Source organism: Lissotriton helveticus, chromosome 12 (assembly GCF_964261635.1).
Source record: "Lissotriton helveticus chromosome 12, aLisHel1.1, whole genome shotgun sequence".
Classification (NCBI taxonomy): Eukaryota; Metazoa; Chordata; class Amphibia; order Caudata; family Salamandridae; genus Lissotriton; species Lissotriton helveticus.
This window is the reverse complement of record NC_136073.1, coordinates 91431081-91575259: the sequence shown is the minus strand read 5'-3', so window position 1 is coordinate 91575259 and position 144179 is coordinate 91431081. Positions and strand designations below refer to the sequence as shown.

At 44.1% G+C, this 144179-nt stretch overlaps 1 protein-coding gene across 1 annotated transcript; it reads left to right on the top strand.

The window, feature by feature from the left end:
* Nucleotides 1-63845: 63845 nt before the first annotated feature.
* Nucleotides 63846-131149, top strand: LOC144797912 (extracellular calcium-sensing receptor-like). Its single transcript, XM_078668714.1, has 6 exons — nucleotides 63846-63989; nucleotides 64114-64272; nucleotides 65867-66697; nucleotides 101356-101583; nucleotides 102326-102449; nucleotides 130233-131149. The coding sequence occupies exons 1-6, from the start codon at nucleotides 63846-63848 to the stop codon at nucleotides 131147-131149; spliced, it is 2403 nt and encodes an 800-aa protein (XP_078524840.1).
* Nucleotides 131150-144179: the final 13030 nt, after the last annotated feature.

Sequence of the window (144179 nt, the reverse complement as noted above, 5' to 3'; positions counted from 1 at the left end):
TTCAATCAGGGGAATTGTAAGTGCTCTACTCACCCATGAGGTTCTCAAGGCGCCGAGGGGGCGGGAGTCCGCTGAGCTGTTTATCTGAAGAGCCAGGTCTTGAGGGTCCTCCTAAAGGTGTTCAGGGAGGGGGCGTGTCTAATGTCTGCCGGTAGCTCATTCCTGGTGTAGGCTGCAATGTGTGAGCAGGATCTCCTGCCCACTCTGTGGATGCACGGAGTTTCAGCCAGTGCGAAGTTGGAAGATCGGAGGTTTCTTTTGGGGTACGTGGAAGTTGAATCTGTCGTTGAGATATTTGGGTCCGTTGTTGTGTAAGCATTTGTAGGCATGAGTGAGGATTTTGAAGGTGACTCTTTCCTCACGAGGAGCCAGTGGAGTCTACGTAGGTGTTGGCCGATGTGTTTGTGCCGGGGGATCCCGAGCACGATGTTCTGAATTTTCTGGAGTTTGTGGAGTAGGGACTTGTTGATGCCGGTTAAGAGTGCGTTTCCATAGTCCAGTCTGCCGGTGATGAGTGCATGCTTTTAGGTCTTATTAAATTATTTTATTAATTGTAGAGAATCATGAAATATCAAAATCATATTTGATATTTTGGCTACTTTTGATTATTTCACTGATAGGTAAAATGGCTTTCTTAAGAGCCTTTCTCAATATGTACCATCATATTGACCCACAGACAGAGAATGGGTGTAACCCTTTGATACATCAGTCACGTTTTCTAGCGAGTCAGTATTGCTAGTAGGCAAATTGACAAACAACCCAGGCTTTACACATTCAGTGCAAGGTGTAGTGACAGGTATATGTGAAAAGAGTGCTGTTACCAAGCATCTGGGATAGTGGTAATACCATGACACCAGACTTTTGGAAAACATGGAACACAGTGTCACTTGGAATGCTGCTGCAAAACGTTCTTACCAAGTTCAACAAATATTGGAGTGAGATTGTTTGTATTTGCAGTGACTTGGCTACATATATGAAAAGGTTGTGTGATGACCTGTCAAAAATGATGCTTGAGCTGAAGTGCTTCCCTGTAAGAGATCCTTGCCACTTGCTAGGTGGTATTCTGAAAGCATCTTTTCGATCTTCAGAGTTAATTAAGAATTCTATTGACTTTGTTGTCCATTCTGGTGCACTGTTTTGTAATGCGCTGGAATTAAACCCCAAATATATCTCATGTTGTGCTTTGTGTGCCATCAAAGAAAGAGTCATTCCAACTGTGTCATTTAACCGGTGGTTCTCTGTCCTAGAGGCTGTGAATGATACATTATCCTGAGGTGACCGTTTACAGAATTTTGGATTAGTGATGATGCTTAAGGCAAGAAATGTGAAGATCTTCAATCACATATTGATAGTGATGTAAAAAAAAAGTAACAAACTACTGCATTCTTAAATTTCTACAGGAAAGCAAGAATGCTGTAATGGACATAATTCAAAAACTAGAGTCTGGAAGCACCCTTGTCTACCAAGTGTTCAGCGTAATTGGTATTGATGTGAAAAATCTCCTGGAGAGTAGGCTGGGGGACACTTTTACTGACTTTGACACTTCAAACTGTTCCATGTTAGAATGCTTTCCCCTTGGTAAGCAAAGAAATGTTGAGGAAATTTTATTTCACAATACATGAAAAATGGCTTGCAATGATGCATAGAAATGTCCCTTCACCAACCATGGCATTTGACGTCAGTGAAACCTCACTGTGGTACTCTGCATTAATTCTAGATCCTTCTGTAAAAGGGAATTTTCTCCAGAGTTTGAAAATACTGCTTTATTTTTGACTGCTTCAAAAACACTGAGGGCATATGCTTTCAGTTCAATGCATATGTTACAGAGCCTGTCCCAGAGAATTGAAATCTTCAGGTGCACCAGTATTGGCATGGAAAGCTATATCAGTGGCCACAACTAGCAAATTGTGTAGTGGCTGTTTTGGCATTGCCTGTCTCAAGTGAGTATCTATGCGTGTTATAAATAAAAAAAAATAACATAACATAACATAACATAACAGAGGGCCTTTTCACAGATAAAAGTTGAGAAGGCAGGAGCGAGTAAACTTGACCAAAGACTCACTGAAGAAGTATTGTATGGTGTACTACAATAAGTTCGATTTGTTAAAATATATTCGGAACTCATATACACTGTACATCCACTGTCTATATACCATGCACTATCAATACAGAAGCAAGCAATAATTAAAGCAAAACATTCCATAAACATTGGAAAAACACTGTTTCTGAAGGTTTTAATGGTGCCAAAATGTGTAACCACTGATAACCACTGTTTTTTAAGGTAATGAAAACACTGAAAGGACCCCACCAGAATTTACCAAAAATATAAACTAAAAGCAGGAAAGCCTAAACATATACTATAAAAAGCCCTGCCATGGCATAAGAAAGATTAGCCTAAACATCCCCTCTTTCTACTGAAGCTAAATGACTATATGTCAAAGATCTCAGGGATTAGTAGCAGACCCCGTACGTTAGCATACACAGATGGACGTTCTACATCTCAATTGCAGCAGTGATTTTGTCTCAGAACTCTCTTACCATGTGTTTGTTTTAATCTCTTGTACTCAGCTACACGACAAGACATGTGTGCTTATAAACAGCAGTGACATTCTTGTGTTCTGTCTAGATACTGGTGCCTGACCAGAGAGAATTACCAGGGGCACTGTTGTTTGACCTTGGTAGGGTGTTCAGACTTAATCCCAGGAAAACAGCCGAACATGAATACATATGCAGGTCCGGTGTGAAAGTACAGTTTGACACAAAGCAAGTATGTTTATCTGGTGTGCAAATGAAAATGTGGCCTACAACATTAACACTTGAACTAACATGGCGAAAACTACAATGGGCCATGCTGGAAACACACAACAGTTCATGCTCTTAATCAGGTTAGCTGTATTGGAGTTGCTGGGGTCGCCCATGTGGAAGTTGAGGTCCGCAGTGAATATTAAGTTCTTGGAGCTAATGGCTGGGGGGCAATGAAGTCAGACATGGCATCGCAGAAGGTGGCGTGTGGCCTTGGTGGACTGTAAGCCAGGGTGCCTCTGATGGTGGTCTTGCTCTCTGTGTTGAGTTGGAAGTTGAGGTTTTCCATGTTGGGGTTTGTGTCATTGGCGGTGGCTTCTTTGTGGATGAGGGCTATTCCACCTCCATGTTTGTTGATGCGGTTCCGGTTTATGATCTTGTATCTGTTAGATGTGGCAGTGGCAATGTCCAGTGCTGGTGCAGGGTTGAGCCAGGTCTCGGTGAGAAAGATGACGTTGTGGGTGAGGGAGGTAATACTGTCCCAGATCTTGACAGTGTGTTTGTGGAGTGATCAGGAGTTGATCAGAAGGCATTGGTTTTCTCCTGAGTCAGCTGTGGTGGTCAGAGGCCCATGTGAGAGTGAACTGACATTGGAAGAGAAGCGTCATTGTCAAAAGGAGAAGAATCCTGCCAGTGAGCGTGGGGATGTGTGGCTGCAGAAGTTGCTGTGTGGTCTGGAGTTCTGGCTGTTATCTTGGCACTGGTGTTTGTGTGGGTGGGTGAAAATACAGCAGTCCTGGCACTGGGCAAAGTCCAGGCATGGACAGGCGCAGACAGGCTTGCCTTTGGCAGCCTTCTATAAGTACTTTCCTGGGAAGGGTAGGGGCACAAGGTGGGGTCCAGAGAAGGTGGAAAGTGGGAGGGGGAGCAAGCGGGAATTATGTAGGAGAGAAGAGTGGTTTGCAGTTATCAGGGAAGAAAAGGAAGCAAAAAGTTAAAGTTATGGGGAAGAAAAGGAGACAAAAGGTTGATGTTATGGGGAAGAACAAGAGGCAAAATGTCAATAGTTAAGGCGTGAAGAATAAGACAAAGTCAATTAGGGGAAGAAGGAGGCAAAAGACAAGAGTTAAAGCAGAAAAAATATGGCAAAGTCGATTAGTGGGGAAAAAGGAGGCAACTGTTAAGCATTAAAGCAGGAAAAATATGCAAAATGAGAGGGGAAACAGGAGGCAAAAGTAATTCCTAAGTAAGTGGATAAACTGGAGGTCACAGTGAGTGCAGAGTCTGCAAATGAACTCAAAATAAGCTTTATTCGATTTTGGTCACAAAAGCATACATATTCATAAAAACGAATAAAAACATTTGATATATACATTAGTTCAAAATACATTATCTATCACAAAGTGCATAATGTGCTTTCAGGTAAGAGTAGATTAACCTGCAGAGTCATGCAGGCCAGACTTTGATCCGAGTAAGTTTGTTCATTTACACTTTTCCTGACTCTCAGTATATTTTTCAGAAAATCAGACATGGCACATACAGATAAAATACTGTCTAAAAATTGTAAGTATAAAAAAGCTGGTCTACATTGTCTCCAACCTGCCCGTTTTAGCAAAAGGAGGATCCATCTAGCTCTTTCCCTTACATAGAATTTACAAAAAAATGTCATATGGATGGTAGATTATGGTGACACGTTATCACAGGGGCAAGGAGAAAGTTCTCTGGACCAATCATTTATCCCTGGATAACTGACCAGATGATGGAAACTGCTGAACCTAAAACGAGTTAAAAGGTATCTATTGTGTCCCTCAGTGCAGCATAAGAGATACGGTTGGATATCATACATGAATAAGGTCATTTGATGTTGAACTACCGTCCCTTTATTCATCTCCAGGGCGGTTCTAAGTGACTCTAAATGGCTGAAACAGGTTAGTTTGAGCTCTTTCCTGGAGATAGTATTCATTTTCTCTGGGGTAAAGTAGTAATCTGGATGCCCTACATCACTTAGGAATTTTTTAACATAACTCAACCACGTGATCCTATTGGCGTAGTCCAGATTCATCGGGCCCTTGATAATCTCTCTGTTCAAATCTGTGCTGCTAGTAGTCTGCAAATAAGAAAACAGTCATGTTTGCATTGTCAGATTGGTGCAGGTTTGAGCGGGGAACTCGGCCTGAAGCAGTGGTGGCGAGCTGGCTCAGGGACCAGCTCAATGGGGTTGCGTTGCAATCTTCTTTTTTTATTTTTTTATTTGCTCGATCACTTCTTCCTCTACCAAGATGGCTCGATCTAAGGTCCATCTTCTGTTGGTTAAATTAATTGGAAGTTTCAACACTAGCATTTCTGCTGAGTGGTCATACAGATGTCCCCCCAAACGTTTTACATATTTCAGCAATCTCCTCAACTCCATACTAACTAAAAAGAAATCCAATTTAGAACTATGGCCATACTTTTTGTTGTGGAAAGTGTATCCTCTCCCACTTCCCATTATATCTCTCTGCAGTGCTCTACTCTTTAATGATCTATCCATCACTGGGTTTAAAACCAAGTTTAAATCACCTGCCAGTATTAAGGGATCTTGAAAATTCAATAACTCAGTGAGTAACCGCCTTAACAGGGCTGGATCATCCAGGTTGGGGCCATAGTAACCTCCTCCTGTAAATTTGTGCATATGAACTCTGATGTTAACTATGGTTCATCTTCCCATCTCATCGACTTTGGAACCCTCCACTGATATGGCAGTTTTTATTTTACGACTATAGCTACTATCTTCATTGTTATATGTTCTCTAGTGCAAATTACCTCCTGAATCCAGCTTTTGGTTTTGCACAAACTCTTCATCTCCTTCTCTGTTAGGTGTGTTTCCTGGAGAATGAAAATTTGCTTGGGGTGTCCCTTAGGTATTGAAAAATCCTCTCCAGCCTATGTTTTACCCTCAACCCGTTTAGGTTCCATGACAGAAACCTCAAATATGATGCCTGGCCAACTGCAGATTGTACCATTTCTCATTATCAATCAATCAATCAGGTCATTTATAGAGCGCACTACTCACCCGTAGGGTCTCAAGGCGCTAGGAGGGGGGGTGCCGTTACTGCTCGAACAGCCAGGTCTTGAGCTTCTTCCTGAAGGAGAGGTGGTCTTGGGTCAGGCGCAGGTCGGTCGGGAGTGAGTTCCAGGTCTTGGCGGCCAGGTAAGAGAAGGACCTTCCTCCTGTTGTCGCTCTTCGGATGCGGGGGACGGCGGCGAGGGCGTGGCTGGTTGATCTGAGGTGGCGCTTGGGAGCGTAGAAGTTGATTCGGTTGTTGAGGTAGCTCGGGCCTTGGTCGTGTAGGGCTTTGTGTGCGTGGGTGAGGAGACGGAAGGTGATTCTTTTGTTGACGGGGAGCCAGTGCAGGTCTCTCAGATGTCCGGAGATGTGGCTGTTTCGTGGGATGTCGAGGATGAATCTGGCTGAGGCGTTCTGGATCCGCTGGAGTCTCTTCTGGAGCTTGGCGGTAGTTCCGGCGTAGAGGGCGTTGCCGTAGTCCAGTCGGCTAGTGACGAGGGCCTGGGTGACAGTCTTCCTGGTCTCGGTGGGGATCCACCAGAAGATCTTCCGTAGCATGCGTAGGATGTTGAAGCATGACGAGGAGACGGCGTTGACTTGTCTGGTCATGGAGAGGGAGGAGTCCAGGATGAAGCCCAGGTTGCGTGCGTGGTCCGTCGGTTTGGGTGCGGTGCCCAGGGCGGGGGGCCACCAGGAGTCGTCCCAGGCGGAGGGCGAGGAGCCCAGGATGAGGACCTCCGTCTTGTCTGAGTTCAGTTTCAGGCGGCTGGTCGTCATCCATTCGGCTACATCTCTCATCCCTTCGTGCAGGTTGGCTCTGGCGGCGGCGGGGTCGTTGGTCAGGGAGAGGATCAGCTGGGTGTCGTCGGCGTAGGAGATTATGTTGAGGTTGTGTTGGCGTGCGATGGCCGCGAGGGGGCTCATGTAGACGTTGAAGAGGGTGGGGCTCAACGAGGATCCTTGAGGGACGCCGCAGATGACTTCGGTGGCCTCTGACTTGTACGGTGGTAGGCGGACTCTCTGTGTTCTTCCGTCGAGGAAGGAGGTGATCCATTCCAGTGCCTTCTCCTGGACTCCGATGTTGCAGAGGCGCTGTACTAGGGTGCGGTGGCAGACAGTGTCGAAAGCCGCGGAGAGGTCCAGGAGGATGAGGGCCGCTGTTTCTCCGTTGTCCATCAGGGTTCGGATGTCTTCGGTGGCAGCGATGAGGGCGGTCTCGGTGCTGTGGTTGGCTCGGAAGCCAGACTGTGAGGGGTCGAGGGATCCATTAGTCTCGAGGAAGGCGGCTAGCTGTTTGTTGACGGTCTTTTCGATGACTTTGGCTGGGAACGGGAGGAGCGAGATGGGACGGTAATTCTTGAGTTCGGTGGGGTCCGCTGTAGGTTTCTTGAGAAGGGCGCTGAGTTCTGCGTGCTTCCAGCTCTCCGGGAAGGTGGCGGTGTCGAAGGAGGTGTTGATAATGTCCCGCAGGTGGGGTGCGATGACAGCGTCGGCCTTGTTGAAGATGTGGTGAGGGCAGGGGTCAGTCGGAGATCCGGAGTGGACGGAGTTCATTGTGCGGATGGTGTCTTCGGTGCTGATCGGAGTCCAGGTGCGGAGGGTGGTGGAGGGTGGCGTTGCTGCGGTTGTGGCGTGCATTGGTTGGATGCTGAAGCTGTTGTGTATGTCCGCGATCTTGTTGTGGAAGTAGGACGCGAGGGAGTTGCAGAGGTCTTGCGACGGGGTGATGTCGTTGTTTCCGGCGTTGGGGTTGGAGAGCTCTTTCACGATGTTGAAGAGTTCCTTGCAGTTGTGTGCGTTGTTGTCCAGTCGGTCCTTGTATGTATTTTTCTTGGTGGCGCGGATCAGTTGGTGGTGTTTCCGGGTGGCGAGCTTGAGGGTGGTCATGTTGTCCGTTGTTGGTTCCCTTCTCCATACTTTCTCGAGGGCTCGGCAGTTCTTCTTGGAGCTCTTGAGTTCGTCGGTGAACCATGGGGTTTTTCTGCTGCTGGGTCTGCTGGGCGCGGTTCTCAGAGGGGCGAGTTCGTCCGCGCAGCTGCTGATCCACTTCGTGAGGTTGTCGGCGGCCTGGCTGGGGTTCGCTGAGCCGGCAGGAGGGTGCTGGCTCAGGAAGGCGGTGAGCTGGTCGGCTGTGATCTTGTTCCAGCTTCTTCGGGCAACCTGTTGCTGGTGGTGGTGGATCGTCGTTCTTTTGAAGGTGAAGTGGACGCAGCTGTGGTCCGTCCAGTGGAGTCCTGTTGCGTGGCTGAAGGCGACGTCTTTGCTGGATGAGAAGACGGCGTCGAGTGTGTGTCCGGCGAGGTGGGTGGGGGTGGACACCAGCTGCTTGAGTCCGAGGTTGGCGAGGTTGTCGAGCAGGGTGATGGTGTTGCGGTCGCTGTTGTTCTCCAGGTGGAAGTTTCTTTTGGGGTCTATTTTGGCGACTTGGACATTTTTTTGTTGCATTTTCCCTCTGCTCCCCACCCAGTGACCACCCCTCTTCCACTCCCCCACCCTCCCTCATGTCCCCCTGGAGAATCCTCTTTCTTTCTCTAATGGCCCTACTCTGGTCTTCGAGGCTTCCCTCTCGGCGTCCCGTACGGTTAATACTCCTTTTACTATTTGATTTAACAACTAACTGGTGCTACCTTGTGCTAATTAGAAGATCATATTCTAGTACTTAAAATGAAACTAAGCTAGAAGTTTGAAGGAAGGATAATCCTAACGAGCTGTTCCTCCATTACCCTCCCCCGAAATAGACTGGAGGAAACTTTTAGCCTCTTCCACCCACCTGAATACTTGCAACTTATTATTATACATCACTTTTACCATATCACATATCTGGGAATTTAAGCTGTGCTGTTGCACCTAGTGGTCTGAAGGGATCTAATAACTTCCCCAACTCCCATTGTTTAGAGGCTGTAATGAATGAGACATCAGACCAAATTTGGAAAGTTACTCCTTCCACTTTCAGTACATTCATCTTAAGGGCTTTTTTCGATATTTAATCTTCTAAGTTGTAAGTTAGAAAATGAACCAAGATTTTTCTGGGTCTGGTTTTGTTTAGGCTTAATCTGAATGGATCTCTGTGCACCCACTGAATATCAGCCAGGAGGGATTGCTCTGAACAGTCAATTTGAGTGGATTGCTAGATCAATTTTACCACACACTCTTTAATTTTATTTCCCTTGTCTTCCTCGGGCACTTTAAGCAGATGGAGATTGTTCCTTCTCTGAGAGTTCTTAAGAGATTCTAGTTTTTCCTGAAAACCAATTTCTCTTTCTTTTATTCTGGTGAGCTCTTTTACATTTTCCTCAGATTGTGTTGTCAGCTCCACCACCATAGATTCCAACGCTGTAGCTCCAGCTGCCAGCGAGTCCAGCTTGTCTTCCATTTTCTCGCAAAAAATCTTGATTTCAGCTTGATTTTTTTCCGAAACCATAAACCTGTTTCTAACCTACTCTTTTAATGTCTGTAGGAGATCTGTGACCAACAGAGGGATAGGCATATCCCTTAAGCTCTCTCTTGTTACTGCAGTATGCTCGTCCTTCTTTAGCTTGGCTTACTTTTGGTGAGCTTCTGTCTATGGTCTGAGTGACCAGATTTAGTGTACTGCCCCTTCCATCTGCCATCATAAAATCTTCTACGTCCCATTCCTCTGAATTTCCTACGAGTGGTTCGAAGCTGTTAGGGCTTAGTATGCCTTCAGGGTATTGAATTGACTCCCCAGGGTTGCTCTCTTTGTTGTTAGACACACATTCTAATGGTTTCAATATTAGTGTGCTGGGTGTAACTTTGAAATAGTTTCTGAATGAGGGTGTAAATTTTGTCTGTTGTTGGTTTTGTAAGAGTGTTTTTGTTTTCTTATTTTTCTTACACTTAGATGTTATCCACCCTCCTGCAGTACACTTTTAGCCGTTGATGACTTTACTAACTTTGTGTGACTCCTGCCAGCCAGGGTCTTGCACCGGGTAACATCTTTGTAATCTGAAGCATCCAGATTAGTTAACTTAGGTTGAATAGGTGTATCTGGAAATAATGTAATACCTGTACTCCATAGAGCATATCTCGTTTGTGCCCTGGTGCCTGTTCTTTTTCCTTTACCTTGAGTTCTAATTTCTAAGACCCTTTCTAACAAGCTTCTCCCACTCAAATATGCTCAGGCTGTACTTACTGTGTGTTCCAGCTCTGGTTCTGCTCCTTCTGATGGCTCAGGTGGACCCTTTTCTGCTCCTTCTGTTTTCTGTATGACTATGCTCGATTGCCAGAGCGTGAGTTTATCGCTTAGGCTGTCCCTGCCACTTTGGAGGGGGAACCTTGCTGCTGCTCTCCTGCTGCAGCACATCTGGTGTCCTGAGCAAATCCTGAGCCTCCTGACTCCCCCGGGGCTGCCAGTCCCCGGCCGCTGCCACCACAGGAGTAATTGACCCCGCCACCTCCACCGCAACACCCGAGAGACATGCCGCGAAATCGCCGCAGAAGCCGAAACAAGAAATATTTCTCCGTAAGTCTTCCTCCTTTCCGGGGTTTCAGCGCCTCAGCGTTCATAGCGCCGCAGTGTCCGCTGGTAAGAATCTCTATTTTTCCTTCAATACTACCGAAGCCTATATAAATTTGAAAAATATAAACATTATAGCGGAGAGGTGTGGCTCACTGGTTAGAAGCGGCAGACCTGTAAGCAGAGAACGGCCCGGGACCAGGGTTCAATTCCCGACGCGGCAGGGTCTTGGACCAGGGTCAACGGACTTGATAATTCTCGCCTCAGTGCCTACTCTAACCAGGGAACACACTCGGTAACTCTGGGCATTAAGCTTGCCTCATCTCTACAACGGCCCCCCTCAGACACCGGGGATGCCTGGTTTCACCCTGGAGATACCCAGAAAGGGACCATCTCACAGGGAAAACCAGGACGGGTTCCCCAGCGGTCTACAGCGCCAGGACACTCGGGTAGAGTAACAGTGCGCTTTACAAGTATCCCACATTTATAGCTGCATCTTGAAGCACCGTTAGTTTCTAATAATGCTTTCCATTGTGCATTGCGTGTTATCCACGGCCATCCGTTCCGATCCTCAGGAGCCTCCGCGACCGGCTATTCACTGGCCGCCATGTTCTTCTGGGGTTGCGTTGCAGTCTTGATAAATCGCTGTGAAATATTACAGACACCAGCTAAATGGGGTTGTGCTGTGGCCTTGAGAAGTTGCTGTGGAATATTGCAACCTGCCTGTATCCCTTACTGTGGTGCACATATCCCGCCCTACCCAAACTGAGCTAGAAAGCAATCATGAGGTAGAGGAGCACAGTGACGGAATGCTCTCCTCAGTTCCATTTGTACAAAATGTTAGGGTAACTGAATGAGAGTTAAACTAACTGTATCACATGACGTTACTGCCAAACCATCACCTTGATGGCAATACTGCCTGACAGATTCTAAGGCAACAACAACGCTTGAGCCATGACCCCTTTTTCCCAATATCACTTAGCATGTTCTGACTTTTTAGACAGTACATGGACTTTTTTGAAGCAGAAAACACAAGTGCCCCAGAATGCAAGATTTGTTGGTGAAAAGATTCTGGTTTGTCTCACAGACACTGCATCACTAAAAACCATTACAAAAAAGCAAAACAAATGTTCTCCCTTTTATTGCATTTGTATAGCACTTACTACTCCGTGTCAAATGACACTAAGCACTATATAAAATCAATTACATACAGTTGGGGCTCCTGGAATTATACGACAGGGGTGGGCCAAATTACGCAACAAGATTTAGCAAATTATTCTGAAAGAAAAACTAATTATGTAGCATAATATGGCACATTTTGTGACACAATCAATTACTTCATTATTTTGTTATTTTTAAACGTATTAATACTGTCTGGACATTATTTGCATATCATTAGTATCAGTATAACACCCGCATAACGCAAAAAGCAACAGATTGGTGACCCAGAAAGCTTTGCAAAGGGTTCTTCCACTGCCCAGTAACACGTGTTGCTGAGTATTTAGTAACCTTTGAAGTGTTTGAGCTACAAATTATTTAGTTTTTAATCGGCATATAATACAGGAAACAATGGATTATGTGGCAAATGCAGTAAATCTATAGTTATGTGAAAAATGCTGCAGCCTCACAATTGCATATTTCCAAAAGCCGTGCATACAATATCATTTGTCATTTGTATCTTCTTTGCTTTGAAAGGACTAAGGTTAACAGTAAGGATGGGAACAGGGCAGGGATCCTTTTTCAAATGCAATTGCTGCCTTCATCATCACAGTGTTAATGGGCAATATTTGTCTCTTCTTTTAAACAATGAAGAATGCTGAAGCACATGGTTGCACAGTGAAAGCCCCCTTGATGGGTCACCTGAAACCTCCCCGTCCTTACTAATGCTCACCCAAGCCTTCAAGTCCCTGTGCAGATAAGCTAAAAAATGGAAAAAAAAACAAACCATGGGCGTAAAATCCGTTTCGCAGGCGAATTTGCGGATTTTTGACGATTTCGCGATCCGCGAATTGTGCGAATTTACCCAATAATCCGCAAATTCGCAAGCTACGAATTATTTTGCTTGGTCGCGCTTTAAAAATACAATATCGCGCGCGCGGCGTTGACTCTGAGCCTGCCAAGTTGTTTTTCTCCCGGTTTTGCGTGTGCTGCGTCATTCTCGATCCTGCTGCGTGATCGCGCGAGAGTTTTTAGAACGCAATTACGTCATCGCGGCTTGCCATCTTGCACAGCGAGAGTTTCACAACGCGAGTACGTCATAAATGCCCGCGACGGCGCGCAGGTGACTTCCGGCGGAAGGTTTGAACAGCTCGAGTTCCCGAAATTGCAAAAATTGCAATTCTGCACAAGAAATCCACCGCAGGAAGCATAAACCTTGTGAAAATGATGATTTTGATCAGAATAACTCCTCAGATTGACATTTGGCTGCACTTTTTGGTGCAGGATTTCATTTTTTGGGGTGGGAGGAAGGAAGTGCCTCAGAGTCTCCAACTTCCTGTTCCTGTCCAGCAGGCTCCTCCCAGTGCTTTGTCCATGAACTGGCCACTTTCCATTTGGCTGTTGAGCTGGAAGGATTACTTTTTCTTGCTGGTGGTGGATTTTTGTATTTGAGGACTTTTTGGACTTTGGAGTTTGGATCACTTTTGGACTTGAGATTTTACAAGTAAGTTGGTGTTGTTTGTTTGGGGCATTGCACTTGAGGCAGCTCCAGTTCTAAAACTTTTTTCACAACTTTAACAAAATATATATTGTGGTGGTAGCTAGCCACAGTATCCAGTAGGCCCAGGGTTAGTCATGGGTGCATGATACCACTGTTTCTCTGATTTTTTTTTTACTTAATTCTCATATATGTCATGGAATTTTAGCTCACTGTTATATGTTTTTATTTTTTTATTTTGGGGTGCCTGTAAAGCCTCACTAGCCAGTAGGCCCAGGGATAGTGAGTGGTGCATGGGCCTAGTCTTTCTGTGGGGTGTCTTGAATTTAAACATCATTGAGGGCATGGATGGCATGGGATTGTGGTTTTTTTTATGTGATTTTTATTGTGGTGATTTTTATGTGATTTTTTCGATTTTTGGGGGTGTTGTTGTGGACTGTGCATATGGGTGGGGGGCATTTTGAGTGCTGGTACAGGCAGGGACGGGCCATGTGCTGGGGTGCAAGGGGCCATTTTGAAGGCAGGCAGTGTTCTCAGGCCTGCACCCATTTTGCCTAGCTTTCATCCATTATGCACAGAGGTAGTGAGTGGTGCATGGGCCTAGTCTTTCTGTGGGGTGTGTTGAATTTAAACATCATTGAGGGCATGGATGGCATGGGATTTTGGTGATTTTTATGTGTTTTTTCGATTTTTGGGGGTGTTGTTGTGGACTGTGCATGTGGGTGGGGACATTTTGAGTGCTGGTACAGGCAGGGACGTGCCATGTGCTGGGGTGCAAGGGGCCATTTTGAAGGCAGGCAGTGTTCTCAGGCCTGCACCCATTTTGCCTAGCTTTCATCCATTATGCCCAGGGGTAGTGAGTGGTGCATGTGCCTAGTCTTTCTGTGGGGTGTCTTGAATTTAAACATCATTGAGGGCATGGATGGCATGGGATTGTGGTGATTTGTATGTGTGTTTTTTTATTTTTGGGGGTGTTGTTGTGGACTGTGCATGTGGGTGGGGGCCATTTTGAGTGCTGGTTCAGGCAGGGACGGGCCATGTGCTCCGGTGCAAGGGGCCATTTTGAAGGCAGGCTGTGTTCTCAGGCCTGCACCCATTTTGCCTAGCTTTCATCCATTATGCCCAGGGGTAGTGAGTGGTGCATGGGCCTAGTCTTTCTGTGGGGTGCCTTGAATTTAAACATCATTGAGGGCATGGATGGCATGGGATTGTGGTGATTTTTATGTGTTTGTTTGATTTTTGGGGGTGTTGTTGTGGACTGTGCATGTGGGTGGGGCCATTTTGAGTGCTGGTACAGGCAGGGACGGGCCATGTGCTTGGGTGCAAGGGGCCATTTTGAAGGCAGGCAGTGTTCTCAGGCCTGCACCCAAATTTTGCCTAGCTTTCATCCATTATGCCCAGGGGTAGTGAGTGGTGCTTGGGCCTAGTCTTTCTGTGGGGTGTCTTGAATTTAAACATCATTGAGGGCTTGGATGGCATGGGATTGTGGTGATTTTTATGTGTTTTTTCGATTTTTGGGGGTGTATAACTGATGTTCCTCTGTCTTCCATTGCTTTTAGGTGCACAAGACAAGCACCAGTTCCAGGAAGAAGTCATGCAGCGGTGTGTGCAGCACAACGTCACGCGACGTAACGTGTGGCCACAGACAAGACAACTCTGCAACTCGTGCAACTGCAGCCTGCTGTTCTGACATCTGAAGAAGATGGGCCCAAAGAATCGTGGCCGTAGCGCCTCAGCAAAGAAAGTTGCCAGTGCCACTGCCAGTAAGAAGGAGCAGAAGAAGCAAGTGGCACCACCTACCAAGGAGACGGGTGTGCCCACCGAGACCTTTTTTTGGAGAAAAAAAAACGACGCCTGCAGCAGCAGCGTTGTCCGCCGGGGACCAAGCTGGAAGCAGCACCTGCGCCTCATTGGAGTCAGTGCCACCACGCCAAGTTAGGTCCAAGACCATGAGGGCTGCTGCGGCAGCCACTTTGGTTGTTCAATCACCATTGACCGGTGATGTTGGCTCATCACAAGAAAGTACCATCCAATCAACGCCGGGTGTAACTCAGCTGGCGAGTGTTCAACAACCACAGCCGCAACGACAACCACAGGTGCAACTAGTACAATCGCAAGTACATGGGCAAGGAGAGGCGCAAGGAGAGGCGCAAGGAGAGGCGCATGGACAGGTGCATGGAGAGGTGCCACTAGAGGTTCATGGAGCGGCACAACTGCCTACATCGCTTGTTCCTCCAGAAGTAGGGGCACATCAGGAAATTGATATTCAAGAGGAGGTATCATCCGAGGAAGCCACTCCTCCTGATGATGATCCATTGTCTTCCAGATCCCCAGCAAGAAAAAGGTCAAGGTGGGCTACTACTACTACTACAAGTTCTTCTTCAAGCCCTCTTCATTCTGATGACCTTGATGTTGATTGGAACCCACAAATGCAGTCTGAGAGTGAGGCACGCCATGAGCCGACAAAGGTAGCTATGCCTAAAAGGAAGGTTCCCGCAAGTCTTCGACTTATGGGTGATGACGACGAACAAGAAGTGGTGCCTTCTGCTGCTGATGAATGGTCTGACAATGACCCAGTCATCACAGATGTCACTCCAGCCATAGCGGGCATGCAGCAGACAAACATTTTAACCCTAGCCCAAATGGCTGCCTAGCAGGATGAGGGCGGCGCGGCCCTGGTGGTACCACCACCAACGCAGTTAACTACAACACCAACACGACCTACAGCTTCCATATTTTCTCGTCAGAAGGGCCGGCAGGGACCTCCATCCAGCTCGACCCCCATTACCTCAAGTAGTGGTGCTGTAAGTCAACTACAGGGAAAAATTCAGCCACGCACAACCTACACTTCATCTGGCATTGGAAGTCAAAGTAGCACCTGCACCACCACCAGCAGACATCTCCTGTCTCCAGTTTGGGACTTCTTTACTGTTAGTAAAAAGGCGGAAAACATGGTTGTTTGTTCAATTTGTAAAGTATCAGTTAGTCGGGGTAAGCTTGGTACCAACTATGGTACCGGAGGGCAGAGAGGTCATCTCAAAAAACACCACCCTATCCAGTGGTATAAGCACCTAAGTGACATCTATGAAGCCAAAACAAATCCAAATGTATCCCTTGATATTGCATCTGATGATGATGAGAGGCTGATCGTGCAGGGGGGAAGTGAAGAAGCGACAGGCATTTTATCTGGTGCATGCAGTACCCCTGGCAGCAGCACTGCAGTGGTAGCGCCCACACCCTCTACCCCTGCAACATGTATGAGGCACACTAAGAGTCTGGGGGACACACCAATGCAAAAAAGTAAATCAATGAGCCTAACTGGTTTAAAGTCTGCATCATCATCATCATCACGTAAATCGGTCCAGCGCACCATTAGCAGCATGTTTTGGTCGGATCCGCCATTTGAACGCAACCACCCAACGGTGCGTCTCTATAACGCAAAGCTGGTTAAAATACTAGCGCTGGACCTTTTCCCTTTCTGTTTCGTGGAAGGGGTGGGTTTTCGTTAATTTGTGGCAACAGTCTGCCCTAAATGGAAGGTTCCTAGCCGGTACTATTTTGCAAGGGTTGCTGTTCCAGCACTACATCAAGATGTGCTGGAGGTGATTGGTGCAGCTATTCTGAAGAGTGCTGTTCACACTATCCACATGACAACAGACATGTTGACCAGTTGCGCCGCCATTGATTACATGTGCATCACTGCACACTTGGTCTCTTTTGCAGGGGTCGAAAGACAGTTAAAACACAAAGATGTTGACACGGAGGAAGTTTTTCAAGCTACTCGCAAACATGCAACAGTAGGCATGTTTGCCATGGAGAAAACTCACACTGCACCTAACCTTTTTGAGGAGTTTAACAGGAAGGTCAATGAATGGCTGCATCCAAGAAACCGCACAGTTGGTTATGTTTCCACGGATAATGGCAGTAATATAGTTAGGGCCATGTCTGATGGTGGCTATTTCAGAGTGTCGTGTTTGGCGCACAGTATTAACATTGTGGTGCAAGCCTTCTTGAAAGCAGAAGAGCCAGTCGTCAATGTACTGACCACCTGCCGAAAAATCTGTAGCCATTTCAACCATTCTTTTAAGGCCCGGAAGCAGCTTAGGAGCCTTCAATATGAACGTCAACTGCCAGTCAAAGGACTAATCCAGGAGGTGGCAACACGTTGGAACTCAACCTTTTACATGCTTGAGCGTCTGTCTGAGCAGTGGGAGGTAATACATGAGTTTGTCTTTAAACTGGATTCTGCTCACAAAGACTTGATGCTAGAGTTGGAGGAATGGAAGCTAATTGCAAGCCTGACAGACATGCTTCGACCTTTTGAGCTCTTCACGCATGAGGTCAGCAGGGAGGACTGTTCTTTGACCAAAGCTATCCCATTGTTCCGCATGCTAGAGCACCAACAAAAGGAGGTGTGTTCAACATTCCGAGATGATGGTGAAAAGCGAGAAGCATATGGTTTGGCGCAGAAGTTATTATGGCGCCTACTTGACAATGAAAGGCTTAAAAAGATACATGCAGAACAACATTACATTTGTGCCACTATTCTTGATCCACGGTACAAAAAGGCACTGCCCACCAATACTTTCTTTCCTTTTTCGGAAGCAGAAGTTTCAAAGTACAAACATTGGCTAGCTGTGTCAGCCACTCGGTTCGAAAGAGAGCGGCAGAAGATTCAAGGAGGCAGCAAAAGTACAACTGAATCAGCAGGCCATCCGGCGTCAAGTTCCACTTCTCAATCCGTGGCCAGGGGGAGTCACTTTCCCTCACAGCCGTTAACGACACCAGCAACCATATCATCACCCTCACCTGCACCAGGCCGCAAACAAATATTGTTGTTAGGGGATTGGCTAACTCAGCAAGGGTTAGCTCGGTCCACTGATGAAAAGGTCACAGATGGTACGCAAAGTGGATTAACCCTGGAGAAACTTGAGTCGGTGGTGCAGGCCTATCTGGATGACCCAACAGAGGTCTGTCATGATGAGAACCCACTGGGATATTGGTATACGAAAAGCTCAAAATGGCCACTGATCACCAACCTGGCTCTAAATTATTTGTCTTGCCCACTCGCAAGCGTGTCTTCTGAACGTGTTTTCAGTGCTGCTGGTGCCATTGTTACTTCAGAAAGGACCCGCCTTTTGCCCAAAAATGTGGAGAGGTTAACAATAATCAAGATGAATCAGCACTTCATACCACCCGATTATAAAATACGTGAATGCACGCAGGAAGAAGAGGACACCGCCTTAGGTGATGACGATGACGGAAGTTCTTCTCAGTCACCAGACCTACTCCCATCTCAATTCATAGACTGGGAGGACGAGCTCTGCTTCCCTGACAACGAGGACTGAAAATTGCATCCTTATTTTCCGTACTTGTTCACTTTTATTCCTGTGTGTCTTTCTTTGTTTTGATACTTTTACCACAACAAAACTCTAATCAACTAATCACAATAAGTCCATCATCAGCACTGTCTTTATCTTATTTTCTGTATTGATTTGAAGGTGTCGCAGTCTGCATTCAGATGTTCACAAGTTCACAACTCAATCATGCTCCTCTATCCTCCTCCTCCATACTCCCCCTATCCATTTTCCTCAAGGCAGATGGAAGGATTATGGAGAAAAAACAAACTTTGTCTTCGTAGACGAGTCCCCTCAAGTGGGACTGAAATAACTGACTGACTGACTACATGCTTGCTGATTGTTGACAGACCTACTTCTGTAATGTACAGGAGAGGCTGCCCTGTGGGCCCTCACTTTCTGAAGAAGATGCGGACATAAAGTAGAACAGGTAATGAATAATGAGAAGATGGCATGCAGTGGACAGCAATGGCTGTCTGTCTCTGTTGAAACCAATTGCTGTTTGTTTTTTGTGAACAGCGCAATTTGCCATGTTTTCAATATACCAGTATTGCAGGTTTTTGGGGGTTTATTTGGGGGTGTTCTAGATTTGCGGTGCTGGGTCGGGGGTCTGGGAGCACTGCTGGCACAGTCTAATTTTGATTGCATTTGTTTTTCAGGAAATCCATGGTGGAAAACGGGAGTTATGGCCTAGCTGCACAGCGCGCTTGGAGTGATTTTGGAATGAGGCCGAAAATATTTCTAAGTGTGAGCTTTTCCGGTTTTGCTTTTTGCCTGTTTGAGGGTCTTCTACTTGTTTCTGCCTGGGTTGATGGGTCGGAGGCCATTGCTGGGAAGGTCTAATACCGGATAAAAGTGTTTTGGATAAAATACATGGTTAAAACGTTTTTCACTTTTTAGCGTTTTCTGTCACTTTCGTGTTTTCGGGGGCCTGCTAGGGGGGGTTCCTGGTGTTTGTGGGTGGGTTTTTGGGTCTTGGAGCAACGCTGGGTATGGATACTTTTGATTGCAAGAGGTTTGAATCAAATCCATGGTGGCAAAGCGGAGTTAGAGCCTAGCTGCAGAGCGCGCGCTGAGTGATTTTGGACATTTTCCTGAAAATTTCTAAGTCCACACTTTTGTATATTTGCTTTTTGCCTGTTTGGGGGGCTTCTACTTGTTTCCACCTGGGTTTACGGGTCTGGGGCCATTGCTGGGAAGGTCTAATACCGGACAAAAGTGTTTTGGAGAAAATCGGAGTTGAATTTTTTTTTGCGTTTTTGCTCACTTGCTTGTCTTTGGGGTGCTGTTTGGGGGGGTTCCGGGTGTTTTGGGGTGGGTTTTGGGGTCTGGGAGCACTGATGGCACAGTCTAATTTTGATTGCATTTGTTTTTCAGGAAATCCATGGTGGAAAACGGGAGTTATGGCCAAGCTGCACAGCGCGCTTGGAGTGATTTTGGAATGAGGCTGAAAATATTTCTAAGTGTGAGCTTTTCCGGTTTTGCTTTTTGCCTGTTTGGGGGTCTTCTACTTGTTTCTGCCTGGGTTGACGGGTCTGAGGCCATTGCTGGGAAGGTCTAATACCGGATAAAAGAGGTTTGGAGAAAAGACATGCTGAAAAGCGTTTTGGCACTTTTTTTAACTTAGGGCTCGTTAGGGTTAGCACTGGCAGCAGTATTGCATGTGTTTGAGAGTGTTCTAGATTATTGCAACTGGGTTCTGGGGTTTTAGAGCACTTGTGGGAAGGTGTAATTTTGGTTGCAAGTGGTTTGAATAAAATCCATGGTGGGAAAGGGGGGATTTGGCCTAGTTAAAGAAAGCGTTTTCCACTATTCTTAACTTAGGGCTCGTTAGGGTTAGCAGTATTGTATTGCATGTGTTTGGGCGGGGGTTCTAGATTTTTACGACTGGGTGGGGTCTTGGAACACTTGTTGGAATGTCTAATTGTGATTGCACGTGGTTTGAAGATAATCCATGGTGGGAAAGGGGGGTTTTGGTCATACTGTCTGAGTGCGTTTTGGCACAATTTGAATTAGGCCTCTGCGAGGTAGCAGCAGTATTCTGCAAGTTTTTGGGAGGGTAATTTGGGGTGTTCTAGATTTTGGGGATTGTCATCTCTGAAAGTGACAGTATAATTTTTGCACTACACAGCGTGCCTTATATATTTTTTTTCTCCGAGGTGTCTTTAACACTTACTGTTGTGTTTTTCCATCATCAATTACAGGCAGGCTTTTACCCTGTGCCATCGATGTACTACTCAGGCTTACAATTAGCGATCCGCAAATCCGCATCAGACAGGCAGTGGACAGTCAGTGTGTCTGGTCACCAAGATTGATCAACGGAGCATCCGATGGAATGAAGGAGTACCGCGAATAAGAGGAATGGCTGTATGCATCAACTTCACAAATTCAACGGGACAACTACAAAAAACAGTAACAGTATCCAAAATTCTCCTTATCTTTTCAATGATATTCTTGTGAACTTGAACTTACTTCTACGAGTGTGACTCTGTGCGTTTCTTTGATCTCTGCTTCAAATTCATCCCTCCAGCTATTTGATACGTCTTTGCTATGTTTAACACTAATTTAATGTTCTAAGTGTTTATTGTCTGATTGCAGAGAGGCAAGTGAAATTGCGTAATGACTGCAGCCCTGTTCTGCCAAGTTTGCCAACTTGTTCCTTCGTAGTTACTAGTAAGTTGCAGTAAGTAGTAGTACTACTTTTCAGTAAGCTAACCATCCATTTACTAAACAACTTCTCGCATGCAGTAGTGCACTTTCTTTATGTCCCTTTAAAGGTTTATCGATATCTTCAAATCCAAAGATTTGTTTGTCTTCATTTGTTGTTTGACTTACCATGTTGTGTTTTTTTTCCTCTCTACCAAACTTTCCCCCCCAAAAAACCCCATTCCCATCCAATTTTCAAACCCTAACCTTCTTCCCCCGGGCTGTGTGGTATTTCATTGATGTGTGACTGACAACAACAATAAATTCCACACACTTGCTGGGGAGGATAAGGTCAAAGCAACCAGAAGTTCATGTGCGCCATCGTGGATTGATAATAAGAACATCCTCCTCCTACACGACATGAACAATCTAATGCTTAATGCTTACCTTACGTTGGCACTGCTTAGGCTACAATTTAGGGCACTGTTCTGTACCGTACTATCTATTGTACTGTTTCTAATGCTACGCTCAGGCCACTCAATGTTTAATTTCCTCTTTTTTTCATATGGTGATATTGCAAGTGTGTACCACTACTGCTAGCAGCACAACAATGATATTGCATCCGTCGAGGATTCAAGTCAACAACCAACCTTAATCACCATTTGCAATGCAGCCAGCCCTGGGGCTACCCCGATTCTCAAACACGAATCACAGGTAAGATAAGCATTTTGGAGAGGTAGAATAATGGGCTAGGACTGGGAGGAGAGCAGAGATTGCCAGTACTACTAGTAAAGTACTAGTAGGGCTACCTACTGAATTCACTAACTCGGTTACTGGCACTTTGGTACATTTCAGGACTAGATGTTTCATTCATGCTGGTAAGTTGGAAGAAACCAAACGTCCAGTAACCACCGCCCACCCCCACACAAAATAATATGAATGCGTATACTATGTTTTGGTATGAAAAATAATTATTAAGAAATATATTGAGGTAGTCAAAAAATGAAATACATTAACCCAACTCACCCCCCTACCTAACCCCAACCAATGTCAAAAAGTCCAAAAGTCCCCTTTCCCAAACACCCAATTCCCACCCCCCCAACAGTCTTTAAAAAAGGGGCAAGGGACAGTCACTTCCTCCGGTGGCCTCATTTTGCAAGCTGTTGCTTCATGTCCCGCTGCTCTTTGCGGAGGTCCCGGAGCTGGCGCTGATGTTTCTCGGCCAACCGCTCCAGGTAGTCCACTCTTTTGCGTAGTCGGCGCACACGAACGATCCAGGATCTGAGGAGGGCCGCTGATGTTGTTGCTGCTGTGCGGCGGCAGCGGGAGGCTGTCGGGCCACGGCTCCGTTTGGCTGGAGGCTTCTGGCTGGTGGACCCGGGGGCAGTGGAGGAGGATGTAGATGTTGATGTTGTCTCCTCATGCTCCCGAGCCCACAACCGCCGATACTCAACACAAATAGCCTCCAGCTTACGGGCCCTGGCCCGGACAGCCATCTCCTTACGGGTGAGCTTTTTGGGAGTAGCATCTATGAAGAAAGAAAGAAAAATACTGTAGCCAATAGTCCTTAACATAAAGTCAAAATAATTCAACAGAAGGTTGACACTCAGTAACACCAGCAAGTAGCAAACACAGTATAACATTTTGGCCTATATCTTTCCGCCGTCTTTGTAAGCCTGTGACACTGTGAGTTTCAGGAATTCCACTAGCAGCACTATAGGTGGACTCACTACTAGTACATACATAGTCAGATAGTACTAAAAAATGCCTTTTTTTCTCTTGTTTTGCAAAAAAAATTACTGGTACGTGAACTTGTGGTAGCCGCCATAATGGCAGCTCACTCAGCTTTAACCCAAGAAATACAGACACAGGCCATGATGATGCAGACTCACAGTACTTTAAGCAGTACATGCAGGTGGGAATAGGAATGTCTTACTTTTCTATAGGGGTGGCACTGCCACTGGCCATACTTCATCCACTCAGCGTCTGCTCTACTACATCATACACCTCTGCTATTGACGAGGAGGATAAAGAAGATAACATCCAGGCTTCTAAAGTATGTCTACGATTCTTCTTAATGTCTCAAATGTACCAAAATTTCTTTTTGTCAACAACCAACTGACACCCTTTTCATTATATTTTGGAAACCGCGGTCTTCTTTCTTATGTTGAATTACATTCAACAAAACCATTTTTTACAGTCATAAATAAATATTAAGACTCGCTCGTCCTTCGTTTCACCCTTCTTTAACTTTTCGTTCTTCACATCCCTAAACTACATCTGATCTGATATGACTTGGCTTCACAATAAAAATTTGCCAGCTGAGTTCAAGTGAAATAGAGGGGGCCATTGGTTACCAGAGAAGTACCGCCGCTAATGCTATTACAAGTCAAGGTTGACTGTCTTCTCCGTGATAGCCCAAAAAGTAGTTATACATTAGTAAATGTTCTTGACAGTACAGTGTACTTATACTAGTGTACTGTGTACTACTGTACAGTACATCATACACTCCTTTACGAGCCTACTCAAAAATTTTTCAATAAATAAGGAGTATAATAACTTACCACCATCCGCCGCCGCTGAGGCTTCCCCCCCAGCTCCTCCTGTTGGCGCCGCCGCATCCAGAGTGGACCCCTCCGCACTGCTGGCCCCGGCACTGGTGGTCATCTGTGCCGCATCAGATGTTGTGACGTCTAGGAAAAACGGATGTATGACGTTACATCGCGAACTTTTACAACGCACACTGTTACAACGCAATTTTTACAACGCAGATACATTTACAACAAATGCTTTTACAACGCATGCCATTACATAGCAGATGCTATTACAACGCATGCCATTACAACGTAAGTATAGGTAAGTATATTATTTAAAAAAAAATGTAATTTATTAAAATTTAATTAATTTAATAAATTAAATTATTTTTTAATAATTAATTTGTAAATATATATACTTTAAAAAATAGTTTATTTAAAAAAGAACAATTATTATTAAAGAATATTAAAAAATAATACAATTATTAAAATTAATTATTTAAATTATTTAAAATTATTTATTTAAAAACTGAACCCTAAAAATACCCGTTACCCTGAACCCTTAAAATACCCATGTACCCCATAACCCATACCTAGCCCTGAAACCTAAAAATACCCCTGTACCCCAAAACCCAAACCTAGCCCTGAAACCTAAAAATACCCCTGTACCCCAAAACCCAAACCTAGCCCTGAAACCTAAAAATACCCCTGTACCCCAAAACCCAAACCTAGCCCTGAAACCTAAAAATACCCCTGTACCCCAAAACCCAAACCTAGCCCTGAAACCTAAAAATACCCCTGTACCCCAAAACCCAAACCTAGCCCTGAAACCTAAAAATACCCCATGTACCCCAAAACCCAAACCTAACCCTGAAACCTAAAAAATACCCCTGTACCCCAAAACCCAAACCTAGCCCTGAAACCTAAAAATACCCCTGTACCTCAAAACCCAAACCTAGCCCTGAAACCTAAAAATACCCCTGTACCCCAAAACCCAAACCTAGCCCTGAAACCTAAAAATACCCCTGTACCCCAAAACCCAAACCTAACCCTGAAACCTAAAAATACCCCTGTACCCCAAAACCCATACCTAGCCCTGAAACCTAAAAATACCCCTGTACCCCAAAACCCAAACCTAACCCTGAAACCTAAAAATACCCCTGTACCCCAAAACCCATACCTAGCCCTGAAACCTAAAAATACCCCTGTACCCCAAAACTCATACCTAGCCCTGAAACCTAAAAATACCCCTGTACCCCAAAACCCAAACCTAGCCCTGAAACCTAAAAATACCCCTGTACCCCATAACCCAAAACTAAATATATACTATTACGCAAATGAATTTATTTAATTTACATTTTTAAAAAATGATTTAAAAAAATAACATACTTACCAATACTTACGTTGTAATGGCATGCGTTGTAATAGCATCTGCTATGTAATGTCATGCGTTGTAAAGGCATGCGTTGTAACAGATCCTGCGTTGTAATGGTGTGCGTTGTAACAGTGTGCGTTGTAATAGTTGCGTTGTAAGGGTTGTTTCCCGGAAAAACATGTCATATTTTCAGATGCCATACACAACCCCCTATTTTGTCTCGTAATGGAAGGAAATGTACCATAACACATTTTTTATTACTGGGATTGAAAAAAAGTAATGGTTTTGGGGAGCGTGTTAACCTTTTAGATGCTTATTCCATTAAATGCTACACTTCTTCTTATGACAACTGATGAATGCTTGCTTAACGTGCACCATTTTTCTCATTACAGAAAGAAGATTCCATTGCCCTTCTGCCAGATGATTCACCAACTACTACTGAATCACCACCAGCAGTACTTAAGTACTTTAAAGAAGGTGGGGGCTCACGCACAGTTATTCTACTAATTTCCTGTGTCTGTTAGTGTTAACTAATATTAAGTTTGAGTCATACTAATTTCATTCATGGGAATGTTGTTTAAACTTTAACGTCATCTTCATCCATAAGAATACTACGCTATTAAAAATAAAGAAATAATGTTTTCATTTCTCAATTGAAAATAAAACTTTAAAACTAACAAACACTGTGTGGTTTTTGTTCACGAGTGAGTGAGCGGAAAGGTTTGAACTACTGCACTTGGCAGTCATGTTTCAGTGACTCAGATAGGCCGGGACTCGGAGGTAGTCTTCTTCTGTTCTTCTGGGTCGTAAAATCATTGGTCAGACATTCTAGATAGTTGGTCCGGGGAATGGGGGTTCAACTTCTGTTCGGACTGAGGTATGTCGAAAGTCGAACTGCACCTATCATCAACAATGTCCTATTGCGGTATGGGATGTGCTCCTCTCAAATCAAAAAGGCAACTGCTACCTTTTACTTGGTGTAAACAATGACCTTTTGTTGTTGGAAATTGTCAAAGCACTTACATTAAGAAGACTGGAATAGACAGCAAGGGCAACCCAGAGGACTGCACTCAGTGCCTAGAGCTATTGCTGTATCAGAGTTTTGTTTCACACCGTTTGCCGAATGGGCAAGCTTAGCTACCTACACAGTCCGACTCATAATTGTAAATAGTAGTAGCACAGACAGTGATGGTAGAGGCAGGATAAGAATGTAGAAAGTAGTCTACATTAGAAGAAGATCAAAGACTATTTTGTAAAACATAGAATTATTAGGAACCAGTTTGTAATGAATAGGAGCTGTAAAAGTTAGGGAAGTATAAGTATTAATATAACAATAGAACAACTTACTGGGGCCAGCAGAAGAGCCTGCAAGGGACTGAGCCTCTCCACCTTCTGCCACCGGAGTCTCTGTCACCGCCACCGCCTTGCCCCTGGGAGGTCCTGGTGAGCATGAAGTAATGAAACACAACATGGATGATTGTTTTTGGGGAAATATTTGATTTCTTTGTACTCAATCTAAAATTATGTCGGGGAAACAAATTAACATCTATTGCATCTGATCTGGTCAACTAGGAGGATAGTAGTACAGTATTGCAGGATTCACAGACCATCTAATAGGAAAGTTATGTAATTCACTAACTACATAAACAACAAAAAGGTTCTACTACGACTGCCATCACTCAGCAGCACGAGACGTCGCGTGACAGACACAGTCCGTCATCATGATTGCAGACCACTAACAAATGTCCTATAACAAGTAAAAAATAATAAACTCAACGTATCAATGCACCACTATCTCATCAAAGGGGCAGCAGCAGGAGTACAAAGAAGGACTAGACTTGAGTCTACTGTCTCTAGCATTACGCAGTAATGCTCTCAAATGACTAAAAAGTTGCAAACAAGTAAGCATAATAGCAGCGCCAATAACCAGGCGAGCACCTGCAATGACAGAAGCTATTTAAACATTAATTTACCTGCAATGTAATCGAATCAGCAGGATTCGTACTCTTCAGGAGAAAAATTTATTAGCAATATAACAGAGAAGAAGGAAAAAAAGTAGTTATTAAATAGCTACTTACCAAGGCCAGGGATCTCCACACCGAGCAGGTCGACCATGTCATGCTCCCGGTCCAAGATGTCACTCCACCGGTGCGTCACTTGCTGGTAGGTGCGCCGGACCCCAGACTCCTTATACATGCGCCGGCACACCTTCTCCCACAGCTGGCGACGCTCCCGGAGGCCGTAACCGGAAGCAATCCGCCCACCTGCTGCCACGGTTTTAGGGAGGTGGACTTGCACAAACACCATCAAGGCGGCCACCTCCACAGCGGAGAAGATCTCCCTGGCCTGGACCTCCTCGCCCCTCAAACACCCGCCGGGTACGGGGTGCTGGGCCCTTCCCCTTGCCCTTGTCGCCTCCCTTAGACATGGTCCTGGGCACAAGAAGAAGGAAAGAAGAATAGGTGTGAAACAAAATAAGAGAGAGAGCGAAAGAAGTAAAGTAGGTAATAAAGTAACAAAAAGTTTAAAAGAACACAAAATATAGATGTAGGAAATTGAAGAGAGAGATAATAAGCAAAAAAAGACAAAAAAAGTTCAGAAAAACATAGGATTACGAAGATGTGAGATGGATAGAAAGGTAGCATGCCCAAAACCATAGCAGTGAATGAAAAACAAGATGGCCGCGCCCGTAGAGGACCGCGTGGGTAAGTTTGTGCGATATTTTCCCCGCGAGCACGCACAAACGCCCATGAACACGTAATCGCGCGCCGCATACATCGCGAGCATGCAACAAGCGCCCGGAAACGGAAACACGTCACGCAAACAAGATGGCCGCGCCCATACACGACCGCATGGGCAACCTCGGGGTCGGTGCGCTGCAAGCGGTCCGCGAATAAGCAGAAAACTGCCCCAACATGCCAAAAAAAAGAAATCAGCAAATTCGCACGAATTTGCGGATTGCAAGTTCGATTTCGCACGAATACGCGCCCCGCGAATCTCGCGAAATGGCAGAAAAAACTATTTTGGAAAACTGAAAGCACTTAGCAGGTGCAAAAGTACAAGCTCATTTGAAACCATTCCCTGTAGTGCTTCCTGAGGGGCCCCTCCAGAGTTCAGTTGCCTACTTGCAACTATTCTCTGACCCTGCTCTGACCCTCAAAGCAGGGTCAGAGAATAGTTACAAGAATGGCACAATGCTCCTGTGAAAGAAATAACTGCAACAGTAAGCACTTACAGCTAAGGAAGCAGGTGGCAGGGATGAACCAGAGGGTGGCAGGGATGAAGCAGAGGGTGACCGTGCTGTACCAGAAGGTGGCAGGGGTGAACCAGAGGTGCTGTGATGAACCACAGGGTGCTGTGATGAACCAGAGGGTGACAGTGCTGAACCAGAGGGTGGTAGTGATGAACCAGAGGGTGGCAGGGATGAACCAGAGGGTGGCAGGGATGAACCAGAGGGTGGCAGGGATGAACCAGAGGGTGGCACTGGTGAACCAGAGGGTGGCAGTGCTGAACCAGAGGGTGGCAGTGATGAACCAGAGGGTGGCAGGGATGAACCAGAGGGTGGCAGGGATGAAGCAGAGGGTGACAGTGCTGTAGCAGAGGGTGGCAGGGGTGAACCAGAGGTGCTGTGATGAACCAGAGGGTGCTGTACCGGAGGGTGGCAGTGCTGAACCAGAGGGTGGTAGTGATGAACCAGAGGGTGGCAGGGATGAACCAGAGGGTGGCACTGGTGAACCAGAGGGTGCTGTGATGAACCAGAGGGTGGCAGTGCTGAACCAGAGGGTGGCAGTGATGAACCAGAGGGTGGCAGGGATGAACCAGAGGGTGGCAGGGATGAAGCAGAGGGTGACAGTGCTGTAGCAGAGGGTGGCAGGGGTGAACTAGAGGTGCTGTGATGAACCAGAGGGTGCTGTAATGAAACAGAGGGTGGCAGTGCTGAACCAGAGGGTGGTAGTGATGAACCAGAGGGTGGCAGGGATGAACCAGAGGGTGGCACTGGTGAACCAGAGGGTGCTGTGATGAACCAGAGGGTGGCAGTGCTGAACCAGAGGGTGGCAGTGATGAACCAGAGGGTGGCAGGGAGGAACCAGAGGGTGGCAAGGATCAAGCAGAGGGTGACAGTGCTGGAGCAGAGGGTGGCAGGGGTGAACCAGAGGTGCTGTTGTGAACCAGAGGGTGCAGTGATGAACCAGAGGGTGGCAGGGATGAACCAGAGGGTGGCAGGGATGAACCAGAGGGTGGCACTGGTGAACCAGAGGGTGCTGTGATGAACCAGAGGGTGGCAGTGGTGAACCAGAGGGTGGCAGTGATGAACCAGAGGGTGACAGTGTAATCCAGAGGGTGCTGTGCCCACATACACAACCCCATGGGTAACTTCGCCATGCAAGCTGCCCGCGAACACACAAAAAGCCCCGCGAACACGCAAAAATGCCTGCGAACACGCAAAAATGCCCGCGAACACGCAAATAACCAAAAATTCACAATTTCGCACGCATTCGCGAATTATGCGGATCGCGAATTTCGCTGATTTCGCCCATGGTTAAAAAAAAATCATCCAACCCGTATTTTAAAAGACGTGACCATAAACCTGACCTATTAACAAAGTCAAAGGCTGAGGTAAGGTCCATAAAAGCCAAGTAAATGGGAGATTGCCAGGCTATGGTATATTTACCGATCATCAAATTGAGATTTAGGCATTGTTCCACAGTTCCCAATTTACTTCTAAAACCTAGCTGACATTTGTTTAAAATATGTCCCTCCTCATCCCAAGACCTAATTTTATTGAATAGCACCCTCCCAAGTATCTTAAGTGTGTTATCAATCAGGGAGATTGGTCTATAGCAACTAGAGTTGGATCGGTCCCCCCTTTTAAAAATCGGCACAATAATGCTGGTCAACCATGTGCTAGGAATAAAAGTATTTGTTAAAATATTAAAAACATTAAGTGAAAGGGGGCCCAGAACTCCAGTTTCTACATAATGAGATCAATGGAAAGCCCGTCGGGGCCAGGAGCCTTGTTGCCTAAGCTTTGATGGATGGCCTCCTCAACTTCTAATACTGATCTGAATTTCTGAAGCAACATTAATGTCAAAGAAGTCCTCGCTCTGAGATGAAGCAGTGTATATTTTAGAAAAGTGAGCTTCCCAGGCTTCACTGGTTATGTTGCAGCTTAAAGGGGTAAGTGTAAGGCCCATAGATCTCATGTCCTTAGCTGCTGCCCAAAAACCATTTGTATTATTGAGTCTAAGGGCACAGGCAAGATTGTCCCATCATTCTTTCAAGATCTCGTCTTTCTGCTGCTTAGCCACTTGTTTATAATGGCGCCTCAGCGATCTAACAAGGCTTACATCCCTTGGTACCACTGTAAGGGCTACACAGAGCTCTCTATTTTCTGTGAAAATGCATCATTAAAGCACTTTGGGTTTTGGTTATTATGAAGTGCAGACCTTGAGATCAGTTGCTTAATACCAGCACATAGGTGGCTGAAAGCATTAACTGCCTCAGGATTAGGATCATTAGACGACAGACAGATCTCAACAGGTGATGGGTATATTAACATTTTAAAGAACAATTTACTGTTATCAATGCTTTTCCAAATCACTCTTAAGTTATCTGTCGAGGGCACCAAATTACTGGCCCCAGGTTCTTTAACAAAATCCGGTCTGGGGGCAAGCCTGATTATAGTCAAGATTGGATTATGGTCCCCATGCACGATGGATACGACCTCAGCTTTTAATAAAAATCTTCTAATTAGGCGGATATAAAAATATAATCAATAATTGAAGCACAACCGCGACCTCTATATGTAGGGATTAGAGAGCTCTCATTAAAATTTATGGCCGCGATATCCATCACATTTAATAAATTGTGGTTACACAGGTGGTCCAGCAGTTCTATCCCCCTTTTACACTGGTGCACATGAATTGGATTAGTCTAGTCACTGGACTAGTTCATTTGCCTTAGCAATCTTAGCATTAAAATCGCCGCCAGACAGATTAGATTCCAGCTAAATTGTGAGACTACCTTTGGCTTTGTAAATCCGAAATTGGGGACCCGTGTTTAAATCAAGGCTTGAAAGTTGTCACTATTTGTGGTAAGAGTTTTAGCACTGCTACCTGAGGAGATATTGACCCAGATAGACAGTAAGCTGGAAGGGCGACCTTGTTTTTGGGCGAGTACAGTAACATTAAAACATTCAAATCCTTCTAGATATAGATCCCTTGTTGCCCAAGTTTCTTGAAACATCAGGATATCATATTTTTGGACTACATTAACCCAATCCTCAGAGCTTATTTTAGAAGCCAAGCCGGCAATATTCCATCTTAGCACATGCAAGTTTGGATTATACAGTTCCGAACCATCATGTCGCAAGGAGTTGGGCATAGGTCTGGAGGGGGCAGGTTCGGTTAATGTTGAGTTAGGCAGCAGTCAATCTGGGCTATCTAGGCCAGACAGGGCAGAGTATTTGTTGTGCATTGTATGCGGAGGGATAACCGGTGTATTTTGCCCAGAGTTCGGTGCATAGAAGAAGCCAAGAGGCAACGACCAAATAAGAGTAGGTATGAAACTCTTAAGTTCCTTTGTCATCAATATCGATTTTACCAGGAAATTGATGACAACTCAGTCTGTCGCTATGGTCTTAGAAGAGGATCCAAAACACCCTACCATGCGCACCATTATAATGTCGCTGATATTTATGGGCCTGGGCGGTAAATTCTGTTCCGTTCGTGGAATTTGGGTAATTTCGCGTTCCGCGGAGAATGCGAATTGCCAAAAAATCTGAGATCCACGGCTTCCGAGAATCTTTTGCTTGTTCGCGCTTTCAAAATGCGTGCTCATGAGATACTTCTCCCCGAGCATGCAAACATCGTTCGCAAACAGGAAAAAATCACTGCGAACGGGCGGAACAAGCAATTCTGCGTGTTCGCAGAACTTTGGCGTTATTGTGGAGATTTGTTACCGTTTCGTGGAGCTTTGCGTAGCATGACTAAGCATATTCCGCCCACCCCTAGATATTTGCCACCCTAAACCCTTTGTGTTTGGCAAGCCAGTCAGCACTTTTATTTCGCAGTTGATCCCATGACTCAGTCTGATTTGTTCCTAGGAGAGGAACCCCTGCAAGGACTAAGACATAAGGGCAGGCAGCCGGTGGTAGGCTAAGAACTTCTCTACTAGCCTCAGCAAACCCGCTAGCATAATTCTCAATAGCAGGGGTTGTACTCTGAGAATTGTGCACTAGAGAGAAGGTATTTCCGGGGACTGCGAGGGTGGCATGGACGGCTTGTTGAGTTGGTGGATGTAAACTATTAAGGTCACCTGGCTTCAGTAATTTTTTCCGGGCAGTTGGGGGTTTAGATAGAAAGCATTCTTTAACTTTACAACAAGTATCACAGGCATCAATTGGGGGAAGCTGAGTCGGAGTCAAAGTTTTCTGTTACTGTTGCTTACTAGACTCGTTAGACTGGTGGACTGCTATTTGGGAGTCCCCCCTTGTTGAAGAGTCAATTTGGGTGTATTGTAGTGCGAGCTTAATTTGTTAGCTAATGACTCTAAACGATCCAAGCATTTCCAAAGTGCAGTGAAATTCTTGTCTACAAGATCTCAAATGTGCTCATATGAAGAGGCTTATTTATGAGCCCTTGTGTCAATTTTGCGCCGCCGGTGCGTCACTTTTTGTGACACATCAGCGGCGTAAAAAAGAAGCCTTGTTGCACCATATTTAGAAAATGCCGCATCTAGATAGATGCGTCACTTTGTAACCCCCTATGCCACATTATACCTGATCCAGGTATAATGTATGCAGGGGGCGTACCGACGCAAGAAAGGGTGGTAGAAGTGACACAGTGAAATCTATAAGATTTCACTGCGCCACTTTTAGGATGCAAATGCGTCAATATCTTAGGCCTGCCTCATGACAGGCATAAGACTAATGCAGGCACATTTCACAAGAGACTTGCCCATGTGTAATGACCCACTGCTGGAGTTGCATCACTTTTGCGACACACTCCAGCAATGCGCCATTTTTGCGCCTACAGATACGTCAGAAATACTGACGTATCTGTAACTCCTTGCGACATGATGCGTCATACTGTAAATATGACGCATCATTGGTGTAGCAAGGAGGGCGCAATGAAAAGTGACGCATTGCTGTTTTCTCGCAGCGATGCATCACCTTTCATAACTGAGGCCCATAGAGTCTACAATAATGTCAATTGCGGTGTCCCCGAGTTTAAGATGAGTAGGAGGAGCTGAAATGGACTCAGTTTGAGTATGGATAGAGTGGTTTAGTATTTTAGATGGTGTTAAATTGACTGTGACATTAGCAGTTTCTATGTCCACTGGAACCACTGTTCCTTGGATCTGTAATCTCAAAGCGGTATGTTGTTGTTTTAAGCGTGGGGGTTGTTTCCTCTTTGAGCAAGAGGGTTTGGTCAATTTTATTTTCCTTTCAGTCCCGCTAAATTCGTATTTGTGAAGTGCGAACTACTCACCCTTAGGGGTCTCAAGGCGGTGGGGACTGTTGTGGAAATTAAGTGAGCTATTGCCCAGAGTCACATGGTGCTGAACTAAGCTGCCACCGGAGCCGGGGATCGAGCGTAAACTCTGTGCTACGAAGGCAGCTGCCCTCGCCGCTGCACCACACCTCTCCGGTAATTGCTGGATTCAGGGAAACATTCATATTTGGAACTATATCCTTATTACAGGTCACTGCTGGAAGATCCTCAGCCACACCATTAACCTTGTCGCCCTGATTACTTTCTTCATTGCAGCCGCTTTCCAAAACTGGTGATTGCCTAATGGGTTTGAGTGATAAATTTGGTGTGGGGGGGGGGGGGGGGGGGGGGGGGGACTAACACAATCACCTTCCTCAGTCGGAAAAGCAATCAGAGGGGTTGTTAGTCCCAAGGACAGTCGCCTCTCAGTTAACTCAATCTCAGTGCTAACAATAGGAATTGGCCTTTCCAACATGCTGTCTTTGGAAGTAGAGGTAATTGCACTTATGCAACTCACCACAGGGAAGCTTGGAGAGTAGAGCCAGTCAGAGAGGTGGCCCATGCCAGCCTCCTCTGGTCTCTGACGGGCGCAGACAGACCCGCCCTGGCCGCCTCTTATGCGCCTGCTGGCATTCTGTTCAAACGTCAGCGCCTACCCGGGAGCAATGAACTCTGGGCGCTGAAGCCCCCCTCTGCGGGCGCTGTGGCAAGGCTCTGGCAACAAGCGCTCAACACAGGCTCCCAACAGCTGTTTTTCCGATGTCTTTAGGAGGTGCACAGGGATGCATCAGGTTGGAGGGAGTGAAGCGTCCTTTTCACTTCACAGGCCAGGTCCGATCTGGGCTCTCCGCGTTTTCTCCAGAGCTCCCGGAGCTTTCCCAGCCTGTCCGCCACAGAAAACGCTAAAATGCGGCTAAATACGGCCCAGGTTGGTGTTGTTGTTTGCGCCCCCCACCCACCCGGAGACAAACAGAAATTGGCAACAAGCTGGGGGTCCGGGAGTAGCGGGAGCCACAAAATGAGTCCAACCGCTCCACACTCGAACAGCAGTCAGTCGCATCAAAAACGTGGAGTGGAGTCCGACAAAGTATCACAATGCGGACTGTGCATATTGGAATTGAATCCTTACATTTACTGTTTTGCCTATAGCTGAGGAAACTTTTGCATAGAGCATATTTAGCCTTCCTTTACAGATTTAAAACTTTCTGTACTGGACAAGCCAAACTGTTTATATAAAACCGGAGCTTTGGCTGGTATAGTATTTGAAATAGGATTAATCAATTTAGTTGGTTTATTCCTAAATCAAGAGACAATGGGCAGCAGTGTGAAACAAAAGTGTTCTATGAGCTATTGTATTTAGTAAAATGTTGTTTAGGAATGGTATATCTAGCAGACTAACAAAATGAAAGGTATAAGAACTTCACCCTTTAATAATTGTGAAACTGAATAAACTTGTTTCCAGCTTATTGGTTATTCTAGTATATTGTTTGTTTTCTAAACCAGACCAAGTAATCCAGACAAACCGAAGTAATGAGCTAGGAAGATGGAAATGTAAAGTGGGTCCCCTGGGAAGTCTCTCCAAAACAGACATTGTAATATTCAATCTTAAATCCCCATCCTGTAACACACATGGGGTTAAACCTATTCCCTTAATTGCTGCTCTCAAGCGGCCGATACACTAAGAGTAATTCCAGCCCTGTTGTGCAGTATAAAGACAGAGCAGTCAGGCCTCTACTGCTATTCTCTGAGCAATGAGATGAACTTTACAATGATGTCCCCAACTAGCTTTTAAAAAAGATTAGCTTTTTCATTCCTTCACTTTTGGACCTATCCTTAAGAGCCTGCATTGCAGTAGCAAAGGCTGGAGATCCCATGAGCTGCATCTCTGTTTGAGCATTTGTCTCAGTATCCGGCACTATGAATCGTTATCCACTGCTGAACCTTCTCAGCACAGGATCTAATTACATCCTGGGCTATCATAAGGGAGTCCTCCTTTGCCTCCTGCCATCCTGTTTGATGTTAAATTCATACCCTGAGAGGGCAGCAGTACCTGAGTGCAAGCTCAGCACGCGGGAGGTAAGGGGATTCTTCCGGGCCGGAGACATTCTGATTGGTGGGGTGTTTCCAGTGCATGATGACAGAATCTACCCAGAAACAAAATTCACAGCTGAGCCTGCAGATCTTGTCTGCCAGATGTAAGGAACTGATGCATGTGGCCTTTGGTTGCATATGGCAAATGATTAGTTATGCAAGTGTGTTTATTCAAAGATGCATTGTGCATGAAATAGAAACATAGTATGCAATGCACACATTTTTTGTGAATAAGACTCTCTCCTGAAGCAGCATAATTCTGGCTTCACCCTTTTGTGTTTTTACCATACTATATATGTTGACATGGTCTCATATATTTGTTTGACTTAGCATCAGTAAGGTAATGTAGTGCACCTGAACAGATACAGACAGTGCATTTACTGTGTAATTTCGACATATATAAGAGTGTGCATACTAATGTTTTCCTTACAGTGTCATCAGATTGCAGCTCTCATATATATCTGGTCTTGTGTGGTTTGAATAATATTTTTAATTCTTGTATATCCGTGTACTCATTTGAACAGTAATCTGCTTCTTTTTATAACTGAATATGTATCTATAATCATGCATTTATTTGTGTATTGAGATGCTTGCCATGTTAACCTATCTAAATGTGTTAATGTTTAAAATTCATTATATACTGCTGAACAATAGTACAATAAGATCAACGCATATAATCAGAAGAACGCATGCAGTATTGAACATTATCAAGAAAACCATTAAAGTCGTTATAATTTTAAGTGGGAGGGGAAGAAAGGAAAACAAGAAGAAGGAAGGGAGGGTGAAGTGGAGATCTTAGAACAAATCATAAGTATTTAACACAAATAACAACAGATTGCCTCTAGGTTAACCTTTTAAGATAAACATGATAGCACTAAGCATATAATAAAATGACTCTAATGAAAGGAGGACAGAAAGTGGAGGGTAGACATTTTCAGAAAGCACAGAAACAGTATTTGATACATCACTATCAACTTGGTTAAGATATGAACTAAGAGGCAACAACAACAATTGTGCATTATGTGAAGATGTACATTGTATAGCATACATAGTATCTAGCTTAGAATGGGAACTCACCGCATCTCACAATACATTATAGGATAACTTATCTGGTGATTTCCAATTTAAAGTAATCTGGTGAAAAGCTATTGCTAATAGTATATCTAATAGTTTATTATTAGGGAAAGATGGAGTGAACAAATTGGGCAGTGTGCCCAAAAAAGATAAACAATATTGAAAGGGCTATCAAAATAAAAAATCCTCTTAATCTGAGCCCACATTTTGTAGCAAAAATTAAGGATGCTGGTAACATTGAATAAAATATGCATTAAATATGCATTAGGAAAATCACAAGATCAACATTTAGCAGAGGTTATCGGGGGAGAATTGGGAGCACTGCAAGGGAGTAAAATATAGGCGATGATAAACATACCTTATACCTTATTCAAAAAAGGGATTATCATAGAAACCCCCAGATCTTTCCCATATAAGTTCAGATTTGGATTTGGTTCTGGAGTGGTCAGGAAATATGAAATATTTATAAATAACAGAAGCCCTAGGGCTTGTTTCTGAAATTCAGTATTATCAGAGGAGAGAGGAAATGTTTTCAAAGAGCTCTGTAGAGAGACATAAACATCAAGAACCATGTTCATCAATGATAGAAAGTGAGTATAAATGGACTTATGGCACTGATAAAGAAGACAAAATTGAGGAAAATAAATCGGGGACTCATTATTTAAAAGTTGAGAAATCCTCATTAAGCCTTTTTCCTTCCAAGTACGCCGAACAAAGGGTCTATTATTTATCTTGAGTAAGGAGTTGTACCATATCAGCATTTTCATAAACAAGGCCGTATCTAGAGTAAATGGAAGAAAAGTGGACTTGGGCAGCAATACTGTGCTGCATATGATACATGAATGAAGAAGCAATGTTGAGACAGGACTTCTTTAAAGCTAAAAGGAATAAGAGAAATGCACTCAATATCTAGCCATAAAGGAGAAAAGGACAAAGACAAATCATGAGTTCAAAAAGGCAAAAGGCTGTATGATAACCATAAAAGTGAGGAAAATTAAACCCCCTGCAGATTACAGTTTTTGTAAAGTGACTAATGCTTTCCAAAAAAGTTGATAAAAAACTGTTTGGGAATGTGACCTGATCACATAGAAAGAAGACATAACAGTAAGGGAAAATTCAGAATTTAATAGAGTATAACCTGCCCCACCATGATAAATAAAGGATAGAATCTTATAAATATTGATACTAAGTTCTGTAAAATTAATTTTAACCATGTCAGGAATGGAATTTGTAAACCATAGCCCCAAATATTAAATGTATGCAGAAGTGGACCACTGATAACCAGTAAGAGAATATGAATTACTGAATGTGTATTTAGTAAGCAGGATCATTTCTATTTTATCTTTATTCATTTTATATTCAGAGGCAGTAGAAAATAGAGAAATGCCTTACAGTAGAGAAGGTAGCGAATCCATAGGAGAAAAAATAAAGAAAAGAAAAATGTCAGTGTAAGCAGAACATTTTAAATGTTAGTCTCCATAAGGAAAGCCAAAGATAGAAGGGTTAAACGTATCCAAGAAAGAAAGGGCTCAAGAGCTAAAACAAATAATGAAAGAGAAAGTGGGCAGCCTTGTCTAACCCCTCATCAAGTGGAAAATATGACAAAATCATGCCATTAACCATTTCTGATGCCCGAGGCGCATGATATAAGATAGAGGTAAGAGCTATAATTTTATACCCAATCCCATGCTATTTTAAAGAATGAAATAAAAAATCCCAGTTTACTCAATCAAATGCCTTCTCAGCATCGATTGATATGGCTGCAAGAGAAGATTTAAAAGAAGGAGCTTTACTGAAAACATTCAGAAGCGATCTCGCATTATCCAATATAAGCCTTCCCTTAATAAACTCTGATTCTTCTTTACCATTAGGATTTGGAAGAAAGGAATGTAACCGAAAAAGCTAAGCCCTTGGCAAAGGTTTTATAATCAACGTTGAGTAAAGAGATAGGCTTATAATATTTACATTCACATGGGTCTTTATCATTCCTATGAATAGGAGATATTATAGCTTCTTTGAAAGTACCAGAAGTAGAAGAAGATATAGTAAAATGATTAAATAAACAATACAGATAAGGAAGAAGAATGTTGGAGAAGTGAAGATAGAATTCTACTGTGAAACCATCTGGACCAGGCGGTTTCCATAATTTAAGTTCTTGTAAGGCTGCAGCAATTTCCTCAGTAGAGAGGTAATTCTATAAAGAATCAAAGTTGAAATCAGGAGCAACAGAATGAGAGGTATGCTTAAATAATCAAGAATCGCAGTGGAAGGAGGAGTTGAATAAGGCCTACAAAGAGATTTGTTAAAGATAACAAATTATTCTAAAATAGCCTGATGACTAGATGAAGATTTACCGGTTGATATGTAAATAGAATCGATAATGTGCCACTCTTTTCTTCCCTTGAGGTAATTTGCTCATAACTTGCCAGCTTTATTTCTCCCTCCATAAAAACCCATGTTTTTTCAAAGAAGCAGAGAAGAGGCTTCTTAAGTAGACAAATTAAATTGTAGTTTGGCTTTAAGCAGGGCAATAAGGTCAAAGGGCAGTTTAGAAATAAATATTTTCTTTCTAAAGATTTAATGAATGAAAGAAGAATAGTATGTTCTTTCAACCGCTTCTTCTTTTGCCTAGAGACATAGTTTAAAATGAAAGCTCTTGCCAAGGCTTTGAATGAATCCCAGAGCAAGAAAGGTGAAATTTGCATATTGTCATTAAATAAAAAAAAATCTGAAGCAAAACTGATCAATGAACTAGAGATTTGAGTATCTTGTAGTAAATCATTATTGAATTTTCATTGATGCAAAAGGGGACGGGGAGAAAACAAATCCAAGTCTGTAATAACCATAGCATAGTCAGAAAGCACAACTGGAGAAATATGTGACTGTATAATAAACTGTGCAAGGGACTTAAAAATAAATATGTGATCCAGTCATGAAAGTGAGCCATGAGAAGCAGAGTAAAAAGTAAACCTTCAGGCAGTTTGGTTAGAAAATCTACAAGAGTCCACCAAGGCCCCCTTGTGAATAACAAAGTGAAATTGGTAATGATGTTTTGGGACCAAAAATTAACTGGGGATTGTCTATCTAAAAAAGGGTCCATTATTTGATTACAGTCACCCCCTAGAATAAATAAGAGTCATGAAATTGTGTGCATTGTTGCGCAATGGAGGGCCAACAAGCAGTATCAGGTTGTGTTGGGGCATAAACATTCATAATAGTAATTATCTATAATAAGACTTACTATAATCCACCTATCTATATCATCTATTTGTTGGTTAACCAAATTAACATTAAGGGATGTTTTATCCAGTATCCCAACCCCATTCTTGTTCACTGATGGGGAAACAAACACATACCCAACCCATAATCGCTTAGGTTTCACAGCTTCAGATTGTATAAGGTGAGTTTCCTGGAGAACAACCAGATCCGGATTAGATTTACCTAGATGGGACAACACTCCCTGTCTTTTGATTGGATTAAGTGATCTTTTAATATTCCATTAAGTTACTATAAATTATACACAACAAACCACAAGTAGTATTGGAGAACAATGAGGCATATATAGAAATTCCATCATATAATACAAAGACGAGTAAGAGCAATGCAGAAATGAGACAATAAGAGGGGGAAAGGAAAGGGTGAAAGGAAACAAAGAACAATAAAAGAAAAGGTAAAAAGGAAAAGAAAAAATGCCAAAAGAAGAGACAGTACACATCCCTAAAGGAAGACTAAGAACATACCTTTGAAAAACAAGGGAGAAATAGAACAGGGGTGGTGACGACACATAAGACGATGACACACCCACGGGTAGAGAAGGTCAAGCCGCACCAAGACCAAATCATTTGGCAAAGCAGACGGAATGTATTGAATTACATCAATTGAATCTGCAAGGAGATAGAAAGTACAACATAAGACATATCATATACATAAAAAATACAGAGAATTACAGCCTGAGATACATTAAAACACTTGAAGAATTACAGACTTAGATATATTACAGAGTCACAAAAAGAGAAAATAATAATTCCATATCTTTAATTTGATTTGATTTATTATTTGTAGAGCGTATGTCTACCCGAGGGCTTCTCTGCGCTGATGAGTGCTGTAGTGAGAGCGGAACCCAATAGTGACTTAGGGGAAACAGCCAGGTCTTTTTCCTAAAGGCGAGTTCATTTTGCAATGCTCTGAGGTCAAGTGGGAGCTCAGTCCACAGTTTTGATACCAGATGTGCAAAGGATCTTCCTCTCCATCTTGATCTTTTGATTCTGGTTGTTCGAAGAAGGTGTAGATGGAAGGATCTTAATAGTTTGGTCAGGGCGTGTGCGGATACCAGATTTCTAAGTTTTTCTAGGCATTTAATATTTATGACCCTGTGTGTAATGCATAAGGATCTGAACTTGGCTCTAGCTGCAATTGGCAGCCAATGGAGCTAATTGAGGGATTCTCTTATGGAGACGTAGCTAGGTATTTGTAGAAGGAGCCTTGCTACTGCATTCTGCACTACCTGAAGTCTCTTTATAACATATTTTGGTGAGCCTACGTAAAGAGAGTTGCCATAGTCCAGGTGCAAGACTATAAGGGACTGCATAACAGTTTTTCCTAACTGCTCTGGGATGATTGCCAGCATCATTCTGAGCATTCCAAAGTAGATTCCAGACAGTTTGTTTGCTTGGTAGTTCATTTCAAGAGTACTATCCATCCAGAAACCTAGATTTTTTATAACAGTTTTGGGGTCAGGCAGATTACCCATGCAGGTTTGCCAATATTCAGTGGTCTGGGTATGGCCATGTTACCTAATATCATTAGTTCTGTCTTCTCTCCATTTAGCTTTAGGTAACAGTTTGACATCCAGTGGGAAACTTTGTTCAGGCAGGGGACCAGTTGTTGGTTTCCTTGGCTGAGGCCATTAGACAGAGAGACAATAGCTTGGTGTCATCTGCATAAGATACGGCCGAAATGCAAACTCCAGCACGAAATTGGCAAGCTGTTGCACGTATATGTTAAATAGCGCAGGGCTGAAGACGAACCCTGTGGCATACCACATTTAATTTGCAGGCGGTCAGAGAAAATAGTTTTTTTCCATCACTTGGTAGGATCGGTCTTCCAAAAAAGAGATCAGCCAGTCCATCACTCTATCCCAGATTCCTATATCCCTTAGTCTATCTTCTGAGATAGCATAATTAACGGTATCAAATGCAGCACTGAGATAGAGAAAAATGATGGCCGTGGACCCTCAATTGTCTAATAGGGCTTTGAGTTCCTCTGTCACTACCATGAGAGCTGCTTCTGTACTGTGCTGAGCACAAAAGCCCATCTGTCTTGGGTGGAGAATTTTATTCTCCTCCAGATAGTTGACTAATGTCCGATTGACATGTGTTTCCAGGAGTTTGCCAAGAAGAGAAAGTAGTGAGATGGGTCGCAGATTACCAAGTATAGCTGGATAAAGATGTTTTTTTTTCAAAATAGGTCTGATTACAGCATGCTTCCCATATTTTGGTACCAGGCAGGAATCTAGTGGTTTATCACTATTAGTGGAGGAAAAATAACTTCTGTCACCTTGAGTCAAGATTTGGTGGGTCTTTTTTATTCAGGTTGAGGATAGTTTCTTACTTGAGCTTGGGGAATTGGGATAAAGTTGGTGCTAGAGCTGGTTCACTGACCCTATTTAACCCCTCGTGGGTTGATTTAGTTATGTAATGAAAAAGGGTATAGATATCTGTCACTTGCTTGTGAAAAAAGATGCTATTTCATTCCATCTTTCTTTAGTGGCATGAAGAAACACATTACTTTTGTGAGGGGTGGTCAAGGTTTGACCTCTCCGAAGCGTTCTTTTGGGGAGTTTAATGCCTGAGTGATTTTATCCTCATAAAATTTAGCCTGTGCCTTCTTTAATTCATTGTTGTAGGATCGTATTAAGTCTTTGTATTTTACTTTGAGGTCTGGGTCATACTCCTGTCTCCAGCCCCTTTCCAGTCTCTTACATTGTTTTTTTTCAATATGGTAAGATGGTTGTTGTACCCTAGGGTTTCTTAGAATGTGTTTTTGAATTAGGTATTTTCTTCAGGGGAGCACATGCATCCACAGACTGACCAATCCAGTTTTTTCATTGCTGGTTGTTCTCCTCTTTGGAATGTGGAAAAGTAAATTTTGCCATGTTCTGTGTCCCTACGTATAATCCATCATATGTTATGTGTGCATGATTAAATATGCATATGCATTCCCCATGTCTGATTAATGACGCAATTACAGTTGTGTCCACCTCTAGTATGCTAGTTTCCAGTCCTCGTGAATACTACGAATATCAGGCCTATGTAAAGCTACGTTGCCACGTTTCTCAGTGTGCACGTTATTCTATTGTAAAGTCCCCGTTTCTAGGCCTCAAAAGGGCCCGGACATCAGATTCAGCTCCTGCCTCCTGAAGCCTCGCTGAGGAGCGATCCAGCCCCCACCTGTATCCTCGACCCTTCACTTACTTCCTGCCTCGCAGTGCCCGGTGCAGCTTGGCTCTGCCTCTGAGTCTGCCAAGAATATGTTATAGTTCCAGTTATCAGTTCAGCCCTCCTTCTCTGCATTCCTAAGCTACTGAACTGCATCAATAGTTTCTGTCATGGTCTAGCCTTCTCGGCTCCACGTTAGAGAAATACTATATTTACTGGTCATTTAATATTCCTCATCACGCACTACATGTAGAATAATGCATGGTCCAGTCTTAGAATCAAGTTAGCCTTTCCCCTCATGACTTCCAGTTTATATCAACATGTTCCCTGAACATCAGATACTAGATAGGGTTTAGGTACATGTCGCTCTGACTCTCCAGACTTTAGTCTCTGCTCCTCGCACAGAGTTCATAGCCCCCAGCTTCTCCTAGTGATACGTCATTGCCAGTTTGCGCGCACCACCAGATTAGAGGTCCCGGCTCCTTAGGTAGCCCCCTCCAATGTTTCCGCCCCATTCATGACATATTCTGTTACGTCTGCACCACATGTCTATGTATACGCCCAGTTACACCTACTCATACTCTTATCTTTCGCGACTGCTACGCGTCATGCGTCATGCCTTCTGCTCCACCCACTGCTACGCCTACTGCAATGTAATGCTATGTGTTTGCGTTATGTATATAAGTTCATGTATTGTTATTAAAGGTTAGCGCGCTCATCCCAGACCCAGCCCCAGCAGCTGCTGGGCCCCTGTTCCTATGCAGGTTGTCCTGTTCCTGTCCTTATGCTGTAATAAACCTGCAAAAACTCCTACTACCTCGAATCTTGACTCTTATTTATTGAGCTATCTGTTATGATATATGCCTAGTCAAAAATAGGGTATTATTTATTTATTTACCACATAATGGCGCCCGAATAGGGACTTGCCCTTTCCCCACGCGTCGGTGAAGCCACGCCGACCCCCTGACCCTCTGCAGTCGTGACGGAACTCTTCTGCGCAGTGGCAGATATTTCTGCTCAAGTATCCCTCAGGCCCACGGAGGAGACGGAGGAGGCGGTCCAGCATCCAGACGAGACGGTGGAGGAACGCGGCGAGTCCCGACCAGAGCCCAAGCCAAGAGTCCAAGGTCCGAGGTATCCGGAGGTCCACCCGTAACTGAAGTCCGAAGTCCGAAGTTCGTCGTCGTAGCAGTCCAGTCCAGTCCGAGGCTTTCCGTTCTTGCTGCCCGGTGAGTACCGTTACTGGGGTGGTATCTAGACAGGGTCAATTTAATTGACTCTGGTCTGTGGGTTGGTGGTACACAGTCCCACAAACGAAGTGTCCACTTTGGTGGATGCGGGTCCTGACGTGTCTCTTTAAGAGACCGGTAAGTTTCGTACTGTTTTAGCAGTGCATCTAGTTTCTGTTCTAGTCAGTTCTGTTCTCGAGAAATTTCAAGTATTTTCAGGTGGTATTCTGTTCGAACTGTTATTCATAATGTTCTTCATGTATTTTAATGTTGTGGTATGAGTGCGACGTGATTTCGTGTTTTCATTTTGTATTGTATTGTGTCTAGATTATAGTTCAGTCATGCCCATATTTTCCAAGTTACGTCGGTTAAAAACTAGAAAGGGTCTGCTGGAAGCAGCAGTTCCTGTTCCGCCTAGGGACAGTCCAGGTCATTTTATGTATCAGAAACATGGCATAAGCGCCATATTGTATCTAGATTTATGGGTAGATTATACCAAACAGTTAGAAGAAAAGTATAGATGGCCCGTATCGGGTACATGGGACGCCGAATGCATCATGCGAGTAGAAGAAGCATTATGGAAAAAGAAAGCCAGCCAGTCACAGAAAGATGCCATCGAGTTATGGCGTAAAGAAGCTCATAAAAGAACCGAAAAAGAAATCAGAAAGTCAGAACTAAGTAGAGAATCCCAAGAACGAGCCCAAGAAAGAGAATTAATCGAGATAGGTGAACAAGTCAAAGCCGAACAGTCAGACAGACAGAGGCATGCCCTCATTAAGGGTATGTATCCTCTTCTTGCCGCGGGCTTGCCAAAAGCGACCCCAGAGGCATCCAGTAATTTCCCGCCACCATTAGTTCCGACCAAGCTACGTCACAAACAGACCGCAGCTGATATTTTCATTTCGTCCTATTTGGACGACACAGTCCCCGAGTATTCAAATCCTGTTCGCGCTCCGCCAGTCCCTGTAAATCAGGTAATTCCTGCTCCCCCAGATACCGGGGTGCCCTTAACAGCTCCCCCGGGTCAGCCCGCCATACAAGTCCAGCCCACGTTACAATTACCGACCCTGCCAGGACGAAAAGCATCAGTTGATGATTCCAGTCTAGGGGCCGCAGGAGGAGGTCTTCCTCAAACCCCGCCGCCACACAAGCGTTTATCAGCACTCGAATTACATGCTCAAGCATCACAGCGTACTCCCAAGAGTAATAAGTCTGTTACAGAGATCAGGCAAACCCTTGGCGAATGTGTCTATGACCCAGTTCCAGGCGAGTTTAATATGGTTTTATATTCCGTACGCGTAAGGAGGGTGACCGAGTATCTAGTCACCTTGCCGAATATGAAAGAAGATCTAGACAGAATATATCGTTTCATCCGTACAGGGGATGATCCAGAAAGTATTAGTGATGCCATGTCTCAAAGGAAAGCCGAGATTCAGCGTATGATATTAAAGTTTTTAATTAACTGTCTAATAAGAGAACAAGACAATCCGTCTAAAGATCCAGCCGAAATGAAAACTCTAACAAAATGGAGTGATAATATAGCCGAAGGAAAGCACAATACCATTAGTGCCATGGAAAGTATGTACAAGAAAATCCGTAGGGAGATAATAAAGATACACGAACAACGTAAAGCAGCACAAGTAAGCGAGAAAGAAAGTACCTCTGATCCTGAAGAGGAAGACGACGAGAATACCGCCAGAATAGCGTATGTAGGAAAATCTAGATTTCCAGATCGCCATTTACGTCTAGAACACAAGTCTATTTTCCATCATCCAGCACCAGAACAAGGTTCCCTAGAACAAGTATTTCAAGCTACCGATCACATTCTGAAATCACGAATCGGTTACAGTGAGTTAAGTACTATGCATGAACAAGAACTAGTCCGATCAGCAGTCCGATGGATTACTGATTCTACCACTTTTCCAGACGAAATAGTGGCACAAATGTTTCTGAAATTGCCCCCAGCCGAGCAGCGACTGGTGGGTATGTATATGATTCAGCACCTCATTACTTTGTATGAGGGTCAACACTCTGATCCAGGTCCGTTACACGATATTCTGAACGAGTTACTCCAGTATAGATGGAGAGGTCTAGGTACCGATTTAATTAGTGTCATTCTAGAACAGCGCCACAAATATAGAACGTTCTTGAACCCGCATTTTGTTCCTGCCTCACCCCCAGAAAGTAAATCATTCTACATAGACAGACAGAATCCGTTACGAGAAGTCCACCCAGTCAAAGGAACGGGTGGCGAAATGCAGCGAGTGTTTGTATACACTCCGATCACAAAGATGGAACTCCTTGAAATGAAGAAATTAATTCCCTGTCATGACAAAGATCCAGCAGGGTTCCATAGAGAATTAAAAGACATGCTCCGTATGGGAGAATACACTTACCCAGATATCATTAAAATGTTAAAGGTTCTGTTGCCCGCAGGGGTGTATGAAAAGTTAAAGGAAAAAGAATGGGAGGTGGGAGAGAAAAAGATCGATTGGGCAGTTCTAGAAGCTGAAGACAAGGCACGAGTACCAGGTACCGGTCTTGGAGATAAATGTAAAGAATTACCAGAATTATTGATACAAGTTTTACCCAGATTATTGACAACTAGAAAAGAAGACTGGGATGCAATCTCAGCCTGTAAACAAAAGCAAGATGAGGATATTAGTGATTTTTATTCTAGATTTGAAAAGTGTTTTAGTATTAACAGTGGTCTCAAGACAAGTAGTGAGTCATACCCCCACCTTTTTGTTACTAAATTAGTCGAGAATTCAAGCCCACAAATTAAAAATCGAGTTTTGAAAGTCGAAAGTACCTGGCAAGCTAATACTCCGTCACAAATGTTACAAATGCTCCAGTATCACCAGAATAGAATCAGGGAAGAGCAAGAACACGAAAGAAAGCGCATGAAAGACACGAAAATGAAAGTGCTAGTTGCACAATCTGTTCCTCAAGACAGTCAGAAGAGGGGTCCGAATCAAGCCAGTCATCCTGCAGCTCCCGTTAAAGGGAACTGCAATTATTGTAAACAGTCAGGTCATTTTATAAATGAGTGTGCAGTTCTGAAACACAACATAGCTACTGGTAAGACTAAAGAAAGACCACGTCCGCCTAGACAAGAACAAGTTTCACAGACTCCTCAGTCACAGAATGCACCACATACAGTTACAGCACCGCAGCCTATTGCTGCAACACAGCACGTTACACAGCAGATGTACCAGTACGCACAGTCTGAGTATCCAGAGTACCAGCCATATTCATGAAACAGCCTAGAGAGGGAGGTAAGCTTGCCTCTCATCGAGATACCTGTAGATCAAGAAGGTCCCTATGTTCACAGTCAAGTATTAGGGAAAGACAGAAAGTTTTTGATTGATACAGGGGCAAGTAGGACCACAATTAGTCATGCCGAAGTTCCAGGGGCTCCGCTCTCAGGCTCAAGAAATGTTTCCCTTGGATTTTCAGGAAAGCCCATTATAAATGAAATATCAAAGCCAGTTACTCTAGAAGTAGGTCCATTGTCCCGTACTACTGATCTGTTACTTACTAAGTCATGTCCAGAAAACCTATTAGGCATTAAGACACTGAAAGAATTAGGTGCAGTCATATGCTGTTCCCCAGAGGGAATACGTCTGTTCCTACGTGACTTTAAGGGTCACTATGTATTACGAGATTTTGATCCAAGACTGTCCAAAGTTCCGCAGCATTTATGGGCGCAAGGTCCAACTGATGTAGGTTATATGCAAATCACACCCTATCGTGTGACTCTCAAACCAGGTGTAGTGTTACCACGAATTAGACAGTACAGATTGCCACCTGAGGCTGTAGCAGCCTTATCCAAAATTATAGACGAGCTCATCGCTCAAAGAGTAGTTGTAGAAACTGACTCCAATGTATGTAATTCTCCGATCATTCCAGTCATGAAACGTACCGATCCAAATGCACCCCCAGTATATCGATTAGTGATTGATTTACGAGAGCTTAACAAATGTATTATTCCTCAGTACCCAGTTGTCCCAGACATCTCTTCTCTATTGACAGCCATTGATTCCGAAGCCATGTTCTTTACTGTCATAGACCTCAAGAACGCATTTTTTAGTGTTCCAATTCATCCAGACAGCCAGTTTCTTTTCGGATTTTGTTTAAATGGAAGGAGCTATATGTTCACACGCGCTCCTCAAGGTTTCACAGAAAGCCCTAGTATTTACAGTCAAGCACTTAAGAGACAACTAGACAATATTCACATGCCAACTGACACTGCCCTGCTCCAGTATGTCGATGATCTACTGATCACAGCCCGTTCTGAACGTGCTTGCGAGCGGGCATCCCTTACAGTTCTGTATTTTCTAGCCGAGATGGGGCACAAGGTGTCCCCTTCGAAGCTTCAATTCTGTGTCCAGCAAGTGGTATACTTAGGACACTTACTGTCCAAGAGGGGTAGGCAGTTGACACCAGACCGTATCCAGTTAATAGCGAGTCTTCCCCAGCCCAGAACCCAGAAGGAGGTACGTGCCTTTATCGGCCTTACTTCTTATTGTAGACAATGGATTCCTCAGTATGCATTTCTAGCCAAGCCACTGATACAGTTAACGACACAGGAGGCAGCCGTATCAACTGTCCTCCCTTGGACATCTGAACATACACTTAGTTTCAACGAGTTAAAGAAAGCTCTATGTCAAGCTCCAGTTCTAGCTACACCGAACTACAGTAAGTCTTTTACACTTTTCGTCACTGAACGTGAAGGTACAGCATTATCTGTTCTTACACAAGATCAAGCAGGACAATACAAGCCCTGTGCTTATTTTTCGAGCACACTAGATCCAGTCGCCCAGGCGTTGCCTGCGTGCCTCAAGTCAGTTGCAGCCACAGCATTAGCTATTAGACAAAGTGATTCCATAGTTTTAGGACACTCCCTGACAGTACAAGTCCCACATTCAGTAGAAGTTCTTTTAAACCGAACACAAACTCAGCACTTGACAATTGCACGTTTAACAGGTTATGAATTGACACTGTTCCAGCCACACATAGAAATTAGACGCTGCAACATTTTAAATCCTGCTACACTGTTACCATCAGTTAATTCAAATTCTGCCACACATGATTGTGTGGAAGTAGTCAACATTACGACAAAGCCAAGACAAGACCTGACAGACATTCCGTTACCAAATCCTGACCTGACACTTTATGTGGATGGTTCATGTATGAGAACAAGTACAGGAGAACTAGTCGCCGCGTATGCAGTGACTACTGACACCGAAGTTATTGAAACACACCGTATTGATACCCTGTCCGCTCAAGCAGCAGAGCTAGTTGCTCTGACACAAGCCTGCATACACGCCAAGAACCTGAAAGTTAATGTTTACACAGATTCACGTTACGCATTTGGAGTTGTACACGACTTCGGAGTGCTCTGGCAGGAGAGAGGTTTCATGACTTCTCATGGAACCAAGATTCAGCATGGTTTCCTTATTCAAGCTCTGTTAGATGCCATACATTTACCGACATCTATTGCTATCATGAAGTGCAAAGCACATACGAAAGTTACTGACATTATTTCTCAAGGTAATGATCTAGCAGACCGCACAGCCAAGCTTACAGCACAGACTCCAGACATTCCAGTTAACATGACACACACTCCAGATCCGACTACATGTATGACAGTTAAGGACCCTACACAAGATGTCATAGATATCCAGTTACATGCTACTCCCGAAGAAATCAAGAAATGGTCCGAACAAAGAGGGGTCCAGACAGATCAAGGATGGTTAACGAAGGGTAGAGCCACATGGTTTCTCCCCGACTCTATGGTTCAAGTCATTATTACTACCGCACATAGTCCAGCACATTTAGGAGAAAAAGCTATGTTAGACAGTATCCAGAACATTTGGTTCAACAAGCATTTACGAGCTGCAGCCAAGCAGAAAGTCCGTACCTGTATGATATGTTGTCAGTTTAATCCAGGTAAAAGTGTCCCGGTGGAACAAGGTGGTTTCCAGCCCCCTGACCACCCTTTTGAAGTCCTCCAGATGGATTATATTCAGATGGAGCGATGTGGAGGTTTCAAGTATGTCCTTGTAGTTGTATGCGCTTTGTCCAGATGGACAGAAGCATATCCAGTCCCAGATTACACAGCCGCGACCACTGCCAAGCAGTTGGTTCGTGAATTCTTCCCTCGATATGGACTCCCTAGAGTCGTATATTCTGATAACGGTCAGCCATTCTCATCTGAGTTAATGAAGCACGTTTCCCTGTTGTTAGGGTACCAGTGGAAGTTCCATTGTGTACGCCATCCTGAAGCAGCCGGTCTAGTCGAGAGACATAATCAGACTCTGAAAATCCGTATTGCAAAAGTGTGTAAAGATAAGGGTGTGGACTGGCTAGCAGCTCTGCCAGTCGCTTTGTTTTATATGCGCATGGTCGCACATTCCAGATCAGGTCTGTCCCCGTATGAGGTCGTATTCGGCCGCCCCCCTAACCTGTGGGGTACTCCAAGACCCCGAAGTATTACCGATGTTTCATGTAATATGCTGACAGATTACCTAGCTTCCTTGATGTCTGCCCTCAACTCATGTCGTTCACAGGTTGCCGCCGCATTTCCAGACAATACCGAGGTGGCACCGCATGAAATCGTTCCAGGTTCTATGGTGATGGTCCGGAACTTTGACAGATCAAGTCCGCTGGAGCCTCGATGGAAGGAGCCCCGACAGGTCCTCCTCACCACCCGTACAGCCGTGAAGTTAGAAGGCCGAAAAGGATGGATACACCTTTCTCACGTTAAACTTTTTAAAGGACTGAAACCCGTTTTTAAGAACATTTCTCAGGATTCGAAGGATTGCCAGAATATTGTTCTCAAGGACTGTCCCGCAAAAGACATTGCTACAACCCCTCCCCTGTTAGAGAAAACTCCGCAGCAGGAGTATAAGCAAAAGTTAAGGTCTAGTAAAATAAGTCAGTCAGTTTGATTGTCTAAGTCCTCCCCTAGGTGAAACGGTTAGACTGTTTCTGACATGTATAAAATAGACCCCCATAGTGAGAGAGTTAGGAAAAACTCAATTCAATGTATCGTTTTTCTAAGTTTCATATTATTTATCAGCATTTTGATTTCCTGCACTAGTTACGCATTCTTCCTGTGTTTCCCAGTTTCACATGTAAATAAGTCTGCTAATGCTACAGTAGAGCACACGTTTAGTGATTTGCCTCCTCACGAATATTCATACCGCCTCGCTATGCGTAATAATTCATTTATCCGCATGTTACATTACTCACACCAGACCAGCAATGCCACTAATTGTTGGGTGTGTGGTCGACTCCCCCCTTTCCAGACCCCGAAGGGAGTTCTGCCGCTTTTTCCTTATCCATTCTCACATAATGGTTCGTGTGGAGCATGGTCCACGTTAACGTCATCCTCAACAGATATGTCTTTTCTTAACAGTACATGTTTCCCAGACAAGCAAGGTCTTCCCCACAGAACAGGTTTAGAACTAGAAAATGAAGTGTATAACTTAGGTAATTATTCTTCGAATTTCATGGTCTTGAATGTCCAGTCTGATACTACTCCAGACTTACCTGCTATTTCAGTACTGCCAGTTAAAGGCGAATTATGTGTCCGAAATTATGGTTCCGTACATGTAGGACATAGTGATTGTACTACTATTGTCAAGTATAGTGACAGTGGGAAATCTATTTTCAAAGCTTCACGTCATTCTTATTTTATTTGTGGTCAAACCGCATATGTTCGTTTGCCCCTCGATTGGGAGGGAACCTGTTACATTGCTTTCCTACTGCCACCTGTTTTCCTAGCCCCACCTGATTATCATAGAAATACACATCTAGTACACATTAGACATAGAAGGGAGTCCCCAATTGTCGATTATACTGAAACTGCTCTAGAACAGTATACAGATTTCAACAGAGGTTTCTTCTTCTTTATAGGACCTATCCAGAATAGTAAGCTAATCCGTAGGTTAACCAGAACCCTCGAAGCTGTAGTAAATGAGACTGCCTCTGCTCTAGGTAACTTAACCGAAGAGCAATCTGCTATGAGATTTGTCGTTTTACAGAATCGTCTCGTCCTTGACGTCATACTGGCCGATAGGGGCGGGGCCTGTAGAGTCATCGGATCTAGTTGCTGCATTTTCATTCCAAATAACGCGCCGTCTGTTTATTCAGCTATAACCAGACTCCATAAAATTGCCCATCTGATACACCAAGATCCAGGCACCTGGACATGGTCCGGTTGGTTCTGGAATATAATTTCCGCATGGGGATGGAAAGTCTTGTCCTTTCTAGGTATTGCAACAGCGATCATATTCAGCTGCTGCCTCTGTATACAATGTGGCCCTGCGATTTGCGGCATTTGTGCTACCTCTTGTATTCCTAGTCCCAAGGCCCGTTCTAAATCCCGTTCCAGGATAATTCGAGATGAACAAATGATACTGTATGAAGTGATAGACGGTATCATGAAAATTGATGTTTCCTGATGGAAACGTAGTGACAAGGAGGGAATGTGGAAAAGTAAATTTTGCCATGTTCTGTGTCCCTACGTATAATCCATCATATGTTATGTGTGCATGATTAAATATGCATATGCATTCCCCATGTCTGATTAATGACGCAATTACAGTTGTGTCCACCTCTAGTATGCTAGTTTCCAGTCCTCGTGAATACTACGAATATCAGGCCTATGTAAAGCTACGTTGCCACGTTTCTCAGTGTGCACGTTATTCTATTGTAAAGTCCCCGTTTCTAGGCATCAAAAGGGCCCGGACATCAGATTCAGCTCCTGCCTCCTGAAGCCTCGCTGAGGAGCGATCCAGCCCCCACCTGTATCCTCGACCCTTCACTTACTTCCTGCCTCGCAGTGCCCGGTGCAGCTTGGCTCTGCCTCTGAGTCTGCCAAGAATATGTTATAGTTCCAGTTATCAGTTCAGCCCTCCTTCTCTGCATTCCTAAGCTACTGAACTGCATCAATAGTTTCTGTCATGGTCTAGCCTTCTCGGCTCCACGTTAGAGAAATACTATATTTACTGGTCATTTAATATTCCTCATCACGCACTACATGTAGAATAATGCATGGTCCAGTCTTAGAATCAAGTTAGCCTTTCCCCTCATGACTTCCAGTTTATATCAACATGTTCCCTAAACATCAGATACTAGATAGGGTTTAGGTACATGTCGCTCTGACTCTCCAGACTTTAGTCTCTGCTCCTCGCACAGAGTTCATAGCCCCCAGCTTCTCCTAGTGATACGTCATTGCCAGTTTGCGCGCACCACCAGATTAGAGGTCCCGGCTCCTTAGGTAGCCCCCTCCAATGTTTCCGCCCCATTCATGACATATTCTGTTACGTCTGCACCACATGTCTATGTATACGCCCAGTTACACCTACTCATACTCTTATCTTTCGCGACTGCTACGCGTCATGCGTCATGCCTTCTGCTCCACCCACTGCTACGCCTACTGCAATGTAATGCTATGTGTTTGCGTTATGTATATAAGTTCATGTATTGTTATTAAAGGTTAGCGCGCTCATCCCAGACCCAGCCCCAGCAGCTGCTGGGCCCCTGTTCCTATGCAGGTTGTCCTGTTCCTGTCCTTATGCTGTAATAAACCTGCAAAAACTCCTACTACCTCGAATCTTGACTCTTATTTATTGAGCTATCTGTTATGATATATGCCTAGTCAAAAATAGGGTATTATTTATTTATTTACCACAGGAGAACCCGACAACGTAAGCAAAAAACAAGCAAATATAAATAGATCAATCATTAGATGGGCCAGCAGTGTCCATAATATTCAATGTATGGGAATGTTTAAACTTTTTAAGTTCCGCTGGGTCTTCAAATGTCGAAGTGTTATTTTGAAAAGTTACTTTAAAAATTCAGGATGAAAAATACTATTTCTAGGTCCAAGTGAACAAAGAGGAGCTCAGAGATTAAGTAATTCCTTACTTCTAGCTGCAGTGGCAATAGTGACATCTTGATAGAAGAACACTCTGTGGCCCAACAAAGCAACTTGACGCTTAGCCCTAGCTTCAGAATGAACCGACGGCAAGTCAGTAAACATCAAAAAGAGGATGAGAACTCCTCTAGGTTTAGCAGGAGAGCTAGACAGCGAAGGACGAGGTCCAAGTCAATGGGCTCTCTGAATATTGAGTGAGTCTGAGGAGGGCATGTCAAGCAATTTTGGTAAAAAGGAGGAAAAACAGGAGACAGGGTCATCTCTTTTCAAAGCTTCAGGCAGGCCATACATTTGCAAGTTGTTCCTCCTAATCTGGTTTCCCAAATCCTCTGTATGTTGCTGGAGCTTGCGCACCTCTTTTTCCAAAGAATTAATTCTACAAGCTTCGCCCTGGACATCTAAAATTTGCTGCTCCATCATGGATACTCGATTTTCCATTGATGACTATTTATCGTCCAGATGCTGCATTCTGCTATTAGTTTCTTTCACAAAAGCTGCAAGGTGATAGGGGACGTTGACTTGTCAGGGGAGGGAGGATCCTGTTTTAACCGCTTGGATGCAGAAGAGGGCAGTGAGGCCTTATTGATGACAGATTGTAGTGAGGAATTATGGGTAGGGGCCACGTTAACCATTTCTCCAGCAACAGATGACTGATTTTCTGTTGATGAGTGAGACACAGGCCATGCTGAAGAATGCCTTCTAGGAGGAAAGACAGATTGTGGTTTCCTTAATTTACCCATAAAAAGGAACCACACAAATTGATGATGATGTCACAATTATATTCCTAACTTTGCCTGTGTCCAGAAAGTGCCATCTCAGAATACCATAGGGCTACCAATGCGAACACTCCTCAAAGGTGAAGCTCTGAAAGATAGCCCTAAGGTAATCCCCGATAAAAACTGCTGCAGGGACTGACATTATTTTGAAAAAAACATGTATATTTCCCAACACTTTGTTTTGTCATACCCATACTTTGTTTTGAACAAGTTTTTCCTTGTGAAACTTTCAGCAAAATTACAAGTGACGGCCTCTCAAAGATAGAATAAGTGTTCCTCTGACATCACATGCACCGATGTAGTACCACTTCAGGGTGCCATAAAGCTCCATATACACACATTCTCCAGCCAAGAAGCATTAAAAAACAGCCTTTAGTTGAGACCTGATAAAAATGTTGCAGCATCTTTCATTATCCTTGAAAAGTCATGGGTAAATCACCAACATTAATTTTTGAATGCGCTCCATACACTTCTTACTTGTGAAGGAGCGCTGATACAAAATTACGGCCGCTCAGTGAAGCAGCCACAACTTCGCAGAAATGAAGAGAAGCACACTGCACTTCACTCTAAAAAGCAGCTCCTCTTCATGACCATGGTCTCCACCATAAATGCTGCTGTTGTGGTCTGTCAGGGTGATGCCAATCAACGCTGAAGTGCGTTGGACCTCTCCCTTCAGGCAGCAATCTTGAGTGGCGTCAAAACTATGCCTGACTAAAGGCCTTAACATTTGAATTTCAGGTTTAACATTCAACTTGAACATTTGCTTGGGTTGCATTGATTGCTATCCTTTGCAGGTGCAGTCATATGATTTCATGGATGGAGAAAGGTACATTGTGTATGAGAGATTGTGAGGCTCGAGGAGTACTTTTAGCAAGGATGAGAAGCACTAATGAATAAAGGTAGGACTTCATGCTGTGCTGAATTGGGAGTCAGGAGGAATACAAAGAAATTCTGATGTGTGGAGCAAAGGAAGGGTTTTTCAAGTGTCGTTGCCAATTTTTACAGCATGAAGGTGGAAAGTAATGAGACTTGTGATAATGGATTCTTGTATGTTCTTTTGTGAGTTTTATTGGTGATCACACTTCAGCTTTAGTCAGATTCCCTTTAGACTTAGAGGGGTTCGGACCTCTCTTTTGGGTGGCTTTACACCATACAACACTACTGATTTAGGAGAACATCTACACATGTCTCTGTAACGCTGACACCTTCCTGCTTTACTGGATCTAATTAGGGTTTCCCCAATCAGTGATACATAGAGTATGCTCAGTTTATGTAAGTTAGATGTTCTGATGCCTAGGAAAGAGAAACGCAAATCATATTTTGAACATATTTTGAACATCGGATCCTGTTTCTCATTTTCTGCATTTGCTCTACTGAGTTTCTTGTTTGTTTCCTGTTGATGAGACTTAACTTTGTTCGATGATTTAGGCTGACAGGATTGATTCTGTATTTCTGCAATGTATTTTCAATTTGCCTTTGAATTTGTAATTAATTCATACTTTAATTTATCTACAGCCTTTGGGTCCGCACTGTGTGGACAAATTGGTTATACTCTAAATTTAACTTGTGGATGATGTTAGCTCTCTTTTATTCCTTAGGCTCCTAAAAAAGGTCCATTGCATGGAAATTGGAACAAAGGTACTACTGAGATTTGGGAGAAGTGCTAAAAAGCACACTTCTTCCTAGTCCATCACTGTTTGGAAAGGAACGCCCAGATATTGTATGTTAAAAGGCTGTCCATATTTCCCACAGGTACTGGCAGAATATCTGTGTTCATTGATTAAATGCTTAGAGGTTTCATGTTCTGCACAGCAGGTCAGGACGGAATTGCATTGACTAATCTGTGTGTGGTTTCAGTAATGGGACTGCAGGGATGCCAGAAGTCAGATAATGTGAATTAGCAGAGCAGTAATGGATGCACGTAGGTACATATTTGACATGCTTTTGAGAGGAAAATTAGAGTTTTGTAAGTTAATACTGAGGCGTATTGGCTGTACTCTGTATGTGTGGCAGGAACATGTGTGTGTGTGTGTGCCACTGTTTTCATACAGATTTTTCTGTGGCACCAATCATAATCAGGGTAGCTTGTAGTCATGATTGTTTGTGGCCAGATATATACCAATACTACATATTGAGGTGTTTAAATTGTCTGGTAAACACCGCCCATTCTGAGTTCAAACTCAAAAATAGTGACTACCCATTGCACCTAGCACACCTTCTCCCTTTAAATGTCAGTAGGTTTGACCTGTCAAAATTACTGGATAATTATGTGGTAATTGCCACATTACTTAGAATTTCGATCCCTGCACCAGCAGGGGTCTTTTTCTTTGTAGACACCATATTTCCTTCACTGTTTTGTTTCTACAAATCATTGCAAACAAAACATTTTAGTTTAGTTTATTTGTATTTGTAGCGTGCTGCATTCATCCCGAGGGACATCACAGCTCTAGGATAGTTTCAGAGTGGGGTGTTCTTAAATGATGGCTGACCTGCTTAGTATCTGGGAAACAGGAGGGTTTAGAGTTTCTTTCTGAAAAGCATATATTTGTCTGTTAGTCGTAGGTCAAGTGGAAGGTTATTCCACTGGACAGCAGCCAATTTAGAAAAGGAGCGGTGTCCCATTCTAACTCTGGTAGTACGTTTGATCTCCGCTTGGGCCTGGTGGCAGGACCTCAGCTTTCTTGGCGGAGCATAAAATTCGATCTTGCCCTGCAAGATGTGTGGGCCTTTCTTATGTAGCCCTCTATGTGCATGGGAGAGGAATTTGAACTTGGCCCTCTGGTAGCCAGTGTAACTCCATCATGCTGTCTGATGCTGTGCTGTACCTGCTTTATTGCAAACCAACCTAGCTGCAGCTTTTGGAGCACCTGCAGGTAAGAGAAGAGATACTCGGGCATGCCCAGATAAAGCGCATTGCTGTAGTCCAGTCTACTAAAAAAAAGGCCTTGAGTGACAGTCTTTCTGCAGTTCAGCAGAATCCATTGGAAGAGTCTATGGAATAGTTCCAGTGTGGCAAACCTTTTTCTGCATAACATTTGTACTTGGTCCTGCATAAATAGTGCATTATCAAGTAGGATACCCATATTTTTAGCAACTTGCTTGGGCTTGGGAGCAGTTCCCAGTGCTTGGGGCCACCAAGCACGGTTCCAGATGAGGTGTATACCCCCGAAAAGTAAGATCTCCCATTTTTCGCCATTTAGTTTTAGACAATGATCCCTCATCCAAGTTACGATTACGGTGAGACATTTCTTTAGGATGCTTTTGGTGTCAGCATGTTTGTCATCAAGGGAGATCAGTAATTACGTGTCATTGACTTTGACTTTGACATATCATCAGCGTATGAGCAGATGTCAAAGCCCCATTTTCTACTAATTATTAGTAGGGCAGAGACATACGCATTAAAAAGAGTGGGGCTCAGGGAGGTTCCCTGTGGGACTCCCCTTTTGATAGGTTTTTGTTTTGAGGAGCATGAGCCCACAACTCTACTCCATTGTAACCCACTCCACTTTATGCCACTTCACTTCACACTGCTCCACTCTACATCACTCCACTGTACTCTATTCCAGTCTATACCACTCTACACTAAGGTACTTGAGTGTTCACCACTCCACTGTTTGCCTATGAGAAATTGGGCTGCTGGTTGGCTGGGTTGAGGTCAAGCAACAGCCATAATCCCTTGCAGGGTGAACCACTAAAAGTCAATAAAATTAACCTGGGCTTAATGCTCAATAGCTTTGCACACAAACAGGCTTCACTTAAAGGCAATTTGTAAAGTATGTATGCAGCCCACAAACTTCCAAGCCTATTTAAAAAAATTTATTATATTTTAATAAATTATTTGACAGCAAAATGACACTAAATCAATTAATAAATCTGGATTTGTTTAACCGTCAGTGAAAATAGCCTTGAAAAGCACAAATCAGCAACAAGAGATATATTGTCCCACTGGACTAGGACAGAGTCGAATGTTAAAACCAGCCGTGATGGAGCCCAGGCTGACTACAGGTTCCAGGCTTGGCCTGCTGAACAAAAGTACTAATGTTCGGGTTGCGCCAACGCCGATGATCTTGTCAACAAGAAGAATATGGGATGCAGCCAAATCAATGTGTCGATTTTGAAGTGTCAGTGTAGATCCTGACTACAGGGGGAATGCAGCCCTATGTGTGGGGACAGGACACAGCCTATTCAGGTGCCAGTGTGAGACTGTGCCTAGTTCCTCCCTCTTATCCTCTCAGGATGAGCCCTCCAGCCACATCTTAGCTCCTATTGTGTGTGGATGTCTTGAGGGATTGCACAAGACCGCCAAAAGCTAATACGGCAAAAAAAGAAGGAATGCAACATTTCTGTTGGTGACCTTGCTGAAAGGGCCATTTTCCAACAACTATATTTTACTCCACTCTATGCCACTCACCTCTATGTCACTCCACTATTAACTATTCCACTGTACGCCACTCCACTCCTTTCTATGCAACTGTAATCTATGCTACTCTAATCAATGCCACTCCAATGTATGCCACTCCATTTTTCGCTAGTCCACTGTATGCCACACCACTCTACCTCACTCAACTCTATATCAATACACTCTATGCAACTCCACTGTTAGCTATTTCACTGCATGCCACTCTACTCTATGCCCTGCAGTCAAACCAACTCCACTGTAAGCCACCCCACTCTACTACACTGTCCTCTAGGCTATTCCACTGTATGTAATGCCACTCACCCTCACTGCACTGTATGCTATTCCACTCTATGCCACTCCACTAGCCGCCACTCCACTGTATGCTATTGCACTGTACGCCACTCCACAGCACATCACTCCACTGACGCTACTCCATTCTACACAACTCCACTTTACCCAACGCCACTCTACTTCACGCATTCCACTGTAATCTGCTCAACAATACCAAACTCCAGTCATCAACAGTTTACACCCCTCAACTCTGCAACACTATACTCCACTCTTTAGCACTACACTATACAAGAAAATACTCCTGTCAATACCAGTGTAAAGCACTCCACTTTACTGTATAGCAATTTATAACAACATTTTCAATTCCACATCATTCTACGCAACTCTCTCTATGCTGGTCCAACCCAGTTAACATGCTCTTCTCTATGAGACAACAATCCACTGTATTCTATTGTACTCCACTACTGCACTCCATACCACGACACTGTACACTACTCTATGCCACTAAACTGCATGACCTTATATCTCACTGCATTCTACCATACTGTACCATATGTTACTCTACTCCACTGTACAATACTTTAATCCACTCTGGAAAACTTTACTGCACCCCCCTCTATGACACTTTTGGACACTATACAACGCACAACTCCATACATTGGCCCGCACACCACTCAACAACAGTTTACTCCACTGTATACAATGCCATTCCACTCTTCTTGACTCCACTCTACTGTACTCTAGATTAATCTACTACATTCTATGCCACTCCACTTGACTCCAATCTACTCCACTGCATGACATGTTACCCAACTCTATAGTGCAAAACTCCATGTAGACCACCACACTGTACCTCTCTCTATTCCTCTCTACAAGACCCTACTACACACCTTGCCACTATACAACACTGTACTCCATTCTGTGCCCCTACACAGTAAAACCCTCTATTCCACTCTATGCTACAACACCCCAGTATACATTAATCTAATCCACTATACAACACTTGCCAACACTCTATGACACATCATTCCACTGTACTGTACAAGATGTAACTCCAATTTATAACACTTAACTCAAATCCGCGCTACATCTGTTCACTCTAGTGCACTCCAATGTACTATACAACACAACACTGCCCTATATAACAATCTACTACACTGTACTCTGCTCCACTCCATGGTACTGTACTCAACTCTACTCTACTCAATAAAATTCAAAAAATTTTTTTACATTTATTTAGTGTTTTCAATAGCCCGAACATGACCCTGCGTAGGGTATCAGAGTGCTTTACAGGGGCATTTCAACAAATAAAACCTTATACATTACCAAGTCATTAGTGATTTACAACATTAAACTTCAGGAAAATATAAAAACATACATATAAGTCAACAGTTAAGTTACCATAAAAAGCTTAAAACATTAAGCTACATGTAAAACATATATACAAACCCATATATGGTTAATGAATGGCTAGCGGAAGCATGGAAACAGACATGAAGGTTTGTAGACAGAAGTTCTGCTGTATGGACTTATGGGAGAAATGTTCTCATATAAAACGATTTTGCTTCCTTTTTGAATGCCGCAATGGATGGAATTCTTCTAATGTTAGATTCTCGGAGCTGCCCCGGAGAACTCTCGGTCATAAGTTATTTTCTTACAAAAGTAAGTAAGTCATGCTACTCTACACCACTTCACTGTACCCTACGCCACTCTACACCACTCCACTGTGCATTACTTCATTTTACCCCACTCCTCCGTACTACACTACACTCTACTTCGCTCCACTCTAATCAACTGTAGGACAGTACACTGTATGACAGTACCCTTAAAGAAACTCTCAGACACTCTAGAGCACTGGGCTCAGGGTTCGATCCCCTGCACTGGAGGCAGCTCTGCTCAGCATCATGTGACTCTGGACAATAGCTCACTTAATCTCCCCGATGGCCCCCAGTGCCTTGAAACCCTGAAGGGGTGATATGTTTGCAGTTTACAAATCTTACTTATTATTTTTATTTGAAAAAATTAAACTCAATGAAAAATCCAAAGAGTGAACCTTTGATGAAGTTAGGAAAAGTTTGCTTATTCTTTCTATATACAAACCAAACTTAAAATGCATACACATTACACATTCTAAAGTTCTGATTATACCTTCCATTTATAATTTAGACACCACCTGAAGCACACTAAATTAGCTATAACTCGCCACTCTACCATGCCGTCTGTTCACACAAAAGATCTGATTTTTAATGTCATATCTATTATCATAATTAGTATAATTTTAGGTGGTATAAGTGGGATAATATACAACGTTATAAGCAATGCGCAGAGAAGTCATCAGTTATAGTTAATACAATTGAATAAACTGTGCATAATGAGTTATGATAACTTGAAGTTGTTGTGTAAATTATAAATATACATTTTTAACTGTAAATTTTTGTACAGTTAAAAAAAAAATTGGGGGGACTTTTATATAGTGCGAACAAGACTTGAAGGTATTGGAGCTCTTTACGTGAGAACCAGTTGTGTTACAGATGGACACATTCATTTTTTTGATATGCACGGGGAGATTAAGTGATTTGCCCAGAATCACAGAATATTGAGCGTCCCTGCTGAGAATTCTTACCTGGTTCCCACGCTCCGAGGTTGAGTACCCTAGCCTTTAGGCCACATTCTTTGTAGTTAAATAATGAACAAAGTTATACTGATTTAAAGTTCAATTAAATATAAATGTTTGGTTTAACTATAACTTTAGATTTTGTAAAGTTTGTGTTTATAAAGTTTGGTTTGTACACTGTTATCTGTATGCATACCATTTCAAATCAATGGTTAAAGGTTGTGGCCTTTTGTAAAGGCTTTATATATATAAAAAAAGTGTATAAGTATATCTTTTCATTTGTTTCTCCCTCTATGATGAATAATTCTAACATATCATATATGTGGACCAAAAAAATTATTTTGGATATAATTATGTGTTGCCCTAGGAGCATCTTTTGTATTTTGGTATGTGTGTTACCTCTGTCCTCTTGTGCTATTGAAAGGATATGTCCTATTTTTTTGTTATGTACTAGAAAACAGCCAGCAAGCAGGCAGGCAGCAGCAGCATGTATGTTATAAAAAACCATAAATGAAACATTGACTAAGAGAGAATGAATACTCTTAAATCTATGAGAAGTTGAAAAATTCAAGAACTTAAGGTTTTTTTTAAGGGTCAAGAACATCTTGAAAAAAAGCCGACTTACTTTGATTGACACTGGGAAATGCTCATTAACTCATTGGACCATAGTTTTATTCTTTATCCACCATTCACGATCTGTATGTAACTCAGTGACTGATTTCACTATGCTCATCTTTTGCAACCACCTTTTGTATGTCAGTGACCAATTAAAGATTTGTGACAGTAATTGCACTTGCAAACCATTGATACATTGCATACCGACTTGCAAAGGAATGAAGGATGCCCATTACACATCCATTGTCCTTTTTTGCATTGGTGTGGGTTGCTAAATGCTTTGACTCTCAATGTGTCTTTAGTGCATTCAACAAACTCCTTTGCAGTGGCAAAGTCAGTGTTTTGTGATTGTCCAGCTGTGTAACTGCAAGAAGAACTAGTGCATTGATTTCTATGTGCAATATTACGATCTTTCAAGTGATTTGATTAGTTGCCAAGCTGTAACACTCTTTGTAAAGTAGTTGACATTGACTGTTTAAAAACTAGTGTGTGAGACTTCTGATTACATAGTTTTCATGAGCGATGAATCAGACAAAGTGTTTGTGAATTATGAAGGCTTCCTGGGTAAATTCTGCCCCCTTTCTTCCTGGGACTCCCTAACCTGTAGAGGATAATTACACTAAACCTTCTGCAGAGGGTCAGGACTACACAAATGATACGATTCCTTACACAACAGAAGATGGAAGAAGAGAAGACACAACAGTATAAAATGGCATCACTTTGGGAGATCCAGTAAATCTCATCTTCAGTTAGTGATTTTTACACCTAAAGAATGGGCTTGTTTCAACTCAGCAATTACTATTCTTCTAGTCATTCAAAAGATTGATCAGTGACAACACAACTCCTTGTATAGTTCTTTAAAATATGACCAACACTCTTGTCATAATTTAGGTTTTGGATGCAGAGCTACCAATGGCTCCATGCCCTGGTATTTACCATTGAAGAGATTAACAGGAACCCATATTTTCTACCAAACATCACCCTGGGATTCCAGCTCTATGACTCATGCGCAGCAGTGGAGCGAGCTATCAGAGGAACCATGTGGATACTGTCAAACAGAGCAGACCATGTGCCAAACTACCAGTGCCAGGAAGGGTTCCAACTGGCAGCCATTATAGGGGATCCCAGCTCAACACGCTCTATCCTCATGGCAAGAATACTGGGCCTACAGCGGTACCCACAGGTAAGGAATTACAGGCTGCTCTTTTTTCTGGACTCATAGGTAATGATTAGTAGTCAGGACCAGCAGGCCTCTCTATATATTCTTAAGTTTCACCTTCACCATCACATTCCAATTGCCTATGCAGTCTCCAAATGTTGTTCCCTATCTCTTCACCAACATGATGAAGGGTGGAATAAACAGCAGATTTAAAAATATTCCTCAATTAGACACTGGAAAGCAAATGGGTGAATGCAACGAGAATGCTATCACACACGACACAAGACACAGTTTGGACACTGATACTGTAAACCAACAATTATGGATTTTTAGCTTAATCAATGCATTAACTGCCCAAAAGACATTCTACTGCTAGCTGCATTCACTGTGGTTCCTGTCAGTGCTTGAAATGTCAGCTGCCCAAATTTGGTTGTCAGAACCTCCAGCAGGGAGAGAGAGAAATGTACTCCAATGCTTTGGCAGAAGAAGGCCAGACCACCAAATTTTAAAACTAAGCCTAACATTTTGCTGAGGTGCAGCTGACAGCAAATTAGGGGGTTTAATATAAAATTGGTACAATTGCTGATCATTGCACTTATAGCTGCAAACATGAAAATGAGGGAACAACCCCTTGAGATCGCTCATATGCTACATGTGCACAAGTGTGATTTGTATTACAGAAGGGAAAGCACAAGAATCACTTGCCCCTTCGGTAAAATGAAATTACCCGAGGAGCATAGAAACAATTAGCGCAGGCCTGGTACACCTCTAGTTGGTATTAATTGGGAGCAGATCAGAGAGTTTGAAGGAACAAACAAGGACCTACCATATTCTCAATTAAAGCGTATGTAGAAGTGTCCCCTTGAACACTACTGCAATTGTAAACCTCCTATTACTACAATTCATGCTCAAGAAGAAGCTCGTTTGGATTTGTATAGGTGTTAATAGGGATGCACATGTTTTTCCCATGCAGCTCGTTTTTTTATAAATAATTTCTAAATGTATTGGGGTGCATAGAGCTGTGGTGTTTTTGAACTTTTGCTAAATAGCTGGAGTGCCTAGTTTTCTAGATGAGTTGCACTTTGGACTTCAAAAAAGCAAGACACGTGCACATGCCCACAGATAGATCCACATGCCACCTCTTCTTGGAGAACTTCCTCCTGGCACATTGACCAGGGTTCACCATTAGGAAGTATACTACATTTCTTCTTCCCGGATAAATGATGGGCATATACACAGGGAAGTCATGCCACTTGTGAACCCACTGTGCTATCAGCCAGCTAATAATCAATCAAAATGTATAATTTTGATATATACTGAATTGCTGCTTTACAGTGATGATTAGTTCACTTTAATCAGACTATTGCACCTGTTCATGCAATCTGTATCAATTATTTGAGCATTGTTTGTGGAAATCATAGTTTGTGCTTATGTTGTAATATTTTATCATTTAGATGGGTTATTTTTACAATTTGTAGTATTTGAAAATGTTCCTTTATGTACAGGATATAGAGGCAGCATAACATGTTGTCTAGCATTGTTCTTTGTTAATCTGAGAAGCATATGAATTCTTCTTCCTTGCCTTGCCTACTTCCCACTCCCAAAAGTCTGGCTTACTTTCTCCAATGTGCTCAGTGCCCTGGTGGCCAGGTGTGCAGATATCCTCCTATTGTGCCCTAAGTTTCACCTTGCACTAATATTAAGCAAACTACAGCTCCAAAGCAACCCTGAAAATAACTGCATGTCCCTCTATGTCCTTGTTCATGAGTTCTGTATTTAAATAATAGAAGTTTGAGAGACAGATACTTGATCCTTTTTTAAACGATGTGCACATGATTTAAATGGATATAGCAAAAGGTAAATGCTGCCAATCGTGTGTGTTACTATTTTGTAAAATACAGGTCAGTTTCTTTTCTACAAATCCATTCCTCAGTGACCGGAGCCAGTTCCCTTCCTTTTTTCGTACCATCCCAAGTGATGACTTTCAATCTCGTGGACTGGCCCAGTTGGTGAATTATTTTGAATGGACCTGGGTTGGTCTCCTGGCTGAGGATACAGACTATGGGCAGCAGGCAATACAGACACTGCAGATAGAGGTTGCAAAGTCAGGGGTATGCATTGCCTTCTCTGAGAGCATTCTTACTAATGTTGCAAACAGGAATGCCTTCCATATTGCCCAGGTGATAAAAAACTCAGCTGCAAACGTCATTGTCACATTTTCCAATGAGGGCAATCTTGTTCCTATCTTTGAAGAGCTAATGAGACAGAATGTAAGCAGAAAGGTCTGGATTGCAAGTGAAGCTTGGTCAACATCTCCTCTCCTTTCAAATAAGAGATATTCCAGAATTCTCACTGGTGCTATTGGCTTTGCAATCCACAGTGGAGAGATGTTGGGCTTTGAACAGTATCTAAATGAAGTTCACCCATCTAGGTCCCAAGAAGATCCATTCATCAAAGACTTCTGGGAAGAAGTTTTTAACTGTGAGTGGTTGGACCAGAAAATCCAATCAAGCTTGCAAAGCAACCAAACTCAACCTTGCACCGGCAGTGAAAAGCTGGACAGCCTTCAGATTAGCTACAATGATGTAAAACAATTACGAGTCACCTACAATGTATACAGTGCAGTGTATTCCATCGCATTCGCTTTGCAAGATATGATGGCCTGCAAAGGGGGAGAAGGCCCCTTCATTCATAGAACCTGTGCAAATATCTCTGAATTTCTTCCGTGGCAGGTAAGCAACTCTGTGGAAGATGGGTGACTTACTGTTGGGATGAATGATTACGTGATGAATAATCAAAGGATGACGTAGTGTGAACAGGATCATTGACTTTGGCTCTCTTCTGATAATTTTAGGAGACATACCTTTTTTTTTTTCCCTGCATCATTGTTTTTTATTATGACACATTACAAAGAATCCCAATTTAAAAAAAACCTAATATACATTTCTTAAATATAGTTGTTTTGCAGTTTCATATAGCTCAAACTCTCCCCAAAGGTATTAGAGGGCTTTAGCTGAGCACAAGTTACATTACGTTACATTACATGAGGACACATTCATTTTTGTAGGCATTGGGAGATTAAGCGATTTGCCCAGAATCGCAGAATGTTGAGCCGACACCGAGACTAGAGACTGGTTCCTCACTTCCACAGTCCACAGCTTTGGTCTGCCAATCTGATAAGATTGATCTATTACCTCAATAGACAGTTCACTGAAAACGCGGCTAAATGTAAGTATACAGTCAGCGTCTCATTGAGTGATTGTGCGTGATATGCTCACTTCGGGTGGTCAGTGACTCCTGAGGGCTGACAGGAGCCTCATCAATCACCTCCACCTCTGGCTCTGCACAGGGAGAGGACTGTGATGTCCAGGGTCCGGTGTCTGTATCTTCCATTCTCTGTCCTTCACAGGACACCACAGCCCACCAGTGGGAAAGCCAGCATTCAGAAAATAAATTATGTATTGGCACTCAAGTGAGTAGTAATGCTGCCTGCCTTGCAATTCTGCCAAATGGACCCTCTTAGCCAGCCCTGGTTTTACGGCCAGTGTAGGTTGCATTCTGGCATTTGTAGTTTGTATTTCCCTACTTAGAAGTATGGATTTAGAAGTCCCAGTATGCAAAATTAGGTTGATTAACAAGTCCTCCATAGCAGTTGCTGTATCAGTGTGATCTGTCTATGTGGGAGATAGGAATAAATGCATTAATGAAGGCCCTATAGACTATTACTATAGACTATCATCGTGGCACAGTGAGTTAATGATTCTGCCCTAGTGATCCATATGGGACCATCTCCAGAGCTCCCAAGGGGCTCCATGTCATCTGGTATTTTCAGCCAGTGGTTACAATGTATCCAATATCATTAGACATGCTGGGTTCTTGAGGCTATGTTTACAGTATGTGTACAAAAGGAGGGAGACGGGTAGAAGGGCAATTTCCACTCACCAGGAGTGGGAGGTCCAGCAACAGCAGGTGCCCTCAGCAAGTCAATAATACAAAAGGAGCTGCGCTGTTCCTCAACAGGTGTCATGCTTCATCATCTGGGCTGCTCCTCGTTGGGTCGGCGGTGCAATACCCACGGGCGACACCTCTAAGAGGGGCACTTTGGCGGAGATCTTTTATCCAACAGCCGTATGGTGAAGTGCGGGTGTGGGGCCAGTAGTGCGTAGACGTATAAGTGAGTTAAAATAAAGCTGGGAGTACCAGTGCAAAATGTATTCTGGGGGTCTCCTGCTCTAGTTAAAAAGGAAAGAACTAACCGGTACTTGATGGGGTATGATGTTCCCTACAAGAGTTTCAGTTAGTGTGTGAAGTGGTCGACATGTTTCTCGCGTTAACATGCACTGACTCACGATTCTTCAGGACCTAAGGAGAAAGTAATATATTTTAAGAAACTGTCTTCGTGTAAAGGATCTCAAGGAGCATCCGATATGCTGTTCTAAAATCACACGTGTTTTGTGTATATGTGTACCTGATGGATGCTGGAACTACCTGGAGGGGAGACAAAAAGGCATATCACACCAGGTATCAGCAGACAAAAGTGACAACGTACATCCCATTGGGTTCACTAGAAACACAATAGCTAGTGTCTGAGCTAAAACCAATTAAAACCAGTGTGGACATTTCACGTCCGTGGGCAAACGGTGGCAAGCATGCCCATGTGGAAAAATGCAACAGCAACATTTAGGTGTGATCTGGTCATAGGACTCACCTATTGTGTGAAGTTTCCACGTATCACCAGTGCCCGGCGGGCTGTACACCGGGTGCAAACTTCTATAGAGTATGGCTAGGTGTAAAAGGTAAGGATGTTACATTTTCAATAGCAATTCACTCAATGTGTAACATCATCAAAACGCCATTTAAGTAGCCCGTCCAGGGCTGAAACTACCGCATCAATCATGGCAAAGCAAGTAGTGAGAATGTTAGGACTGTGAAGTAGATCATTTAGATGCTAGGGTATGTGCGTGTGGGTGTGTTCAATCCCAGCCGTAAGTTCCGGCATCGCGGTTATGGGCGAGATGCAAGCCAGGCGCATGAAATACAAAGGAAATGGTTTAGTCGTGTTGCAAGACCCACATCAATTGTTAAATCGTGCATGTTATTATTGAAACTTGAATAAATTAGTGGCCGGTTATCAGTAGGCAGACCAGGAGGCAGATATAGTGCTGGCAAGTCTGCGCCCCTCAATCCAAGTTAGATATTGAATCCCCCTCTGGGTGTGGAGTCATGTGCGGGGTTCTGTATCCCTGCACGGCCGTATATACATATGGCTCGTCTAATGCGGTCGGCACTTGGCACCCAGTGTTGGTGTGTGGAATACATCAGGTGGTGCCAGCGTATTATGAAGACGCAGTCAAAGTGGCCGTGCGCCTGATTATAAGGGTGGTGAGAGCGCCTGTCGTCAGTGCCCCCCAGTTTACAGGTGCGGTGTCTCGTCTAGGCTCACGGGCAGAGTGTTCACCCACTGAGTAGCGCTCCAAACCCTATTGCGGTCAAAGTGCAATCACAGCCCCTCGTATAGTCTACTTACAGTTGTAATGCCGTGTGTCAGTCCTCTCGACCTACCCACGCCGCCAGGTCCGCGAGGTACTGGGACACCAGGCGGCCATGACTATAACGTGTGGGCGGTGTCACGTGGCCAGGGTGAATGTAATTGAAGGTCGATTCAAGGGATGGTGAGTCTCCCGATCACAGAGCTCACCATACCGGCACACACGAGGCTGGATCTCGCCCAAACCCACTCCAAAGGGCCCTTTTTGGCAGTTATTTGTTGAAACTGCAGTTTGCACTGTTCTGTTTTTAATTAGGGGGTTGATGTCCGCATCCAAAAGTTCTATATTGTTGCACACCACCTTATTTTAACTCACCACCTCCCCTTTTTTGGCACTGCTTTCCCTTTCTGTTTTTTCCAGTAGGATTACTCACTACACTTTTTCTGGAGTGAATTTGGGCGAGATCCAGCCCCGCATACACCGGCATGATGAGCTCCACGATCAAGAGACTCACCATCCCCCGAACTGGCTGACCAAATGATAATATTGATCACCGTGAAGAGTTGATGGTTACCCAGATTCTGTCATAGGCTGATCCTTACCAAATATCACGTAGAGACTCTTGTTCCTTTTGTTTGGGTTCCCCTTTTTTGGTGCAACTTAGGCTAACACTTTACCAGAAGGAGAGTGTGTTTTTATGAGCCTTAATTGAGGCATCTAGACCCCCGGTTCGTTGTGTTGTTTATAATATAGTTATTGGGGATGTGAATTCGGGCTGGTCTTTAAAATTCCTTTTGACCCTCATACTCTCTTTTTGGTTGTTACGGTGCAGATATGAAGATTTGGGGTTGAGGTAGTGTCGTACGCTGACGACCTACAACTGATTGTGACCTTGTCGCAACCCAAGGAACAATGTGCCGCCAACTTTTCTGCATGTATGCAGGAGCTTGCCACAAGGATTGCTGACAACTGCCTCCAATTAAATGGACACAAGACGCAGTGCTGATTGTGGGTAGAACCCCTTCAGTTTGGACCTCGGCCTGGTGGCCGGATAGGCTGGGTGCACTTCCTACTCCCAGCAATCCCATGAAGAACTTAGGGATCTGGATAGATAACAAAATATCGTTTGAACATCGGACCAAACAGGTGGCGGGCACCTGTTTTGGAATGCTAAAGGTCCTCAGGAAAACATTGGATCTCTTGCCATTGCCGGTTAGACAAACCTTGGTCCATGCCCTAATAATGTCCAGACTGGACTATGGGAATGTCCTGTACTTGGGGGCCAGTGTGAAATGCCTCCAAAGGCTACAGCGAATACAAAGTGCGGCTGCCCGCCTGATCCTACTACTGCCCAGAAGAGCATCAGCAAAAAAAGCACTCAGGACCTTGCACTGGCTACCGGTTCGGGAGCGGGTGACATTCAAGGCCCTCTGTGTAGGTCACCGCATCCTACAGGGAAGGAGCCCTAAATACCTACACAGCCTTCTCAGTCGGTATGAGCCCACCAGACAGTTAAGGTCAAGGGGGACGGGGCAAGTTCTTGTCCCCAGATTCAACAGAGTGAGAATGGGAGAACGTTCTTTTAGAGTCCTGACCGCCACCGAGTTGAACAGACTGTCACAGAGGCTGCGTCTTGAATTGTCAGAGTCCATCTTCAGGAGAGAACTTAAAACCATTCTGTTCCCCAAAGAATAAGTCAGGCACAGAGGAAATCACATATTCCGCCAGCACCGAAATAGGAGCCTTTTCAGGAGTGAATAGCGCGGGGACACACTAGCTAGTGTAACCATGCGCTTTATAAGCTTTATATAAATAAATAAATATACTACTTGCCAAGTCGTGGTTGTCTCTGAAGCTCCCCACATTCTTCATGCCTTTCTACCTTTTTTAATTCAAAATATCATTAGCATTTACCATCACAACAAGGGTTATGCTCTTGCTTGTAGCACTCCACTGGAATGATATGCTTATTTGACTAGAACACTAAATGACGAGGAAGCATAGAACACTAGTGGACACTACCAGATTCATAGGAGTATTTAGTGGTTTGGGAGACAACATTACACTTATTTTACATTGGAAATAGGGCACAAAAGGTCTTTATTCATTATTAATACAGCTTTTTCGGGTGCTTAAAGGCATTTTGTGCCCAAGAGCTTTGCTTAAAAAAGAAAAATATGACAATCTAAAATATGGAGCATTAGGTCAAATAATAATTTAAGTAGAACTCAAATCTCAAGAACAGCAAAAATAAATTAATGCATGCAGAGTTACGTCAAAATTTCAATAAATATTATTTGAAATTATGTGAAGAATTTCAAAATATACAGAGGCAAATATACAAAGCAAAGATCACATTGCGAATGGATAAAAGCATAAGCATAAATATGTCGAGCCATAAATGGTCATATAGAATACGTTTGAGAATGAAATGTATGAAGTCCGACAAACAGTACAGGATTTGTAAGTAGTTGCAGAATACAATTGGAGCTCCTAGCCACTAAAGTATACTTATCAGTAATACAGATAACAGAATCGACTATGCAGACCACACACACACAAAAGGAGAATGTTTTACAGTAAGAAATAAACCCTCCGGATCATGCACTTTTAGTGGCACCGCCAAAGTCAATTGAGCCCCGTACGCGCCACTTTCCGTTCATAACATCAAAGACAGTCTCTATTCATTATACAAGCCCCACTTTCCTCAGGGATGTCAACCAATCTGGCAACTTCTGAACAAAGTCTATGAAGGAAGACTTCTATACACTATTCAACACTCTTGAAATCAAGCAAATGATTATCAAGCCAATCCACTGCGATTGCAATACACATGATTCATCTTTGACCCATCCGGACAGCCTCTTCCAAAATACATTGTAAGGCTCCAATGTATGTAGCCTGGATCACTTCATGAACATTTTCTCCAGGCTCCACACTACAGCCCAGTACCAAGGTCCACTGAAAAGGAAACAAACGTAGGGGCCGATTAGGATTGCGGTGAATCCGCATCCTCCGGGCCAGCGGAAGCCACCGCCGGCCCGGAGGATGCGGATTCACCGCTGCGGTGATTGAAAAGACCCCCCGCCAGATTAGGATGGCGGGGGGGGTCATCTGCGGACGGGAAGACCGTCCGCCGCCTTTCCATATTAGGATGCATGCGGAAACATGCTTTTCCACGGCGGGTTTTCTGCCGTGGAAAAGCATGTGGTCTTTTGTGTTTGGGGGCCCGTTGCAGGCCCCCAGGGGTGATAGGGGGTTGGGGGGTTATACATGGGGGTACCTATGGTACCCCGTACCCCCCAGCCTTTGCATGCACAGAGCGGCAGGCACCGGGCGGGGGCCTGCCGCTTTGTTCATGCAAAGGGAAAACATGCATATTTAACATTGCGGAGGGTGCTGCTTCAAGCAGCACCCGCCGCAATGTTAACTATACTGGATGAGACCGCCAGGGTGGCGGTAACATCCTAATTCCGAGGGAGGGAACGCCGCTGGCCCTGCGGACGGTCCGTCTGCCATCCTAATAGGCCCCTAACAGTCCACTCATTCAGAGCACTAATCACCTTGCTGAACTTCCTCTTGCACACCACAGATGCAAACAGCATCTTCAACATCTATATAGCCGTGCTATATACCCCTGATTGACTGATTGAAAATCTAAACACTGCTCTTAAAAATGTGTAGGATGCAATGCTCTGTGGAAGACTCAACCCTACAAACTAAAATCCTGAGTGCTGTGGTACAAGAAATTGCTGTGAACAAGTACATCTTATGAAAACAAGGAAATAAATGGAGATTGCAAGAAATTGGGTTGTTGACTAACTGGTGTGTGAGCCCTGGTCAAGCAGCTTCCACAATCCCTTGCAGAGTGAACCATAAATAGTCACTAAATTAATCTTTGCTTAACCCTGTTTAGTTTGGCACAAACAGTAGTCAGGCTTGACTTAGAGGCAATATGTTAAGTATTTTTGAAGCACACAAACAGTAATAGAGCAAAAACAGAACACAAGAAAGCTTCCAAACAAATTAGAAAAATATGTTACATTTGTATAAACTATTTGACATTAAAACAACTGAAACGGATTTGCTGCTGCAGACAGGAACATAGTGGGAGAAGCCAAAAAAGCAATCCAACCAGTAATGCATCACGGGCGGATAGGCGAGGAGGTAGGTAGCTCCGGGTTCTCAGAGCACTTTCTGGCCACCAATTTAAAATTCAACCAGTAGAACTGGAGAAATGAAATTTTGAGGATTTAAGAAACCAGAAAGCATAAAGCACAAACTGTGGATATCTCATTGCACTAGACTGGGTTGAGCCTCAAGTTCAGGTTGACCTGCGGAGAAGCGCATTCTTGTTACTGGGACCCAGTAAGGACTAATGAACAAGAATACCTTAAATACTGGTTGCGAGGAATTGCAGAGCAACAATATGAGCAAGTTAACAGACCATAATTTACAAAACGTACACACCCCCAATGACCTGTCATGGACAGTCATCGGACACATTGAGTGCAGCAGCAATAACAGCGATAAATTCTTAATAATGAAAGAACAACGCTGGATATACCGCCTTTCAACCCACCAACACGGGCTAACTGATAATATTCCCTTGCAGTCTAAACACCTGAACCCTAGCCCTGAGTCTTGAAAAGCAAAATGGGGTAAAGTCTTTGGCTATTACCAGCCACATATCTTTGTCACCTCACATGATCCACAATGAACCTGACTCTGCAAGCTGCGGAGAAACAACTGTATATAGGTTTCTCGACGTATGCCCTTATAGAGGCACAATTCCCGTTGCCCCTATTTAGGCATAGCAATCCAACCCTTATTTAGGCATTATCCATGCATACCAAATACAGGCATGGTCACCTACATCTGTCCAACTACGTCACAACGAGTTCTTGGAAAACCAGACTCTTAAGCCTTTAGGAATTCCCCTTGCTTGGATTATTGATTTCTCCAAGAACTCATTTGTTATGCATGAACATCTATTTCTTAGGGGTTCATTCATGACGTTCCTATGCCCGACTTTTACGTCAATACTTGCATTCCTAAAACACCTTCAAGGTATAAATATACCTTCACTTGCCCTGGCAAACTACGGTGCATGGTACGATCCAGCTGCATACTTGCACAATGCGGTTCACCACAGCAAGTTCGGAAGGAGATCGACTGTGGAAGATTCAATCCTACAAACCAAGGATGGATGAGTATGACAGCGCCTGACGCACTGACCAGACACTGTCATCCTCCTCGCAGGAAATCCAGCTCCAGTGTTTCTGACTCCCCTTGCGGGGTGTTAGATATCGAGAACCGTAAAAGAGATTCCAACCTCTCTCATTCTAAGATATGGAGCGGACTAGAACCTAGAGGGACTTTTGGCAAATATTGGCAACACCAATCTAAACTATAGCCAATCTAGACTATAGCTAAACAGCACCTACTTCTCACCTTGTACTACACTTAGGTTAGATACACTGCGGTAGAACTAGCTAGAAGCACCAGGTGAGTATTTATATTTTAGCCTGTGTTATTTATGTATGTATTTTTATGAATATATGTCATAGCTACAAGCCATGCTATTGCAGTATTATTTTATCTTACTGCTAATGCTGTAAGTATTATACTTCGCATTCTGTCTTACGATTGTAGCAGCTCATATCTCTTGCACGAGAAATAAGACTGTTCAATAAACCCTTTTTATTGAAACGCCCGTCTATCTATTTCCGTGTAACCTCTGTAGAAACGAAGCATGCACGATTGACTGAGTGAAACTATTATCTATTGTTTTGAAGATTCTGAGACTGTTCCGATTCTAAAGGGAAACAAAGTTGTCATGTTTATGCGGTTGTCAGAAACTAATCCCTTCGAGAAGTTTCTAGTGACCTCTGAGTTAGCTGGCACACACAAGTAATTAATTTTAATGTACTCGATAGAGACATACTGACCTCAGTCCTATGTCAAAACTATATGTATATTATTCCAATGCGCAGAGCCTATCAGGGACATAGGAACTACACTACACAACTGCAAGCATTAACACAACTTATCTAGTTTTGGCTAAGTCCAGAAACTACACGTGCCTCTTTAAAACTGCAAAAACAACAGTTGATGGACAGAATGCAGAACAATGTCATACATTCAACCCAGTACAGAGATCTGGGCCTAAATCCATCGTTTTTTTGCACTCCACACCACCCCAGTTCAGACATGGCCATATGCAAATCAGCCTTCACCCTGTGCCTCATGGGAACAGTCCAGCCCGAACTGCCAAGCCATGTCTTTCCTGGACCGGAATCAAGCATCCTAGGACCGGTTTCTGGCTATCAGCCGTCTTTAGCCAGGATAGCTTGACTCCAGTGGTGTGGAGAGCATGGGACTCACGTCTGAGCACACCCATCCCACTCGGGGTGACAAATGCAAAAACAACAGTTGATGGACAGAATGCAGAACAATGTCATACATTCACCCCAGTACAGAGATCTGGGCCTAAATCCATTGTTTTTTTGCACTCCACACCACCCCAGTTCAGACATGGCCATATGCAAATCAGCCTTCACCCTGTGCCTCATGGGAACAGTCCAGCCCGTACTGCCAAGCCATGTCTTTCCTGGACCGGAATCAAGCATCCTAGGACCGGTTTCTGGCTATTAGCCGTCTTCAGCCAGGATAGCTTGACTCCAGTGGTGTGGAGAGCATGGGACTCACGTCTGAGCATATCCATCCCACTCGGGGTGACAAATGCAAAAACAACAGTTTACAACTGCAGGCACAGTTACGATATTTCTCCCTCTGTCTGAATCCTAATATAACCTAATTACCCTGTGGACCTCTTTAATTGTGACAAACTTCACCATAGTGAAACGGTCCTGCTTTTTCTCCCATTTTTAATCCAGGCATAAAATAATTAAATAATTAGCCGTTATCCTCATTATCATTGTGTCAATTCCCCATTACGGAATGGCGCACCTTTCATACACAACTTTGCCTTCGTTCCCAGGTCTTAATAGATTGTGGCAATCTGTCTTCTAATTTGAGACAACAAAAACCACTACTCATGTCTGTTTTCAGTGTCCATTCCCTCATAGACGCTACATAAGTAATTTCAACTCTCCAGCAGATGCTATTCGCATAACTGAAGTGAGTGCGTCCACCTGTGAATCACTCAGGGTATTTAAGCACGTCCCTTAAGGACGCCAATACCGATGGAGTGTTCCGAAATAGCCAAGTAGGTCTCAGAGCGGGTCTCGAGCTTTGATGAAGTAAGTCGGGTTTTTAAAGGGATCAAAAGCCTCAGGTCGGCGGGGCAAAACACCTCACCGTGGTGTCTTTTTCTCATGAACCAGTGTGTGACTACAAGCTAGACCCTGCTGTTGGAAATTCATGAGGCTTAGCATTGACCTCAGCAGAGTAATAGTTTCTCTTGGCGAATCTGCCTTTTTTCCCACCTTACGCATGCTTTTCGGGAAAAAATAGCACATTTTACTGGTAAACATTGAACTGTACACTGTAGTACCGTCACAAAAATGCTACTACCGCAATTGTCCGGTTACAGCATCACGTAATTTATATGTGCATTCAATGAAAGCTAACTCATTATTTGTGTGTTTGTCTGTATTGTATCTGTGTTTTTTTCTCCTACAGGTATCAAGCACAAAAGGAAATCCTCCTCTTCCCTATAGCGTACCCTAGAGAGTGCGTCACATACCTGGTCACAAATACATTGACTTTGTTTTAATCACTCTTCACATTTTTCACTTGTATAGGTCCTGAAGAAAGCCAGTTCAATATGAGGCTTGGTTGAAACATGTTGACCATAGCGGATGAGGAAGGCCATAGCACTCTTCAAGTACATCCACTGCTTTATTTTTAATAGTGCCAAAGGCCCATAAATAAAATAACTCCCTAAGGGTAGTGGGTCCCCAGGACAGTTTTTTAATCTAGACGCACACATCACCACTGCACACTCACTTTCCAATATCCGCTTCGCCGCACACAGGCGTCGTAGCACACCTGGGGCACACTCGGTGCTACCGGGGGGGCCCGATGATGAAGCATGCCACCGACTAGGTTGGTGGGTGAGGGCTTTCATTAGAAACAGATGTTTCCTCTATCAGACAAAACACACATATTGCTTTCATACAAAGGCTAGTTCTTGTTGATTATTCATAAACCTTTATTTAACCTCTCTCCCTTTGATACTTGCGTTGATTGAGCAGTGACAGAGTCAAATAGGCAACACAGCAGGAAAGTGTACCATGTGCCTCCTGTGAGAGAGGTTACTAAAAAGTGCACTGAATTTAGCCTGGTAAGATAGAATCTATATTTGGGCTTGATTATCCACTTTAAATAAGGTTCCATACCTAGAGTTGTAGAGCTTTGCATGTAACTAATTACAGAGGACATAGCGAGTGAGCTTACAATTTATATTTCCTCTCTATGTGATCTTAACACCATTTTAGTTAGCTCCTTTGATTCAGGAACAATACTTTATGGTGAATAAAAAAGGTAATTGTATCCCAGATTATAAAATGAATTTCTTATATAAGCCTTTCAACGAATTGTGGTTGATTCATCTAAGGTCAGGCAGTCCGCCATCACCTGTATTGGGAAATGTGTCTTAGAGGCACTCCATAGCTTTAGCCATAATACTAAGGGTGCCATGCTAAATTTAATCCTCAATGAAATATAAACCCAGTTCCAAATGTGCAATCAGGCTTGAGGTAGCTGTTAGGATACATAGGAGCCTACAAAAAAATATATTCTCTTTTGTACTGGATTGTGACCAGCCTATTAGCAAATCTAAAAATGGCATCTCCAATTACCTCCATATGGGTCATTATCCTGTCCCATGACCCGTTTACCCCCAATAAAATACTCTGAAAATTAAAAAAGGGTTACTTTTTCAAAAGCTCTTTCTTCAATGTAGAATGTTTTACTCTTAGTATGTTTGGGGCCCCAGGTCATAATGAACAATCTTGACCTGTTTACCCTAACCATTAACCCCTTAACTGCTGGGCCTTTTCCCCCCCAGTGCTGAGCCCTTTTTTGGCTATTTGTAGTAGTTCGCGATTAGGCCTCTGTAACTTTTTGACCACATAAGGGATCCATGTCATTTTTGCGTCCTTTTCTTCCAACATCATGGGGATTCTAAAGGTACCCAGGGTTTGTGGATTCCCTTGGAGGGGTCCCAGAAATTAACCAAAATATAGTGATTTTTTAGTTTTTTTCAGAAAAATGGGAAAAACGGGCTGCAAATGAAAGCCTCTGGGGTTTTCCCTGAAAAAGTTATCAAAAAAGGGGTTGTGGGGCTGAAATCTCCATTTTCTCAGCTTTTAGGGAATGACAGTCTTTTGTCAGAGAACCGACATTTTTCACACAGTTTTGGCATTTTTCTGGGACATAGCCTATTTTTGCTATTTTTAGAGCTTTCCACCTCCTTCCAGTTAATGGTAGAAATGAGTTCGAAAGCAATAATGGATCCTGGAAAGCTGTACATTTTCGAAAAGTAGACAAGATTCTGAATTCAGAAAGGGGTCATTTGTCTAAATCCATGAAGGTTTCTTTACAGAAACTAACAGGTAAATATTGGAATAATTGAAAATTTGTTGAATAAAACAGCCTTTTGTCACGACGTTTTCACCTATAACTTTTTCTAATTTTGACAGCTCTTGGAAAGCAATATACTGTTACATCCGTTAGACCTTCCTGGTTGTGGGGATATATAGGACTTGTAGTTTCACCAAGAACCCGACGAACCCAGATCCAAAAACTGAGCAGCAACTTGCAATGGTATTTTTTTATTTACTGGGTATAGAGCACTTTGTCTTGGAAAATGTATACATGGAAAAATCTGTATGAAAGACACCTATGTATTTCTGAATTGGGTACAAATTATAGAGTTCAGAAACAGTATATAATTGCTAATTTTCAAAATTGGGAATACTCATACTAGCATGAGAATTATTGGTCATTTTTCAAAAATATTTTTTTTTTACACAATGTCTTTCATTGAAAGGGAGAAATGCATGAAAGCTCAATTGGTAATAACAGTTGATTTACAAATCTGAATTACCCCAAGTCTCCCGATAAAAACGGTACCTCACTTGTGTGGGTCGGCCTTGTGCCTGTGACAGGAAACAGTGCAAAATGCAACGTGGTCACACCTAAATTTTGCAGTTACAAATTGACCCTTTTTTGGCAAAGTGCCTACCTGTAGTTTTTGCACCCTAGCTCTGCCGGCACCTAGGGAAACCTAGCAAACCTATACATTTTTGAAAAGTAGACACCCAGGGGAATTCAGGATGGGGTGACTCGACTGCCTACCACCAGGTTTTGTTACCCAGAATCCCTTGCAAAGCTAAGAATTTGACAAAAAAAACACATTTTCTTCACATTTCTGTGGTGGAAAGTTCTGGAATCTGCGTGGATCAGCAAATTTCCACCCACCCAGCGTTCCCCCAGGTCTCCCGAAAAAAAAGGTACCTTACTTGCGTGGGTAGGCATAGTGGCTGCGACACGAAACAGCGCAAAACGCAACGTGGTAGCACCTCAATTTCCCAGTGAAATCTTGCGCTCTTTGGACAAAGATACTACCTTTTGTTTTTGAGCCCTAGCTCTGCCAGCACCTAGGGAAACCTAGCAAACCTATACATTTTTGAAAAGTAGACACCCAGGGGAATTCAGGATGGGGTGACTCGACTGCCTACCACCAGTTTTTGTTACCCAGAATCCCTTGCAAAGCTAAGAATTTGACAAAAAAAACACATTTTCTTCACATTTCTGTGGTGGAAAGTTCTGGAATCTGCGTGGATCAGCAAATTTCCACCCACCCAGCGTTCCCCCAGGTCTCCCGAAAAAAAAGGTACCTTACTTGCGTGGGTAGGCATAGTGGCTGCGACATGAAACAGCGCAAAACACAACATGGTTGCACCTCAATTTCCCAGTGAAATTTTGCGCTTTCTGGACAAAGAGACTACCTTTTGTTTTTGCGCCCTAGCTCTGCCAGCACCTAGGGAAACCTAGCAAACCTATACATTTTTGAAAACTAGACACCCAGGGGAATTCAGGATGGGGTGACTCGACTGCCTACCCCCAGGTTTTGTTACCCAGAATCCCTTGCAAAGTTAAGAATTTGACAAAAAAAACAAATTTTCCTCACATTTCTGTGGTGGAAAGTTCTGGAATCTGCGTGGATCAACAAATTTCCACCCACCCAGCGTTCCCCAAGGTCTCCCGAAAAAAAAGGTACCTCACTTGCGTGGGTAGGCTTAGTGGCTGCGACATGAAACAGCGCAAAACGCAACATGGTCGCACCTCAATTTCCAAGTGAAATTTTGCACTTTTTGGACAAAAAGACTACCTTTCCTTTTTGCACCCTAGCTCTGCCAGCACCTAGGGAAACCTAGCAAACCTATACTTTTTTGAAAAGTAGACACCCAGGGCAATTCAGGATGGGGTGACTCGCCTGCCTACCCCCAGGTTTTGTTACCCAGAATCCCTTGAAAACATAAAAATTTGACCAAAAAACACATTTTCCTCACATTTCTGTGGTGGAAAGTTCTGGAATCTGCGTGGATCAACAAATTTCCACTCACCCAGCGTGCCCCCAGGTTTCCCGAAAAAAATGGTACCTCACTTGCGTGGGTAGGCATAGTGGCTGCGACATGAAACAGCGCAAAACGCAGCATGGTCGCACCTCAATTTCCCAGTGAAATTTAGCACGATTCGGACAAAAAGACTACCTTTTGTTTTTGCGCCGTAGCTCTGCCAGAACCTAGGGAAACCTAGCAAACCTATACATTTTTGAAAACTAGACACCCAGGGCAATTCAGGATGGGGTGACTCGCCTGCCTACCCCCAGGTTTTGTTACCCAGAATCCCTTGAAAACATAAAAATTTAACCAAAAAAACACATTTTCCTCACATTTCTGTGGTGGAAAGTTCTGGAATCTGCGTGGATCAACAAATTTCCACTCACCCAGCGTGCCCCCAGGTCTCCCGAAAAAAATAGTACCTCACTTGCGTGGGTAGGCATAGTGGCTGCGACATGAAACAGCGCAAAACGCAGCATGGTCGCACCTCAATTTCCCAGTGAAATTTAGCACGATTCGGACAAAAAGACTACCTTTTGTTTTTGCGCCGTAGCTCTGCCAGCACCTAGGGAAACCTAGCAAACCTATACATTTTTGAAAACTAGACACCCAGGGCAATTCAGGATGGGGTGACTTGCCTGCCTACCCCCAGGTTTTGTTACCCAGAATCCCTTGAAAACATAAAAATTTGACCAAAAAAACACATGTTCCTCACATTTCTGTGGTGGAAAGTTCTGGAATCTGCGTGGATCAACAAATTTCCACTCACCCAGCGTGCCCCCAGGTCTCCCAAAAAAAATGGTACCTCACTTGCGTGGGTAGGCATAGTGGCTGCGACATGAAACAGCGCAAAACGCAGCATGGTCGCACCTCAATTTCCCAGTGAAATTTAGCACGATTCGGACAAAAAGACTACCTTTTGTTTTTGCGCCGTAGCTCTGCCAGCACCTAGGGAAACCTAGCAAACCTATACATTTTTGAAAACTAGACACCCAGGGCAATTCAGGATGGGGTGACTCGCCTGCCTACCCCCAGGTTTTGTTACCCAGAATCCCTTGAAAACATAAAAATTTGACCAAAAAAACACATTTTCCTCACATTTCTGTGGTGGAAAGTTCTGGAATCTGCGTGGATCAACAAATTTCCACTCACCCAGCGTGCCCCCAGGTCTCCCGAAAAAAATGGTACCTCACTTGCGTGGGTAGGCATAGTGGCTGCGACATGAAACAGCGCAAAACGCAGCATGGTCGCACCTCAATTTCCCAGTGAAATTTAGCACGATTCGGACAAAAAGACTACCTTTTGTTTTTGCGCCGTAGCTCTGCCAGAACCTAGGGAAACCTAGCAAACCTATACATTTTTGAAAACTAGACACCCAGGGCAATTCAGGATGGGGTGACTCGCCTGCCTACCCCCAGGTTTTGTTACCCAGAATCCCTTGAAAACATAAAAATTTAACCAAAAAAACACATTTTCCTCACATTTCTGTGGTGGAAAGTTCTGGAATCTGCGTGGATCAACAAATTTCCACTCACCCAGCGTGCCCCCAGGTCTCCCGAAAAAAATGGTACCTCACTTGCGTGGGTAGGCATAGTGGCTGCGACATGAAACAGCGCAAAACGCAGCATGGTCGCACCTCAATTTCCCAGTGAAATTTAGCACGATTCGGACAAAAAGACTACCTTTTGTTTTTGCGCCGTAGCTCTGCCAGCACCTAGGGAAACCTAGCAAACCTATACATTTTTGAAAACTAGACACCCAGGGCAATTCAGGATGGGGTGACTTGCCTGCCTACCCCCAGGTTTTGTTACCCAGAATCCCTTGAAAACATAAAAATTTGACCAAAAAAACACATTTTCCTCACATTTCTGTGGTGGAAAGTTCTGGAATCTGCGTGGATCAACAAATTTCCACTCACCCAGCGTGCCCCCAGGTCTCCCGAAAAAAATGGTACTTCACTTGCGTGGGTAGGCATAGTGGCTGCGACATGAAACAGCGCAAAACGCAGCATGGTCGCACCTCAATTTCCCAGTGAAATTTAGCACGATTCGGACAAAAAGACTACCTTTTGTTTTTGCGCCGTAGCTCTGCCAGCACCTAGGGAAACCTAGCAAACCTATACATTTGTGAAAACTAGACACCCAGGGCAATTCAGGATGGGGTGACTCGCCTGCCTACCCCCAGGTTTTGTTACCCAGAAGCCCTTGAAAACATAAAAATGTGACCAAAAAAAACACATTTTCCTCACATTTCTGTGGTGGAAAGTTCTGGAATCTGCGTGGATCAACAAATTTCCACTCACCCAGCGTGCCCCCAGGTCTCCCGATAAAAACGGTACCTCACTTGCGTGGGTAGACATAGTGGCTGCAACAGGAAACGGTTCAAATCGTACGGTGGTGAATTTACATTACCTTATTGCAAACCTACCTTGATTTGGGGGGGGGGGCATCTGAATTTGTGGCCCGGGGCTCGGTGGTATTCTTTGCAAAGTAGCAAACCCAAACAGTTCTGAAAACTAGACACCCGGGGGAGTCCAGGGAGGTATGGCATGCATGGGTCCCCCAATGTTTTCCTACCCAGAACTCCCTGCAAACCTTAAAATTAGGTAAAAATTGCACTTTTCCAAACTTTTTGGCGTGGGATCGCCGTGCCGGCAAAAAAGTCGTACCACCCTGCATTCCCCTTGTTCTCCCGAGTAAAAGGATACCTCACTTGTGTGGGTGCCCCAAAGCAGAACACGCCAAAAATGAATTTTGAAAAAAGTAGTTTTTACTCATATTCACGTTTTACAAATTAAGCACCCCAGCCTAAGTCACATGCCTTTGGCCCACCGACACAAGTGAGGTATCATTTTACTCGGGAGAACAAGGGAAACGCTGGGTGGTAGGACATTTGTTCCGGCAGCGAGATCCCACCCAAAAAAGTATGGAAAAGTGGGTTTTTTGACCAAAATTTCAGGTTTGCAGGGGTTTCTGGGTAGGAAAACATTGGGGGACCCACGCATGCCATACCACCCTGGACTCCCCCGGGTGTCTAGTTCTCAGAACTGTTTGGGTTTGGTAGTTTCCAAAGATGCCTGCCAAGCCCCGGGCCAAAAGCTCAGGTGACCCCCTCAAAAAATAAGATTATTTGGCTAAAGGTAATGTTTTCGTCTCCACAGTATGAATTGGGCCTTTTCCTAAAGCAGCCGCTATGCCTACCCACACAAGTGAGGTACCATTTTTATCGGGAGACCTTGGGGAACGCTGGGTGGGAGGTAATTTGTGTGAGCCCAGTGATGCCACGCTTTCCCACACTAAAACGTGTGAAAAAACTGATTTTTTGCATGCAAAAAATGAGGTTTGCAAGGGATTCTGGGTAAAGGAACGTTGGAGGATCCACGCAAGCCATACCTCCTTAGAAGCCCCCGGGTGTCTACTTTTCAGAAATGTGTGGGATTGGTAGGTTTCCCTAGATGGCTGTCTCGCACGGGGCCAAAAACCCAGGTAACCCCTCTTGCAAAACCTGGTGGACTTAAGATTTTCACCATTGTTACATTCACCAGCTTTTGCAAGAGGGGTTACCTGGGTTTCTGGCCCCGTGCGAGACAGCCATCTATGGAAACCTACCAAACCCACACATTTCTGAAAAGTAGACACCCGGGGGCTTCCAAGGAGGTATGGCTTGCGTGGATCCGCCAACGTTCCTTTACCCAGAATCCCTTGCAAACCTCAATTTTAGCAGACAAAAATAAATTTTTTCACACGTTCTAGTCTGGGAAAGCGTGGCATCACTGGGCTCACACAAATTACCTCCCACCCAGCGTTCCCCCAGGTCTCCCGATAAAAACGGTACCTCACTTGCGTGGGTAGACATAGTGGCTGCAACAGGAAACGGTTCAAATCGTACGGTGGTGAATTTACATTACCTTATTGCAAACCTACCTTGATTTTGGGGGGGGGCATCTGAATTTGTGGCCCGGGGCTCGGTGGTATTCTTTGCAAAGTAGCAAACCCAAACAGTTCTGAAAACTAGACACCCGGGGGAGTCCAGGGAGGTATGGCATGCATGGGTCCCCCAATGTTTTCCTACCCAGAACTCCCTGCAAACCTTAAAATTAGGTAAAAATTGCACTTTTCCAAACTTTTTGGCGTGGGATCGCCGTGCCGGCAAAAAAGTCGTACCACCCTGCATTCCCCTTGTTCTCCCGAGTAAAAGGATACCTCACTTGTGTGGGTGCCCCAAAGCAGAACACGCCAAAAATGAATTTTGAAAAAAGTAGTTTTTACTCATATTCACGTTTTACAAATTAAGCACCCCAGCCTAAGTCACATGCCTTTGGCCCACCGACACAAGTGAGGTATCATTTTACTCGGGAGAACAAGGGAAACGCTGGGTGGTAGGACATTTGTTCCGGCAGCGAGATCCCACCCAAAAAAGTATGGAAAAGTGGGTTTTTTGACCAAAATTTCAGGTTTGCAGGGGTTTCTGGGTAGGAAAACATTGGGGGACCCACGCATGCCATACCACCCTGGACTCCCCCGGGTGTCTAGTTCTCAGAACTGTTTGGGTTTGGTAGTTTCCAAAGATGCCTGCCAAGCCCCGGGCCAAAAGCTCAGGTGACCCCCTCAAAAAATAAGATTATTTGGCTAAAGGTAATGTTTTCGTCTCCACAGTATGAATTGGGCCTTTTCCTAAAGCAGCCGCTATGCCTACCCACGCAAGTGAGGTACCATTTTTATCGGGAGACCTTGGGGAACGCTGGGTGGGAGGTAATTTGTGTGAGCCCAGTGATGCCACGCTTTCCCACACTAAAACGTGTGAAAAAACTGATTTTTTGCATGCAAAAAATGAGGTTTGCAAGGGATTCTGGGTAAAGGAACGTTGGAGGATCCACGCAAGCCATACCTCCTTAGAAGCCCCCGGGTGTCTACTTTTCAGAAATGTGTGGGATTGGTAGGTTTCCCTAGATGGCTGTCTCGCACGGGGCCAAAAACCCAGGTAACCCCTCTTGCAAAACCTGGTGGACTTAAGATTTTCACCATTGTTACATTCACCAGCTTTTGCAAGAGGGATTACCTGGGTTTCTGGCCCCGTGCGAGACAGCCATCTATGGAAACCTACCAAACCCACACATTTCTGAAAAGTAGACATCCGGGGGCTTCCAAGGAGGTATGGCTTGCGTGGATCCGCCAACGTTTCTTTACCCAGAATCCCTTGCAAACCTCAATTTTAGCAGACAAAAATCAATTTTTTCACACGTTCGAGTCTGGGAAAGCGTGGCATCACTGGGCTCACACAAATTACCTCCCACCCAGCGTTCCCCCAGGTCTCCCGATAAAAACGGTACCTCACTTGCGTGGGTAGACATAGTGGCTGCAACAGGAAACGGTTCAAATCGTACGGTGGTGAATTTACATTACCTTATTGCAAACCTACCTTGATTTGGGGGGGGGGGGCATCTGAATTTGTGGCCCGGGGCTCGGTGGTATTCTTTGCAAAGTAGCAAACCCAAACAGTTCTGAAAACTAGACACCCGGGGGAGTCCAGGGAGGTATGGCATGCATGGGTCCCCCAATGTTTTCCTACCCAGAACTCCCTGCAAACCTTAAAATTAGGTAAAAATTGCACTTTTCCAAACTTTTTGGCGTGGGATCGCCGTGCCGGCAAAAAAGTCGTACCACCCTGCATTCCCCTTGTTCTCCCGAGTAAAAGGATACCTCACTTGTGTGGGTGCCCCAAAGCAGAACACGCCAAAAATGAATTTTGAAAAAAGTAGTTTTTACTCATATTCACGTTTTACAAATTAAGCACCCCAGCCTAAGTCACATGCCTTTGGCCCACCGACACAAGTGAGGTATCATTTTACTCGGGAGAACAAGGGAAACGCTGGGTGGTAGGACATTTGTTCCGGCAGCGAGATCCCACCCAAAAAAGTATGGAAAAGTGGGTTTTTTGACCAAAATTTCAGGTTTGCAGGGGTTTCTGGGTAGGAAAACATTGGGGGACCCACGCATGCCATACCACCCTGGACTCCCCCGGGTGTCTAGTTCTCAGAACTGTTTGGGTTTGGTAGTTTCCAAAGATGCCTGCCAAGCCCCGGGCCAAAAGCTCAGGTGACCCCCTCAAAAAATAAGATTATTTGGCTAAAGGTAATGTTTTCGTCTCCACAGTATGAATTGGGCCTTTTCCTAAAGCAGCCGCTATGCCTACCCACGCAAGTGAGGTACCATTTTTATCGGGAGACCTTGGGGAACGCTGGGTGGGAGGTAATTTGTGTGAGCCCAGTGATGCCACGCTTTCCCACACTAAAACGTGTGAAAAAACTGATTTTTTGCATGCAAAAAATGAGGTTTGCAAGGGATTCTGGGTAAAGGAACGTTGGAGGATCCACGTAAGCCATACCTCCTTGGAAGCCCCCGGGTGTCTACTTTTCAGAAATGTGTGGGTTTGCTAGGTTTCCCTAGATGGCCGTCTAGCACGGGGCCAAAAACCCAGGTAACCCCTCTTGCAAAAGCTGGTGGTTTTGACAATGGTTTTCCTACTACTCAAAAATGTAAAAGTTTGCCTATGTGAGGATTGAGGTGGGGCGGAAAGTCCCCTGCTACCCATTTTAACAAAAAAAAAAAAAACTCACAAAAGACCATTAAACCAACACAAATATAAATCTAACACTAATTTGATAAAGCAAATCCACCACTTACACAGATTGGTTTTAGCACCTCCAGAAACGATGGCTTCAAAGGACAAATACGTAAAATATTAAAATATTAAAGCCAAGCCTTCTGAAGGGGAGCCATAAAGCCACGTCACGGCACCAACCACTTTATGGTCCATTCACAAGCCATTCACACACCACACACAAGACTTCCATACCGCCAGCCACGGGCCCAAACAACCATTTCACTTGCACTCACAGAAAAATACTGCCGCCATGCAAGGGCCCATCACATTCATATGCCACAAGACATAATGACTTTGACTGTATTTTACAAACCTGTTAAGTCTCAACGTCCTTCTACAGAAATGTTCCCAAACACATGCCCAGTGAACCGATACTAATGGCTTTCATGACAGCCACACAAGGCTCAGGAAGACATGACTTTCATGCACCTTTAGTGCACTCACTATGCTAAATCCAACTCCTTCCAGTTTGTGGATGCAAGTTGGGGGGTGCTCGAGTATTCCGCAAGGACATATCTCGAGCTGAGCAAGCATATCTACCTTTGAAACTAAGGCAAACATGCTGAAAATGTTCAAAACATATCATAAGTCATATGCCACAAGACATAATGACTTTTTACCAACCTGTCAAGTCTCTACCCCCACCTTCCAGAACGTTACCAAACGCATGCCCAGTGAACCTATACTAATGGCTTCCATGACAGCCACATGAGGCTCAGGAAGACATGTCTTTCATGCACCGTTAGTGCACTCACTATGCTAAATCCAACTCCTTCCAGTGTGTGGTTGCAAGTTGGGGGGTGCTCGAGTATTCCGCAAGGCCATATCTCGAGCTGAGCAAGCATATCTACCTTTGAAACTAAGACAAACATGCTGGAAATGTTCAAAAAATAACGATATAAACTATGAACGGAGTAATGTGAACCAAGGGTAGTCCGTGACAACGTAGCATATGTGCAATAAACCGTTATGTGCAGTGACTGTAATGCACTTATCATACAGCAAACTGACCATCTACTAAGTTCTAACGGAGGATGAACATGGCAAGCAGCATTGACCCATAAGTGCTACAGGAAATTCAGTGTGAATGTGGCAGCAATGGATTTCAATCCATGGGGAAGAAAAAAGACAGAACGTGTATCTATACGACCTTTACTATCTGCCTTCTACCGTTGCAATATCCATTGGAAAGCATACATACCGTAAGGTGTTCTAACCCGTTTGTGTGTCTGTCCTCAGAGTCCACACTAACCCTATCAAATTGTTAAGAACCTCTATACTAATGCCTTCAATCACTAGCAACTTGAAGCTTGAGTGATCATTTCTGCCACGAGCAATCAATGCTCTCACAATGCTCTATCCAACTCCTTCCAGTGTGTGGATGCAAGTTGGGGGGTGCCCGAGTATGCCGCAAGGCCATATCTCGAGCTGAGCAAGCATATCTACCTTTGAAACTAAGACAAACATGCTGGAATTTTCAAAAACTTCCTAAAGAGAACATCATAAACTACGATGAACGGTGGAATGGGAAACTCCATGACAACGTGGCATATGTTCTGTCCACCAGTATGAGCAGCATGGGAACTATAATGCACTTGTCAATTGGCGAACAGAACAACTACCAAGTTTTGAAAACAGATAAAGGTGTGGCCCACAGACAGTAGGTATCCATTCACACCAACTGAACGGTTAACCTATTGTCAGCTCCACCTCAGTCAATTTCCCAGTATTTTGCTTTAGTGTGATACAACATAAAGCAAGTAGGAAAACATAAGCTGGGCGTACTTGGGCACTGAGGACAGTAAACACGACTCTCCTGCCTTTTTCCCTGCATTGAGCACACTTTACAACGACGACATGGTCGCTCCTTTTTGGCTGTTGCAGGAAGTTTATCGGCAAAGTGTCGCTCCTGCAGCCTTGCCACGTCCTCCAGAACACATGAAGTAGAGGCCTCTGCTTCTGTTGCAGTAAGACTTTCAATCACGGACAACTGAAAGTCAAGGAAAGACATGAGAATTCCTGCGGTGGTCTGACGATAAACAACATACGCATTGTATGTTGACATCTGCATCAGGTGCGTAAACAGTTTCTTATACCAAGTGCGAGTTTTACGACTCGCATTGTATGGCTGAAGAACCTGGTCGTTCTTGTCCACTCCGCCCATGTACTTGTTGTAATCAAGTATACAGGTGGGCTTGTGGACTTCGGCCATTTGACCCCAAACCGTGACAGGGGAAGTGCTCTCATCATGAATTGTAGTGAGCAGATACACGTCACGCCTATCTGAGAACTTGACTGCGAGCAGTTCTTTGGAACGCAACGCAAGGCTCTGGCATTTCTGGAGCTTCTTGCAAACAAGCTCCTGCGGAAATCCTTTGCGGTGACAACGAACTGTACCGCAAGCCACGGTGCCAGCTTTGTAGAGCTCACTGAACAGCTCTACTCCTGTATAGAAATTGTCCACATAAAGGTTATAACCTTTGTGAAGGAGTGGCTGGACAAGCTCCCATACGATCTTTCCTGTGACCCCTAGCATAGGAGGGCAACCTACAGGGTTAAGAGATGTGTCCTTCCCTGTATACACTCTCAAGCTATACACATAGCCAGTCGTGCTCTCACACAGCATGTACAGCTTGATGCCATAGCGAGCACGTTTGCTCGGAATGTACTGCCTAAACAGCAGCCGCCCTTTATACAAGATCAAGGACTCATCGATGGCTATATTCTTTCCAGGAGTACAAACCTCTGGAAACCTGGCAGACAAATGATCCACAACAGGCCGAATTTTGAACAACCTGTCATGGTCTGGATGGTTCCGGGGCAATGCAGCAGAATTGTCATTGAAATGCAGCATGCGCTGCAAAAGCAAAAAACGATCTCTGCTCATGTATGCAGCGAAGATGGGGGTTAACCAAACCGTGCGAGTAGACCAGTAGGATACCAAGGTTGGTTTATGCACTATCCCCATTTTAAGCGTGAGGCCTAAAAATATCTTCAACTCCTCCACAGAAGTGGGAGTCCACTTGCGCACCCTAGAATGAGGCCCTAGAGTGCCTCCTTGCTCCCTCAGAAATTGTTCGGCACGCAAATTTGTTTGCTCCACAATTTTGTCTAGAAAGTCAACCCCAAAAAAGAGAAGGAAGTAGTCGATTGGCAAAAAATTTGCAGTATCAACTTTACATCCAGCATCGCCAGTGAAAGGCGGAATTTGGGGCTGAACTAAATTGGGAGGCTGCCAAGACAGCACACCGTCTGTGCGTGCAGCCGCACGTGCCTGCACTCTGGGTTGAGGTAACCGGTTACGGGTGTCCTGCTGCACAGACTGTGCTGGCAAAGGGACAGCACCACTGACATCGTCTCCTTCAGAATCGCTGGACGATGAGTCATCGGATTGAACTGCGCCGACTGAAAATTCACTCCCAGATTCGGCTCCGTTGTCCTCTCCCTCAGATGCTGTTTCAGTATCTGCTGTTTCAGTCTCTGATCCTGCCTCAGAGCTGGACTCCAGAACCAGATTTAGGGCCTGGGTGGCATTCATCCAACGATGGGCCATCTCTTTTAGTGCCTAAACTATCCTTTTAAAACACTAACCTATGTAGAAGGCAGATAGATTGTTGGTTTTAAAGTGTAAGTGGGTGTGTGCGAGAGTAAAGTGTTTCAATCAATAATGACGAAGTCACCTTACCTTTGCAAAATCAGTACGCTCTCCAAAAAGACTAAGAAAGAAAGAAACAAAAACGCAGTATTACTTTACCTTGCCACATACCCATCATCGCAGCCTTTTAGCGCTGGTGGGAGCCAGTGCGACCATCATTTTGGCACCAAGATGCCTACGGAGGAACGTGTGCTTTACAATTGCACATTATGACCACCTTTGATGCGCCCACTACCATTCTTGCAAACGTGCCCCTCATCTCTCCATAGCCCCTCTCTCACATACACTTAATCTGTTACAAAGTGTTTCTACTGTGTGGCTTTACTAATCCACCTACCTGACTACATAATACAGATCTTCAGCACTAAGAAATATCTCAGTAAATATATATATATATAAATATAACAATTCAAAATGTCAGCATGCTCAATACCTGGTGCAGGCAGCAACGGGTAGAAACCTTACCCAAGATTGAAATTCTGAAACACAAAGGATGCCGCACTACAGGTTTCATAGTTGCTTTATTTTCACCACCACCTGTTGTGGTGAAAATAAAACAACGCAGAAACCAATCTCTGGAGTGCAGCATCCTTTGTGTTTCTGAATTTATATATACCTATATATATATATCCACATAAATAATTACAAGAAAAGGCGCCCTTCCAGGTGGACCAGTGTTTTGTTGCAATATCACCGCTTTACTATTCCAAATGAAAATCAAGCTATATTATAACTCAAAGGAAGCCCACCAATGACCACCTCGGCCATGGATTCCCTCACAAGCTCCATAGTGCCCCTCAAATTTCAATAACAACTGTGTCTCAGATTCTTTCACTTTTATAATAACACTCACACCAGTGTACCGTGTCAGAGCACTTTACAACACACACATTGCACAGAGACATTTGCACATCACTTTATAGGAAATGCTACATCATACAGGACATGATGTAGTCTAGCAGTAACATGCCATCTATACTGGTAGGCAATATAGTTTGAGTCCTTATACTGGGAAAGCACGAAAAACAAAAGGGCACAAAAGCAGTAACCCACTAACCTCTTCACATATGCACTTTGCTATGTGCATGCCTATGGCTCTCCTGGAAGCCAATGGTGAACCCAACAGAAATTCCAATATTTTCCGATATATATAGATTTTCAGCATTGCCCCCACAGGGGGTCAGCCACTGAGCAGAAGGACCAACCCCCTGCCAATATCACTACCATTTTTCATTACATTTTTCTTTCAATATTTGAAGGGCGATCTCGCCCCCAGTTAAATCCAGGCACATAAATGATCAAGTATGCCCCCATACTTGATTGCAGTCCCCCACAGGGGGTCGGCCACTGATCAGAAGGACCAACCCCCTGTCAATATCAGTACCATTTTTCATTTACTTTCAAAAAAAATTGAGAATCGGGAAGTCACTTCCGCCTCAGCGCCAGACCACCACCTCCTCCCAGGCACTCAAATCTGACCTCAAAATTCTCCTCCTTCAAAGACACTTCCAAATTCAATTCACGCCCTCTCTTTTATCTGAAGGAACCCCTTGCATTATAGAAAATTCTATTCTCCATGACTATGTAAGTGCCTCCTGTGTATTCTTGTGGTTTGAGTGTCTGCCATTTATTGCAGGATTATCCTTCTACTTGTCTTTGGTACTCTTTTGTAACATGCACACGTCACTTTTCTATTACACAGTTTTCTACTCTTACATTTTGTTTGCTTTAGATACTTACACAAGTGCCACCATGGCCTACGTAACGTTTGATCTTGTGTTTGAAAATCTGCCATTTATTGCAGTATTATACCTCTACTTGTACTTTGTATGCTTCTGTAACCTGCACACATATCACCTTTTCCATCCTGTAATAAACTGTTTGCTACCTCTTGCATGTGTTTGCTCACAATTGTCACTTATGCCTCATGTACCCTAATGTTTTGTAAATTGATCAGTTACAATTTTCACATCATGTATCAGTACTGATCCTATTGCGAAGCGCTCTTGACTTTTGTAACATGCACACGTCATTTTTTTTCAAATCTTACATTTTGATTGCTTTTGATACTTGCACAAGTGCCACCATTGCCTACGTAACGTTTGATCTTGAGTTACAGGTATAACACTGCAATGGCAGATACTCAACTTGTACTTTGTATGCTTCTGTAACCTGCACACACATCACCTTTTCCTCCTGCAATGTACTGTGTGCTACCTCTTGTATTTGTTTGCTCACAATTGGCACGTTTGCCTCATGTAATGTAATGTCAGGCGCTCAGAGACCTTTGGGTAAAGTCTGGGCTTCATAAATATACATACAAAAAATAAATGTCCCCCAGAGGGGGTCGGCCACTGATCAAAAGGACCGACCCCCTGTAAATATCGCCGCCATTTTTTTTTTTTATTTACTGCGTATTATCAACATTTTGGGGGGTCGATCGCACCCCCCCAGGGAAAGCAAAGACAAATAATTAAAAAATGTGCCCCCAGGGGGGGGGACGACCCGTCACCACAAAGGCCGACCCCCCCAAAGACATCCCTGGTGTCTAGTGGGGTTTCCTGGCCGTGTATCGCAGCGCTGCTGCGATCCACGGCCAGGAAACCCTCTCAGGAAGGCCTCGTTTGAAAGGGGAGATTCTCCCCTTTCAAACGAGGCCTCCCTGAAAGCTGGGGAGGCTGTTTTCACAAAGATCTCCCCCTCGGAGTCGAGCGCGGCCTTACCTGCTGCTGTCCTCGGCTCCGGTGGGGAACTCAGTGACGTCAGAGCGCCTCGTGGCGCGCTGACGTCACAGATGGGCGGGAGGGGGGGCGGGCGATGAAGCTAAAAGCCTTCCACGTCTCCCCCACGGAAAGAAATGATAAAAAAAAAAACAGGTGCGAGGCAGGAAATAATTAATTACAACCCTCCCTGGTGACGTCCAATGGACGTGCGCAGCACCAGGGAGGTAGTGCTTCTGACGGCCATTGGCCGACAGAAGCACTAAAGGGGTTAAAACCATTTAAAGGTTTTTGTCGCACATTTGCTGTCAATGCTTTAAGGACCGCTTCATCTGTGTAGAGCACAACATGGACTGCTTGGCTGCCAATTTTCTGGGACAGCTTCACTACGTAATTGTAATGCTGCATCTAATGAATTTATATAAAATAAAAAGAGAAAAGGGGCTAATTTGCAGACCTGCTTTACACCAATCACAACCCTTAATAGTGGGTTGGTCATTCCCCATACAGTGTGTAACATACCCTTATTTGAGAGTGCCAATGTAAATACCCTACCAAATCTATCAGATGTGCCTCAATGCCAGCTTGTTCTATGAGATACCATAGCATGTCCCTAACTACAAAGTCAAAGGCACAGGTTTCCAAAAAACGATGTGTATGGCTCCTCTCTTGGCCTTGACATATTTTCCTAAGATTAGTGGGTGTAAGTTTTATTGAATTGGACTTAAAAAGGAACTGGCATCTGCCAAGACCTCTAATTTGCCCAAGATGATACATCCCAGAATTTTTGCGGTGGAATTGATCAGCGATATTGAGCGATAACATACAGGCTAATTCTGGTTACCTTTTTAAAAAAAAAATATGCTCTGTTTTAGCTTATTTCCTGGAGTTGATCAAATCTTCCTTTACTTTGGCCCTCAAAACATTTGTAATCAGATGAGCCCAAAATTCTAGATTTACTTTGAACAAATCAATCGGTACCCTGTCGGAGCCTGATGCCTTCCTATTTGCAGGGGAAACATCCTTTACGACGCAACTTTTACCACGCAGTGCCTTTACAACGCAGGTTTTTCAACGCAAGTCATTACAACGAATTACGCTGGGGGCGCTCTAGGATAGGTAATAGTTTAATTTACTATCCAACACCTTCCCTACTATCCATGGGGACTGGAGTTGGAATAGTAAATTAAACTATTCACTATCCAGCACCCCCAACGCAAGTCGTTGTAACGACTTGCGTTGTAAATCGTGCGTTGTAAAGGCATGCGTAGTAAAAGTATGCGTTGTAACAACGTACATCCTATTTGCAGCACTCATCTTGGCTTTAGTTACAGAACCAATATCTATCAGATCAGTTTTCCAGTTTTCATTTATGATGTGGAGTTAGGCCTATTTTCCCTTTCACCCACCACCATCTCCTTTTTATCTGGATTAAAACAAAAAAAGATCAACCCAATCTTGTTCGGGGATGTGACAAAGAAAAGGGCAATTAACAGTATCCCCCAAAAATTATCTTGGCTGGTGTGTTTAAATCCTTCCAAGGTTCTGCCCTGGTTTCCGGTTCCTATGCTTAAGCGCTTTTTTGTATGTCTTTCTTGCTTCTCTAATATCAACTACATTATGGGGGATTTAAGCTTTAATGCTTATAGTGCTGCATTGCACTCTGGGAAGAACCACAAGTGTCCAGATTGCACTTTGGGAGATTTAATTGAAATAGACTCATGGGATAATTCTCTACATATTCCCCCCCAAACTGTCTATGAGTTTGGTTGAATCATTTGCCTTTGAAAGGCAGCATGAAATATCATTATAGCACTCAGTTACTAGGGCATCAAAGAACTGGAGTAGGTCTACAGAGCCCTAATTTAGGTGTACCCCCATGTTTGAAGAATGTTTGCCGAAGAGCTGATGGGGGTTCCTGGCTTACCTCCTAGGCCATGATTCGGGGAAGAATGAAACTTAAAAATTACAGGGTTATGTTCGCTTTTGGGCTGTGAACACACTTCACTGTTTGCAAGATTTTGTACCAAATCCCTTGATAATAAAATAAAATCATAATGCATTGGTTAATGCAAAAGAGACTCTGGAACATTTGGGGCGCACTATAAGAGATGTTGATACCTACAATAAGACTAACAAGCTAGACAGACTAGCTAGAGACATTCATTTTTACGATAAAAAAGTACTTACAGGAAGAATACTACCAACTGGACACTCAAGGTAGATACTCCACTAGAGGTCGGGGGAGGTATTTTGCGAACAACTGAAACAGACGGGAATGCAAATGGATCCATATTTTTGATACAGTATCAAGTGGGCTAAATGAATATGAGTAGGTTGGTCAACAAGTGGCCACTCTTAATAACGGTTAACTCCTGTGCTGTTTTCAGTACTATGCTTTTCTAACCTCATGACACACCATAATGCCATCCGATTAGGCAATGGGCGTAAGGTAAATCATGTTTCTTAAGTTATAATGTGATTTTTTTGTTCTAATATGTAAGTCAGGTATTTTGTAAATATTCATGTGACAACATATGTAGTTCTGTGGGGTTGGGAATATAATGTAAGTATTGTGATCTTTGGGGCATATTACCAAGCAATAGCGATAATTATCGCTATTGCTTGGTTAGAGACAAAAATTTACCGCTGAGCTGCGGCGATTTTTATCGCAGATAAACCTTGGTATTACCAAGGTTTATCGCAAATGCGATAAAAAACGGCCGCAATGCATGAATATCGCTGAAAAGTCAGCGATATTCATGCATCACCGAGCTAATACTCTTAGCCATGTTATCCACCTCCCATTGGATAACATCGCTAAGAACTGCTCAGGGCAGGTGTTAGCTTTTGGAGATATTCGCGCTTAGCGTGAATATCTCCAAAAGTTGGTAATAGGAGATAGCGATGTTAGTGACTTTTTCCAGTCGCTAACATCTTGGCACGCCCACTTTGCATGTCATTAGTGATAAATATCACTGACATGCAAAGTGGGGCCCGAGATGGTCGCTATCTCCTACTAGCTGTCGCTAACTGGTGTTAGCGACAGCTAGGTAATAGGGAGATAATTTTATCTCCGCTTTCTTGGCTTTTAAAGCCAAAAAAGCGGAGATAAACCCCCTTGATAATATGCCCCTTTGTTCATCCATGTAAGTCCGGTCTTTTATATTATTTCCGTGACAATGTATGTAACACTGTTTTTGGGTTGTTACGTATTATATGTATTTATATGTGAATTTCTGTGGTGGTACCTGTCCCCTTCATAATATTTTAATTTCTTTTCACTTCTTTCATTTATTTAATATGCTATAATTCGGCTGATTTGGATACACACAATTTTTAATAGGATTGATCGGGATTTGGCACGCCCGCTAAGTAAAGGCTTCCGACTATTTCGGGTTGGGACCCTGTTTTTCGATCCTTTTAGATTAACCACTAGTCATAAACTCTTGACAAAAAAGCATGTTGTATAATATGTATCCCTGCAAATATATATATATATATATATATATACATCACCTAAGGGTCATCTGCATGTCAACGGGCAACCTTTTTCCCATTGCTACGTCAAAGACGCGGACAGCCGTTGTCTTTTCATGGCGCCCACATTTCACCAATCGACCGCACGCACACGGTAATAGTGAGACATGGCCAGCCGATGAATCTTCACAGCGCCGCTTGAACCAATACGCACGTGCTGGAGGTGCGCGCCCCTACTACTTAACCTGGGTGGCTCGCATCCTTCTTCCCGAGTAAACTCCCAGGTGGACGGGAGGTTGTGCTCTCTTATTGCAGTGATGGCACTTTGAAAGGTTAGATCTGCGAGACTCCTCCGGCCCGATCTTTATTTCATTCTGGGGCTTTCCCTTTTGTAACACAGTATCCCTTTTCAAACTCCCTTTCAGATAATTGCGGTATTTGGGTTTGTGCCCCCCGTCGAGAATGTGTTACCTTTCCACGCTGCAAATTATTCAGCCCTTGTTTTCCACGGGCTCACATTCAGTTAATTCTTACTATAATTCCTACAATCCTGTTATAACGCATTTTCTACCCAGGACTGATTTATTTTTAAAAATCTCTCATCCTGATCTCTCTGACACGTTGTCTGTGGAACAACAGATCTTGCCATTTTGCCCTCATTAAATTGGGGGATGTATCTTTGGGAGTAATTCAGGGATCCCATTCACCCTGAAGGTGGGGTAAGTTTCCAATCATTATAATTAGTTTGGGTTATATTTTGTAACTAATGTAGGTTTAGCATTTAATGTTGCAGACCACCTTGTTAAGTTTACTGTGATTAGGATTCATTCTAATCCACCTGGATGACATAATGTTATGGATTGTCCAATCCACTGCCACGGTCAGTGTTTTTCCATTTTTTGAGTTGTCGTCCTGAGAATATACCAGGGGGATAGGTTCTAATTGGATTCTTTCCTATACCTAGTTTGTCTCAATGTCATGATGAAGACCCGCATGCGGAAGTAGAAATTTGTTCCTCACTCACGACGGGTCGAAGAGCCAATAATTTCCACTCTCAGCCTGTAATATATCTGATTAACTTTTAGGATGATGCCTGCCTGACTAGATGGCATTATTCTAAATAGAAATCCAAAAAATAAAAGAGTTAATGATATTTTATACAGGCTACAGGCCTAACATTGGTTTGGTTTACTTTTAATCTACTCCAACCAATGTTATATATTGAATAATCAGGATATCACGTTTTTTATTGTGTTGATTTGTCCTTCCATATTTCCACATTCACATTGCTCATGATCCCTTTCCTTTGCACTATGCCTTTTGTGACAACCGCCAACTGTAATAATGATCTTTTGATTAATATCTATTTATAAGGATTATATAAACAAAAAAACGTTGTCTTATAAATACAGTTGTCTTTGGTTTTTCTCTCTGGTATATATCTCTCTATGTATAGAATAACTTAAAGAATGACCATTTGGAATGAAAAGTTTAGTCCTACTACACCATTTTGCTGGCCTGAAATAGGTATGTCAGGACCAATTGTTGTTTACGCCTTTTCGTTTGAAGTCAATTAAATAAGCAGTTAAGCAAATTTATTGCAATGCAAACTATGAGAAACACCAAGGGGCCTAGAGAAGCTCTGAAATGCTGTGTGCCACCTTTGGCTCCCCAAGTATAACGTACTGCAAGTCACAGTAGATCCTTGGTCCTCTTCTAGCTTCTAGTATTGTTTCGGTGAAGGCTCTGTAGTGCCAGCGAGAGCAGCCTGGGGCCCAGGCTAAACAAGAGTATCTCTGCTACAGAAGGAGCTGTGACATCCCTGATGGGCTCCCAGCAGGGTTCCTCACAAGTCTGAGGGGGAGTGTAGAAATTGCTGATTCTTAGCTCGCAGCAAGCGCTGCTTTACCTTCAACTTCCTCTTCACCAACACAAAAAACTGAAGCTACTCACCTTCTGGATCCTAATTCCATCTCCTGTGACAAAAATCCTAGGTCTAAGATTATGTTAGTTAAAGAGATTAATACAACTACATACCTGCATATTACAGTACTATATTGTAAAACTACATAAACAATCCCTTAGCAGCATTGTAATGATTGTGCAATTGTTCATTGATTGGTATCAACCACGCTTTAAAGGCAGCATACCATGGTAATAATTACACTGTGTACATCTGCAGATATACATATGGAGCAGCGGCTGTCTCCACCATGTAGTTACATGTAGGTCAGAGTTACCAAAGGAAGAGAGGGTATTTTGCCAATAACTTTGGCTTTGTGTGACAAATTAGCATGAGGGTTTCCACATAAAATTTTATACAGAATTTCAGACAATGGTACAGAAAAAGTGAATGAACAGAATTACAGATTTGCCCGCAAAGCCTTCTTTTTGTGATGTTTTGTAAATCAGTTCACCTGTCTTTGGTCCCCTGGGAGTTCCACAGGAGTCCCACAGGAACACAATTAAAAAAAAGTAGAGCCATCTGATTGGTCATGTATGTCTACTCAATATTGCCTGGCCCAGAGTTCCCTCCGTACTGAGGAATCTGATTGACTAGCATATATCAAGAACAATATTATGACCACCTGAAAAATTAATTGAAAAAGAGTATACGGAGGCAAGATGGGAACCCTGATCTCCTACTCTTTGTGTCAGAGGTCTCCCTTACCCTAGGCCCAATTGTTTTGTGGTGCAAAAGCCTGTCTACTATTTTAAGTAGATAGGGGTTTGCATCAACAACCTTGGATGGTTACACAGTAGCGCATATGTACCACACAGGGAAAGCTCAGTTAATGCAGAGTAACACAAGGCAGCGCTTCATACTAGTTTTCATTACTTTTTCCTACAAACCAATCCAAAGACCAATTTTCTCTGCGTTTGTAAATTCTGAAAAGGATTTTGTGTCTGGCTAAGTTTTAAGGTATTGAATTAGCATTGTGCCATCTACGCTGAGCTAGAAAGAGAAACATCCTGTTGCCATTTATACAGCTAGTCCCATCCATGCAAAACTGAAAAATGACACTCTATGCATGGCATTATAGCTTTAGATTGGTAAAATCCAAGCCACCACTGGTATGAATACAAGCAACTCCTGACAAATGTTTTCTCTCTTGTTGATGCTCTTTGAGAGGTATTTCTTTGATCAGACACAAGGGAGCACTCAGTATAAGACAAGACTATATCCTTTCAGGCTTGGAATATCACATAAATTAGGCAAAAAAGAAAAAAGGAATTCTGGGTAGCTCCCAATTTCAGGTGACCAGCCCCTGTCACACATCATAAGGATGTGCATTGCGGGTGGATGGCAGGTGATTGGACAACAAATAAAAACAAATTTGAAAGTTAGAAAACTGGGTTTTCTTGATTTGTTGTAAATATTTTCAGCCAATTTCAATGAAAGAATTTTCAAATAGGGGCTCGGATTGGGCATGAACGGGTTAACCTTCAGAAAATATTGGAGGCATCTCAACATCTATTCCTGTGGGTGGCTGAGTGAGGTTTTGTTTCCATCCATCATTTTGGAACCAAAATTATATGAGTGACTGTTTTGTTAGAATGTGGCTGCAAACTACCTTTTGGAGTAACATGTAGAAAGTAACCCAACCTCAGAGAAAATGCTGGGCTGCTGTCCTGTTTGTGGTTGAATCTATATGGTAGAACCTTTCCATGTATGTATTCTACTTTAAAACGGTGCCAGAGCATAAGTGGTAAGGCGCATAAACTTAAAAAGTATGAAGGACTTTTGTGAAATCCTATGAGATCTTTCACTTCTCCCTTCTCCAGATTTTGCACTACGTCAAGAATGTTCACTTTAGGAACCCTGATGGCACAGAGGTATTTTTCGACAAGAATGGAAATCCACCTGTCCAGTATGACATTGTGAACTGGCAGATGGATGCTGAAGGAGAACTACAGCAAGTTAATGTTGGCAGTTATGGCTCAAGGTCACCATCCTTGCAGGAATTCAACATCAATTCCACTGCTGTTAAATGGGTTGGAGGTAGTTCCCAGGTATGGCATGTGTATGAAAATCTCATTTAGTCCTGTTGTGCAGTGCTTGAATGTTTTGAAGCTATCTGCTGACTTTGACTAGATTTACAGTAGGAAAGTACCACATACATGCATGAAGGGTCTAGTTATGGGAAAGCATGGCTCATTGTCCCTACTGCACAACATGGGAATCTGTATTGGGTGTGCTTGACATCCCTTTGACAAATGGTCCAGCAAGTATCTATGATTAGCAAGCCCTTTTGATGAGCAGAATGGCTATTCCGGTTAGCTCTCTTCTGGGCCTTCACATCTATATCATGCTTGTAAGAAACAAATTATGCTTCTCCATCAAACAAAATTGGACTCTATCAACCAGATGTAAGAACTATTGTCTCTGCTGGTATCCAGATTTTGATTGAAGTTTCACTATTCCGACTTGGCAAGGGTTAAATGAAATATGAACTGCCACTTTAGAGCCTTACACGTAGGATGCAAGGACAATTGGTAATTGACACACCTTGACCCAGGATGGCTGCTGCATTGTCGATGATGAAACTGTCAAATCTTTGCCCATATATTAGTTGACTAAAGGTGCCATGAAAAGCACTAAAATATTCTTTGTCAAATATAACTAAATGGGGAAAGAGTTTGATATTTGGAATATATGCTAGTAAAATATGGAAACTATTTTCCATACTCCCTCATGTCTTACATTAGTCTTCATGTAAAGAAATGAACCTGTGCTTCTTTTCCTTTGTTTCAGATCCCGGAATCTCTTTGTAGCCCCAGCTGCCTACCTGGGTTTAGGAAAGCTGCTAAAGAAGGAGAGGCCATCTGCTGCTTCTTGTGCATCCCATGTTCTCTGGGGGAGTTTTCTAATCATATTGGTAAGTCAAGATAAGCAGCAATGGGATCAACGTAAAACTACTTAACAAATTAAAGTAAAGTGACCTAAAATCCTAGAAATCACTCTTAAAAATACATGGTATGGGATCTTACATGATTTCTGTGGAAGATTTTAGCAACTGTTTTGAGCCCTATCCCCCTATGCTGGAGTTGATAAAGTAGGCGGATGAAGTTTGGGGAATTCACTCTTATTCCAATCCTAGGAAGAAGGTTAAAATAGGTACAGCAGCTCTACAGGTAGTAGATATACTTGTGTCACACAGCTTAAGAGAGGATTACAGCCATTTAATTTTGGATTGTAATGCAAAACCAACTTTTAAGAGGGGCAAGTAGAAGAATAACATTGATTCTTTACTGATAGATGTGAGGACCCGCCATGAGATGGTAGACATGGCAGTTATTGATCATTGGCATAGTGTCCACTTTCCTCTGTCACTTCACTTAAGTGGTCCCAGATCAAGTATAAATCGTGCTTGAGACAGTAAGATCTATCCCAACAGCCCTAACAAATAATAGACGGAATAGTAAATGGGAAGCCCTGTAAATACTAGAGTGTTCTAAAAGGGATTTATGAAATGAAATGAAGGGATTTATGAATAGGCCTGTGTAGCACTGCATACATTGTGAAGCCAGGGTTGTTCAAGCTCCCAGATCCAAGTGGTACATGAAGAGTTTTTTGCAAACCTGGGAAAATTAGTTTAAGGTATACAAGAATAGTCCTAAAATGCATTAATCAATCAATCAATCAATCAGGGGCTTATTAAGTGCGCTGCTCACCAGTGATGGCCTCAAGGCCCGGGGGGGGGAGCGGCTCTGGATCAGTTGAAGAAACAGGTCTTGAGGTCCTTCCTGAACGTGTGCAGGGTCAGGGAGCACCTGATGTTCACTGGGAGCTTGTTCCAGGTCTTGGCTGCGATGTAGGAGAAGGCTCTCCCGCCACATCTGCTTCTGTGGATGTGCGGGACCTCTGCCAGGGCGAAGTTGGCGTAGCAGAGGTTCCTCTTGGGTAAGTGGAAAGATACCCTGTCGTTGAGGTATTTGGGTTGGATGTTGTTGAGGGATTTGTATATCAACACAAAAAGTGACGCTATGGGACCAATTCATTTCAATGATTGTTCAGGACAGGTGTATGAATTACCCATCCAACCTAAGAACTTCATCTAGATTAAATCTTTACAATTTATTTTGTCACTTACCACCCATTACTTCAACAAATCAATTATATCCAACAGATATGTATTTCTCTTTTTGAGTTTTGTTTTATTAATTCCAAAGAATTTTTTTTTATATATTCATTTACTTCACATACTTACTCTTCTTTTGTGCTATACATATAACATTATACTATTTACATATCACACAAACAATTTACAAAAACATCTACAAAGCAAATAAAAATGAAAATTTAAACATTCACATATAGTTTCACAATGGTCCCTCTTATTCGTATGGATGCTCTATATCATATTATCTAGAGAGCATTCCTCAAAAATACAGATACACCTTATTAATGCAGTATTAAAGAAATCAGTAATTTTGATCCTTCTACTTTATACTGCTGATTATTATTTGTCACCAAATTTAAATTCAAAGGGTGTCCGTTCCAACGGTTGTCGACGCGTTTCACCCCCTTAATTTCTGGGCCTCTTCAGGACTAGGGCTTAAGCATTAACACACCAAGTGTGCTGCACCTAAAACATCAGGAAAGTACTATATATTATCCACATATCCATATGGTATTCTCTAAATGAGGTATTTCATGCCGGACCCATATATACCTCATGCGTAACCCTGTTTGTTCGAAACCACAACATACATTGTATTCTGGAGTGACGGCAAGTAAGGCTCCAACACACGTGTCCCAGGGTGCACTTATTCTACATACCACCAAGGTGTACAAACAATTAAATGCCTCAATAGTGCTACCAAATCAATCTCTATATACCAAAGTGACCAAAGTGCAACTATCTAAATGTTTAACCATAAAAAACTCGAATGGAACTATTTATAGACATACCGATTCGATTGTAAAATTCTCGAATATATGTCGGTCGTAGCGATTAAACACCTATATTAGGTAATAGCCCTTCAATTGTACTCCTTTATATTGAAAAAGGCGACTCCGATTTACCTTTGGAATGGCAAAAAAGACAAAAAAGAGATAGGAAGGAACAGTGAATCAGGGAAAGAGCCAGAGGCCAACAACACACACACACACAGTAGCACAGAGGCGGTTTAAATATACCGTCCCTGTATCAGGTCTATTCAAACCACAGATTCTCCTGAAATCAAACTGAATGATATTTAATAGTGGCCAACTCACTTCTGAGCGTATGACATCATCATGTCCATCTTTATCGCCTCAGTTACAGTGACTAATCTCCATCATGTGCAGACTGGACAAGACCTATATTAATTCCTGCAAGACAGAGCCGGCGGGCCAAGCGCTAGATTTAATGCTCTCCACGACTATTCTTATCACTTTAAACACACATATGCGGTATCAACTTATTACGAGCCGCGCTTACCTTAAAGGTGCTTTCATGCGCGGCCGTGCTCACGCCTAAGCAACACTCTCAACTTCCGCGTTGAAGCCGGTCACGTGGGACGTGTCCTCACGAAAGATATCCAGCTTATGAAAAGCAAAAACAGACTACGTCTCCACGTTCAGGCAATACTTTGACCATTGAGACTCTCCAAAATTCGCCACCGATATTATTGTCCTTAATTGTCCAAGATGGAATTTGCGCGCCCCCACACATGTAAAACAAATCCTTCAATATATTTATATTTACAAAAGGGGCTAGACTGAAGTCTACATATGACTCTCAAATAAAAATAAATAAAAACGGACATTATGGAAAAAATCTCCATTGTAATAAGGAGAAAATAGCCCATGACAAGAGAATCTAAGTCCCCACCGTTAATAACGGACACCAGAAGCCATAGCAGCCGTCACGCCCCACATTCTAACACATTGAGTTTATATATCAAAAATTATTCGTGACACAAAACACATATAAGCACATATATATATATATATATACAATAAATAACACACATTTGAAACACATTACAGAAAACAATTAGCTATATTTCTCTGAATTGACATTATCACATGTTATCACCACAAATTCTATAGTTGTAGTAAGGCCCACATCTCATCTTTGTCATTGAGACCTTCTCTGGCTGTATTGTATTTTTCGATAAATCTGGCCTCAAGTTTGTTTAGTTTTCTTTGTAGGTCTTCCCCCACAACATTAGATATTACATTCAGAACTGACCAATGAATGTCAGCCTCCGAATGACCCATATCTAAATAGTGTTGTACTAATGGAGCCCCATGTACCTTACACTTAATCCTTGACCTATGTTGCAGTACTCGTTTTTATATAGTTTGTGTCATTTGCCCAATATAGAATTTAGCACATGGGCATTTTATACAATACACAGTATTTTTGGTGTTACAGTTGGAAAAGACTTTCTGGATGTGGGTTTGTCCATTTATATCAATTTCTTTGGTGTCTGCTGTGAAATTACACGCTGTACACATTTGACAGCGGTAGTGCCCAACCACTGGGGGCAAACCCAAAAGGTTTCGCAAGTCCTTAGTTGGTAATTCAATATGGGTATTTGCTCTGACTAACTGTTGCCTGATGTTTTTTCCTTTTTTGAATGCAAACAATGGTTTCTCCAGACCTAAAGGTTCTATCAATGTCCAGTTCTTTTGGATTATTTTTTTCACTTTGTTTGCTTGAGGGATTTGTAGGCGTGTTTGAGGAATTTGAAGGTGATCCTCTTCTTGATGGGGAGATTGTGGATGCCTCGTAGGTGCTGAGTCATGTGCTTGTGACGCGGTGTTCCGAGGACGAGTCTGGCTGCGGGGTTCTGGATGGTTTGGAGTTTGCATAGAAGAGTTTTGTTGATTCCGGTGTAGAGGGCATTCCCGTAGTCCAGTCTGCTGGCTATGAGTGCGTGGGTGACGCTCTTTCTGCAGTCGGGGGTATCGATTTGAGGGAGGAGTCAAGAATGATGACAAGGTTCTGGGCGTGGTCTGTTGGGGTCGTGGGTTCCCGAGGGCTGAGGGCCACCAGGTGTTATCCCCGGTGGAGGTGCTGGGTCCGAGGATGAGGACCTTGGTCTTCTCTGAGTTGAGCTTCTAGCAGCTGTCTTTCTTCCAGTCTGTCATGTTCTTCATTCCTTCCTGGATGCAAAGTCTGGTGTCTTCGGGATTCTTTGTGAGCGAGACGATGACCTGGGTGTCATCCGCGTAGGATTCGATGCTGAGCCCATGCTGTCTGACGATGGTGGCAAGAGGGGCCATGTAGATATTGAAGAGTGTCGAGCTGAGCGATGATCCCTGGGGAACTGCGTCAGTTGATGTCAGTGGGCTCGGAGAGGAAGGAAGGCGGTCTTATCCTCTGGGTTCTGCCAGAGAGGAAGGATTGGATCCAGTCAAGCGCGGCTCCTTGTATCCCTGAGTCATGGAGACTGGCTGCGAGCGTGCAATGTGATATGGTGTCCAAAGCTGCAGAGAGGTCTAGAAGGATGAGGGCCGTGGTGTGTCCCTGGTCTAGTAGCATGCAGATGTCATCAGTGGCGACGAGGAGGGCGGTCTCGGTGCTGTGGTCACTGCGCAAACCCAACTGGGAGGTGCCTAAAATGGAGTTCTCTTTAATGAAGGTGGTCAGCTGGGTGTTCACAAATCTCTCTGTGACGTTGGCTGTGAAGGGGAGGAGAGAGATGGGCCATTAGTTTTTCAAGTCCATTGGGTTGGCTGTTGGTTTCTTGAGGAGGGGTTTCACCTCCGCCCATTTCCATTCATCTGGGCAGATGCCGGATCTGAGGGAGGTGTTGCTTGTCAGTCCTAGTTCGGGTGTGATGGCATCGGCAGCCCTGCGGAAGATGTGCGGTGGGCATGGGTCCTTTGGGGCTCTTGAGTGGGTTGTCTGCATGGTCGCTGTGATGTGTTCGATGGTCGCGGGGTCTCAGGATGTGATGGTTGGCTTCTCAGCGGCGGTAGGTGAGGGGGTGTCGTCTAGTGCTGGCTCGCTGAAGTTGTCATAAAGGGCCTTGATCTTCAAATGGAAGTAGGAGCTGAGCTTGTCGCAGAGTTCCTGGGAGGGTGTGATGTCCGTGGCTTCGCAGGTAGGTTTAATGAACTGCTGGATGACATTGAACAGTTCCTTGATGTTGGTCGCGTTGGTCTGGACTTTATCTCTTATGAAGGTCTGTTTGGTCTCTCTTATGCGCTGGTGGTATCCCTTCAGGGCGCTCTTGTGGTTGTTTCGTGCTTTTGTGGTTTTCTGGTTAGCCAGGTTTTATCTTAGCATCTACAGGAGCGTCCGGCTTCTTGAAGTTCTGTTGTGAACCAGGCGGCACAGCAGGAGACCCAGCGGTGAAATTCCCTAGCTGCGGAGTTGGTATCGGTCATAGTACTGGGGGTCTTGGAGGAGGGTGGTGTTGAGAAGTTCCTCTGTGACCTGCTCCAGTTCCGTTGTGGTGGGCACGGGACGGGTTTGGGTGCAGTGGTGGTGTTGAAGGTGAAATGGATGCAGTGGTGGTCCGTCCAGTGGTGTTGGGTTGTGTGGCTGAAGCGGATGTCTGATCCTCCCTCGAAGATGGGGTCGAGGGTTTGACTCGCTCTGTGGTTGGGTGTTTTGACAAGCTGCTTCAGTCCTAGGTTGGTGAGGTTGTCAAGGAGAGAGGTGGAATCGGGTTTGTTGCTGTTGTCAAGGTGGAAGTTAAGGTCCCCGAGTAGAATGTAGTCAGTGGAGGTGATGGCGTGGGGTGCAGCAAGCTCAGCAATGGTAGTTGCGGGCTGGGTGCGAGGTCCTGGCGGTCTGTAGATGTGGGTGCCACGTAGGGTGGTCCTGGGGCTGGTCTGGATCTGGAAGTGGAGTCTTCCGTGTTGCAGGGGGGGTCGCTCATGCTGGATGTGGAGAGTTGGAGGGGGGTCTTGTGCACGATGGTGAGATTTCCTCCTGAGTGGTGCAGGTGGTCCTTTCTCTGGATCTTGTAGCTGTCAGGGATGGCTGTGGCGATGTCAGGGCCGGAGGTGGTGTTTGTCCAGGTTTCCATGAAGAATGCGACATTGGGCAAGAGGGTGTCAATCAGGTCCCAGATTTCAATGGCCTGCCGGTGCAGTAAGCATACATTGAGGAGGATGCAAGTCAGGGTTTCGGTGGTGTGTGCATCAGGTGGCTTTTCAGCAGATGCTGGAGCTTTGTTGATGGTGAAGAATCTGCTGCAGCATCTGCACAAGATCTGCCCATGGGTCGTGGTCAGCATGGATCTTACGCAGTCGTCGTGTCTTCCGGGATTAAGAGCATGGAGCGTGGCTGAGTCACAGCGGTGGGGCCCAGGTGAACCAGGGTTTCTGGCGCTGGTCGCGTTTGGGTCATGGACGGGCGCAGATGGGCTTGCCTTTGGTGCACCTTAGGCACGCCAGCGGTGCGCCCTCTGCACGACAGCGCAGCGGACTCCATATGTACAGGCAGAGAGGCAGGAGCAGGCTGAGTCAGGGTGCGGGGCAGCAGGGGCTTCAGCAGTGGGAAAAGATGGAAAAAGCAATACAACTTATATATATAAGCATAGGACAAATAAACAGTAGTGCAATAATGCAGACAGCAAACAGTTAGGAATAAGTGAAAGCAAAACACTGGGCAATACCGGATGGCACCCAAGCGAACTCTGAGGTGCAGGGATGGGTAAGCATGGGCGTAAAATCCGCTCCGATCGCGGATTTTTCGGATTTTCGGCAAATTCGCAATCCGCGAACTCTCGCGAATTTGTCGAAAATCCGTGAATCCGCTCGCGGCGGATTTTTTGCTTGGTTGCGGCGCGCGGCGTGGTGTACGGCGTTCACTTTCCGTCATTAAGCGTTTGCCGAGTTGTTTTTCTCGATCATATTTAGCGAGTGCCGCGCCATTTTGGATCTTGCTGCGTGATCCCGCGGGAGTTTGGCGCCAGCGAATACGTAATCGCGGCTTGCCACCTTGCACAGCATACCTCGCGAGAGTTCGCAATTGCGAACACGTAGTTGCGGCGGAAAGGAACAATCTCGCACTCGCGAAATAGAGATTTTGCAATTCTGCACAAGAAAATCACCAGCAAACAGGATAAACCTTCAGAAAATTATGATTTTTATCAGAATCACTCCTCAGGTTGACATTTGCATGGCCTTTTTTTTGGCAAGGAGTCCATTTTTGGGGGGGGGAGGAAGGAAGTGCCCCACAGTCTCCAACTTCCTGTTCCTGTCCAGCAGGCTCCTCCCAGTGCTTTGTCCATCTCCTGGTCACTTTCATTTGGATCTGGAGCTGGAAGGATTACTTTTTGTGGGTGCTGCTGGATATTTGGATTTGAGGCCTTTTTTGACTGTCTTTGGATCACTTTTGGATTAGAAATCAACTTTCACAAGTAAGTTTGTTTGGGGCATTACAGTTGCTGCAAGTACAATTTTGGAACTTTTTCAGAACATTAAATAAATTATATTGTTGGTAGCCACAGTATCCAGTAGGACCAGGGTTGGTTAGGGGTGCATGATACAACTGTTTTGTTGAATTTAAACACCATTGAGGCCATGGATGGGCTGGGATTGTGCTGATTTTATTGTTTTTTGTCGTTTTTTTGGGGCTGCTGGTGGGGCCTTTTGCCAAGGGGTAGTGGTGCATGGACTGAGTGTGCCTGTAGTGTGGTCTCACTCTCTTTAATGTAAACATCATGGATGGCATTGGATTGTGGTGATTTCTGGCTGGTTTTCTGTTTTTTGGGGGTGTACTGTTGATGTGGACTGTGGCCATGTGGGTGGTGGTGGTGGCCATCTTGAGTCCTGGCTGGTACAGGCAACATGTGCTTGGGGTATAAGGGGCCATTTTTAAGAGAGGCAGTGTCTGAGGCCTGCACTTATTTTGCCTACTTTTCATCCATTATGCCCAGGGGTAGTGAGTGTTGCATGGGCCTAGTGTGTCTGAGGGGTGTCTTCTTGAATTTAAACACCATTGAGGCCATGGATGGGCTGGGATTGTGCTGATTTTATCGTTTTTTGTCGTTTTTTTGGGGCTGCTGGTGGGGCCTTTTGCCAAGGGGTAGTGGTGCATGGACTGAGTGTGCCTGTAGTGTGGTCTCACTCTCTTTAATGTAAACATCATGGATGGCATTGGATTGTGGTGATTTCTGGCTGGTTTTCTGTTTTTTTGGGGGTGTACTGTTGATGTGGACTGTGGCCATGTGGGTGGTGGTGGTGGCCATCTTGAGTCCTGGCTGGTACAGGCAACATGTGCTTGGGGTGTAAGGGGCCATTTTTAAGAGAGGCAGTGTCTGAGGCCTGCACTTATTTTGCCTACTTTTCATCCATTATGCCCAGGGGTAGTGAGTGTTGCATGGGCCTAGTGTTTCTGAGGGGTGTCTTCTTGAATTTAAACACCATTGAGGCCATGGATGGGCTGGGATTGTGATGATTTTATTGTTTTTTGTCGTTTTTTTGGGGCTGCTGGTGGGGCCTTTTGCCAAGGGGTAGTGGTGCATGGACTGAGTGTGCCTGTAGTGTGGTCTCACTCTCTTTAATGTAAACATCATGGATGGCATTGGATTGTGGTGATTTCTGGCTGGTTTTCTGTTTTTTGGGGGTGTACTGTTGATGTGGACTGTGGCCATGTGGGTGGTGGTGGTGGCCATCTTGAGTCCTGGCTGGTACAGGCAACATGTGCTTGGGGTGTAAGGGGCCATTTTGAAGAGAGGCAGTGTCTGAGGCCTGCACTTATTTTGCCTACTTTTCATCCATTATGCCCAGTGGTAGTGAGTGTTGCATACTTGCATGGCCCTAGTCTTTCTGTGGGGTGTCTTCAATATAAACATCATGGATGGCATGGGATTGTGCTCATTTTTCTGTGTTTTGTCGATTTTTTGGGGTGTATAACTGAACTTAGGTTCCTCTGCCTTCCATTGCTTTTAGGTGTACAAGACTCAAGAGAACCACCAGTGCCAGGAAGAAGTCCTGCAGCGGTGTGTGTGTGCAGCATAACGTCACGCGACGTCACGTCTGGACACAGACAACTCTGCAACTCGTGCAACTGCTGCCTGCTGTTCTGACCTGCTCTGAAGAAGATGGCCCCAAAAAAAGTAACCCGTAGCTCCTCCAGCAAGAAAGGTGCCAGTAAGGAGCAGAAGAAGCAAGTTACCAAGGAGACTGGTGTGCCACCAGCCCCTTTTTTTGGGAGTAAAAAAAAAAGTATGCCTGCAGCAGCAGCAGCGGGTTCTGCTGGGGACCAAGCTGGCAGCAGCACCCCCGCTCCATTGGGCTCAGTGCCACCACCACCACCACACCAACTTAAGTCCAAGCCCTTGAGTGCTGCAGAGGCAGCCAGTATAGTTCTTCAATCACCATCGACCAGTGATGTTGGCTCATCGCAAGAAAGCAGCAGCAATGTCCCTCAATCAACACAGGTTGTTGTAGCTCATCTGACGAGTGTTGAACAACCACAGCCGCAACAACAATCACATGTGCAAGTACAAGCCCAAGTACATGTGGAAGGAGAGGCAGCGCAAGGAGATGCGCAAGCAGGGGTGCATGGAGGGTCACAAGTGCCCACAATAGTTGTTCCTCCCGAAGTAGGGGCACATCAGGAAATCGACAATCAAGGCGAGGTATCATTTGAGGAAGCCACTCCTCCTGATGATCCTTCATTGTCTTCCACACCCCTAGCAAGGAAGAGATCAAGGGTGGTGTCTACATCTTCTTCAAGCACACCTCCTTCTGATGATACGGATCAAACTTGGGAACCAGCACCACTGCCGTCTGAGAGTGAGGCACACCATGATCCGACAAAGGTAGTTAAGCGTAAAAGGAAGCTCGTCCAAAGTCTCAGAGTTATGGAGTGTGATGAGGCTCAACAAGAAGTGGCGGATACTGCTGCTGATGAAGACTCTGCCAACGACGACCCAGTCATCATAAAGGTCAATGCAGCCCCAGCGGGCATGCAGCAAACAGACATTTTGACCCTAGCCCGAAGAGCTGCTGAGCGTGATGATGATGATGTTGTCGATGAGGAGGCAGTGGAAACACCACAATCATTGGAGTTAAGTAGTACACCAACTCGTCCCGCTTCCATATTTCTTTCTGGCAAGAAGAGACCTCCATCCACCTCGACCTTAATTAGTGGCGGTGAAAGTGCACAACGTACAAAAGTTGGGCAATCCAGATCCTCCACTTCATCTGGCATTAGCTTCATGACCACCACCACCAGTATCGCCGCCTCCTCCAGGTCCCACAGACACTTCAAGTCCCCAGTTTCGGACTTCTTTACTGTTTGTCAAAAAAATCCAAAGTTTGCCATTTGTACCCTTTGTAAGGTTGCAGTTAGTCGTGGTAAGCCAGGTACCAACTATGGTACCGGAGGCCAGAGAGGTCATCTTAGGAGACAGCACACTGTCCAATGGTTTGCGCACCTAGATGCGATCAAGAAAGGCCGAATTCAAGGAAACGTTGATGTTGCATCTGATGATGACGAGGAGGAAGAAGACGTGTCAAACACTTCCCTTACACCCAGTACCCCTGTCAGCAGCACACCCAATGTGAGGCACACTAAGAGTGTTGGAGCGAGTGAGACACCAACGCACAAAAGTTCACCAGCGAGCAAAATTGGGTCAACGAAGTCATTATCAGCCCGTAAATGCTTGGTCCAGGGCAACATTAGAACAATGCTTACTTCAGACGTGCCATATGAACGCAACCACCCACTGACGCGTCTGTATAACACTAAGCTGGCTAAAATGCTAGCTGTGGACCTTCTCCCTTTTTCTTTTGTAGAAGCGGTAGGTTTTCTAGAATTAGTGGCAACGCTCTGCCCTAAATGGAAGGTTCCTAGCCGGTTCTATTTTGCCAGAGTTGCGGTTCCAGCACTACATGAAGATGTGCTGGAGGCGATTGGGGCAGCTTTGCAGAAGAGTGCTGTTCACACAATACATCTGACAACAGACATGTGGACCAGTGGCGCAGGCGCTGATTACATGTGCATCACTGCACACTGGGTCTCTTTTTCAGGTGTTAAAGCAAAGCTAAACGCAGGTGTTGACCCGGACAAAGTTTTCAAAGCTGCTCGGAAACATGCAACACTAGCCATGTTTGGCTTGGAGAAAAGTCACACATCCCAAAACATTTTGGACGAGTTTGACAAAAAGGTCTTGAAAATGCTATCCCCAAAAAAACGCCAGATTGGTTATGTTTCCACGGATAATGGCGCCAATGTAGTTAAGGCCATGGCGCTGGGTCGCTATTTTAGAGTGCCGTGTTTGGCGCACTGTATCAACCTGGTAGTTCAAAAATTCTTGAGTGATAGAGACAGTGCAGCGTTCGCGGTAATGGCCACCTGCCGCAAAATGTGCAACCATTTCAGCCATTCTTTTAAGGCCCGGAAGCATCTGAGTAGGCTGCTACTTCAAAGTCGAATACCAGTGAAAGCACTCATCCAGGAGGTGGCAACACGTTGGAACTCAACCTTCTACATGCTTGAGCGTCTGTATGAGCAGTATACGGTACTCGATCACTATTTCTTCACAGAGGGTACATCTCAGAAGGAGGACATGCGGATGGGTGCGGCGCAATGGGACATAGTTAAAAGCCTGACAGACATGCTTCGTCCTTTTGAGTTCTTCACGCGTGCAGTCAGCCAGGAGGACTGTAATTTGGGAAAAGCTATCCCATTGTTGTGCATGCTGGAGCACCAACTGATGGCGGTGTCTTCTGAGTTTGAAAAAGATGAAAAAAAAAAGACCATTTTATTTTGTCTGAGAAATTATTAGAGCGCCTACGTGGTGATGAACGTCTTCAAAAGATCAAGTCAGAACAGCATTACATTTGTGCTACTATTCTGGATCCACGCTACAAAAAGGCGCTGGCAGGCGAAGCATTTTTTCCTTTTGCTGATGCAGATGTTCAAAAGTACAAACATTGGTTAGCCTGGTCAGCCAAGAGGTTTGAAAAAGAACGGCAGGTTATTGAAGGAGAAGACAGTACATCAGCATCAGCATCAGCAGGCCATCCCCAGTCACAAGAATCCACTTCTGCACCTGTGGCTGGGGCACAAGTGACCTCTCAGCCGTTAAAGACACCGGCAAGTGGATCATCTGCACCACACACAATGACAACACTAACAGTGGCTGCGGAGGAGGATTGGCTAAGTTTGATGGGGTATTTATTTATTTATTTAAGCATTTGTAAAGCGCGAAACGAAGGCCCGTGGGCATCTCGGCGCTGAGTAACTGCAATGTTTTAACCAACAAGGGGACCGGGAGATCATTGATTAAAAAGCCAAGTCTTGAGGCTTTTTCGGAAAGACCAGAGAGACGTGCTGGTCTTGATCGAGTGAGGCAGTAAGTTCCAAAGTTTTGGAGCAGCCACAAGAAATCTTCTGTCACCCCAGTTGACAGATTTGGTTCGGGGGAGCACCAGATCCAAAGAGCTGGAGGAGCGCAATGCTCTAGATGGACAGTAAGGAGTAAGGTTCTGAGTAAAGAAAGCTGGGGCAGTGTTATGCAAGGCCTTATAAACCAGGCACAAGGTCTTGAACTCAATCCTCTTCCTCACCGGTAACCAGTGGAGTTGTTTCATGGTGGGTGAGACCGGGTGGAATTTGGGGATTCGCCCAAGGAGCCTGGCGGCCGTGTTCTGAATGGACTGCATTTTTGTTAGCACTCTCTCCTGGGCCCCTAGAAACAGCGCATTGCAATAGTCTAGGGTGGAAAGCACCAGGGAGCTTACCAGCGTTTTTGCCATGTTTTCAGGTAAGAAGGGCAGAATTTTTTTGATGAGCCTGAGTTTATAAAAGGCTGAAGAGGATATCTGGTTGGCGTGTGGAAGGAAGTTCAGACGATTGTCGAACATGACTCCCAGGTTCCTCACTTTGTCAACCGGGACTGGGGGTTGGCCCATGGATGACGGCCACCAGAGGGGGGACCACTCCGGAGAAAGGTTGCCAAAAATTACAACCTCCGATTTGTCGGAGTTCAGCTTCAGACAATTATGAGACATCCAATCACCGATAGCCGACAAGCCTTGATTAAATATGTTCGCTTTCTGAAGCCCATCATTTTTGACGGCGAGAACCAATTGGGTGTCATCAGCGTATGAAGTGAGGCTCATCCCGTGTTCCCTGATGACATTGGCAAGGTCCGACACATAAATGTTGAATAGTGTCGGACTAAGGGATGAGCCTTGGGGAACTCCACACGGAAGTGACAATGGGAGAGATTCAAAAGGTCCCACAGTGACGACCTGGGTCCTGTTGGCCAGGAAGGAGGCAAGAAGATTTTTGGCATTACCTTGAATGCCAATGCCTTCGACACGGTCGACCAAGATGGTATGGTCGACCGTGTCAAAGGCCGCCGACAGGTCTAATAGTATCAGGACGGCGGTGCCTCCCGCATCCCGAATTGATCTGATGTCATCCGCCGCTTTGACCAAGGCCGTCTCGGTTCCGTGAAAGCGACGGAACCCGAACTGAGATTCGTCAAGGCAGTCGTTTTCCTCGATGAAAGCGGAGAGTTGGACATTCATAATTTTTTCCACTATTTTTGCTAATAGAGGAAGACTGGCGATGGGGCGATAGCTTTTGAGTTCTTCTTTGTCAAGGGTGGGTTTTTTAAGCAACGGTTTGATTAGGGTTTTCTTTAATGTCTCGGGGTAAATGCCAGAGTTAAACATGGAGTTGCAGATGTTGGTTATGGAGGGTAAGACTGCATCCATGATTGGTCTCAGGACCTTCAAGGGACAAGGGTCGAGAGCCGATCCCGATTTGATGGTAGATATGATATTTAGTACCTGTGGACACGTGATCTCGAAAAAATGTCACAGGCACAGCAAAAAGTAAGCAAAGTGGAGGAACAGTTGATGACCTTGAGTCGATGGTGCAGGACTATCTGAATGACTCAACAGAGGTCTTTCTTAATGATGAGCCATTGCAGTATTGGCATGGGAAAAAACAATTGTGGCCAGAGCTCTCTAACCTGGCTATAAACTATTTGTCTTGCCCACTCGCAAGTGTGTCTTCTGAACGTGTTTTCAGTGCTGCTGGTGGCATTGTAACTCCCAAACGGAGCCGCCTCCCGCCCCAAAATGTGGAGCGGCTGACAATGATCAAGATGAATCAGCACCTCATACCACCAGATTACAAAGTACGAGAAAGCACGCCGCATGAAGACGAGGAGGACGGCAACGTAGATGAGGGGATTTGTTCTCTGTTCGGTGGCACTGACCTCATCCTGCCTGAATTCGCAGAGTATGATGACGAAATCTTCTTCTTATTCCCTGACACCGAGCCCTGAAAATGAGACAATGAATCAATAACTTTATTTTTCGTCCTTATTCACTTTTATTCCTGTGTGTTTCTCTTTCTTTGTTTTGCACAGTTAATTTAATTCAAACTTTAATCACCTAATCCTAAAAACAAGACCATCAGCAGAACTGTCTTCACTTGTTTGCTTATTGATTTGAAGGTGCCGCAGTCTACATTTCTCAGGTTCACAAGTTCTGAAGAACATGCTCCTCTATCCTCCTCCTCCAGACTGCGATTTCCCTCAAAGCAGAGTGCTGGATTACGCCCAATGAAGAAAGACTCAGCACTTGTGGGGGTGTTCTACTTCTTTGCGGGTGAGTTGACGGATTTGGGCCCATTGCTGTGAAGCTCTAATAATGGATAAAAGTGTTTTGGACCAAATATGAGGTGGAAATTTCTTGCCGTTTTTGCTGACTTGCTTGCCTTTGAGGTGCTCTTTGGCGGGGTTCCGGGTGTTTGTGGGTGAGTTTTAGGGTCTGGGAGCACTGCTGCGACAGTCTAATCTTGATTGCATGTGCTTTTCAGGAAATCCGTGGTGGAAAACAGGAGTTATGATGATTGATGATGACCTAGCTGCACAGCGCGTTTGGACCAGAAGGCCAAGAGATATTGTAAGTATGAGATTTAGCTTTTTCGCTGTTTGGGGGTGTTGTCGCGTGGTTTTTTGCGGGTGGGTTGGCGGGTCTTGGCTGGGGCATTCCTGGGGCATTCCTGGGAAGGTCTAATGCCGGATAGAAGTGTTTTGGACAAAATCCTTAAGGAAAAGCCTTTTTTTTGCTATTTCTTCTGACATCTTGCTCAATGTAGCGTTTTGGGGGGCTTCCTGCTGTTCGTGGGTGGGTTGCGGCCGGGGTCTCTGTCGAAGCACTGCTGCGACAGTCTAATCTTGATTGCATTTGCTTTTCAGGAAATCCGTGGTGGAAAACAGGAGTTATGATGATTGATGATGACCTAGCTGGTAGTAGCTGCACAGCGCGTTTGGACCAGAAGGCCGAGAGATATTGTAAGTATGAGATTTAGCTTTTTCGCTGTTTGGGGGTGTTGTCGCGTGGTTTTTTGCGGGTGGGTTGGCGGGTCTTGCCTGGGGCATTCCTGGGAAGGTCTAATACCGGATAGAAGTGTTTTGGACAAAATCCATAAGGAAACACCAGTTTTGGCACTTTTTGTAAGTTAGGGTTCGTTAGGGTTAGCCCTAGCAGCAGGATTGCATGTGTTTCGGGGTGTTCTATTGCAACGCAGTTCTGGGGTTTTAGAGCACTGTTGGAGCGATGCTGGCTATGGATACTTTTGCTTGCTTGCAAGTAGTTTGAATACAATCCACGGTCTGTATTTGGGCCTACTGTTACTTTCAAAGTATGTTTTGTCTCCATTTTTCTGCTAGGCATCGTTTTTGGAGATCTGATTGGGGGTCTTCTACATTTTTGCGACTGGCTTTAGTAAGGGTCTTGGTGGGAGCATTGCTGGGAAGGTCAAATTTTGTTCTAAAACACAGTTTACAGTACACCTACCTTGAGGGGAAAGATCCGCTATAATATTTTGGCCATACTTATTTATCCTTAAAAAGGTGACTCAGACAGAGCACGCAATTTCAAAAATATTCTACTGTCTATTAGGGAAATCAAAGTGTGACTTTTTGCACCACACATCGTGCATACCTTTTATTTATTTATCAGTGGTATTGTAATAGCAATTCCTGTTTTCCGTTCAATAATTACAGGCCGGGTTTCAGTCAACATCCGCCAGGCAGGCAGTGGACAGGGTGTCTTCTGTCAGTGGTCACCAACATTGATGGACGAAGCGTCAGCTGGAATGGAGGAGTGCCACTAATAAGAGGAATTGTTTGCTGCATGCAACTTACTTACCAAATTCAACAGGACAACTCCAACAACATACAGAATACAGATACAGTATCCATTGTTTTCTTCTGTGAGTGTGACTGCATGTGCTTAGCTTTAGTTTGTACCCAAAGATTTCTTTATCTTCAATTATTGTTTGTCCAGGCTGTGCTTTTTTTTTCTTCTCTCAACAAAACCTACCCAAAAAGAAACCCCCATTCCCATCCATTTTCCAAACCCTAACCCTCTTCCCCCGGGCTGTGTTGTTTTGCTTGATGTCTGACTAAAATGACATCAATAATTCCACACACTTGCTGGGGAGGATAAGGTCATAGCAACAGGCTGGTGAAGGAATACGAGGATATCTTCTAGACTTACTCAGCTTCAGTACTATATCTTCTAGTAGTAGGAGCCAATGTCAAATAAATTCAACGCAAGTACTAGTTATACTTGCAAGCAAATACTTTACCATTTGTTAGGCTACATTATGGCACTGTTCTAGTGTACTGTCACCTGCTATATTCTCGATCGTACCGTAACCGTTGTAATGCTACAGTAAGGACAAACCAGGTTTCGTTTTCTTTTTTTCCATAGGCATGCAACTGCCACTGTGTCACACCACTAGTACCACCGCAATGAGGAAATTTCACCCGCCCAGGATTGCCAACGTTAATCCCCATTTCACGTGGAGCCAGCCCTGGGCCTAGCCCTAATTTCTAACACAAATTACAGGTAAGATAAGCGTTTGGTGGGAGGTAGTATAATGGACTATTATTTAGGACTAGACGAGAGATTGACGGTAGTACTACTAAAGTCCTACGACTGTTCAGGAAAACAAACTTACTGTTACACCCCCGTCCCCCACCCACCAGACTGAAAAGCAGTAAAAAACAGGTATGGTCAGATAAAGTTGAAAAATGTATATTTATGTAGCCCTAACAAAATAATCTCCCTCAAGACCCACCCTAACCCCAACGATTGTCTTTGAAAAGTCCCAAAAAGAACCCAACTCCCAAATCCCACCCCCCAAAAGTCTCTAAAAAAAGGGCAAGGGACACTCCACTACTGGAGGGTGCTGGTGCATTTTGCGGCATGGGCATCATACTCCTTGCGGAGGGTGGCAAGCTCGAAGCGGAGGCCCTCTACCAAGTTCTTATAGTTCTGGACCTCCTGCTCCAGGTAGGACATTCGGACTCCTAGGCGGCGTTGGCGTGCCTTGCAGCTCCTGTGGGGGGCAGCTGGTCTTTCTGTTGCTTGGCGGTGGCGGTTGGCTTTGTTAGCCCGGCTCGGTCCCGCTGGAGCACTGCGCATGCTGGCGTCCCGTGGGGTCACGGAGGAGGATGCAGCTGTCCCAGTCGAGGATGTTGTTGTTGCACCGGTCGACTGCGTGTCCTCCTCCTCCTCCAGGGCCACCAGCCGCCGATATTCGGCGACAGTGGCATCCAGCCTCCGTTGCCGGGCCATTCGAGCCTGCTCCCTCTGTGATGTTGATTTGGAAGGAGCAACTATATGAAGAAAGAAAGACATAGTCTGTAACCAATGCTCCTTAGCATTAATAACACAAAGTGATTGAGCCGAAAGTTGGGTCACAGTACAAGTAGCAAATTGAAAGCACAGTACATAACTATTGAGGACAGTATCTATGTAACCTCCCACTTCTGCATCCTTGCTCTAACATTAGTGGTAGTTTAATGAACAAATTCTACGACCACTATGGACTTCCATTACAGTCGACTATGACAGTACACCAGTCTTATTCTTCTTCTTCTCTCTTGTTTAGGAAAATTGGTACGTTATCTTATGCAAGCCGGCAGAATGGCAGCACAGTGAACTTGCACCCGAGAAAAACAGTTGCACACCATGATGAGTGAGACAGACTTGCGTTACTGTACCGGTCCAGTACATGCAGGTGGTGAAGCTATTACTTTTCTATTACGGGTGGCACTGAGAATACTCTGTTACAAGGGCTACTGCTTAATTAATTTACCTTTCACCCTACAGTGCAAATGAGTACTAGAAAAGGAAAATGAACAAGCTAAATAATTTGATTATCTATCACTTCACATGGGACGTATTTGATGATATATGGGATGACTTTAGGTGCTTTGCTTAATATTGAGTGAACAGTGATACACCCACACATGAATGACGTACTACAACTAAACTAAAGTTATTAAGAGAGGTACGGAGTGTCCACCGTAATAACCAGATATATGCTGTGCTTGCAGTTGCAATACAAAGTACTGCTACTATTCATGGTAGTATTGGACACATTTACAATTTCTTTTCCTTGCCTTCCCTACACTGGAACGGACGTGCGGGTGCGGTGGTACATGCTCTTCAAGGTAACACTTAGTTCATCCAGCGACCATCTACTCTCTCTAGATACACATGTGCTATCTAAGAGTCAGAGAATACCATGCTCCAGGAATCCTTTCATTCAAAGTATACGCACACATACAGTTTCTGTTTCACCCACCCAGGCTGCTGTCCTTCCACCCATCCTTGCTTCATCATTGACCCAGCCATGCACCATACCATATTCTTTCCTTCCCAGCCACCTCGGGGGCCAAGCAAACACATATCGTTCTTCTTTGCCAGCCATCATACAATTTCGCGTCCCACTTACTTACACCCTTCTTTCGCTTTTCGTTCATCCCATCCATCACGTTCATCTAAGAACTTATTGGGATTCTTCTCACCAAAAACTTCACAGCTAAGTCGAAGTACATTTCGAGGAGGCTACTACCTGGTTGATTTGTAATACACCCGTGCAGAAAGCACACTATGCAGTCTTCAATCTCAATAAGTAAGGAATATATAGCTTACCTGTTCCCGCCACCACCGTGCGAACCCCCACAGGACCGTCCGCCGGCTCTTGCACCGCCTCCTCCCCAGAGTCCTCCGAGTCCTCGCCCAACACCGCCACCTCCACGCTGGCCCCGTCACCAGATGTTCCACCTACAAAGTACATTTAAGAATGTTAGAATACACCACTCACTACTATATAATATTTGGTCTAGGAGTAATAAAGAAATGTTAAAAAAACAGAATACAATGTAATAATTTGTGACTGTCTACTCTAAAGTAAAAATGTCCCTTTTTCCAGGGAAGGCTGTTGTCTTGCTGCACTTTTATGCACAACTGATGAATGCTTGCTTTTTATTTTTAACACGCACCACTTTTTCTCCTAACAGACAGAAGCTTGACTCCTAAGAACACGACCAGGATCAAGTTCAAACCAGGTGAGAGCTCGGCTCCACCACAAGAAATGTGTCCAATTAATCGTCAGCACTAAGCACTTTTCCGTTTTCAGTTAAATAGTTTTATGACAAAGTAGATTTTAATAAATGTGTTTACTTTTAATAAAGCTTTTAAACTTAAATAGACTCTGTGGTTTTTGGTCCTCCAGACTAGAGTGGATGAGCTAAAGGTTTTGGAATTTTTGCAAGCATGAGTGCCTCTGACACTTCTTGACTGTGACTCCGTACTCTTGTCCTGCGTACGATAATCTAGAGATCATTGGGGATCAATCATCGGTGACTTCGGGAGCTAAATGACTCTGCCACACTATCTAGTCAGTAAGGAGACAGTGCATAGAGCTATTGCTGAATAGAATGGGAGTACAATGGAATTGCCAAATGTCCAATCTTAGTTAGCTACACAGACAGACTAATAAGAATAATCTAGTAATACCACATGGAGTCATATTCGAGGCAGGATAAGAATTTATATCCAGTCTACAAGAAGATCAAAGACGATTTAGAAAAAATCGAATGAGGAACGCTAGGAAAAAATAGGTACTCTTTATTAAAATTTAAACTTACTGGGGCCAGCAAAGGAGCCCTCGCCTGCCCGATCCTGGCCTGCATCCTCCTGAACAGCACCCTCCTCCTGTGTCCTCTTGCCCTTGGGGGGAGCTGATGTACAACATGAAAGAAAGAAAGACCAGAAAACATGGATGAGATTTGTCAACCAAATCGAACATTTCAAAAGAACAATAACAAAATATTTTGGAGAAATAGCAAATAGATAGACAACTATTCCACGGGATCTATCTCATGTGGTATACTACGTTATTCGTATTGCCTGATTTGCGGACCGTTGACTTAGAAAGTTCCTATGTAACTCAATAAACAGACTACTAAAGAGGTTTGCCTAGGCCTGGCAGGCAGCAGTCCGCAGCACGCGAAGTGACAGACAAAGTGCATCCTGCTTGCAGATCAGTGAATACTCAAACTATCAATCCACCGACCACCGCCACTATTTCTTCTTATAGCCATGTGTCTAAAGGAAGGACTGGACTTCAGTCTGTTGGGGCTGATTTAGAAGTCCCTTGCGGCTCATTTTCCTCCATTGTTGCATGACTTTTGTGACGCAGCGGCAGAACAAAAGACTCGCCATGGTGTTGGTGCGGCGTATATATGCATCACGTTGTAAAGCCCTGCGCCATCATGGGGCGTTCCGGCGCAAGGGAGGGCGTACCTGCGCAGGAACGAATCCTAAAAGTGGCTGAGGGAAATCTACAAGATGTCATTCAGTCACTTTTAGGACAATGATGCATGACTCAAACCCTGCGCGCTTGAAGCCGACGTACGGCTTGATGCAGCATTGGGGAGATAGGGTACCCCAGAGCATTGCTGGAGCTGCGCCATCGTTGGCACGCAACTCCAGCAATGCGCCGCCTTTACGGCACAGATGCGTAAGGCTTCTGTGACATTTTGGGCCAATGGGTGGTGGTGGCATGGCACACAATTACTGCCGCACCCCTGCTACTTTGCAGGGATGCGCCGGTAATTGAAAATATGACCCTTAGTGTCTAGCATTACGCAGTTCTTATCTTTACACTACACTCATACATAATTTCTCAGGCCAATGAAATGAACACAAAATACAAAACAAATAAGCATAGTAGCAAGCAAGGCTACTGAGAAGGAGAGCAGTGCACCTGAAATGCATAGAAGATTTTGAAATATAATTTACCTACAATGTAATCGGCAGCATTATTGCTCTTTGTAAAGAACAAAGATTTGCAAATGACAGAGCCGGATAAAACAGAGTAGTGATGAATAGCTACTACTACTCACCAAGCCCGGGGACCTCTACGCCGAGCGCGTCCAGCAAGTCCCGCTCCCGGTCCATGACATCTGTCCAGCGGTGGGTGGCCTGGTTATATGTGCGCCGGACCCCAGAGAGCTGAAACATGGCCCGGCACACCTTCTCCCACCGCTTCCGGCGCTCCCGGATGCCATAGCTGGTTGCGATCTTGCCGCCTCCCAGGATCGTCTTGGGGAGGCGGCGCTGGACGTGGAAGATGAGTGCGGCCACCTCCTCCGCGCTAAAGATCTCCCGTGGCACCACTTGCTCCCCCCTCAAACGCCCGCACGGGAGCCGGTCACGGGGTGCGGGACCCTTCCCCTTCTCAGGGTGCTTCCCGGCTCCCTTTACCATGGTCTGGGCAGAAATAAAGTTAAATGATAAAGAAGAAATAGAATAGTGAAGAAGAAAAGAAAAGAGTTTAAAAAAGTAGTTTAAAAGTAACTAAAAGCAGCAGAAAACACAAAAATATAGAGCTAAAAAAATAGAGGGATAGATTAATAAGTAAAATAGATCAAATAAACTTCAAACAAGCAAAGGATGGCAGAGATTCAGAGAGGATACAGAAAGCATGCCCAGAACCATAGCAATGAATGAGAAACAAGATGGCCGCGCCCGTTCCTGACCGCGTTGGTAAGTTCGCGCGAAATTTTCCTCGCGAGCACGCGCAAAATTGTACTAGCGAGCAGCACTCTTTGCGAGATTACACATAGCGGCCGGAAACGGAATTACGTCACGCAAACAAGATGGCCGCGCCCGTGTACGACCGCTAGGGTAACTTGGCAAACGTATAGCTACAAGCGCCTCGCGAACACGCACAAAATCACGCGAACATACACGTCGCAAAAAAAAGATTAGTGTATTCGCAAGCATTCGCGGCTTCCGAAATCGATCTCGCACGGATTTGCGCCCCAAAAAACGCGCGAAATTGCAGAAAAAAAGATTTTTGCTGAACTGAAAGCAATGAGCAGGTGCAAAAGTTCAAACTTAACATTTGTAACATTCACTGTAGTGCTTCCTGAGGGGCCCCTCCAGAGTTTGCAACTATTCTATGACCCTGCTATGACCCAAACAGCAGGCTCATAGAATAGCTACAAGTAGACCATAAAGGTCCTGTGAAAAAAAATTTCACTGCAACAGAAAGCAAATTACAGATAAGGAAGGAAGCAGGTGCCAGCCAGACTGGAACTTTCTAAATAACTGACACATTAATCAACCCCAAATTAATTCATGGCAGTTGAAGTAGGGGAGGTGTGCTTGCTTTTTTCACCCCCCCATAAACTACAGTGATAAACAAACCTAATGGGTGGCAGTGAGGATGTACCAGAGGGTGGCATGGGTGTCCCAGAGGGTGCAGTGGTGAAACAGAGGGTGCTGTGAACCTGTGATGATAAACCAGACGTAGAAACAACATAGTCGCGGCCGTTGCGAGCCGAAAAGTAAGTTCGCAATTGCGAAATTGTCCCAAAATCGGCGCGAACGCGCGCCAACACAAAAAACGGGAAAATCCGCAAATCCGCGAGAGTTCGCGTATCTTCGCGGATTGCGAATCCGTAAATCCGCAAATTCGCGTACGCGAGATCCGCTAGATCCGCCCATGCTTAGGGATGGGCTGTTGGCTCAAACCCTGCTCAGGATTCGGTCTCAGTACTAGCGCGGTCAACGGTGAGGCGGAGCTGCTGGGGAGACTGCTGGCCTTTGCCCAGAGGTCAAGGTTTCAGGCGCGCTCTCCTGAAGCTGTCGCCAGAGGCAGGGAGGCGGGAGCGGGCTGAGTCAGGGGTCAGGGCTGCAGGGGCAGCAGCGGCAGGAACAGAGGGAAAAAGCAATAAAACGTAGGAAAATACAGTGTAGGACAAATAAACAGTAGTGCAGTAATGCAGTCAGCAAACAGTTAGGAATAAGTGAAAGTGGAACAATGGGGAATACCAGATGGCACCCAAGCAAACACTGAGGGGCAGGGAAGGGCTGCTGGCTCAAACCCTGCTCAGAGTTGGTCTCAGTACTAGCGCGGTCAACGGTGAAGAGGAGCTGCTGGGGAGAGTGCTGGCCTTGGCCCAGAGGTCAAGATTTCACCACTGCAAAGAGGCTAAAACTGTGTTAGTTGATGTCATAAAGAGTAAAAAAAGAACCAATATTTTTATTAGGAGGCAGGAATATACAAAGGGTATTAAGACCAGCAAGTCCTAGTGGGAAGGAGAGTTCTAGGTACAGTTGCTGGAAGCGGCAAAAGAGAAGGATTCCAAACAGTTTTGGCATGTGGTCACCCATGAGGGATATAGTAATCTTGCTCACGCAGAATGCCATATTCTTGCTAAAGAGTCGGTTAAATATTTTACTGAACCATATGCAGATCCAACACCCTTGGAGGGAAATAATTGCCTTGGAACCCCAAATACCCCTAAGGGTATTGATGGTATACCAGTGGTATTTGCATTGGAAGAAACTCTCATTCTGATTTAGGCCCAGAAAGTAGGAATCGCTCCTGGTTTAGACAGGATTCCCTTTGATCTATATCATTTTGAACCCTTGGTTTGGGCTCCTTATATAAACTGCCTTTCAAATGCCCAAGCTACAGGTGCCCTGTTGGACTTGGCCCTTTTTGCAGGGTCATCCCAAAACTATTTGCCTTCCTCCTGTATTTTTTCTGACTCTGAGCACTTTACCACTGCTGTTCAGTGCCAAAGTGCATGTGCTCTCTATGGTAAACTTGGTAAGATTGGTCTACACTTGTTTGGCATATTTAATTTACCTGTAAGTTCAGTGGTATCCCATATACCCAGGGCCTGTAAAATAAATGCTACTGGCGGGCTTGCCGCGCTGCTTGTGCCACCCACCTACGTAGCCTTTCAAACCTGTCTCAGGCCTCTGCCACTGCAGGGCCTGCACGCACAGTTTACTGCTGCTGTGACATGGCACATAAAGTGGTTGACACTTCTGCAACTCCCCTTTTACTACATATCAGTCACTCCTATGGTGGGTCCTAGCTAGCCCTATGGGCAGGATGAAGTGTAGGTAAAAAGTGGGGCATGTGCTTTAACAGTCAGTGTGGCATGTCCTGGTAGTGACAAACAACCTATTTGGTTTCTCACTGCTGTCAGGCTGCCCTCCCATAGGGATGCATTTGGGATTCCCTGATATATGCTTCAGTGGTAATTCCTGATCTGAGGGGGGTAGTGTGATCAGGTTTGGTATCTTTGGAACAATAGTGATAATCCTGCTTATTGGTGAAAGCAGATTTACTATTACTATTTTAGCAATACCACTTTTAGAAGTGGGCATTTCTGTGTGCTATGTGTCTTTGTGCCTGCCTGACTTGTATTCACTGTCTGGTTCTGACAGACAGGAGAGAGGGGATTTGCATTCACTCCAGCCAGTCCCTGCGGGGGTTAAGGTGTGTCCTCCCCTGCCTGAGTAACTTAGCGCTAGGCTGAATAGACCTTAGCTGAATTTAGAGTAGCGATAGGGGGTTTCTCCTGGCAATGGAATAGGCCTGGTCTGCATTTGGAGCGGTAGGGTTGTGCCTGCTTTCCACAATGATGGCTCCGCCCCCCTGTGGTGTGCCTGGGGCCAAGGCTTACACTAACAAACAGGTTGTTGTGCACTTGTAAAGATAATTGTAAAGTTCCCCCAGAAATGGTTTGGACTGGACTTAGAGCCCTTTGCCAGGGGGAAGAACAAAGGCATTGCTATGATAAATATTGGGGCTGTACCCCATGTCGAAGGAACTTCAGGAACTGAGGAGAACATACAGTATGGACTGCTGCTAGCCAGAAGGAACTGACATTGGGGGGTCTAAGCTGCTGCCTGCTAGGTAGCTGAAGGGACTGCCCTCTACTAAGGGGCCCTATTTGCTGGCCTGCCTGTGCCCTGCTCTCTGGACCAGGGATTTACCAAGGCTATGTGGCTGGTCCTGTGGAATTGGACAAATATAGTGTGTGGCGCACCAGTTACCTTCCATACTGCAGAGCAAGACGAGTTGAGTGCTTCACTTTGGTCAGTTAGAGGAGCAGTTGTTAGCCCTGCTCCCTGAACTGTGCTGGTGGAGGGATTCAGAGGAGTCAAGCTCAAGAAGCACTGTGGTGAAGCACCAGCAGTTACCTGAGCCCGAGGTGTGAGCTCACTCATACTCCAGTGCGGCACGCCCAGAGAAGTGCTGACCTGCTGTAAGAGGCACCGAGAAGTTGCGCTGTGAGTCACGCCTCATGCTGCTGGAGCACTAGGCATTGTCTAGCAACCAGCTGGGACAGCAAGGAGAGAGAAACCTGGTCCGCTGCAGCCCCGCCCAGCAGAACACCGCAACAAGCCTCAGTGCAGTGGGGACTTACTCCAGACAGGAGGAAGCTGCCTCGCTTCCATTGCCGGGCTGCACCCAAAGGGAGTTCCCTTCTTGAACTAAAACCCAGCAGGAGCCTGCATGATCTGAGGCTGGTGGGTGAGTGAGCAGCCATACCCAGAAGCCAGGTCGGAAGAGAAGGCTGATAGGAATCACCATTCCCCCTTGACTGCCATAGTGGGCAGTGGCACCACATGGTTATGGTCAGCTGCTTTGGGCCATCCTTTTGCCTGCCGTGGGGGAGAGAGAGACCTGCCACTTGCGGACTTGCATAGAGAGTGGGCATGGCTGGCTCCGTTGGCCTGAAGTTGCAGCCAGGCCCCTCTTCCATGTCGGTGGCCGCTGCACAGTTGGTACACTGTTGGGGGGTATTTTTGAGTGGCATTGCAGGACGAGCCCGGGACAGGGCCCCCCTTCGAATGCAAAATGACCTCTATGAAAGCTAATAGAAGCACAGGTGCCGCTCTAAGTGCAGTTTATTATATCATGGGGTAATATGGTTAGGCTAAGTGTTGGGTTATGCCCTGCCTATGACTTATTGCAGCCAACATGATATTTTTTTAATAGGTGCAACCTACCAGTATTCCCTGACTGCACTACATCTATTATGACAAACGCCTTAGGGCAAAGTGATAAGGATATTCCTAGGATATGTGCATCCTACAAGTTGTTACTGTAGTGACCTGTTGATGATGGTAGGACAATTGCCTGATTGGCAAAGTAGCTCCTCATGCCAGTATTGTGACTTCAGTAAGCAACTACAGATATAATTATGGAACGAATAAGGCCTGAAAAAGTGCTCTTGCACTATCAGGTAGGTTTTATGGCCTAGATAAGTATGATTGCTCAAGTCCTGTGGTTCTTGTCTATGAAACAGAAAATCGCTGATGTTGATCGGGCTGCTTTTTGTTGCATTTTTTGTTTTGTGGTCTGCTGTTGACCTTGTCTCATGAACAAACCTTTGGGAGGTGTAGGGGAAAAGTGGGGTTCCTGATGTTTTGCTCATGTTAATCCAGCTATTGTACACGGGAAATTAAGCTAAAATAGGATGGGGCCCAGACTAGGAGACCACAGAGGAAATTCCTATTCCCAGATGTGTGCGCCAGGCTTGTGTCCTGGCCCCCACTCTCTATTTGTTATTGATTATTTGTTGTATCTCATATATCCAGGATTACGAGAATGATGCAAGCAATAGGGCTGGATGAAGGTGCCGGGTTTGCTATATGATGATGATACACCGTTAATCCCGAAAACGGCACAGGGGTTAAATATTCTGCAGTAAAGTTTTACTTTGGTTTACAAAGTCATGGCTTAGAAATATACAGCAGCAAAACTAAATATATGACATTTAGCCCACAGAAAAGAACCTGAGGGAGTGTTGCTCTAGAAGGCATCTCATTAGACAGGATCTTCCAACATCACAAGCATTTTTTTTTTAATTCAGGTTAGGGGTTTTACGATTATCTTCCTTTACTAGTTCATGGTCTAAAATTGTTTCTGTTTCTACCTTTAGTCCCATGGGCCAAAACACTCTGGAAAATGATGAATATTTATTATTTTGCTCCTGCGCTTGTGCAAAGCAGTTGACCTGTTCGATTCCTACCCTCTGTTCGTTATTTGGGCTTGTAGACAGACTTCATGCATTAAGAATCTGCAAGTCAGATAATAGCAGCAGAATTTTTTATTCGGTTTCAAAGTATTTAAGATCTATCTGGCTTATTAGATCTAGATGTTTTGGTGAGAATAAATGTCAGAAGGCCATATATCTTGATTCTTTTAATGTTTTACCTGTTTTTATGTGTTGGGTATTTCAATTTCAATTAAGTTGGGAAATACGAGAAGCACTTTCCAATTTGCTTGGTATTACAACAGCTGCTTGGAGGGCACAGTGGACCCAGTTTTGAGTCCATTTCTTAGACACACATTGAGGTGCCTGTCTTCTGGTATTAGAGGTGGTGTGGAGGCTTATTGAAATTGCAGGTGTTTTAAATGAATTAACCAAAATCCTAAATTGTTCGAATATGCACATTAATGAACTGTCGTCTTATGTTGTGTGTTTTATGTATTTTTATTGTTTAAACTGTACCTTTATGGTTCTTGAACCCAAATAAAGTTAATTATGAATGTAATCGTTATGCTGCATTTAATTGTTGCTGTATTGACTTTCAGATTCAATAGAGTGCTCAAAGTGTCCAATGAACCACTGGCCCAATGGAAACCAAGATGGCTGCCTTCCCAAGGAAATGGAATTTCTGTCCTTTCAAGAGCCATTAGGGATGGGCTTGGCAATAATGTCCATAGTCCTTTGCCTTGTTCCTTCTGTCATTCTTGGACTGTTCATATTATATAAGGACACCCCTGTCATGAAAGCCAATAACCGCTTTGTCAGCTACGTTCTTCTTTTGGCTCTGGCTATGTGTTTTTTATGCTCTTTGCCATTTATTGGTTATCCGAGTAAAGGAAAGTGCCTTGTTCGCCAAACTACCTTCGGCATCTGTTTTGCTCTTTGTGTCTCATGCATCTTAGCAAAAACCATTATGGTGATCATTGCTTTCAATGCCACCAAACCCAACAGTGACTTAAGGAGGTGGTTTGGGCCACAATGTTCATATACAGTCATTATTGTTTGTACTGTCAATCAGATTGTTTTGTGTGCTGCTTGGTTAATTGTCTCCCCTCCTTTCTCAGAGCACAACACCTATGTAAAACCTGGAAAAATTATCATTGAATGCAATGAGGGGTCCTCAATAGCTTTCTGGTGCATGCTGGGATATCTTGGGCTTCTAGCAACTAAGAGTCTTATAGTGGCTTTCTTGGCAAGAAAACTGCCTGACAGTTTCAATGAGGCCACATTTATCACTTTCAGCATGCTTGCATTCTTGAGTGTTTGGCTTTCTTTTATTCCGGCTTATCTCAGCACCCATGGAAAGTATATGGTGGCCATGGAGGTCTTTGCTATTTTGTCTTCCAGTTTTGCCTTGGTCTTTAGTATTTTTATGCCAAAATGTTACATCCTATTGTTAAAACCAGAAATGAACACCAAACAATATTTGATGGGCAGGCAGTCAGCCAAGAAGGATTACTAAAAATAGTAGTTTCAACTGGTAATGCAAAGTCAACTTTTTGGTTCGAATTTTGTCCTAGATATATATATATATATGTGATGTTTTAGACAGCCAAAACGCGTCATGCTGGTGGAGAGGAGGAGAAAATAAACCACGTTATCCCACGAACTTTGGTGTCTGAGAGATCTGTACCTGTGACGATTGCAGCGCCAAGGGCTGATTAGACAGGATTTTGTTTATATATATATTCACTGAAAAAACCATAGGTTATAGACCATATATAGTTAGGAATTAGCATTTACAAAACCTTGAAAATTCACTGAAAAAACCATAGGTTATAGACCATATATAGTTAGGAATTAGCATTTACAAAACCTTGAAAATTCACTGAAAAAACCATAGGTTATAGACCATATATCGTTAGGAATTCGCATTTAAAAAACCTTATTTTACTCACACAAAACCATTGAAATTCCATATATAGTTAGTTGCACTAACTATATATCGCGCACCCGCAATCCACTGCTGATGATGTCACATATTACATCATTCATGACATGGTCAGTGACATCACTGATGACATCACTGATGACATCTCAAATGACATCACTGATGACATCACTGATGACAACATCCAGTGACTGTATGTTTCTGTAAAGTTAAAATGTGTCTTATATATTGAAGAATGAGTGGAAGTATAAGTGTCTGGACAAAGGATTTAGTAGGTGCATGACTGAATGTATGAGTGAGTGAATAAATGTGTCTCACTGAGTGCATGGGTTAGTGACTAAACTGTCTTAATTTGTGCATCATTATGTCTGTTGTTCTGTAAACTGCTGCATGTGTTGATCAGTAGCTATATGATTAACTATATGGGTTACTGATTGATTGTCCAAGTATTTGTATGGGAGACTGAGTGTGTGTGTGGCTGGCTGGGAGGTGTGTGACTCTGTGCAGATCAATGTGTACTTGTATCAATGATTGTATAAGAAGGTAAGTATGTGTTAGTATATGTTTGAAAATGTAAGGTGCTCTATGTTTAACTGTATAGACAAGAAAATGGAAGTGTCATTGATTCTTTACAGGACTGACTAGGTGTGTGAGTAACTCCATGGATGAGTGGCAGACTGTGAGTGTCTGTATAGGTGTATGAGTGCATATGATAGTGTTGTAAAGATGAGTGATTGTATGTATGAATGATTGTATGGGTGAATGAGTGAAGGTGTGTGTAGACGTAGGAATCAGTGAGTGCGTATGTAGTAACTAGTATTGGTGTGTCAATGGTTTCAAAAATTATACTCTGTATTTAACACTGGGTGAAACAGAGGTTATATTAAAATGTGAGGAGATGCATTGTATTGTCACATGAATGATATCATCAGTGATGTGGTCATTGATGTCAAATGAGATGTCATCAGTGATGTCATCAGTGATGTCATTTGAGATGTCATCAGTCATGTCATCAGTGATGTCACTGACCATGTCATGAATGATGTAATATGTGACATCATCAGCAGTGGATTGCGGGTGCGCGATATATAGTTAGTGCAACTAACTATATATGGAATTTCAATGGTTTTGTGTGAGTAAAATAAGGTTTTTTAAATGCTAATTCCTAACGATATATGGTCTATAACCTATGGTTTTTTCAGTGAATTTTCAAGGTTTTGTAAATGCTAATTCCTAACTATATATGGTCTATAACCTATGTTTTTTTCAGTGAATTTTCAAGGTTTTGTAAATGCTAATTCCTAACTATATATATGGTCTATAACCTATGGTTTTTTCAGTGAATTTCAATGGTTTTTTAATAGCAAATATCATAAGCTGTCGAATGTCAAGTACGTGGTAAGTAAAAACATTTTCGTGTTTATGCACACTGATCTGCTTTGAATGCTGCCCCCCCTCATTTCTATTAGGAGTACTCTCTCTTTGCAGATAGTGAAGGGTAGTTAACGCAGGCCTTTGCCCCCGTTCTAATCCGTCGTGCCTGCTTCTCTCTCCATTTGATTGATTGTTCTCCTTGGTTCATTCTCTATTTACAAACAAGCACAGAGTCGCAATACTCTGTTTAGTTTTTGCAGATAGCGAAAAATGGTGTAAAAAAACAAAAGGAATCGAGCAAAATCAGTAGGCCACTAATGGGATCTCTTTTTGACCTCGCTAAAATAGAAACATTAGGAACAACCTGTTGAAAATAGCAATGTGTATGTACATAAGCGGCGTTCATTTGTGTTCACAGTACCCCTTGTTGATTGTTTGAATCGAGCATTGAATTGTTCGAAGTTGGTTCTCTTAAGGATCTTCTCTGCCTGCAAAGAAAGAATAGGAATATTCTCTCTCCCTTTGCAGATAGTGAAGGGTAGGTAACGCAAACCTTTAACACGTTGTGCCTATTTCGTTCCTCATTGATTGATTGTTTGCCCGAACAATGACTGTTTGGGAATTGGTTCTTTTTGGAGGTATTCCCTATTTGCAAATAAACGTAGGAAAATCTTTGCAAGTAGTGAAAGGGTACGTAATGCGGACCTTTCTCCCCCGTTGTAATCTGTCATGCCTATCTACTCCCCACTGATTGATGCACCTGTTTCACCCGGACCATTTACTAGAGATAGGTCATCTAGCCCGACCAGAGAGCACCCCTAGTGAAAAGGACATATGCAATAATAACGAAGTGATCACTGTATCCTGTTAACAGAAACTTTAGCATGAAACAACCTGGAAAGAAAAGAATAGGAAAACGAAAATCAGTAGGCCACTGATGAACTTTTTATTAAATAACAAACAAAGAAACGATAACAATACGTAATGATAAAACCTATTATTGTCCTAGAAACAAGAAACGTTAGAAGTAAGCCCGTAATAAGAAACCTGAAAACATCGCCCCTCACTGCCCCAAAACGTGTCTGTCCCACCGCCTGCCACGGCCAAATAACGGCAAACTGGGAAAGATACAAGTCAGCAGACATCCGCCCCATTCTAGAAACTTCCAAAGTGCAACAGGTTTTCAGCTACGCCCAGCCGGAAGCAACACATATAAGGCGGGTCCTGCTGCCAACCGTCGGCCAGGAGATCATCACGTAGGGTGTAGCCGGAGGAGAGGCCGAGGCCAGCGGGACCCGGCCAGGGGGATTGACAACACTGGAGAGTTTCAGGGGGGGGAATGTCCGTGTCCTCGACCCTCCCCTCTCTCTCCCAGTCCGGCCGCGGTGGCCCTTGAGAGTTGCAGGTTGTCCCCCCACACTCTCTCCCGGTCCGGCCACCAACGGCCGGGGGCTGGGGCCGATGGGATCCGGCTGCAGCCGATGAGCCAAGGAACCCGTTCATGGGGCCAGAGCAAAGGGCGCCCGGCCGCCAACCGCCGGAAGCCCGGCCCGAAGACGGACGGGACATTTCGTCTTTCTTCTATAATTGCTGCAACAACCCTGGGGGGGGGATGTCTTGCACATGCCTCCGACCCCCCCCACCCTCTCGTCCTCATCGCCTGGTCCGGCCATAACAAATGTCAAGCGAGACGCCGTGGGGTGCACTGGGAGGGAGAGACGGTGCGAACAGGCCTCTCCCGCCTCCCCAGGTGGAGGCTTCCCAGCTGCACCCTCATCGCTCCAGGCGCACGGAAAAGGGTTCTTCCTCTGTGGCGATGCTGCAACGTCTCGCCCGGCAGGGTGGAGCCCGTCCGCTCATTTGACCCCGCGATCGCCAGTAGCTACCGAACTCTCAAAATGGCGGTCGGCCTGGCAAGAGCGGGCCCAGCATAAAGAAATGGCCCGGTCACTGGTTGACTCCACCACCGTAGTCCTCCACGACCTTGAAGATTCTAGAGGAGCCGCGGGAGTCCCCGACCCCCGCAGACACCCCCGATGGGGAATGACTGCCATGATCGCCCGTGGAGTGACGAAACTGTAGCCGCGGGACGTCGGCGCTCCCATGCTGGCGCCAGCCTCAGTTTGAATGACTAGAATCCTGCAGACCTCAGTTCCGGTGAAAGCACAGTGTGACCCGGTAGGAAAAATTGTTGCACACCCTCCCCTTTTTGACTGGTGGTTCAAACCACCGATCCTTTCCTTTGCCCTTTTAACGGAACTTTGGACTGCCTCCCCCCTCCCCCCGCGGCGCCCCACGCCGTTATTTGCTGGGCGGCAACTTACTAGACATCACCTTCTTGACATCCAGATTTCAGCGCGTTCTGCTGCCTTGGAACTATTCGCACAACAGACCGCTACTGACAACCCACCCCCCGGGACGCCCCACGCCGGATACCCAAATCAGTGCGGCACCCAGGCAACATCTTCTGAATTTTCATAATTTGAAAGAACTAGTAACATGTCCTCATCAGGAATTTCCTCTTCAATCATCTCATCAGGAATTTCCTCATGAAAAGTCTGCAATGATGATTCTTGTAACTCTATGGTCTCCAAACATTCGATAAATTCGCCATCAAGAGATTGATCAAAAAAATCATTCAAGTCATCTCCTCCTTGTGAGAATATTTCATTATTGGTGCTGTCAATTTCAATAAATGTAGTGGATAATTCAAAAGAAATTGCCACGGTCTCTTCGTTGTTTAAATGTTTTTACTGTTTTTGTTTTGTTGTATATATTTATAAGTTATTAAAGTTTTATATTCCTACTACTTTGTTGGAGTGCTATATATTTTTAATGTGACACATAATTGTAAAAACTTTGATGTACAAAGAGTCATCCCTGGAATCTTCCGCTTCAGGCTCGGTCCCCTCCCCAATCACAATACAGGATGGTTTTCAGATAGTAGGAACACGTGTGGTGTGACGGATCTCATCGGGTGTGGGCCTTGATCTACTATAACTCCTTTGAAGAGGGGTGATTCTTTACAGCTGGGGCCATAAACTACATCTGCAGGGCTAGCTGATAGCCTGGACAATCGGACACAGAGGAAGAGGAGTGTCAGAGGGTGCGGTAGTGAATAGGGCGAAAGGGAGGTGTCGGGCGGGCACAGAGTGTGATTCTCAGGGAAGAGCAGCGCAGATGGGGGGAGGTTTATTGCCCATGCATAAGACAGAGAGCGGGGGTGACCAGTGCCTGGGGAAGATGCTTGCGAGGGTGGGGAGCCATGCTACGAATCGACAGCGTGCAGAGAGTGGGTCTGGTCAAGGCATCTAAAATGGCTGCCGTGCACGACAAAAGTGTGGCATTTCAAAAAAGGCAAGATGGCGCAGACAATGTTTTTCAACACTTCCTCATTTCCTTCGAATCGAACGTTAACAGACGTTGGTGCATATTACCAAAGTTAAGCGATATTTATTGCTAACGATGCTTAGCAACGAATTTTTTACCGCTAAGCATCGTCAGAAATTATCGAAGATAAACCTTGCTATTATCAAGGTTTATCGCAAATGCGATAAAAAACGGCCGCAATGCATGAATATCGCTAAAAAGTCAGCGATATTCATGCATTACCGAGCTAATGCTCTTAGCCATGTTATCCACCTCCCATTGGATAACATGGCTAAGAACTGCTCAGGGCAGGTGTTAGTTTTTGGAGATATTCGCGCTTAGCGCGAATATCTCCAAAAGTTGGTAATAGGAGATAGATATCTTGCATGTTGTAATGCAAGTTATTGTGGTATATGGAACTCATACCATAATCTCTCAGGAAAGCAGAAACTGATCCTTTTGGGACCGCCTGAGAAGGCCTAGGGGGTGAGGGGTACTCTACTTTGCCCCCTTTGGCAGCGATAAGATGCATCAGAGACAGACAGTGAGAGAAAGGAGGCCGGAGATGAAGAAGAGATGTCAAATACACATTGGAGATAATATAGTGGGAGAAGGGAAGTAAATATGAGTAAACTTACCATGTAACATAAAAATGTTGCACTCTATACTATAAGTCTCATTTTATACTACAATCACTTCGCTACAACCTCATAAATTAAAAATAAAAATGAATAATGTCTCAAACAATTTTTGATTTCTAAATATAAATTTATTCTTCTGAATTTTCAAAATTTGAAAGAACTAGTAACATGTCCTCATCAGGAATTTCCTCTTCAATCATCTCATCTGGAATCTCCTCATGAAAAGTCTGCAATGATGATTCTTGTAACTCTATGGTCTCCAAACATTCGATAAATTCGCCATCAAGAGATTGATCAAAAAAATCATTCAAGTCATCTCCTCCTTGTGAGAATATTTCATTATTGGTGCTGTCAATTTCAATAAATGTAGTGGATAATTCAAAAGAAATTGCCACGGTCTCTTCATTGTGAGACATTTTATTTTGAAATTGCTTGCTGTAAATTGCAGAAAAAAATAATCACTTTCATTTATCGTTTTTAGTAATACATAATATAAAACTAACTTTATCAAGTATTTAGTATAACAGAAGGACTGTAAATAAATAACAGAAAACATTTTTCAAATTATCTTCAAGTGTACAACATAGTTCCCCTTACAAATTAACAACTCACCTTTTTAAAAGTAGGAGAAGTGTTAGTACTGTGTAAATCAAACACCAGAAATTGACCACCAAAAATTCCTCACAAATGTACCTCAGACAGTAGTATCACAAAATGGCTGTGGTTTCCTCTCATTTCAGATATATACATAACCAATTAACTTTCATCACACACAAATACAAAACCAAAGTAACATTTTAATTGGTTCTAAATTTCAACACTTTCAAATGTGTTTTCCCCATGCAATTTTCCATAGGACATTTAGATACGTCTACAGCCTGAATGGCTGAACGGAATTACACCAAACTTGGCAAAATGGTACATCAAACCTAAGAGGTCAGGGAGGATCTACTATGCCCCCTTATGGTCATTTGCCCCTTCGCTTTGGCCTCCTCTTGTCTCTCGATCCTACCGAGAGACAAGATGGCGGCCGCTACGGACTGTTTGGAATGTTTACAGACGCTGGAGAACCAATCAGCTTCGCAAAGCTCCGTAACGCGAAAAGTACGCGAAGCGGAGCGCTGTTACAGATATATATCTTTTTTTGAATGTTAATTTCTCAAAATCCACTGGAGCACATATATTGAGACCTAGCAAAGGCACATCGGGCTACCAGTCCCTAATATTTTGCCAAGTTTCGTGCAAATCCATTCAGCCGTTCGATTATTATTATTATTTATTTTTTTTGCCCCGCGGGGCCCTTTTAAAACCTCCACATCAAACCTAGGGGGTCAGCGAGGATCTACTATGCCCCCTTATGGTCATTTGCCCCTTCGCTTTGGCCTCCTCTTGTCTCTCGATCCTACCGAGAAACAAGATGGCGGCCGCTACGGACTGTTTGGAATGTTTACAGACGCCGGAGAACCAATCAGCTTCGCTTCACAAAGCTCCGTAACGCGAAAAGTACGCGAACTGGAACGCTGCCCGGTCCGCTGTTACAGATATATATCTTTTTTTGAACGTTAATTTCTCAAAATCCACTGGAGCACATATATTGAGACCTAGCAAAGGCACATCGGGCTACCAGTCCCTACAATTTTGCCAAGTTTCGTGCAAATCCATTCAGCCGTTCGGGCTAAAAGTGAGGCCAACCGCCCTATGGAAAACTCAATGTTAAAAACACGTTTTGGGACCCCCCTTTTTTCTCGGCCCCCCCTTGACAAACCCCCCCCCAAATTTCCAGGGGCTGCTCAGAAACAACATGTTCCATTTTCCTGAAAATTCCAACCAGTTCCGTCCACAAACGCCAAAGTTATTAGACATAGAATTTTCAAAAATCCCATAGAGAAAAAATCCTAACTATATATACCTACTGGCGACCGCCAGTAGGTAATATGTTTATATTACCTACTGGCGGTCGCCAGTAGGTATATATAGTTAGGATTTTTTCCAGGAATTTTCCTGAAAATTTCAGCCAATTCCGTCCACAAACGCCAAAGTTATTAGACATAGAATTTTCAACAATCCCATAGAGAAAAAATCCTAACTATATATACCTACTGGCGACCGCCAGTAGGTAATATGTTTATATTACCTACTGGCGGTCGCCAGTAGATATATATAGTTGGGATTTTTTCTCTATGGGATTTTTGAAAATTCTATGTCTAATAACTTTGGCGTTTGTGGACGGAATTGGCTGAAATTTTCAGGAAAATGGCACATTTTGTTTCTGAGCAGCCCCTGAAAATTGGGGGGGGGGTTCGTCCAGGGGGGGTCGAGAAAAAAGGGGGGTCCCAAAACGTGTTTTTAACATTGAGTTTTCCATAGGGCGGTTGGCCTCACTTTTAGCCCGAACGGCTGAATGGATTTGCACGAAACTTGGCAAAATTGTAGGGACTGGTAGCCCGATGTGCCTTTGCTAGGTCTCAATATATGTGCTCCAGTGGATTTTGAGAAATTAACGTTCAAAAAAAGATATATATCTGTAACAGCGCTCCGCTTCGCGTACTTTTCGCGTTACGGAGCTTTGCGAAGCTGATTGGTTCTTCGGCGTCTGTAAACATTCCAAACAGTCCGTAGCGGCCGCCATCTTGTCTCTCGGTAGGATCGAGAGACAAGAGGAGGCCAAAGCGAAGGGGCAAATGACCATAAGGGGGCATAGTAGATCCTCCCTGACCCCCTAGGTTTGATGTGGAGGCTTTAAAAGGGTCTCGAAGGGCAAAAAAATATATATCGTTTTTTTAGTTTTTTTGCGTGGAGTGCGCCCGGTTCGCGAACCGGGAAGCGTTCTGGGGAGCGTACTTTCTTGAAAATTAGTGAAAAAAGTTAGAGTAAAATAATAATTGTGAGTGATCAGATGTAGGGTAGCTCTGAGAAGAGCTTTTGGGTTTATGGTACATTTAGGTACTTATAAGTAGGTACCAATGCACAGTCTTAAATTCAGAGTGAAAATTCTGTTGCCCTCATCTGAGAAGTGAACTCCATCTCCTCTGTAGATATCTTGCATGTAGTAACGCAAGTTATTGTTGTACAGGGAGCCCATTCCATGGTCTCTCATGTAAGCTGAAACAGATTTGTTTACATGCTTCCTCGATTTCTCAATTTGTGGACAAAATTGGTTCGACCACCTCCATTTTTGTCTTTGGCATATATTTGAATATACCAAGGCAGTCTGAGGAAAAAGTGCCATCAATTGCTCAAAGGTGTCCTTTAAAAGCATTTCCAGACCTACCCCAGTCAAAGTGCCCAAATCATTACCTCCACAGTGCACAATTAACAGGTCAGGTTTTGGCAAATGCATAAAGGTTTTCACCAATGGTATCAATTGGTGACATTTTAATCCTCTGTGGCCAAACCACTTAATTTCCACATCTTGTAAATTGAGGTTAGGTAAATTCCTGTTTTCAGCGTACCTCTGAGCCCAATAGATGTAACTATGTCCAACAATCCAGACAGAAAACATGGCGAGAGAAGGATCTCCTGCAGTCAGATGAAGTGTGGCAATGAAATGGCAGTTGAAAAAATGAGAGTGTAAAATGAAAAAAACTGAGGAGTTTCTGTGTTAATGAAGCAGTAAGAGTGATTGGTGGATTTTGATTGCTGAAAACAGAAAGTTAGGGTGCATGGATGAGTTTGTTGAAAGATGTATTTTGAGTGGCGAAGAAAAAATCATTAAATGAAAGATTGCACTGGATATGCAGGTGCACTGAGAGTTCAGAGTTCAATTGCAACATTGTTGTGTGAACTTGGAAACACCAGAGGTCTTGCAAGAGGTGGTTGCTATGCAGAAAAAGCAGACAGGGGGCAGAGGGGGGAAGGGTTTTGATTTGAAAAAAAGTGAGGGAAGAGTTTTGATTGGGTGACATGAGAGATATGTGTGAGGAATTACAGCATTTCTGTGCTTTTGATAGCTGCAGACTCTGGAGTGCATACCTTTTGCTCTGCTGAAGACAAATTGGTGTGTTTCTGAGACTGTTTTGAAACTCAAAGTATTTGCTAAGGTGAGAAAAGATTTCTTTAATTTAGATAGAAAATAGTGTGCTTTAAGGAGAAAATTATGAAGAAAGTTGTGTTTTTCAAATGTTGCTTTGTCTCAAGTGTTTTACAAATAGATTTTGTTTCTTTGAGAAATTGTAATTGGAGAAAATGTGAAGTATTAGTACTGACAGGGTTTTTATGTGCATAGGAGCTGTGGAGTGTTTTCAAATTATGACTTGTAAATCGTTTTTGAGAAAAAGCAATGGTTTTAATATTGATGACAAGGACATAATGGTGTCTGGTTCTTTATAAGGTAATTGAGAGTCTCTGATGTTATTTTTCCCATTTCAATGTAAGAAGTTTGTCTGTGGAGCAAATTGCTTGTAAATATGCTCCCACCTGTGCATGGCAAATTTAGATTTTGAATGTTTGCGTTACATAGGCATGTTAAAGGTGACTGAAACGTGCTGCAAAGGCAATCAAAAAACGCTTTTATGTGTCTTAAGGACATTTTAAGTCATTTCCCCATGTGCAGTGTTTTCAAATTATGAGTTGAAAATCGTTTTTGAGGTAAAGGAATGTTTTCAAAATTTATGTGCGCCATATGCCCCCAAATTTCTTTTTCAGGGGTGCAGCAGGGTGTTCTTGAGACACTCCTGCACCCTCGGAAAAATTCGTAATTTGCGATGAGGTAATTGCTAATCGCAAATTGTACCTTCATTCCTATGGGCCTCCTGCTGCATGGAAATGAATGGGTAATTTGTAATTAGCAAATAGCTCATCGCAAACTAGGAATGGTAAAGAATCGCTATTTATTCCTTAAAGTTCGCTATTTAGGAAATGCAAAAAACTTTGATGATACATATGGCGGTTCATCTCTAACAAGATAAGAAGCATAGGGATAGATTTATGATGACTGGCGCATCACCAGGGATGTGTTAGTCATTCTGTGCCGCTGTTCCGTCACCTATGGTGTGCTGCATTTACAATGCGGCGCATCATGGGGCAAAAACAGCACAGATGCGTGACGTATCTGTGCCGTAAAGGTGGCGCATTGCTGGAGTTGTATCGCAAGTGTGATGAAGCTCCAGCAAGGCTCAGGGGTGCCCCTGTCGCAGGGTTTCTGTTCTCACACAGAACTGTGGACAGAGGATTGGAACCTCGGCGAATTAGGGTGCCCCAAAACTCACCTTAGTAATCGAAAACCCCTTAGCAAGCTAGGTACAGTGTCACATTGGATATAACAAACTCTCAATGTTTAGACAATCCAGAATATGAACTTATAGTACCTCAGGATACGTGGAACTCATGAACAGTCGGTCGTTATATATTTCTTAGAAACCAGAACATGGAGTTAAGAAGAACACATGTGTATTTGAAATGTTTATTTACTAATTCCGTCTTCTCAGGCGTAGTATCTTAGATAATACAAGTACACATATTATCAGTAGCAAAATTACCAGCATAGTTACTAGTACATAAAAAGCGAATGGTGACAGTATGTTAACATGCTGTAAATGAATAAGAGTTAGCAACACTTATAAGCAGTCACGGGCCGTGGAGGGAGTTACGGTGGGGCAGGGAGGCGGGGAGGGGGAGGGGCAGGGTGGAGAGGGCTCCACCCTGCCCCTCCCCCTCCCCGCCTCCCTGCCCCACCGTAACTCCCTCCACGGCCCGCGGCTGCTTATATCTCACCCTCCCTAATACACATATTATATTATTTGCTAAGAAGGTCTCTTTGTGTTGGTTTAGGGCGTGCCCATACTTTAGTGTCTTAGATTTGAAGGAATCACATCAGCATACACCAGCTCTCTCTTCATGTGAACCGCATCAAGTGTTGTGTATGTGTGTTCGGCAAAGCAATATAAAACTCGTCTCATGCCCAGAATTGGCAGAAGCTGCACTTATGTTATGAGTATGAAGTCGTGGAGATCAGACCTCATAACAATTCTGTATCGTGTTGTTCTTGAAACTTCAGCACTCGCTGTACAGATATAGTTTAACAAGTAAAGCAGATAGTAGAGCAATAACATATTATTCTCATGTAAATCACGATGAACTATTAGGTTGAAAGCTAAAGCAACAACTAAGTGTCGTGTGCAGAAGTTGCAAAAAAGGAAAAATGGCGTTTAAACCGGTAATGAGCCCATGCTAACTTAACACGGTGTAAAGATATCCAGGATCTACATGACACCTCCCCATGATCCGGAAACGAACTGAATAAGATAATAGAAGTGCCATCTCATGAGAGCAGATTGCAACTTTATATGTGGACGGTCCGCAAGGTAAAACATTAAAAACTAGGAAAATTTAATGCTAAAGAAAAATAAAACAGCCAACTACTTTATCGAGGCTTAAGCCAATAGGCAAGCTAAATAATAAAAACTTGACAAATAAGTCAATGAATTGTCAATGAAATGCTAGTACTCAGCATATCAAACATGAAAAAGGTCTATGACATAACTGTGTATGCAAAATAAGCTGCAACAGCCTCTAATAGGAAGTCACCGTCTTCATCCGAAAAGAGTTCAGCCATCCAATTTAAAAGCGGAAAAGAACATACGTGCTCTCCCAGCACCGGATCCTCTATCTCCATCAGAGGACAGCTCGGTGGGTTTTCAAGAAAGCTCTGTTCCAAGAAAGACTGTGTTGCCGCCAGTAAATTCCAGGGACCAATTAGTCCATGCATCAATGCCACAGCCATAATCCTTTCGCCAGGACAAACCAACTCGTGAGTAATGATAGGACTCATCAGCTGATTAAAGTCGACGTCAGGAGAAACCGGTCCGCAGAGACACAAATCAATGGCCCAATCGAAATCACAGGTCAGGCAGTGAAATACAGGCTGGACACAGGTGAAGTAGGAGAATCGAAAAGATAATCCATATGCCGTGCTTAATATCGCCAACGGCATTGTGCCATAATATTCAAGCATGCGATTGCGGAACAGCGTCAGCAGCTGCAGGGCGGGAGCTTGCACAGGAGGGACATCCATATTTAAAAATGTAAAAAAGCACAAGAGCGTCCGCTGGTAATGCAAGTAAAAATGGGAATCCACCAAGCACAGTGGAAAAAATAGAATGAAAGAAAGCAGGGATGACTCCAAAGATTTTCTCAAATGAAGTCACGAGACCACTGGTAACAACTTTAAAAAAGTGCGCCAGGCCCTTTGTGGAGGACGCGTTAGAGATAGTCCGAAC

Bases quoted from the DNA above. Each gene is read 5' to 3' on its own strand.
- LOC144797912 (XM_078668714.1), top strand. From the start codon at position 63,846: ATGTGGATACTGTCAAACAGAGCAGACCATGTGCCAAACTACCAGTGC. The intron at 63,990-64,113 runs GTAAGGAATTAC...TTGCCTATGCAG, and splicing joins GCCTACAGCGGTACCCACAG to TCTCCAAATGTTGTTCCCTA. The intron at 64,273-65,866 runs GTAAACCAACAA...TGTAAAATACAG, and splicing joins ACAGTTTGGACACTGATACT to GTCAGTTTCTTTTCTACAAA.